Raw genomic sequence first — 144,179 nt, forward strand, 5'->3', positions numbered from 1 at the left:
TTTCACAATCACCAATGGGACAAGGCAGGGATGTCCTCTGTCCCCTCTCTTATACATCCTAGTGACGGAGCACCTGCTCTCATCAATTCGCCATAACCCCAATATTAGGTGGATTGAGGTGGGAGGCACCGAGTACAAGTGCTCTCTATTTGCTGATGATGTCCTAGTATATATCACTCAATCACATATATCCATCCATGCTGTTATGGCTGAAATAGATCACTTTGTTACATGGTCAAATTTTAAAATCAATGCAGCGAAGTCTGAGGCCCTCGATGTCTCCCTCCCCAAATCCATATAGGATTCCATCCAGTACAACTTTCCCTTTGCCTGGCCCTCACAGGGTATCAAATACTTAGGAATTCCTATTCATAGAGACCTCTCCTATCTATGTTATCTTAATTTTGGGCCCTTTATTGAACAACTCCATACAGACCACGGTTGGCAAGTTAGAACTGTAAGATTCACTACGTGAACCACTGGTGTTTTGTGGAAAAGCACATGTACACTGTGTTCCAAATTATTATGCAAAAAGTGTTTAGGAGTGATAAGGGAAGAATTTGTTTGTTTGTCAGTTAAACTCATTGATGGTGATGTGTGTCAGGGCTCTTTATATCACTGTAAGCAATTGCAGACACCTGTGCTAATTAGTTTGGCAGGTGTGTCCAATGAAAGGCAAGACTACTTAAGAAGGCTGTCTCACATTATTAAGCAGCCTACATTTTCTGCCAAAATGGGAAAGAAAAAGGATGTGTCGGCTGCTGAGAAGCAACAAATTGTGGAGTGTTTAGGTCAAGGCATGACTACAATCAACATTGTGCGATGATCAGGATGAAGTGTCTTGGCAATCAAGAAGTATGTAGCTGATTCACAGTACACACGTGTGCGTGCTGATAAGGGCAAATTGAGGACTCTTTCCTACAGGCAATTACGTCAGGTTAAAAGAGCAGCGGCAAAAAAGCCTTGCCATAACAGCAGACAAGTTTTTGAAGCTGCTGGTGCCTCCAACGTCCCCCGAACAACAAGATGCAGGGTCCTTCAGAGGTTTGCAGCTGTGCATACGCCATCCTGTCGACCTCCTCTATCCACTTCACACAAGCAGAAACGGCTCCAGTGGGCCAAACATTACATGAAGACTGATTTCAAAACTGTTTTGTTCACGGATGAGTGCCATGCAGCGCTCGATGGTCCAGATGGATGGAGTGGAGGATAGCTGGTTGATGGACACCCCACGCAATCACGGCTACAGCGCCAACAAGGAGGAGGTGGAGAAATGTTTTGGGCTGAAATCATGGGGAGAGAGATTGTCGGCCCCTTTAGGATCCCTGAAGGCGCTAAAGATGAACTCCATAATGTATGTGGATTTTCTCAAACAGCACTTCCTGCCATGGTTCAAGAAGAAGAACCGTGTATTTCACAGCAAGATCATTTTTTTGCATGATAATGCACCATCTCATGCTGCACATAAAACATCTGCATCTCTGGCTGATATGGGCATAAAAGGGGACAAACTTATGGTGTGACCCCCATGCTCCCCTGACCTCTACCCCATTCAGAACCTCTGGAGCATCATCAAAAGGAGTGTCTATGATGGCGGGAGGCAGTTCACATCTAAGCAACAGCTCTGGGAGGGTATTCTGTCCTCATGCAAAACAATTGAAGCAGAAACCATCCAAAACCTGACAAATTCAATGGACGAGAGAGTTCAGAAGCTCGTTTTGAACAAGGGGTCCTATGTGAAAATGTAACATCACCTAGAATAAAGTTTTGAGTTGAAAACTGTTTGATTTCAGTTTCTAATAACCTGCTAATGCTTATAATTTCAAAAATGACAATTTTTTTGGTCTTTATTAAAATGAAAAGGTTGATCGAAAAGTTTGGGGGATCTAAGAGTGTGGCAACCCAGTAGTCTTGATTACTTCGAATTCTGACAATATGAGGGTCATGTTGCAGGTAGTGCAGCAAGAAGGCACTTATGTGTCTTGCGCATCTCGGAGCCCCAAAATTATTTTCCGGGCTAGATGCAGCTAAAAATTATTTTTAATTTTAAATCTGGTGGAGCTTAGTATAGATGGCCTAATAGGATCAGTGCTGCACACTGCTACAAAGCCCAAATTATTTTCCAGTCAAGATACAGATAAACATGATTAGTAATTTTAAATCTGGTGGAGCTTATTATAGATGGCCTAATAGAATCAGTGCTGCACACTGCTACAAAGCCCAAATTATTTTCCAGCCAAGATACAGATAAACATGATTAGTAATTTGAAAGCTTAAAACGGTTGGTAGGGTGATTTTAACCAATCATCAAGCTTTTACTCTCTCCAGGATGACACAGGGGTAGAAAAGTCGTTTCGGATCCATGATTTGTTCATCTTTATGAACGTGAGTCTGTCTACATTATCAGTGGAGAGCCGCGTGCGCTTATCTGTCAGCACACCACCAGCAGCGCTGAACACACGTTCAGACAGAACGCTGGCTGCGGGGCATGACAAGATCTCCAAGGCGTAAGTGGCTAGCTCCGGCCATTTATCCAGATTGGAAGCCCAAAAAGAGCAAGGGTCCAGTGACACAGTCATGGCTTCAATGTTTACTTGGAGATACTCCTGTACCATCGTCTCTAGGCGTTGCCTATTTGTCAGACTTCTTGTCTCCTGTGGCCTTGCAAAGGATGGGCTAAAAAAGTGGTGAAATGATTCCGCAAAATTGATGTTACCAGCAGATACTGTGGTTCTGTTACGGTTTGAGTGCTGAACACTTGACAGTCCCACGGTTGGCAAGTTGGAACTGTGAGATTCACTACGTGCACCACTGGTGTTTTGTGGAAAAGCACATGTAAGATTCTGCAACAGTCTCTGCTGATACTCCTGCATGCGTGCATCCCTTTCTATGGCAGGAATAATTTCTGCAAATTTACTTTTGTACCGGGGATCTAACAGTGTGGCAACCCAGTAGTCAGGATTATTTCTAATTCTCACAATTCGAGGGTCATGTTGCAGGTAGTGCAGCAAGAAGGCACTAATGTGTGTTGCGCATCCAGGAGCACCAAGTCCCTGTTGTGTTGGTGGCGAGGTAACAATCATGCTTCCATCCTCTGTCCTCTCCCCCCAACCTCGCACAACAGAAAGAGCCATACAAGGCACGTGTGTGACATTGCCCCGGCGAAGGGCCGCACCCAGGTTTGCAGCATTGTCGCACACGGCCTTCCCTGGTTTCAGGTCCAGTGGAGACAACCATTCATGAAATTGGTTCTCCAGAGCTGACCACAACTCCTCAGCTGTGTGACTCACATTTCCCAGACATTTCAAAGTAAAAACCGCCTGATGATGTTGAGCCCTACTGCCAGCATAGTAAGGAGGTGTGCAGGATCCCTTCTGCGCAGTTAGAAAGCTTGTGGCATGTCCAGACAGGCTTTGGGTGCAGGTGAAAGACCGAGAGGAGGTTGAGGAGGCAGAAGCAGTGGAGGAACTTTGACATAAAGAGGATTGACGCACAACTCGTGGGGACGGCAAGACTTGGACAGCAGCCCCTTGTCCTGCTGTCACCATAGTTACCCAGTGCCCAGTCAGCGACATGTAACGCCCCTGTCCATGCCTACTCGTCCAAGTGTCTGTGGTGAAATGCACCCTGTCACACATAGAGTTTCTCAAAGAAGCGGTGATGTTGTGTGCGACATGCTGGTGGAGCGCAGGCACACCTTTCTTTGAGAAGTAGTGCCGACTGGGCATCTGGTACTGGGGCACTGCGACGGACATAAGGTCTCGAAAATCCTCTGTGTCCACCAGGCGGAAAGGCAGCATTTCTGTAGCCAAGAGCTTGCAGATGGTGAAATTCAACCTCTTAGCTTTCTCATGGCTAGGAGGAAATGGTCTTTTACTTGTCCACATCTGAGGGACCGAGGGCTGGCTATTGTGCTTAGACGGGGTTGATAAGGGTGTCCCCGGCAAACTGCCGGTCTGTGAGGAAGATGCAGGTGGACATGTTAGGTTGCCTTGATCCAAAGCTGGTGCTATCGATGTCGGACAGCACTCAACACCAGCTGGTGTTACCACCTCCAAAGAAAATGATGACCTGCCAATCACGCTGGCTGTTGCGGGTAAAGAGGTGGCAGGTCTGCGCCCCAAAACAGGTGTGACTGCTGTCCCCCCAGTCACAGAGGATGAAGAGGCCGCGGATGCACAAGATATGGCAGACGGTGGTTGGCCCGGCCGGCTAGGCCGCATTGTAGCACACTGAGCTTCCCACTGCAACTTATGCTTCATGTCCATGTGCCGGTTCATGTATGAAGTACTCAAATTATGTATTTTTTGGCCTCTACTTAGCTTTTGCTGACAAATATTACCGATAACACGAGTTGGGTCATCTTTATCGATCTGAAAAAATGCCCAGACTATGCAAGGCTTAGCACCCATGCGACCTGAAGAGCCACCACGACTTGTGGTGAGAGGCAGAGTTGTGTTTGAGGATGCAGTTGTTGACGTGCTTCCAGTACTACGTCTCTGTCCAGGAAGGCGCAACCTGACCTCGTCGTCACTAGCATCTTCCTCCACCTCCTCTGCTGACCTCATCGCTTGGCTGACTGTGGGTTGACAGTAACTGGGATCTCCAACCTCATCATCACCCTGTGCGTTATCACACCCGTCATCCTCAGAGCCAACCTGTTCCTGCCCTGACAAAAAACTAAAGTTGTCGCTCCAATCAGGTATTTGAGTCTCATCATCGTCTTAGTCATTGTCTCCACCAACAGGAGTTACAGTTTGGGAATGAGGGTCTACATTATGGTCAGAACCTTCTGCGTCTGGTCCTGGATCCGACTCCTAAAGATTCTGGGCATCAGTGCAGATCATTTCCACGTCTGGATTCACAGAAGCGCTGGAGTCGACCTCTGATTCCCAGGCTATAGTATGAGTAAACAGCTCTGCAGACTCAACCATCTGTTCTACCTCATACTCAGACGGGCAGCTGGAGATTTGGGAGCTGTGAGGAAGCAAGTGCGATTGGGGTGACACCTTTGAGGACTGGAGTATTTGTGATGTTGAAGTTGATGTGGAGGAGAGCCCACTTAAAGGAGCACTTGATATCCGTTGAAGCACCTGCTGTTTTTGTGCCTCATCTGGAATTTGTAGCGATTGGCGTGGCCATAAGAAAGGGATCTTATCACATTGTCCGCTAAAAGAAGTAGACATTTTAGTTTGGCTGGAAGATGGTCTTTCTTCTGCAGATGTTACTGTTGCTTTAACACCTGCCCCACGGACACAAACTTTTTACGCCTTCCCAACACGACTATTCCCCTTTCCACCAGCAGCAGGCCTTTTTCCACTCATTTTGGTGGTTAACTAATTCACAACTCTGGAGTTGTTTGTACAAAAAAACAATGTATAGGAACCGAGCAGAGCTGAGTGGCCAAACTGTGGTATTAGGCCAAAACTATTGGCTGGGTTAGATGCAGAAAAAAATTATATTCAATTTGCAACCTGATGGAGGTCAGTATAGATGGACTAGTAGAACAAGTCCCACACACAGCTAGAAGCACAAATATTTTTTCAGAGGTAGATGCAGAAAAAAATTATATTCAGTTTGCAAAATGATGGAGGTCAGTATAGATGGACTAATAGAACAAGTCCCACACACAGCTAGAAGCCCAAATATTTTTTCAGAGGTAGATGCAGAAAAAAAATATATAGAGTTTGCAACCTGATGGAGGTCAGTATAGATGGACTAATAGAACAAGTCCCACACACAGCTAGAAAGCCAAATATTTTTTCAGAGGTATATGCAGATAAAAATTATTTTTAATTTGCAGCATGATGGAGGTCAGTATAGATGGACTAATAGAGAAAGTCCCACACACTGCTAGAAGGCCAAATATTTTTTGAGAGCTAGATGCAGATATAAATTATTTATAATTTGCAACCTGATGGAGGTCAGTATAGATGGACTAATAGAGAAAGTCCCACACACTGCTAGAAGGCCAAATATTTTTTCAGAGCTAGATGCAGAAAAAAATTATATTCAGTTTGCAACCTGATGGAGGTCAGTATAGATGGACTAATAGAACAAGTCCCACACACAGCTAGAAGGCCAAATATTTTTTCAGAGGTAGATGCAGATAAAAATTATTTTTAATTTGCAGCCTGATGGAGGTCAGTATAGATGGACTAATAGAGAAAGTCCCATACACTGCTAGAAGGCCAAATATTTTTTCAGAGCTAGATGTAGACAAAAAATAATTTTGAATTTGCAACCTGATGGAGGTCAGTATAGATGGACTAATAGAGAAAGTCCCACACACTGCTAGAAGGCCAAATATTTTTTCAGAGCTAGATGCAGACAAAAAAATATTTTTAATTTGCAACCTGATGGAGGTCAGTATAGATGGACTAATAGAGAAAATCCCACACACTGCTAGAAGGCCAAATATTTTTTCAGAGCTAGATGCAGATATAAATTATTTTTAATTTGCAACCTGATGGAGGTCAGTATAGATGGACTAATAGAGAAAGTCCCACACACTGCTAGAAGGCCAAATATTTTTTCAGAGCTAGATGCAGAAAAAAATTATATTCAGTTTGCAACCTGATGGAGGTCAGTATAGATGGACTAATAGAACAAGTCCCACACACAGCTAGAAGGCCAAATATTTTTTCAGAGGTAGATGCAGATAAAAATTATTTTTAATTTGCAGCCTGATGGAGGTCAGTATAGATGGACTAATAGAGAAAGTCCCACACACTGCTAGAAGGCCAAATATTTTTTCAAAGCTAGATGCAGACAAAAAAATATTTTGAACTTGCAACCTGATGGAGGTCAGTATAGATGGACTAATAGAGAAAGTCCCAAACACTGCTAGAAGGCCAAATATTTTTTCAGAGCTAGATGCAGACAAAAAATTATTTTTAATTTTCAACCTGATGGAGGTCAGTATAGATGGACTAATAGAGAAAGTCCCACACACTGCTAGAAGGCCAAATATTTTTTCAGAGCTAGATGCAGATAAAAATTATTTTTAATTTGCAACCTGATGGAGGTCAGTATAGATGGACTAATAGAGAAAGTCCCACACACTTCTAGAAGGCCAAATATTTTTTCAGAGGTAGATGCAGAAAAAAATTATATTCAGTTTGCAACCTGATGGAGGTCAGTATAGATGGACTAATAGAACAAGTCCCACACACAGCTAGAAGGCCAAATATTTTTTCAGAGGTAGATGCAGATAAAAATTATTTTTAATTTGCAGCCTGATGGAGGTCAGTATAGATGGACTAATAGAGAAAGTCCCACACACTGCTAGAAGGCCAAATATTTTTTCAGAGCTAGATGCAGACAAAAAATTATTTTGAATTTGCAACCTGATGGAGGTCAGTATAGATGGACTAATAGAGAAAGTCCCACACACTGCTAGAAGGCAAAATATTTTTTCAGAGCTAGATGCAGACAAAAAATTATTTTTAATTTGCAACCTGATGGAGGTCAGTATAGATGGACTAATAGAGAAAGTCCCACACACTGCTAGAAGGCCAAATATTTTTTCAGAGTAAGATGCAGATAAAAATTATTTTTAATTTGCAACCTGATGGAGGTCAGTATAGATGGACTAATAGAGAAAGTCCCACACACTGCTAGAAGGCCAAATATTTTTTCAGAGCTAGATGCAGACAAAAAATTATTTTGAATTTGCAGCGTGATGGAGGTCAGTATAGATGGACTAATAGAACAAGTCCCACACACTGCTAGAAGGCCAAATATTTTTTCAGAGCTAGATGCAGAAAAAAATTATTTTCAGTTTGCAACCTGATGGAGGTCAGTATAGATGGACTAATAGAACAAGTCCCACACACAGCTAGAAGCCCAAATATTTTTTCAGAGCTAGATGCAGAAAAAAATTATATTCAATTTGCAACCTGATGGAGGACAGTATAGATGGACTAATAGAGAAAGTCCCACACACTGCTAGAAGGCCAAATATTTTTTCAGAGCTAGATGCAGACAAAAAATTATTTTGAATTTGCAGCGTGATGGAGGTCAGTATAGATGGACTAATAGAACAAGTCCCACACACTGCTAGAAGGCCAAATATTTTTTCAGAGCTAGATGCAGAAAAAAATTATTTTCAGTTTGCAACCTGATGGAGGTCAGTATAGATGGACTAATAGAACAAGTCCCACACACAGCTAGAAGCCCAAATATTTTTTCAGAGCTAGATGCAGAAAAAAATTATATTCAATTTGCAACCTGATGGAGGTCAGTATAGATGGACTAATAGAATGATGCTATGCCCAAAAGATTTTACTTCACTAGGTGCAGTAAAAAAATTGGTATTCTATACACAGGTGGTATATCTTGCAACACAGATAGGCTACTCCACTGACTAACACACGCTGCAATAGGCCAAAAAGGATTAGCTTTGCTAGATTCAGCCAAATGCTGTGAAAAAAACTTGCACAGCACTGGCACAGACCTGCCTGGCAACAACTGATAGGAACTCAAATTAATAAACCAACATCATCCTTACCTTTCCATGGTTCCCAGGACGGCTTCAGCTCTGCTACATTGACATGACAGGCTAGATCGCAACAGAATGCTGCCATCAAGCTTGTCATCGTTCAGAGACACTGCGGAGCGCAGGCATTGCGCTCCGCAGTGTCTCTGAAGGATGGCAAGCTGCATGGCAGCGTTCTGCTACCATCCAGCCTGCCATCTCAATGCCATCCCAGCGTGGGAGAACTCTCCTGCTTAAGCGGTGACGTCATGTACCGGCACCGCATGCGCAGGAGAATTCTCCCACGCTGTCCCTGGCGTGCATGAGGTGAGCTGAGTTCATTGGACATGAACTTGGCTCATCTGGATGCCATCACAGGGAGACACTGAGGAGCTTCACTGAGGAGCTTCTCAGTGTCTGCAGCATGGCAAGCTGGATGGCAGCTTTCTGTTGCGATCCAGCCTGTCATGTCAATGTAGCAGAGCTGAAGCCGTCCTGGGAACCATGGAAAGGTAAGGATGAGGTTGGTTTATTAATTTCCTTTTATTACAGAAGACATTGGCTTCAGCTGGAATGGGCGATACGGTAAGAAGAGTTTAATTTAGAACATTAAAGGAATGTGTGTTTATTTCAATTAAAGGACTTTATTCTGGGTGTTGGTGTTTTTTTTAACTTTCACTAAGGGGTTAGTAATGGGGGTGTCTTATAGACGCCTCTCCATTACTAAACTGGGCTTGATGTCAGCAGGCATTATAAGCTGACATCAACACTAGCCCTATTACCCCACTGCCACCGCTACAGGGCAGTGGGAAGAGCGAGGCTAAGTGCCAGAATGGGCACATCCTATGGATGCGCCCTTTCTGGGGCTGCTGAGGGCTGGTGTTTCTAGCCTGGAAGGGGGCCAATAATCATGGCATCCTTCCTGGGCTATTAATATCAGCCCCCAGCTCTCTCCCTAGCCTTTGCTAGCTATTAAAATAGGAGGACCCCACATCATTTTTTTGGGGGTCCCCCATTTTAATAGCTAGTAGAGACTAGAGATGAGCGTTGTTCTACTCGAACTGTTCGCCAATCTCAAATTCGAGCTGTTTTGGGCGGTGTTCGAGCCATTCGGCGAACACGAACAATTTGAGAAAAATTAGGCTGTTCGAGGTTATGTTCGATAACTGTTCGTGCACCAAAATCATAACTGGATTTTTTCTCAGTAATGATGAAAATGAATGTTAATACGCAGTTTGAGTGTACAGCGGGGTGGGGGGAGGGGCAGGGGATGGATCTCTGCAGGAACAATGAAGATCTCCATTTTTTTTTCTCTTTCCCGCATTTGCAGTGGGGAGGTGCAATCTGTCAGCCTATCAGCAGCGCAAACACGGAGCGAAGTGCTTTTTTTCACACAAGCAAGGGCATGTGTCATTGGCAGTGTATGTCACATGTCCTTGCCCTATAAGACCAAGCCATTTTCCCCGTCGCCACCATTTTCTCACTGCTGCAGCTGCGTGTTAGACGGCACCGCTGTTGCTGTGTGCGCTATACCTTGTTAATTTCAAGCCAATTTTCGCACAAATCTACAGATAGCTTGGGAGTAGGGAATAGTTGTGATTGCAGTCCTTTTAAGGACTAGGTTACAGCATTTCCTACGACTTTTATCAGGCAGGTCTGTGCTCTTAAATAGATAGATTGTGGGAGTAAAGACTAATTGTAATTGGAGTCCTTTTCAGGACTTGGTTACATCAGTTCCTATCAGTTTTTGCCAGGCAGGTCTGTGCCAGTGCTGTGCAAGTTTTTTTCACAGCATTTGGCTGAATCTAGCAAAGCTAATCCTTTTTGGCCTATTGCAGAGTGTGTTAGTCAGTGGAGTAGCCTATCTGTGTTGCAAGATATACCACCTGTGTATAGAATACCAATTTTTTTACTGCACCAAGTGAAGTAAAATCTTTTGGGCATAGCATCATTCTATTAGTCCATCTATACTGACCTCCATCAGGTTGCAAATTGAATATAATTTTTTCTGCATCTAGCTCTGAAAAAATATTGGGCTTCTAGCTGTGTGTGGGACTTGTTGTACTAGTCCATCTATACTGACCTCCATCAGGTTGCAAACTGCATATATTTTTTCTTCATCTACCTCTGAAAAAATATTGGGCTTCTAGCTGTGTGTGGGACTTGTTCTATTAATCAATCTATACAGACCTCCATCAGGTTGCAAACTGAATATATTTTTTTCTGCATCTACCTCTGAAAAAATATTTGGCCTTCTAGCTGTGTGTGGGACTTGTTCTATTAGTCCATCTATACTGACCTCCATAAGGTTGCAAACTGAATATAATTTTTTTCTGCATCTACCTCTGAAAAAATATTTGGCCTTCTAGCTGTGTTTGGGACTTGTTCTATTAGTCCATCTATACTAACCTCCATAAGGTTGCAAACTGAATATAATTTTTTTCTGCATCTACCTCTGAAAAAATATTTGGCCTTCTAGCTGTGTGTGGGACTTGTTCTATTAGTCCATCTATACTGACCTCCATAAGATTGCAAACTGAATATAATTTTTTTCTGCATCTACCTCTGAAAAAATATTTGGCCTTCTAGCTGTGTGTGGGACTTGTTCTATTAGTCCATCTATACTGACCTCCATCAGGTTGCAAATTGAATATAATTTTTTTCTGCATCTAGCTCTGAAAAAATATTGGGCTTCGAGCTGTGTGTGGGACTTGTTGTACTAGTCCATCTATACTGACCTCCATCAGGTTGCAAACTGCATATATTTTTTTCTTCATCTACCTCTGAAAAAATATTGGGCTTCTAGCTGTGTGTGGGACTTGTTCTATTAATCCATCTATACAGACCTCCATCAGGTTGCAAACTGAATATATTTTTTTCTGCATCTACCTCTGAAAAAATATTGGGCTTCTAGCTGTGTGTGGGACTTGTTCTATTAATCCATCTATACAGACCTCCATCAGGTTGCAAACTGAATATATTTTTTTCTGCATCTACCTCTGAAAAAATATTGGGCTTCTAGCTGTGTGTGGGACTTGTTGTATTAGTCCATCTATACTGACCTCCATAAGGTTGCAAACTGAATATAATTTTTTTCTGCATCTACCTCTGACAAAATATTTGGCCTTCTAGCTGTGTGTGGGACTTGTTCTATTAGTCCATCTATACAGACCTCCATCAGGTTGCAAACTGAATATATTTTTTTCTGCATCTACCTCTGAAAAAATATTTGGCCTTCTAGCTGTGTGTGGGACTTGTTCTATAAGTCCATCTACACTGACCTCCATAAGGTTACAAACTGAATATATTTTTTTTCTTCATCTACCTCTGACAAAATATTTGGCCTTCTAGCTGTGTGTGGGACTTGTTCTATTAGTCCATCTATACTGACCTCCATAAGGTTGCAAACTGAATATAATTTTTTTCTGCATCTACCTCTGAAAAAATATTTGGCCTTCTAGCTGTGTGTGGGACTTGTTCTATTAGTCCATCTATACTGACCTCCATAAGGTTGCAAACTGAATATAATTTTTTTCTGCATCTACCTCTGAAAAAATATTTGGCCTTCTAGCTGTGTGTGGGACTTGTTCTATTAGTCCATCTATACTGACCTCCAAAATGTTGCAAACTGAATATAATTTTTTTCTGCATCTACCTCTGAAAAAATATTTGGCCTTCTAGCTGTGTGTGGGACTTGTTCTATTAGTCCATCTATATAGACCTCCATCAGGTTGCAAATTGAATATAATTTTTTTCTGCATCTAACCCAGCCAATAGTTTTGGCCTTATACCACAGTTTGGCCACTCAGCTCTGCTCGGTTCCCATCCATTGTTTTTTTGTGCAAACAACTCCAGAGTTGTGAATTAGTTAACCACCAAAATGAGTGGAAAAAGGCCTGCTGCTGGTGGAAAGGGGAATAGGCGTGTTGGGAAGGGGAAAAAAGGTTGTGTCCGTGGGGTAGGTGTTAAAGCAACAGTAACAACTGCAGAAGAAAGACCATCTTCCAGCCAAACTAAAATGTCTACTTCTTTTAGCGGACAATGTGATAAGATCCCTTTCTTACGGCCACGCCAATCGCTACAAATTCCAGATGAGGCACAAAAACAGCAGGTGCTTCAACGGATATCAAGTGCTCCTTTAAGTGGGCTCTCCTCCACATCAACTTCAACATCACAAATACTCCAGTCCTCAAAGGTGTCACCCCAATCGCACTTGCTTCCTCACAGCTCCCAAATCTCCAGCTGCCCGTCTGAGTATGAGGTAGAACAGATGGTTGAGTCTGCAGAGCTGTTTACTCATACTATAGCCTGGGAATCAGAGGTCGACTCCAGCGCTTCTGTGAATCCAGACGAGGAAATGATCTGCACTGATGCCCAGAATCTTTATGAGTCGGATCCAGGACCAGACGCAGAAGGTTCTGACCATAATGTAGACCCTCATTCCCAAACTGTAACTCCTGTTGGTGGAGACAATGAGGAAGACGATGATAAGACTCAAATACCTGATTGGAGCGACAACTTTAGTTTTTTGTCAGGGCAGGAACAGGTTGGCTCTGAGGACGACGGGTGTGTTAACGCACAGGGTGATGATGATGAGGTTGGAGATCCCACTTACTGTCAACCCACAGTCAGCCAAGAGATGAGGTCAGCAGAGGAGGTGGAGGAAGATGCTAGTGACGACGAGGTCAGGTTGCGCCTTCCTGGACAGAGACGTAGTACTGGAAGCATGTCGACAACTGCATCCTCAAACACAACTCTGCCTCTCACCACAAGTCGTGGTGGCTCTTCAGGTCGCATCGGTGCTAAGCCTTGCATAGCCTGGGCATTTTTTCAGATCGATAAAGATGACCCAACTCGTGTTATCTGTAACATTTGTCAGCAAAAGCTAAGTAGAGGCCAAAAAATACATAGTTTGAGTACTTCATGCATGAACCGGCACATGGACATGAATCATAAGTTGCAGTGGGAAGCTCAGTGTGCTACAATGCGGCCTAGCCGGCCGGGCCAACCACCGTCTGCCATATCTTGTGCATCCGCGGCCTCTTCATCCTCTGTGACTGGGGGGACAGCAGTCACACCTGTTTTGGGGCGCAGACCTGCCACCTCTTTATCCGCAACAGCCAGCGTGATTGGCAGGTCATCATTTTCTTTGGAGGTGGTAACACCAGCTGGTGTTGAGCGCTGTCCGACATCGATAGCACCACCTTTGGATCAAGGCAACCTAACATGTCCGCCTGCATCTTCCTCACAGGCCGGCAGTTTGCCGGGGACACCCTTATCAACCCCGTCTAAGCACAATAGCCAGCCCTCGGTCCCTCAGATGTGGACAAGTAAAAGACCATTTCCTCCTAGCCATGAGAAAGCTAAGAGGTTGAATTTCACCATCTGCAAGCTCTTGGCTACAGAAATGCTGCCTTTCCGCCTGGTGGACACAGAGGATTTTCGAGACCTTATGTCCATCGCAGTGCCCCAGTACCAGATGCCCAGTCGGCACTACTTCTCAAAGAAAGGTGTGCCTGCGCTCCACCAGCATGTCGCACACAACATCACCGCTTCTTTGAGAAACTCTGTGTGTGACAGGGTGCATTTCACCACAGACACTTGGACGAGTAGGCATGAACAGGGGCGTTACATGTCGCTGACTGGGCACTGGGTAACTATGGTGACAGCAGGACAAGGGGCTGCTGTCCAAGTCTTGCCGTCCCCACGAGTTGTGCGTCAATCCTCTTTATGTCAAAGTTCCTCCACTGCTTCTGCCTCCTCAACCTCCTCTCGGTCTTCCACCTGCACCCAAAGCCTGTCTGGTCATGCCACAAGCTTTCTAACTGCGCAGAAGGGATCCTGCACACCTCCTTACTATGGTGGCAGTAGGGCTCAACGTCATCAGGCGGTTTTTACATTGAAATGTCTGGGAAATGTGAGTCACACAGCTGAGGAGTTGTGGTCAGCTCTGGAGAACCAATTTCATGAATGGTTGTCTCCACTGGACCTGAAACCAGGGAAGGCCGTGTGCGACAATTCTGCAAACCTGGGTGCGGCCCTTCGCCGGGGCAATGTCACACACGTGCCTTGTATGGCTCACGTGTTGAACCTGGTTGTCCAGCAATTTTTAGCCAACTATCCCAGACTAGATGGCCTTCTGCAGAGGGCACGGTCGCTGTGTGCTCACTTTCGCCGTTTGCATCCCGCAGCTCAGCGACTTACATCTCTACAGAAGTCGTTGGGCCTGCCACTTCACCGGCTAAAATGCGATGTGTCTACCCGGTGGAATTCAACTCTGCACATGTTGCAGCGACTGTGGCAGAACCGACAAGCCCTGGTGCAATACGTTCTGACGTATAGCCTGGGCCAACGAGATCCAGAGGTGGGGCAAATCACGCTGGAGGAGTGGTCTCAGATCAGGGACCTATGCACCCTTCTGCACAGTTTTGAAATGGCGACGAAGATGTTTAGTGCTGACGATGCCATTATCAGCATGACTATTCCGGTGATTTACATGCTGGAGCACATGTTAAACAGAATTCGGAGTCAGGTGGTGGCACAAGAGGAGGTGGAGGAAGTAGAGGAGGAGGAGTTGTATGCGGAAGGGCTAACATCTGCAAGGTCCAGACGGTCGGCAGCACCAAGGCAGCAGGCATGTGAGGGTGGGGGAGATGGTTTTACCAGGGCGCATGGTTGCAGCCAAACTAGTGAGGAAGGTGCAGGAGCCCAGGAAGAAGTGGAGGACGAACTGATGGAAGACTCATCAGATGAGGGAGACCTTGATCACATTTCTGTTGTGCGAGGTTGGGGGGAGAGGACAGAGGAAGGAAGCATGATTGTTAGCTCGCCACCAACACAACAGGGACTTGGTGCTCCTGGATGCGCAACACACATGAGTGCCTTCTTGCTGCACTACCTGCAACATGACCCTCGAATTGTGAGAATTAGAAATAATCCTGACTACTGGGTTGCCACACTGTTAGATCCCCGGTACAAAAGTAAATTTGCAGAAATTATTCCTGCCATAGAAAGGGATGCACGCATGCAGGAGTATCAGCAGAGACTGTTGCAGAATCTTACATGTGCTTTTCCACAAAATACCAGTGGTGCACGTAGTGAATCTCACAGTTCCAACTTGCCAACCGTGGGACCGTCAAGTGTTCAGCACTCAAACCGTAACAGAACCACAGTATCTGCTGGTAACATCAATTTTGCGGAATCATTTCACCACTTTTTTAGCCCATCCTTTGCAAGGCCACAGGAGACAAGAAGTCTGACACGTAGTCAATGCATAGAGACGATGGTACAGGAGTATCTCCAAGTAAACATTGAAGCCACGACTGTGTCACTGGACCCTTGCTCTTTTTGGGCTTCCAATCTGGATAAATGGCCGGAGCTAGCCACTTACGCCTTGGAGATCTTGTCATGCCCCGCAGCCAGCGTTCAGTCTGAACGTGTGTTCAGCGCTGCTGGTGGTGTGCTGACAGATAAGCGCACGCGGCTCTCCACTGATAATGTAGACAGACTTACGTTCATAAAGATGAACAAATCATGGATCCGAAACGACTTTTCTACCCCTGTGTCATCCTGGGGAGAGTAAAAGCTTGATGATTGGTTAAAATCACCCTACCAACCGTTTTAAGCTTTCAAATTACTAATCATGTTTATCTGTATCTTGGCTGGAAAATAATTTGGGCTTTGTAGCAGTGTGCAGCACTGATTCTATTAGGCCATCTATAATAAGCTCCACCAGATTTAAAATTACTAATCATGTTTATCTGTATCTTGACTGGAAAATAATTTGGGCTTTGTAGCAGTGTGCAGCACTGATCCTATTAGGCCATCTATACTAAAGCTTCACCAGATTTAAAATTAATAATAATTTTTAGCTGCATCTAGCCCGGAAAATAATTTTGGGGCTCCGAGATGCGTAAGACACATAAGTGCCTTCTTGCTGCACTACCTGCAGCATGACCCTCATATTGTCAGAATTCGAAGTAATCATGACTACTGGGTTGCCACACTCTTAGATCCCCCAAACTTTTCGATCAACCTTTTCATTTTAATAAAGACCAAAAAAATGGTCATTTTTGAAATTATAAGCATTAGCAGGTTGTTAGAAACTGAAATCAAACAGTTTTCAACTCAAAACTTTATTCTAGGTGATGTTAAATTTTCACATAGGACCCCTTGTTCGAAAGGAGCTTCTGAACTCTCTCGTCCATTGAATTTGTCAGGTTTTGGATGGTTCTGCTTCAATTGTTTTGCATGAGGACAGAATACCCTCCCAGAGCTGTTGCTTAGATGTGAACTGCCTCCCGCCATCATAGACACTCCTTTTAATGATGCTCCAAAGGTTCTGAATGGGGTAGAGGTCAGGGGAGCATGGGGGTCACACCATAAGTTTGTCCCCTTTTATGCCCATATCAGCCAGAGATGCAGTTGTTTTATGTGCAGCATGAGATGGTGCATTATCATGCAGAAAAATGATCTTGCTGTGAAATACACGGTTCTTCTTCTTGAACCATGGCAGGAAGTGCTGTTTGAGAAAATCCACATACATTATGGAGTTCATCTTTAGCGCCTTCAGGGATCCTAAAGGGGCCGACAATCTCTCTCCCCATGATTCCAGCCCAAAACATTACTCCACCTCCTCCATGTTGGCGCTGTAGCCGTGTTTGCGTGGGGTGTCCATCAACCAGCCATCCTCCACTCCATCCATCTGGACCATCGAGCGCTGCACGGCACTCATCCGTGAACAAACCAGTTTTGAAATCAGTCTTCATGTAATGTTTGGCCCACTGGAACCGTTTCTGCTTGTGTGAAGTGGATAGAGGAGGTCGACAGGATGGCATATGCACAGCTGCAAACCTCTGAAGGACCCTGCATCTTGTTGTTCGGGGGACGTTGGAGGCACAAGCAGCTTCAAAAACTTGTCTGCTGCTATGACAAGGCTTTTTTGCCGCTGCTCTTTCAACCTGACGTAATTGCCTGTAGGAAAGAGTCCTCAATTTGCCCTTATCAGCACGCACACGTGTGTACTGTGAATCAGCTACATACTTCTTGATTGCCAAGACACTTCATCCTGATCATCGCACAATGTTGATTGTAGTCATGCCTTGACCTAAACACTCCACAATTTGTTGCTTCTCAGCAGCCGACACATCCTTTTTCTTTCCCATTTTGGCAGAAAATGTAGGCTGCTTAATAATGTGAGAGAGCCTTCTTAAGTAGTCTTGCCTTTCATTGGACACACCTGCCAAACTAATTAGCACAGGTGTCTGCAATTGCTTACAGTGATATAAAGAGCCCTGACACACATCACCATCAATGAGTTTAACTGACAAACAAACAAATTCTTCCCTTATCACTCCTAAACACTTTTTGCATAATAATTTGGAACGCAGTGTACATGTGCTTTTCCACAAAACACCAGTGGTTCACGTAGTGAATCTTACAGTTCTAACTTGCCAACCGTGGTCTGTATGGAGTTGTTCAATAAAGGGCCCAAAATTAAGATAACATAGATGGGAGAGGTCTCTATGAATAGGAATTCATAAGTATTTGATACCCTGTGAGGGCCAGGCAAAGGGAAAGTTGGACTGGATGGAATCCTATATGGATTTGGGGAGGGAGACATCGAGGGCCTCAGACTTCGCTGCATTGATTTTAAAATTTGACCATGTAACAAAGTGATCTATTTCAGCCATAACAGCATGGATGGATATATGTGATTGAGTGATATATACTAGGACATCATCAGCAAATAGAGAGCACTTGTACTCGGTGCCTCCCACCTCAATCCACCTAATATTGGGGTTATGGCGAATTGATGAGAGCAGGTGCTCCGTCACTAGGATGTATAAGAGAGGGGACAGAGGACATCCGTGCCTTGTCCCATTGGTGATTGTGAAAGGTGATGAAAATGTTCTGACGCACCCCCTGGGCCTTGGGACACCCAGAGCCGGACCCTTTTTGGTGGATGCTGGTGGTTGTAGTCTTCCGGTTCCGTGGCTCAGGGTGGTCAAACCAGTGGCGGAACTATTTATGTGGTTTTGATGTTTAAATGTCCGACTACGCCACCCGTGGATTGCGGTCAGAATGAACCGCCGCTACAGGGCAGACTGCTGAGGCTGGTGTTGTGGGTGCAGCAGAGCGTAGCATAACTCCCCACAGGAGGAGTATAGCCTCAGGGCAGTGTATGCAGAGGATGGGGGTGATGGTGCAGGGCAGCAGCAGTAACGACACGGAGTCAGTGATGCAGTTCAGGGCCTTTACTCACAGTTCTTATTATCCAGACCATGTCTGCAGGTAACGGCTGCCCACGTCGTACTGTGCTCACCAGGTGAGGGGCTCAGACAACTCCCAGATAACTTTGGAGCGCTTCACAGGACCCCCTTTGTGTGTCCTTTGTCTGGCCTTTCTTACCAACACTTCTGTCCGGCTGCCTCGGGCCTCTTCTTGGTAAACTTGGCGCCAGTTTCCCTGACCCTATGTGGTGCCTTCCTAGCGGGTGTAGCGAGGGGCTGCGCCACATAAAATGTCAGAGCCTCCGGTTTCTAGCTGAGGGTCGTTTCCTGCCTCCACTAGTTCGGGGACCGGTCTCCCCCTTTGGCCTGACCCCTCCACGCAGGTGGATTCGGGCGTGCGGTGGCGACTCGCCCGTTCGCACCCCTGGGAACCCTTCATTCCTCGTTCCTGGAGCCTTCTCCGCTCCTCTTCCTTCCTTCTCCCTCTTGCAGGCCTGGGCCTCTGTTACTAGGCCCGCCACCGGAGCAGAGCTCATGCAGAGACCCTGCTCCCTGCCACTTCTGCTCAGACTTCTCTGCACTGAACTAAGATGGTGCCCACCTTTTATACTCCCTTCTCAATGCACCCAGGAACTGCTTCCTCCCTGCTCCTGCACTACAGGGTTCCCCTTCCTCAGTGTTCCCTCCCCCCACTCCAGCCAGGGACAGGGACTGTCGTGCCCATCTCAGGGGCATATTGGTCGCCCTGCCCCACAGCAATGTGGTGTAATGCATGCAGGTGTCGGGTCCTGATCCACACTCCATCCTTACCTGAGAGTGAGATATCACACCTCTGGGTGAGGTGCAATACGTCTGTAGCAACCGAGCCCTCAGGGTGCTACAGTTCCATTTATCTTCAGCCTAGGTGTCGTATTGTGATACAGGGCCGTGATTTTGGCTATAAAAGGGTCCCCTAGACCCCTACCCCAAGCTTTTTAAGAGAATCATATATGGCGTGCCAGGAGACTCTATGGAATGCTTTCTCAGCATCCAACGAGAGTATCTACTTACAAATTTTTAACTGCATCTATCCCAGGAAATACTTTGTGCCTAGTAGCAGTGTCTGCTAGTCAGCGGATTATCCCGGCTGTTAAGCAAGCTACACCACCAGTAGTTTGGACACTTAATTTTTTCAAAGGAAATGCTTCGGGACCACGGGATACTCCGTGAAGAGCATCAGGAGGCACCCCAAGGCATAGGGGCTGGGACTGGCAGTAGGATGCCTTGCGGTGGACAGCCGAGCTCGATCCTTATAAAAGCTTTTTAACTGCAGCAGCTTTAGTGGACGCTACTGGAGCTGGAATTACGCGGCTGCTGGCATGAGACTTGCCCTCCAATAGATCCTTGTAAATGGATTTAAAGTGTATTCATTCAAATTAGAGAGACAATTTAAATTAAAAAACTTAGAGCTGCCTCCACCACAGGGGGGCTCGCTCGACCCACCAGCGGACAGGCACCAGTATTGGGAGAGGGGGGCTGGCCATCAGGGTTCACCGCGGCTCTGGCACAAACCCGGCGACACGGAGGTGGCACGGGCAGGAGCGGACTGAACGTGTCGGCTTCTCACTTTTTGGATTTTAGAAGGGCATGACATGCCTATATCTGTGTCTCCCCCTTCTTTTACTCCTCCACCTCTTTTCTTTTCTCATGACTATATGTACTTGTCACTTTTCCATGTGTTAGTTGTGTCTTCTGAGCAGTTTGTCAGCTTTTGGACACCTTTGAAGGTGTTTTCTATGTGTTTCTATGTGTTTTTGTTTGCCTGCCATTGGTTTTAACGGTGTTCGAAGGTGTTCGACGAACAGTTCGACGAACAGTTCGACGAACAGTTCGGCGAACACACGGGTGTTCGACGAACCGAACCGAACTCGAACACTACGGGGGTGGCTCAACACTAGTAAAGACTAGGTATTCAGCTGGGGGCTGATATTAGTAGCCTGGGAAGCTCCATGGGTATTACCCCCTTCCCAGGCTTCAAACATCGGCCCCAGCTGTCTGCTTAACATCCTCTAGAGACTAAAATTATGGGGGATCCCACGCCTATTTTTTTTTAAATAAATCCTTTATTTTAACACTAAATGACAAGTACAGTAACCAACACTGTCACTGCACTTATTATATATGTGACTGACATGTTTCTATCTATCAAATCTATGTGTGATGCTCTATTCTTTCTATTCTAAATTGTCGGGTACCAGTGTATGCCGCTGATGAATTGCCGGCCGGCTTTTTTAAAGAGACGGGTGCATGAAAATCGGAGGGCACTAGTGTGTTCCAAGTGCCCTGCTATGTTTTTCATGCACCCTCCTATATACCCTGCCTGCCTGTCTGCCTATATATTCTGCCTACCTGACGTTTAATTGAGCACTGTTCCCATCGATTTGAGCAATTTTGTACGCTCCCCGCTCCCCCGTCACCTCCCATGCCGATCCTAAGTTAGAACCGGGTGGGGAGTGAAGCACCAGGGAGCGTGGAGCGTACATCAGGGAGTGGGGAGCGCAGCACCGAATGGGAAAGCCGGAGGTGAAGTCTTTTCACTGCCGGCTTCCCCGCTCGGGTCCTTCGCTCCCCGCTCCCTCGTGCTGAGCTCCCCGCCCGGTCCTAACTTAGGATCGGGATGGGAGGCTGCGGGGAAGCGAGTATGGGGCTGAGTGATTGTTTAAAAGCAGGAGGCTTTTTACCGCCGGCTTTTAAACAATCATGCACCCATTTCAGCCTTTTCCTCAGCCCCCAGACCGCTTTATAGGCTTCAGCAGACACTTACTCGGCTTACTCGCTTTTCCCATTGGCTTACATTGGACTCGCTACTCGTACCCGAGTATTGGGACCTACTCGTTACGAGTATAGCGAGTCCGATTATTTCACTACTCGCTCATCCCTAGTTGTGACCACTCACCTGGCAATGTTGTACCAAGGAGCCCCGCACAACAAGGGAAAACGCTTCCAGGTGGGAGTCTGTATGATGACCGCAGCTTTACAGGGTCTGCTGTAAGGAGTTTCTTCCTGCTTAAGCGGTCACATGACCGGGACCGTGTGACCGAAGTGGGCTTTCCACAATGACATCACGGCAGGTCCTGTAGTAAGCTAGTTGTAAACAGAGCAGCTACCACCACTCTCCACAGGGGAGATTAGCAATCAAGAAAGAAAGAATTGTGGGGTGTTAGGGAAGCGCTAGAACAACTGGACAGGGAGGGGATTAAGGAAGATAGCTTCTGCTATTGAAACGCGTTGTGGCATTAGAGAGCATATTAAACAATAAAAGGTTTGTGTGTTATAACCTAAATCGCCTCCCTGTCTAGTTGTTCTAGTGCTTCCCTAACACCGCACAATTCTTTCTTTCTTGATGTTGCCAAAAATGTCTGTATTATTACCACAGTAATATAGGATCACGTCTGATGAGATGACCACAGTTTTAGGCAGTACCCTGGGAGTCAGAGATTCTTCCAGCCCCAGGGGTCTTCTCAATGCTGTTCCTATGTCACACACCACATGGCCAAATAAGGTTGTAAAATGTTAAAATGACATTTCCCGGTGAATGCATTTGTCTTGGTTGAAAGAAATGCAGAAGTGCAAAAACACATCAAAAACGCTACGTGTGAACATAGCCCAAGGTGTGGTGGAGCACTTTTGTTTTTGTATATTTATTTTGCCTTATATACAAGTCATTACCCTAGAAAGGATGTTACTTAACATATTTCCCAGGAAAATCCATTTTGATTTTGCTTTTGTATGTTTTATTGTGAGTCAGTAAAAATGGCGTAATACCTTTGACAACATTTTTGACAGCAGTGACCTGGGAGTCAGAAATGTTTCCAGGGGTCTTCCCCATGCTGTTCCCATGCCAGCACTGTTCCCATCGAAAAATGCTTGCTTTTCCCATAGACTTACAATGGGCTCGTTACTCGAACCGAGCACTAGAGCATTCCAATTTGCTTGACTCGAACAACAAGTACCCGAGCATTTTAGTGCTTTCTCATCACTAGTTATGATCAGTAAACTTTAACTGTTACATAATCATACAGTACCTTATCTTAAGATTCAATATCTCCATGATAATAGACAAATTATAATGTGTATTATTTGTCCTTCCAAGTGATACATTTGTTTTATTGTATTAATCGTGGCAGCGCTTGTAATTGATAACTACTTGCGATTTACATTACACTGTCTCAGCAACTACATTTCAGCACTTGTGTAATTGCAATATAGCTGATGCATTTTAGAATTACAAAGTGCCTAACTCTGCAGGATAAGAATTTTAACTGTTATGCCGAGAAGGATAATAAATGTCTGCAGTATGGCCTTCCTATACGTATACTTCCCTGTTTTAAAGACAAGAGAGAGATTGGGCAGTCCAGATGAGTTGGCCAATATAATTATCTACAGTACATCTAACCTTCTATATTTTACCTCTAGCCTTTGTATTCTGAATGTCATATCCTGAATCCTTTACTATTGTATGGCTTTTGCCTTGTTTCTGGTATCAAGCATTGACTTGTTGCTCATGGCTTGGTTCTGACCATTATCAATTCAAAAACACATGGCTTTGACCACTTTCTGGCTTTGACTTCTATCTCCTTGTTCTGCACTTTGGCATCATACCAGGTTTATTTTTTTAATCTTGACCTTTGGCTATTGTTTTAGCTCCAGAAGCTTAATCTGGTCTTTCTGTAGCACTACAAATTGCATTCTATAAAACGCCAAAAGAACAGATATGTCCCTTCTTTTATCCATTTGGCATTTTTAGAAACCCGAAGCAGTTAAGAGACATTCAAAAGCCTGAACATATTCACGGAAAGTCATTTCTAAACAGAAATTAATATTTTTTTCAGGCGGTTTCCACTGCTGGATGTACCTGAAAACAAACTCCTGTGCACATACTCAAAATCTGGTGATTTAAAGGCGATGTAGCCTCTGATTACAAACATGCACATTGTGCTTCGTTTCCATCCGGCCCAGACTGCATGAACAACTTCTCCTGATGTGTGAAGAGCTCAATGACAAGACTATTTTGGCACTTTACTTACTTCTGCACCTTACTCCAATATTTATAGCTACACACACAAAAAATAATCTGATCCCAAATTTAATGCAGATCCTAGAGCACAGCCCTGTATATATAGTCAAATCCCAAACCATATTGCGAAATTTCTAATTGTTTTGTACAACCTTATCTGATACAGACAGCAATTAAAGTCTTCTATATAAGTGGTTAAAGGGGTTATTCAAAGATAGAAATACAAAGTTGCTTTCTTACAGTATCAGGCTTTTACATTATTTTGATCAAAATTATGTTAACTAAATACCCTTTATTATTTCTCATTATTTTTATGCACTTGCGATTTATCCATTTACTTCCAGTTATTTGGGTATTTTGCTTGTCTTTGGTTTTTCTCTGTCCAGTGGCCTTATGTGAACATGCATTTACATTTTGCATGCACATCAATTTACATTTCAGTTCAAACTCACAGGTTTTTTGTTTGTAGTTTAGTGTGCTTCAGTGCATATAAGGGTGTGGTCGCCCTTTGTCTGAGCTGAAAGGTTCATTCTGCCTCTCAGGTCCATGCTTCTACTAGGGTTCAGTCTCTCTGCCCTTATCCATATGTATGAAAGACAAAAAAGGGGGTGGGGTGGAAAAGCGCAGTGCTTGTGTGAAACTGTATGGAAGTAGAATATACATGCAGATACAGTGGTCTGCTCACCTGAGTGGGTTGTGCAGACCGCACAACCCAGGTTAAACAGCTACTGGCGCTGATAGCGCTGCCATGATGCCTTCAGTGTCTCCTCTGGATTAGTAGATGGAGCTTCCAATCATGTGATTCCGGGTGGGGTCACATGGGTGATGACATCATCGCAGGTCCTACAGGTCCTGCAGCTGAAATTGTTTCCAGTTCTCTGCAGCCTCCAGCCACAACTCCCAAGGGAAAAGTGAACAGTGTGCAAATTGAAGTGGTCAGTGGGGCGCTAGAAATTGGATAAGGCGCTGGAAAAGGATAAAACAAACCTCTTTATAGAAGTTCTAATGCCCACAACGCGTTTCTGCAGCGGTCTGCTGCCTTCATCAGGTGGAGTTATAGGAAAATGGCAGAAACAGGCACTTTTATACATAAAGCAAAGGAACTCAATGGGAGGTGCCAAGGGAGAATTTGGTACTTAACCCCTTAATCACCATTAAAAAAGACAATTACAATTTAATACCAAAGGGGACTTTAAAAAGCATTAAGGGTCAATGTCTACACATTATAAACTTACTATAAAGATGCAAGATGCAGACATTAATGGCAATGCTTTACAAATACATACATATAAAAATGCATATATAAATGAGGGTAAATAAGCATATTACATAAAAATTGGTGAGGCATATCCTGAGTATACCCCTCAACCAGTTTTTATCCCCCCAAAAATATATAAATATTAATAATTCATCTGCACACATTATCAATCGCTAAATTCAAACCTTCTGGATATAATGTACCCCATTTTTATATGTATGTATTTGTAAAGCATTGCCGTTAATGTCTGCATCTTGCATCTTCATAGTAAGTTTATAATGTGTAGTTATTGACCCGTAATGCTTTTTTAAGTCCCCTTTGTTATTAAATTGTAATTGTCTTTTTTAATGGTGATTAAGGGGTTAAGTACCAAATTCTCCCTTGGCACCTCCCATTGAGTTCCTTTGCTTTATGTATAAAAGTGCCTGTTTCTGCCATTTTCCTATAACTCCACCTGATGAAGGCAGCAGACCGCTGCAGAAACGCGTTGTGGGTATTAGAACTTCAATAAAGAGGTTTGTTTTATCCTTTTCCAGCGCCTTATCCAGTTTCTAGCGCCAGACTGACCACTTCAATTTGCACACTTATCCATATGTAAGTCACTTGACAAATGGTAAGGTTTTAATATTAGAGTTAGGACTGTCCCATAAGGGTTGCCGTGACGTGGCTGGGTGGCCTTTACATTATTTTGTTCAAAATTATGTTAACTAAATACCCTTTATTATTTATCATTACTTTTATGCACTTGCGATTAATCCATTTCATTTCAGTTATTTGGGCATTTTGCTTGTCTTTAGTCTATTGGTTGTGTCAGGCATTGCAGCCTATCTACATTAAAGTGAATGGTGCTGACCTGCAGTATTACCGGATTACCCATAATCAATGGACAAAATAGCTGTTAATTAAAGAAAATAGCAATGTTTCTCTAATGTTTCTCTTTTTTAGCACCTTTAAATAAAAAAAGAACATAAGTCTATGAATTATTACATATAAAATATTATTACTGGAGTAATATGTCTTAAAAGAATGACACTTTGATTCTAAATTTCATCCACAGGAGATTCACTCTTCATAATGTTGGAACACACTGATTGATTTATTGCTTTATATATTCTTGTGTTTTCCTGTACTTCTTTTTACAAGTTATGTTATATGTATTGTCCCCAGGTATGACTCAGATCTCCTCTGTCCTTTGTGCCAGATACTACACTACACACAGTGCACATACATGACATTTAAAAGTGCGACTAGGGAATAATAGGCGATACTCTTATTATAAAACAAGTCCTCTAATAAAGCAGCGTGGCACTACTATCGAAATAAAAACATATCTGTAATTGTAGTTTAGACAGACAACAAAAACGTTCAGTCAAAACTGTCATCTTTCAGAGGGACCTATTGTTAGGCCCTTTCAGGGGAAATTTGTCAAGGTTGATTGATCACTGCTCTTCCCTGTATAAGTCGAGATAGTAACTCTGCTATAATAAAAAATTGCTTTATTTGCCTTTAATCTTGTCTAGATGTTTATTATGGCACAGTACTGTTAAGTTCGATGTTCATTTACAGCTCAGGGGATGTTCTTGTATTAAAACCACAATGACTTAGTAGATCTGCTTATGACACTTGATAAGTAAACTATTACGAGAAAGAGACAAACAGAACAAAGGCAACAGACAATGGACCTGCAGCAAATGATGGCTGACAGACGGAAATCAGCAAGGGAAATATCATGACAGAGGCTTTGTGCACAGATTACATAGAATATGTATAATCAATACAAGTACAAGTAATCCTAAGGGGGTTTTCTCACTTGTTAAAAAAAACAACAGCAATCAAGTTCATGTATATAAAGCAGCATGTTCATACACAATTCACTTAAGCACTATTCCCATCAAAGTTTTTATCCTCTTAATATATTACAGTCAATATATTTTATGGCACTGTGGACTTACAATTGCTCAATTTGCCTTTTTTACCAAGCTAATTCTTCTCTTTTACCTGCTCTATGTAGAAACAGGAAGTCTTTTGTCCCTGCAGAAATCATTCCCCTCTTCAGTTTCTGACTGAGCAGCTCCCTCCTTCACCCTGCCAGGGACTTTTGCAGTGACTGATGACTCATGCAGGGAAAATTGACCTCCTGTTTCGGTATAGAGCTTAGAAGGATTCAGTTAGTCAGCTTTTAATCATGTGATGTCATAGACCTAATGGAAAAGAGAAGAATTAACTGGATAGAAAGGCAAAATGAGCAATTGTAAGTGCACAGTGCTATATAATATGATGATTGCAATATAGTAAGAGGATAACAACTTTGATGGGAGTGCTTCTTTAAAAAGGACATAAATAAAAAAAAAATCACAGAACAAAAGCATGGGTGTCTGCTGCATCCTACTAGTGCATTGGTATTATAACCTGGTGTTGGTGAGTAAGGCTCGTTTTTTTCTGTGATGCTGTTTTAAGGTACAGTATGTCCTTTTTTAGTGAATTGTCTTTGATTTTAGTGTAGGGACTTACAAGACAATGAGGATCCTTAACATGAGTTGCGAGCTGCCGCGTTTTGTGCCAAAATATCGGCCAATACCTTATGTATTTTGTATATAATTTCTAATATTTTTATTGCACATTATTCCATTTTTATACAGGATGCAACCAGACCCTTTAGTGTTGCTTAGGTGAATTCTGGTGTCTGTCCTTGTGGGGTGCGGTTATATAGTGCTAGGCAGCCCGCCTGATCTAATAATATGGGCGTAATAAATAGACTGTAGGCCAGACACTGTGAAGCACATGTATCTGTGTGACTGGCACCCTACACAAATTTAATATGTGTGCACTTATAATCCTAGGCGACTACCCCCTCCATGGATTGTATGTTGACGAGTGGTTGTTTTAACATTATTTTGCCCCTGCCTTTGTCATGGGGGTCTACTACATCCTTTTAGTGCATTAGTATTGTAACCTGGTGTTGGTAAGGCTGCTTTCTTACTGTGACATTTTTTCAGCATGGACATAACTTTAAAGAAATGTCCGCATCAGAATGAAATGCCCTTTCTCTTATTTTTTTCTCGAGACTGCTGCCCTATGCCATGTCAGTAGTTTCCGCACCATGCTAGCACTACATTACCCAGTAGGCGCTGCTGTGCACAGTCAAAGCTTCTTCATGGATGCCCTGATCTACTTGTATTTTAGATTAGGACAAGAAGGTTGCGCAAGTCACTGCCCTCAAAATGTCTAATCATTGATTACCATCAGTGGTGCCATGAAGTAGTGTTCAAAAGAGTGAGCACAATGTAACCTGTCAAAGTGTTGTCACTCCAGCATGAGCACAGCTTTTGCAGTGGGGATCATGTGAATGTCACTGAAAGCTTGGAATTGTGGCATTTGTTAAATGTATGTGAATGGAACTTCTGTTATTTAGTGACGGTGAGATAAAAATGTATACAAATTTAATTCAGGAAAACTCGTTTTAGGGATATAATCCCAAAAACCTAAGGGTTTTTCTTGGATTAAATATGTAATTTTAGGTTTTCTGTTCAAAACCTACATTCAACAAAAGAAAAAGCTGTTTACATATGGTACCCTAACCTAAAATGTAGATGATTGATGTGGTTATACAAACCATGGTCCAACATTGTGTCTCAGGGTAGAAATGCGTTTTCTATCAAATAGAAAGTCTTGAAATGCAAAAGTGATGAATGTCTTGTTATAACAACCAGGATTATCTGTTCCTTCATATGTAGTCACTTTCAAGATTAAGACGTAAGTAAAAAAAGGCCAGGGAAGAAGGTCCATGTAGAGTTGTAATGTTCCTTCTTGTTGAACTGGCATAGGGAGTGTCCTGTGTATAATGTGTACATGTTAGCTTTCCTTCCGAATACTCCTCCTAGAACACTTTTTTCTTTTTGAACAGTAAAAATATTTACATAATATTTTTCTGGCTAACTTGTTATTTCAATATAACACCAAAAAGGGGAGAGATTTGCATCCAAAATATCAACTATATTTGCAGTTAGCACAAATTTCCAAAAGAGTAGCCAGAGAAGAAGCTCTTAATGAAAATATATGTTTATTATTCTCTAAATAGAAGTACCATAAAAAGTTACATTACATTAGTGATGGCTAGTATGAGAAGCACAACCAAGTTAGGCAGATGAAAAAACCCAGTGAAGGAGACCATAACCCCCATGGAAAGAAGACTGCAACACTCGCAAATAAATGTATATGACAACACCAGTGTATATCTAAATATAGATTGCAAAAAGAGTGGTAGTCTGATAATCAGATATTATCTCATTCAGATCAATTTAACCATATACTATAGTATGGTCAGGCTATAGTACCGTTTAAACAGGGTGCACCTGAGTTTATAGGGGAGCCTGCAAGTAAGCAGGCACATATCCTCTGCTGATCAAATGTCTGCAACCAGGTCCCTTTATATAGCCAAGGTGGAAACCATTCAAAGTGAGCAATCAGTAAAAAGTTATTATGTGCTGCATGTTCAGTGCATATGCTAAAACCACATAACTTTAGTGCTGTTCATAAATATGACAATAACATTTTACTTTGTGACATGTTGCATGTGACGCCCCCTCTGGGCCGTGTGTGCACGAGTGTGGGTTACCCGGAGCCGGGTCTCTGGGAGTTGTAGTCTCCGTGGCGGTGACCCGGTCCCGTGGCTCCGGGTGGTCAAACCAGTGGCAGTCTTTATAGGGTTTTTGTGGTTTAATGTCCGACTACGCCACCCGTGGATTGCGGTCTGGGTGTACCGCCACTGTGGGGCAGACCTCTGAGGCTGGAGTGGTGTGCGCAGCAAAGGATGGGATAACTCCCCACGGGAAGAGTATAGCCTCAGGGCAGGGAATGTGGATGATGGGAGTGATGGTGCACGGGCGCAGCAGGAACGACTCAGAGTCTTTGCAGTGCAGTTCAGGGTCTTTACTGGTGATAATAAGGCAGACCCTCCCGGGAGTACTGGCTAGCATAAGGGGCCTGGTCAGTCTGTGAGCAAACAGGAGTTCCCCTGGCCAGGTGGAGCTGTAGGCCTCCCCGTCTGTCTGCACTCTTCCTGGCTACCTTGCTGTAAGTGAGTGGAAGTAGCCCACGTCCCTGAGTGTACCGTGTAGTGCTCACCCGTATGGCTGGTGACTTGGGGCCTTCTGATAGCCTCCGCTCCTCGATGGCGGTGCTGGTCCCTTGCTCGTGACTGAGCCTCCGGGCTTCTATGGCCAGAGGACCTGGAATCCCCTGCCGGCTGGTTTCTGCTGCTGGACTTAAAGATCCTTGCAGCCTCGGACTCCGGTGTCCGGTTCTTATATTCTTCTGCCAGGGCGAGCTCTGCTTAGCTCCAGCCCCTGGTCTTCAGCTCCTGCTCCTACAGAGCTCCTTGCTGTTACTTTCCCTGTGTCTGGAACTAACTCCAGTCTCTTACTGAACTAACCCCGCCCCAGACCCAGTTTATAAGGGCAGATTCCTCCCCTCCCAGGACTGGGCAGGAGGTGTTGCATGTTTGAGGGCTCCTGACCAGGAAACCTCCCACTTGCTCTCAGACGTAATATTTCTATTACTGTGGTAACCAGACCCCTGGGGTGCCACATTCCCGGCTAGTGAAATTTAGTAGTCCGGGACTAAACACATTTTTAAGAAAACACAAATACAGGGTATAACAATAGCATAACATATGTACAAGGACATTTTGTCTTTAAGGTCACGGCATTTCTGTAACCGGGTGTCCATATCACCCAAGGTGAAGTTTTTAAGCAGAGTAGGGGACCTGTCCAAAGCAAACCCCAAACGTTGGCCCTGGGCGTGGCTGCAAGGCGAAGCTAACTACTTTGGACCACACGGGGCCACGCCAGCCAGGTTTTTCTTCCGTGGCCGAAACCTGAAGGGTAACTAGAGAAACATAATTAATAAACAGGCAGCAAACATAAACCATTTTCAACATTTGTAGTTTACAGGTAAATTCACATTATAGTTTAAATTCTCCAGTGAACGGGCATCTGTCCTCTAGTGCTCCTGGTGGACCTACGTAACCCACTATCTGATTCTGCACTGCAGGGTGTAGGAGGTGTTGCAGGTAGGTCTGACAGCTTTCTGCGTACTCTTTGGCTTACTAGGGGCACGGCAGGCTCACTACTAGCAGAGGGTTGATTCTCCTGGGCTGCTGGTATGGATTCTGTTCTTCTGTAGGCCCTTGAGGGGTTGGCTGGAGAAAGGTGAGGACGGGTACCATGACTGCGTTGTTGATTTGAGTCCAGGACTGGGGAAAGTCTCCGAGTACGGTACTGATCATTTCTTCCCTTTCCTCTGGGGGTTGAGGGTTCTCTTGATCTTCGTCAGGGCTTTGCAGCTGCTCGGGACACTTTTTCAGGTGGTCTCTGGAGACAATGGCTGTGGTCTCTCCTCCATCGTTACTGATTACACAGACTTTTGGATTATCATGACTTGAAGGCAGTACTGTGTACGGGTCCTTCTCCCACTGGTCATCTAACTTGTGGAGCCGCCTCTTTCTCTTCAAGACCTGCTCTCCAGGTACCAGGGAAACAGCGGGAGCATGCTGGTTATAAGTCATCTCTTGCCTTTCTCTTGCTTGAGACAGACTTCGCTCGACGCTCTCCTGTACTTTCCGATACTGCTGCTGCCGTTCTGTATCCCAGTCTGCCTCTGGCGAGGTGTCCTCAGGTGTCAGGACTCCCATATCCAGGTCAATAGGCAGCTTACCAGGTCTTGCTCTCATTAGGTAAGCCGGGGTACAGTTGGTGGAACCTACGGGGGATGTGATTATACAAGTCCACCAGATCAGGCAGTTTTTCAGGCCATAGACTGCGTTCTTCCAGGGGCAACGTTTTTAGCAAGTCTATCACCACCTGGTTCATTTTCTCACATAGTCCGTTCGTCTGAGGGTGATAGGACGTTGTTCTTATCTTCCTGCAGCCATACAGATTGCAGAACTCTTGGAAGACCTCCGCTTCGAAGGCTGGCCCTTGGTCACTCAACACTTGCTCCGGATACCCGTGTGGACGGCAGAAGTTCTGCTGGAAGGCTCTAGCTGCTGTTTGAGCCGTTAAGTCCTTGACAGGGACCACCACCAGGAACCGGGAGTAGTGATCTACGATGGTGAGGGCGTAGACATACCCAGATTTGCTTGGAGCCAGTTTCCCATGGTCCAGGGCTACCAGTTCCAGTGGCTGCCTGGTGATGATGGGCTGCAGGGGAGTCTTCTGGCTGGCACGGTCTCTTCTTCTTAGGCTGCACGGGCCACAGTCTCTGCACCACCTCTCGATGGCTCCTCTCATGCCTACCCAGTAGAACCGTCCACGCAACAAGAACTCCAGCTTCTTCCATCCGAAGTGTGCTGCTCCGTCGTGGTATGCCTCCAGAACCATAGCCACGTCTCGTCTTGGGACCACTGCCTGCCAGGTCAGCTCATGTGTTCTAGAGTTGACCATTCTCCGGCACAGCTTCTCCTTGTAAAGAAACAGTTTACTTTTCTCCTTCCTGCTTGGTCTCCTCCGGAGCATCTGGGTCAAGACGGGCATCAGCCTGTGTCAGCATTTCCTTCACCAGACGGACTGCGGGATCACTGTCTTGTGTCTCCGTCCAGCTGTAGTGGGGTAAGGGATTGAACGTAGCAGAGCGCCTGTCCCTTACACGGTGGGAATACAGGGTAATCCCATGACGGTGGAACGCAGGGAGTTCGACTTCTTCTAGTTCTTCTCGATCTTCCCCTACATCCGGTAAGTTTGGCATTCTGGACAGGGCATCCGCGTTGGCATTTGAGCGTCCCGCTCGGTATTTGATGGTGAATTCATAGTTGGACAAGCGGGCCATCCTTCTCTGCTACAGGGCACCAAGTCTTACAGTGTCCAGGTGTGTCAACGGGTTGTTATCCGTGTACACGGTGACTTTGGAAGAGGCAAGGTAATGCTTGAAACGTTCGGTCACTGCCCACACCACTGCCAGGAACTCTAGCTTGAACAAGGTATAATTCTCAGGGTTTCTCTCCGTGGGCCGTAGTTTTCGGCTGGCGTAAGCGATTACCCATTCTTTCCCCTGCTGGATCTGGGACAGTACGGCTCCTAGCCCGATGTTGCTCGCGTCCATATGGAGGATAAAGGGCTGGCCGTAGTCAGGGTACACCAGGATTTCATCCCCCGTGAGGGCCATCTTCAGCTGGCGGAAGGACTCCTCTTACAGCTTTTCCCACCTGAAGGGCGGCTTCTGGTTTTTGGCCTTCCTGGATTGACCTATCAGGAGGTCCTGCATAGGAGCTGCCATTTTGGTGAAAGCGGGAATGAATCTTCGGTAGTAGCCTACCAACCCGAGGAACTGCCGCACTTCCTTTATGCTGGAGGGTCATGGCCAGTCTTTAATCACGGTGATCTTATCTGGGTTGGGAGCCACTCCGTCAGCACTCACCACGTGTCACAGGTACTGCACCTTTGGTTTCAGCAGGTGACACTTGGAGGGTTTCACCTTTAGGCCGTAGCTTGCCAGGGCGTCAAACACTTCTGCCAGGTGTTTCAGATGGTCCTCGTAGGTTTTGGAATAAACGATGACATCGTCCAGGTATAACAGGACGGTCTCGAAATTCTGGTGTCCCAGACAGCATTCCATCAACCGCTGGAAGGTTCCTGGTGCGTTGCAGAGCCCAAACGGCATACAGTTGAATTCGCTGAGACCCATCGGGGTGGTGAATGCAGTCTTCTCCTTGTCTGCCTCTGCTACAGGAACCTGCCAGTACCCGCTAGTAAGATCCAAAGTGGAGAAGAAGTTAGCAGATTTTAATGCAGCTAAAGATTCTTCTATTCTAGGTAACGGGTACGCATCTTTGTGTGTGATACGGTTGACCTTTCTGTAGTCTACACACATTCTCATTGTGTTGTCATTCTTTTTCACTAGAAATAGTGGAGCTGCCCAGGGGCTACAGCCAGGGCCGGCCTTTGGGGCGTGCCAGCTGTGCAACTGCACAGGGCGCCTCAAACTTGAGAGTGAAGGGGGGCGCTGCGCTGGCTCCCTCCCCGTCGGTATTTTTCTTATGGAAGAGCAGAGAGGGAGCGCCCAGCGTTTCTTCTGTGCTCAGGCGCCGGCGCCCCCTCTCTGCTCTGAAATGTCCGGCCGGGACCCGGGCGCGCTGCACTCTCTCCTCCTCACACACAGGGGCGGAACTACCGCCCGTGCAGCCGGTTCATTGAACGGGGGCCCCGAGGGAGAGGGGGCCCCTTCAGCCTCCAGCAGGGCCGCCATCAGGGCATGACTGCCCTGACTCCAGTATGGGGCCCGGCCGGTAGGGGCCCCCTTGGGGGCCCCCCTCTTGTGTGTCTCTCTCCTCATGGGGCCCCCGGCCCCATGCTAAGCGCCGGGGCCGGAACATCTCTGTCATGATTTCTCTGACTTCCGGTCATGTGACGGCACCGTCACATGACCGGAAGTCAGGAGAACCTGGTGTCATCGATTTGGACGAGGATTCTGCAGGGATCGCATGGGGGTAAGTATAACAAGTTTTTTTTTTTTTTTAAATACAATTTACTAGGAGTGGGGGGAATGGGAGGTGCACATGTGGGGGAGGGGAATGAGAGAGGTGCACATGTGGGGGAGGGGGATGAGAGAGGTGCACATGTGGGGGAGGGGGATGAGAGGTGTGCACATGTGGGGGAGGGGGATGAGAGAGGTGCACATGTGGGGGAGGGGGATGAGAGAGGTGCACATGTGGGGGAGGGGGATGAGAGATGTGCACATGGGGGGGATGAGAGAGGTGCACATGTGGGGGAGGGGGATGAGAGAGGTGCACATGTGGGGGAGGGGGATGAGAGAGGTGCACATGTGGGGGAGTGGGATGAGAGAGGTGCACATGTGGGGGAGGGGGATGAGAGAGGGGCACATGTGGGGGAGGGGGATGAGAGAGGGGCACATGTGGGGGAGGGGGATGAGAGATGTGCACATGGGGGGGTGAGAGCTGCACATGGGGGAATTGGGAGAAAATGAGCTGCACATGGGGGAATTGGGAGTAGGGGGATAATGAGCTGCACATAATGAATGTGGGGTGGGGGACAGTAAATGATGATGGGGTGGGGAGAGCAGGACATGATATAATGAATTGGGGCAGGGGGTGCATGTAAATAATGAATGCGGGGAGCAGGAAGTATAGAGTAGGGGGCGTTGCGGATGCAGGAGTGTAACTGGTAACAAATTGGCGGAAAGAGTAGAGGTTCTAATTAAATTATATATTAAGTGCCTATTTACAGTTAATGGGGGCACCGTGGTGGATTACAATTTATATTTGGAATGGTAGGTTGTATAATAACTAACCATATATTGATGGTGGATACACGTCTGTATTCAGCTGCGTAATGTAGAAGTTGGGGAATGTGCTCTAGATAACTGTGTTATTTTATGCAGAGACGAGTCCTGGCTGGAAGACGTAATGGCGGTCTGTGCTGGATGAAGGAGAAAAGCGTAGCTGAAGGACTTCACCTAGAGACGTCACCAGTGAGTCAGTGTATTACATGTACACTTACACTATATACTATGTACCGGGCTCCTGTGTATAATGTCACTGGTGATCACTGTATTACCTGTACACTGACACTATATACAGAGCTCCTGTGTATAATGTCACTGATGATCACTGTATTACCTGTACACTGACACTATATACAGAGCTCCTGTGTATAATGTCACTGGTGATCACTAGATTACCTGGACACTTACATTATACATACCATGTATAGAGCTCCCGTGCATAATGACACTTATGGTAATATTAGTAATGTGGTGGTAATATTAGTAATGTGGTGGTAATATGTGGTCTGGTCATGGTGTGGCAGTTTTTCCCCCTTCTGTGTGGTATTATTCGGTCACTATGTTGTGGTAATATGTGGTCTGGTCATGGTGTGGCAGTATTCCCTGTATGTGGTATTATTGGTCATTTTTAAAAAAAAATGTATATGACACATTCCCTTAAAGAAAACTAAATAAAAATATATCTAAAAAGAGTATTGGATATTTTAAGAAAATTTTAATAGGTTAGAGTAGGGCCCTGCCAGAAGAGTCTACCTTATCGTGGTGGCGGCTTTAAAACTTTTCAACTTTTGTTGCTTGTTATTACTTGATCATTTGATTAATAAAAAATGCACTTGTTGTTTTCACCTACATGAGTTTAATTTTTTTTCTTTGGGGGGGGGCGCCAAGAGGGATTTCGCACAGGGCGCCATATACCCTAAGGCCGGCCCTGGCTACAGCTGTCCCTGATTGTCCCCTTTGCATGCTGATAGTGTGCATGGGGTACAGGTCGGTATCTTTCCTTTATGGGTGGATGGTCTCCTGTGGGAATGTGATGTTCTACCCCCTTTACTCGCCCGAAGTCTAGCGGGTGTTTACTAAAGACTCTTTCGTACTCCTGAACCACCCGGTAGACTCCCTGCTTTTGGTGTGAGGGAGTGGAGTCAGTACCCAAATGCAGTTGCTGACACCAGTCCTCCATTTGTTTCTTAGAGCCGTTACCTTCCTCTGGTTGAGATGGAGGCAAGGGTTCCACGGCCCTTACAGAATTTTGGTTTATGGTGAACAATTTGGCTAGCGTGGCATACCGGGGCATGCATACTTCTCTCTCCCCGATATTTATGATGCGGACAGGTACCCTCCCATGGCGTACATCGACCACCCCCCTTGCTGTCAAAATGGTGATCCTACTGTCTGAGTAGACGGGTTCTACCATTGCTTGGTAGTCTCTACCTCTTAGACCAATAGCTGCCCGGCACCATATCATCATCTCACTTTTCGGGGGCATGGCAATAGGGAACGGGTCACACATTCTCACGCTACCAATCTCACCACCAGATAGTTCCACTTGTTGCTGTTTCATCAGTGCCCGGATCTCTTTTTGGAGAACACGCTGCTGGCTGGAACTGGCGTTCTTGGCAACCTGCTGCAAAATGAGAATTACCTCTGCAAGACAATTTTCAATCACGTTAGTTCACTAGGTTATTTTAGGGTGACTCTCAAGACGGTCAATGTCCACAATAATCAGTCCTTGTGCCGCCAGTTCAACTTTACCGATCTTAATGGTCACCTCTTTGAATCCCACTTGCGGCATGGGCTGACCATTGCTGGCGATGATACTCAGGTCGTCATCTGGGTAGCGGGTTAGGTCCGAGTCATTCCAGTACTGCTTGAAAAGCACATAAGGGATGGTAGTTACCTGTGACCCGGTGTCTAGTAGGTCACACATTGGAATGCCATCCAGTACCTCAGGCAAGACTGGACGTCCCCCTACGTATTTATCACGCCAGTTTGAGGGGCCTGATGATGTTATGCCTGGGGGTTGGCCCTCTGCCCCAGGTTGTGCCCGTTTAAATGACAGTACCTTGCCATATGTCCGGGTTGATTGCAGCGGCGGCAGATGGGTTGTCCGTCCTCGTTGTATCTGTCGCTGGGTCTTCCTCTGGACGATGGGATCCTCCTCTGTCAGCGTCACGGGATGTCCTCCGGTCCGGATGCCAGCTGGATCTTTCCTGGAGGAGAGACCTGTAAAGACTGCACAGTTCTGGTTAGCGCGGCTACGCTTTTAGTCAGCTCTTGGACCTGATAGTGCAGGTCTGTAGCCGGGTTGTTGTCCAAAGCCTGGGCACCAGCTCCTACAGACTCTGTAGACAAGGGCGCCGTCTCCTGATGATAGGTAATAGCAGGGCGCCGGTGGGTTACAGCGTTACCTGGTGCCGGTTCTCGGAGCACCTGGAGAACTTTGCAAAGTCTAAACCAGGGTTCTGCAAGGCCATTGCACGTAACTGGGTTCGGTGGGCGTTGGACAGCAGACCCTCAATGAATTGCTCCATTAACAGTTCATCTGCATTCCGCTCACTGTCAGGGTCTGCCTGTTTAATGGCTCCCAGGGCCTCTTGCAAATTCAAAGCATAGTCTCTTATACTGTCTTGGGCCCGCTGCTTGCACCCATAAAATTTCATTTTGATCTCTGCTGAGGTTCGGGTATCAAAAGTGTCCCTCAGACTGGCTAAGATCTCCTTCACGGTCTCCTTGTCCCTGACAGACCAGGACTTTACTTCGCGTTGGGCTGCGCCGGTTAGCTTGCCTATCAATATGCTCACTTTCTGGCCCTCCGTCAGGGGTATACCTTAAATAGGCTGTACAGTCTCTCTTTAAAGTCGCTTAGGGTATGCGACTCCCCTGAGTATTGGGGCAGCCAGGCCGCTCCGGGGATGTATGGCATTGTGAAAGGCATTACTGCGGCAGAGGCCGCGCTGGTGGTAGAAGGTCCCTACATGTCTGTCATCTTCCTCCCCCATAGTTAAGTGTGGCCTACCTTCCGTCGATCCTCTTCCGTAGGCCGCGGCTCCGCTGGTGCTGCTCCAGACGAGGACCTTGCGTCACGTCCTGGTGACGTCAGCGTCGCTCTCTCTCCCTTCCAGGACCTTGCGCAGCGTCGGTGCGTGGGGCAGAGCTTCGGGTCTTGCGCGCTTTCGGCGTCCACGCCCCTCTTCTTCCCGCGCGGCGTCCTGAAGACGGCGGGAAACGACTGAAGATGGCGGGAGACGACTGAAGATGGCGGGAAACGCTCCGGATGGCGGGAACCTTCACTCAGGTAAGTACAAAGTCTTTTTCAGGCACGCAATACCCGTTTGTGGCGGGTTGGTCACAATCCTGCCGACTACGCCAAAAGTTGACGCACCCCCTGGGCCGTGTGTGCAGAGTGTGGGTTACCCAGAGCCGGGTCTCTGGGGGTTGTAGTCTCCGTGGCGGTGACCCGGTCCCGTGGCTCAGGGTGGTCAAACCAGTGGCAGTCTTTATAGGGTTTTTGTGGTTTAATGTCCGACTACGCCACCCGTGGATTGCGGTCAGGGTGTACTGCCGCTCTGGGGCAGACCGCTGAGGCTGGTGTGGTGTACGCAGCAAAGCATGGGATAACTCCCCACGGGAAGAGTATAGCCTCAGGGCAGGGAATGTGGATGATGGGAGTGATGGTGCACGGGCGCAGCAGGAACGACTCAGAGTCTTTGCAGTGCAGTTCAGGGTCTTTACTGGTGATAATAAGGCAGACCCTCCCGGGAGTACTGGCTAGCATAAGGGGCCTGGTCAGTCTGTGAGCAAACAGGAGTTCCCCTGGTCAGGTGGAGTTGTAGGCCTCCCCATCTGTCTGCACTCTTCCTGGCTACCTTGCTGTAAGCGAGTGGAAGTAGCCCACGTCCCTGAGTGTACCGTGTAGTGCTCACCGGTATGGCTGGTGACTTGGGGCCTTCTGATAGCCTCTTCTCCTTGATGGCGGTGCTGGTCCCTTGCTCGTGACTGAGCCTCCGGGCTTCTATGGCCAGAGGACCTGGAATCCCCTGCTGGCTGGTTTCTGCTGCTGGACTTAAAGATCCTTGCAGCCTCGGACTCCGGTGTCCGGTTCTTAGATTCTTCTGCCAGGGCAAGCTCTGCTTAGCTCCAGCCCCTGGTCTTCAGCTCCTGCTCCTACAGAGCTCCTTGCTGTTACTTTCCCTGTGTCTGGAACTAACTCCAGGCTCTGACTGAACTAACCCCGCCCCAGACCCAGTTTATAAGGGCAGATTCCTCCCCTGCCAGGACTGGGCAGGAGGTGTTGCATGTTTGAGGGCTCCTGACCAGGAAACCTTCCACTTGCTCTCAGACATAATATTTCTATTACTTTGGTAACCAGACCCCTGGGGTGCCACACATGTGGTGTGCAGCCTCTGCCAGGAGGGAGCTGATAGCGCGCCTCAACGCTTGTTTCGCCTGCGTGGCTTCGTCAGGAGGCGTTTTGTTATTACAATATAATTCTCCTTCAGAAGAAAGAAAGTGGTCTCTAATGCAGCCTTATGACATTGACTTACAGGCAGCTATGTCCAATAGGTGGCACTTGGGTCTATACACACATTTAGCTTTTGCATAAAGTAGATGCAGGTTAGTTGTAAAAAGGGTAAAGAAATTGACAAATGATCATATGATCATTAAAGAGTAACTTTTAGTTTTAATTTTTCTCCAGAGATCTGTAGTATATGTGAAAGTAAGAATCTTTGCAATATATTTAATCAGAGAAATCTGCTTCTTTCTCCTTCTGTATTAATCAACAAAAAAGTGTCTGTTTAAGTAAAGATAAAGTGCAGAATAGCACTTCAATATCATTAATTCAAAACCAATGCCAAGAAAAACCAAGGAAAATTAAAAAAAATGTAACCTAGGTCATAAAGAAGTGAACTCAATAAATCCCTCGAAAAAATATAATTTTATTAAATAAACAAACCAGTACATGGAAGAATATTAAAAGCATAAAGTGCCTCAAAGACAGGGATGCAGAATGAGCCTATTCAAATAAAAATATATGAAATAAAAAATGCAATGTATCAAATAAGGTTGGGGCATGTACATGAAAAACATTTTCAAGAAAAAAAACCCTACTTCATTTATATGCATAATGCCATTAACTCAATATTGGTGCAGCATGCAATACAATACAATCACACACATGAATCATATGAATAGCAGTCAGAAGTAATACCTTATTATATGGAGCTGATACTACATTCATAGATCACATTGACTTATAAGTAGTCACAGTAGTGTTCAAAATAATAGCAGTATGTTAAAAAACATGAGTTAAGCAAAAAATCTTTAAACTAGTTTTTATTTGTAGCATTGGGAACATTGCACACTGTTTTCTAATTCAAAACATGAAGAGAAATGTATATAATTTTAGCTACTTTACAGAAAATAACAAAAAATGAACATTGGGCTGTTCTAAACAATAGCAGTGCCTGAATTTGTCTTTACAATCTCACAATATGTACTCTTTTTTAAGGATTTAGCATTATTGTGAATCAATACCCTAATATTTAGCTGTATACCCACAGTTTTATAGAACTGCTTCATATCTATGTTGCATAGAGTCAACCAACCTCTGGCACCTGTCAACTGTCAACACACCCCCTTACAATTAATTATTGAAATACACAGACTCAAAAATATTCAGATCATGAATGCTGAGACTTTTGGTTTTCTAAGAATCTACTGCACCAACTGGTAAATTATTTGACATGTGGTAATATAATTTATACCAAAAACAGTGATTAATATGGTTAAGTCATATTGGACTGCTATTATTTTGAACAATACTGTATGTCCCATAGGTGACACTAGGGTCTATACACATTTAGCTTTTGTTCAAGTAGATGCAGGCTGGTCTTAAAAGAAGTCTGAGAGAAACTGATAAATTATGTAATCATTAGGCTGTGTGTCCATGATGCTTTTTTTAAGTGTTTCCGCAGCGGTAATTCATAAAAAACGCTTGGTAGAAGGTCTGACATGTTCCCCAATGATAATCCGCATGTGCTGTGCACATTCTGCGGAAATTTCCACTGAGGATTATCATTGCGGAAAAATACGCAGCACTACCAATTATTTTGAGGAAGCGCTGTGTTTTCGCCTCCATTGACTTGTATTGATCCACATCACTGCATCTGTACATGCGGAATCCATGCGTTTCATTGTGCGGATGGTACCCGGGTCTGGAGTAGAGGAGACTCTACTCCGGACCCGGGTACTTTAGAACCTGTAAAAAAAAGAATCAAATAAAAAATAAACATTATACTTACCTTCTGATGGCCCCCGGTGTGCTTGTCACCACTTGCAGGCAGATCGCGGTGGACTCAAGGACCTTCCCTGACGTCATTTAGTCATGTGATGGGTCACACGACCGCTGACGTCGACAGATCCTTAAATCTACCGTGAGCTGCCTACAAGCGGAGACAAGCACACCGGGGGCCATCAGAAGGTAAGTATATGTTTATTTTTTTATTTTTTACCATTCTTTAAGGTCACACTATATAAATCCATGCCGGTTGCATGGATTTATATAGTGTGACCAAGTTGTCAAGCACTTTCCAAGTGTTGCTAAAATCGCTTGCAAAGCGCTTGACAACCGGCATGCGGAAAAGCATGTGAAGAACACTTTACTTCCGCTTGTCCCTGGCAGGAAAAATGCATGTACAATCCACATGTACAATCCGCATGTACAATCCGCATGTACAATCCACATGTACAATCCTCATGCGTTTTTTCTGCCACGGAGATGCAGAAACGCTCAGGAAATTTCCGCAATGTGGGCACATAGCCTTAAACAATATCTGTTCATAAATCAACAGTACATGTGAAAATGGGAATCTCTGTAACATATCCTATCAGAGAAATCTATCTACTTCTTTCTCCTTCTGGACTGATCATTAATTCGCAATGTTCTCAATTCACGGGAAAAATCTGTCTTCAGTGAATTCAGATTTTTACATTACTGAAATAGGAGATGACAGTTGGTACTAACAAGATTCTATGTAGAAAAGAGAGAGGAGGAGCTTTGCCTTTAGCTCCTCCCTAATCATCTCTCCGCTCTATATTGAATCCATAAAATGTGAATTTTGAGAGTGAATGATCAGTTCAGGAGAAGAAAGGAGCAGATTTCTCTGATAAGATATAATACAGAGTTGCTTACTTTCATGTGTACTACTGATCTGGTAAATAAAAATGTAAGCAACGGCTACTCTTTACCCGTACGTCATATGCAGGCTCATTAACTTTGATGCTGGCTCGCATGGCAAGCCCACATCCTTCTCCACACAAGATGGTTAACTTAATCAGCATTTAACACACATCGATAGAAGCCGTACATTGTTGCACTCTCCAATTGGCGTGCCCGTGACGCGATTGCGGGGTGCTGATGGGTTGTCATAACAACTGAAGGTCTGCTGAAGACCCCAGTGCCTGTGATTATAAACCTCCTGTGAAAGCCAGCCCATGGCTGGTGTTCATAGTACACTGTGTGCAGAATTATTAGGCAAGTTGTATTTTAGAGGATTATTTTTATTGTTGATCAGCAACTATGTTCTCAATCAACCCAAAAGACTCATAAATTTCCAAGCTTAATATTTTTGGAAGTTGGAGTGGGTTTTTTTAGATTTCGCTATCTTAGGAGGATATCTGTTTGTGCAGGTAACCATAACTGTGCAGAATTATTAGGCAATTTAATAAAAACCAAATATAATTCCATCTCACTTGTTTATTTTCACCAGGTAAACCAATATCAGTGCACAAAATTTAGAAATAAACATTTCTGACATGCAAAAACAAAAACCCCCAAAATTAGTGATCAATATAGCCACCTTTCTTTGTGATGACACTCAACAGCCTTCCATCCATAGATTCTGTCAATTGCTTGATCTGTTTTCGATCAACATTGCGTGCAGCAGCCACCACAGCCTCCCAGACACTGTTCCGAGAGGTGTACTGTTTTCCCTCCCTGTAGATCTCACATTTTATGATGGACACAGGTTCTCTATGGGGTTCAGATCTGTGAACAAGGGGGCCATGTCATTATTTTTTCTTCTTTAAGACCTTTACTGGCCAGCCTTGCTGTGGAATAGTTGGATGCATGTGCTGGAGCATTGTCCTCCATGAAAATCATGTTTTTCTTGAACAATACCGAATTCTTCCTGTACCACTGCTTGAAGAAGTTGTCTTCCAGAAACTGGCAGTAGGTCTGGGAGTTGAGCTTCACTCCATCCTCAACCTGAAAAGGTCTCACAAGTTCATCTTTGATGATACCAGCCCATACCAGTACCCCACCTCCACCTTGCTGGCGTCTGAGTTGGAGAGGAGCTCTCTGCCCTTTACTGATCCAGCCTCTGGCCCATCCATCTGGCCCATCAAGAGTCACTCTCATTTCATCAGTCCATAAAACCTTTGAAAAATCAGTCTTAAGATATTTCTTGGTCCATTCTTGACGTTTTATCTTATGTTTCTTTTTCAAAGGTGGTCATTTTTCAGCCTTCCTTACCTTGGCCATGTCCTGAGTATCGCACATGCCTTGTGCTTTTTGATACTCCAGTAATGTTGCAGCTCTGAAATATGTCAAAACTGGTGGCGAATGGCATCTTGGCAGCTTCACACTTGATTTTCCTCAATTCATGGGCAGTTATTTTGCGCCTGTTTTGGCCAACACGTATCTTGCGACCCTGTTGGCTATTTGCCATGAAACGCTTAATTGTTCGGTGATCACTAGTGTTGAGCGATACCTTCCGATTTCAGGAAATATCGGATCGGACCGATACCCAAAAAGTATCGGAAATCGCCGATTCCGATACCGGAAACCAATGCAAGTCAATGGGACACAAATATCGGAATGAAAATAAACCCTTTCTTTCCTTGTAGGTTAATTCTACATGAAGGAAAACAACTAACAATAATGTAGAATGTATTGGGGGAGGTGGTTGCCCAAATCGATGGGAACAGTGCTCACAGTGAAACATGAAAAGCCGGCAATTCAGCAGCGGCATATACCGGTACCCGACAATTTATAACAGAAAGAATAGAGCTTCACACATAGATTAGATAGATAGAAACATGTCAGTCACATATATATGAAGTACAGTGACAGTGTTGCTTACTGTACTTGTCATTTAGTGTAAAGGATTTATTTAAAAAAATATTAGTGTTTTCATGCACCGTCTCTTTAAAAAAGCCGGCCGGCAATTCAGCAGCGGTACCCGACAATTTATAACAGAAAGAATAGAGCATCACACATAGATTATATAGATAGAAATATGTCAGTCGCATATATAAGAAGTACAGTGATAGTGTTGATTACTGAACTTGTCATTTAGTGTTAAAATAAAGGATTTATTAAAAAAAAAATTGGCGTAGGGTTCCCCGTAATTTTAGTCTCTAGCGGAGGTTAAGCAGATGGCTGGGGCAGATGTTTGAAGCCTGGGAAGGGGGTAATACCCACGGAGCTCCCCAGGCTACTAATATCAGCCCCCAGTTGAATACCTAGCCTTTACTAGCTATTAAAATGGGGGACCCCACAAAAAAAATGACGTGGGGCCCCCCCTATTTTAATAGCTAGCAAAGGCTAGGCAGACAGCAGGGGGCTGATATTAATAGCCCAGGAAGGGTGCCATGAATATTGGCCCCCTCCCAGGCTAGAAACACCAGCCGTCAGCTGCCCCAGAAATGGCGCATCCATAGGATGCGCCAATTCTGGCACTTAGCCTCGCTCTTCCACGCTGCCCTGGTGCGGTGGCAGGGGGTAGTAGTGGTGGGGTTCATGTCAGCGCCAGCTGCCATGAAGCCCAGGTTAGTAATGATGGGCGTCTATAAGACACCCCCATTACTAACCTACAAAGTGTTAAAAAGTAAAAACACACTCTACACCCAGAAAAAAATAAATTATTTGAAATAAAACACACCATTTTATTTAATTCTTAGTTTACTAAAAAAAAATAGTTACCTGTCCACGTTCCTGCGCTGATCTCCCATGCACAGCTGTCACATCTGGAGATGGTGACAGCTGTGCATTGCTGCTGTAAGCTCACACTGCCGGGAAAACGTCCGCTCCCGGCAGCGTGAGCCGCTGACTGAGGTCACCGGAGTGTATTCAGGCAGCGCAGCTCCGGAGACCTCCTTTACGGCACTGCTCTACCATGGGAATTTCTCACGGTACAGCAGGGCCGTAAAGGAGCTGACCGGAGCAGCGCTGCCTGAACTCCGGCGAACCCGCTTATGCAATGACGGGGCTGCTTTACGGCCCCGTCAGTCTAGCGGCGGCAGCAGTTTAGAGCGGTCACATTCTATGTGGCTGCTCTAAACTGGAGATCTTCGTGGGACACTCTTGGACTACTACGGAGGGGTAAGGATAAGGTTGTGGTTTATTATTTTATATTTTATTACAGGAGATCGATGGCTTCGGGGAATTAGGTGTCTAGGTGAGTATAGGTGTAGTTTTTTATTTTTTACTTTATTTTAGGTGGCGATCGGCGGGGACAGGTAATGTATAAACTAATTTATTTTAGGTAACCACTGGCCACCAATGACATGTATTTAAAATTTATTGGGGACCAAAAACAAAAAAAAAATATGGGGCCTGAAAAGACATGTATAGGGGCAAAAATAACCCATGGGGCAGTTTAAATAGCAGCATCAAGCTGATCCTGCTGGCACGAGTGGACGGGGGACAGACATAGGCCGATGGGAGTAGTAGTGTCACATCGGCCTATGTCTGCCTGCACGCACACACCCGCAGACATCGCACAGACACCGTGCACACCCGCACACACCCGCAGATATCGCACAGGCACCACACATACCCGCAGACATCGCACAGACACCGCACACACCCGCAGACATCGCACAGACACCGCACACACCCGCAGACATCGCACAGGCACCGCGCACACCCGCAGACATCGCACAGACACCCCACACACACTTGCAGACATCGCAAAGACACCGCACACACACTAATCATGATGGGTCTGATGGTCTGGGAGGTGAGGCTGACCTGTGTGGCCATGGGAAAGTTCATGTGAGTTCACGCAATGCAGTCAAGCATGAACTCACATGAACCCTCTGAAGGCACCGCGGCTACTTCAAATGAACAGCTGATCGGCATCAGCGGATACCTCAACTGTTCATTTGAAATAACCGGCGGGAAAGCGCAGCACAGAACTGGAAAGCCGGCGGTGAAGTCTTTTCACTGACGGCTTCCCCGCCAGGGTCCTTCGCTCTCCGCTCCTTGGTGCTGCGCTCCCCACCCGGTCCTAACTTACGATCAGGATGGGGGGAGCGGAGGATCGGGGTGGGAGGCTGCGGGGAAGCAGCATGGGGCTGTGTGATTGTTTAAAAGCCGGCGGCCGGCTTTTAAACAATCAGGAGAATTCTCTCACGCTGGGATGGCATTCTGATGACAGGCTGGATCGCAGCTGAGCACTGCCATCCAGCTTGTCATCCTTCAGAGACACTACAGAGCGCAGGCATTATGGGAACTTCCGATTCCGGTATTCGATATTCTAAAAGTATCGGAATTAAGTATCGGAATTCCGATACCGCGAATATCGGACGATACCCGATATTTCAGTATCGGAATGCTCAACACTAGTGATCATGCTTCAAAAGTTTGGAAATTTCAAGACTGCTGCATCCCTCTGCAAGACATCTCACAATTTTGGACTTTTCAGAGCCCGTCAAATCTCTCTTCTGACCCATTTTGCCAAAGGAATGGAAGCTGCCTAAAAATTAAGCACACCTTATATAGGGTGTTGATGTCATTAGTCAACACCCCTCCTCATTACAGAGATGCACATCACCAGATTTACTTAATTGGTAGTTGGCTCTCAAGCCTATGCAGCTTGGAGTAGGACAACATGTATAAAAAATATCATGTGCTCAAAATATTCATTTGCCTAATAATTCTGCACACAATCATCATCTCCTATGAACGCCGGCCATGGGCCAGTGTTCATAGGAGATCTGCAATGACGGGTACAGGTGTCTTCTATAGACCCTCAGTTGTCATGCCAACCCATCAGCGCCCCGCAATCATGTGACAGGGGTGCCAATGGGTCAGTGTTTGTGATACGTTTCCTGTAAGTGCGAGTTAAATGCCTCTGTCAGAGATTGACAGCGCCATTTAACATGTTAACACCCATTGATGTATCGCGATTCCAACAGCAGCTGTTAGGGGCACACAACAGCTGATCAAATCAGCTGTCATGTGCAGGAAAAGATGCAGGCTTAGTGGTGGAGCCCGCATCAAATTCCGGAACATAACCTATGAAGTACCTATACGCTCCTATATGCACATATTTGGTGTTGATATCATATAGAGAAATAGGTGTATCTAAGAACCATTTCTAATTTCAATAGTCACCAAAAAACGGTAATTAATATGCAAAAATTCATCTTTATTGAAAAGGTTAAAAAGCACATAACATTTAAAAAATTGGAAAACCACCAGGAAGCACCATACCCCACATCACCATAAATAACACATTGTTGACCTATAAACGATTCACACAGTTGTAAATATACATGTTAATCTCTATTAACGTAAAAAATTTAGTACATTTGGAAATCACCATACCCCCCAATACAAAAAACACAACAGGGGAAAGTACTAAAAACTATGTTACCTGATGTGGGCTGGAAGGTGTCACATACCCATACCCTACGCACATGGAGGGGAGGCATCATTATGGCTTTACTGTGTTACCTTCCCCCCCACACACACACATCTCCAGTACCATATGTGGCGCATTGCAACGTATGGCAGAGGGAGGGGAATGGAAGCGCCGCAGTGTTTCTCCCATCTCTCCGTCGGTGCTGAGAGCGGCACGCGTCCACCCGTCAGCAGGTCGCGTCAGCGGAGGTTGTCCGATGACGCGGCCTGAAACCACCGCCCAACTGGGCGTGGATCGGACCTCGCCTCCTCTCCTCTCCAAATCACACTTCACCACTAGTGCACTCGACCCCATTCCATCCCACCTCCTCCTCAACCTCACCCCCACACTCATCCCATCCTTAACCCATCTCTTCAAACTATCACTAACTTCTGGTACCTTCCTCGCTGCCTTCAAACATGCAACAATCACACCCATCCTCAAAAAGCCACCCCTCGACCCAACCGCCTTGTCCAGCTACCGCCCCATATCGCTGCTCCCTTTTGCCTCCGAACTCTTTGAGCAACACTTTCACGCTGAACTTTCCTCTCACTTCCCATCTAACTCTCTCTTCGACAACCGACAATCCGACTCCCGCCCACACCTTTCCACCGAAACTGCCCTTACAAAAATCACCAATGACTTACTTACAGCCAAAGCTAACAGACAATTCTCTGTACTCCTTCTTCTTGACTTGTCCTCTGCTTTCGACACAGTTGACCACTGCCTCCTACTACAGATTCTCTCTTCCTTTAGCGTCAAAAACCTTGCCCTATGTTGGATCCCCTCAAACCTTTCTAACTGCACATTTAGCGTCTCCCACTCCCACACTAACTCCTCACCCCTCCCCCTCTATGTTGGAGTCCCTCAAGGCTCTATCCTAGGACCTCTACTCTTCTCAATCTATACCCTTGGCCTGGGACAGCTCACAAAATCCCATGGCTTCCAGTACCATCTGTACGCTGATGACACCCAGATCTACCTCTGGCCCAGATGTCAAATCTCTGCTGTCCAGAATCCCAGCATATCTAGCAGCCATATCTTCCTTCTTCTCCTCCTGCTTCCTCAAACTCAATGTGGAAAAACTGAACTCATCATCTTTCCCCCATCTTGCATATCTTCCCCACCTGATCTTTCTATCACAATAAATGACATCACACTTTCCCCTGTACCGGCAATCCGCTGCCTCGGAGAAACTCTTGACTCTGCACTGTCCTTCCAACCCCACATCCAAGCTCTTCCCACCTCCTGTCACCTCCAGCTCAAAATATTTCCAGAATCCGTCCTTTCCTCAACCCTCAATCTACTAAACTGCTTGTGCATGCCCTCATCATCTCCTGCCTCTACAACTGCAACATCCTCCTCTGAGGCCTACCTGCTAACACTATCGCACCCCTCCAGTCCATCCTTAACTCTACTGCGTGACTGGTTCATCTCTCGCCTCTCTACTCTTCTGCTACCCCCCTTTGCAAATCCCTTAACTGGCTCCCAATTGCCCTGCGTATCCAGTTCAAACTACTAACACTGACCTACAAATCCATCCATAACCTCTCTCCTCTGTACATCTCTGATCTAATCTCCCGATACATTCCCTTACATGATCTCCTGTCCTCCCAAGACCTTCTTCTCTCCTGCACACATATTCGTTCCTCACCCAATCTCCTCCAAGATTTCTCTCGAATATCCCCCATCCTATGGAATTCTGTGACTCAACACATCCGATTATCTGCCACACTTGGATCCTTCAGACGGAACCTGAAAACCTATCTCTTCAAACAAGCTTACAGTCTGCCATGACCTTGCTTGCTGCCACCTCAAAAACACCGGAGCTTCTGCAACCCCTAACCTACTGTCTCCTTCCTCGTTCCCGTAGAATGTCAGCCCGCAAGGGCAGGGTCCTCTTCCCTCTGTAAGTGATATCTTTATTTGGTATGAAACCCTTCTTAAGTACAGCACCATGGAATTAATGGCGCTATATAAATAAATAATAATAATAATAATTGGCCAATTTATACACTAAGATTTATCAGTTATTTCTATTTTCTAGAGCAGTAATGCTATTCAAATTTCATATATTTCATATTCACATACTGAGCGTTACAGACTGTTACTTTATTTGTTAGTAAAATCTTACACTCATTGGCTGTCTGTTCTCACACAACTAGATATGCTAGACATTATACATAACACATCTTCCTTGGCACAGAACTAGTTTCATTCTCTGAAACTAAATGTAGTTTACAGTCAAAATCTTTATTAGCCATGAAGAAGAAACTACAACTATACTTTTGTACGTTTTTCACTGTTAGTTACTTGTGCATATTAAAACTTGACTGATCTGTGTGACCCTGAAATTGAGAGTTTCCACAGTAAACAATTCTCTGGTAAGTTACTTGCTTTAAGCAATTGATTTGCTGAATCAATTCTAAATTCCAGTAACATGATAAATCAATGTCAACAGAGACTGATGAAGCATCACTAGAGAAAACTCACTGCCGTGGTAACATGAAATGGATATCTATGGAAACATATACTTTGTTTTCTTCTTCCAATATGAATTTCCCCAGCATGGGTTCAAGAACAGATCACCAGTGAGACTATCCTAGCTCTAAGTAACCATAGAAATGACCTACACAATGATAAAACTGTCATCCTTTGTGATGCCTGTATTATTATTCCCATTTTTTCTCAAAAGTTTAGACTATTAAATAAAAGCGAAATCTCTCAGAAAGAAAATAAATTAAATCCTGTTGCAGTTGCATATAATGACATGAGATAAAAATCTCTTCTCTTTGAGATCGAGATATTTGGTTCAGAAAGATAAATCATTCTTGATCTCATCAGGAGAGTCCTGGACTCCATAGGGAGAAAACTGTAACAGGCTAAAAAGGGACCTGTTCATACAGTACTATATTAATGTCATTCTTTTGATGCATACACCAGGTTAAACTCCCAACATATAACTGTTAAGTCTGTGTGATGTGATCAGCTCAAGGAAAGCTACAGTGCTGGCCAAAAGTATTGGCACCCTGGCAATTCTGTCCGATAATACTCAGTTTCTTCCTGAAAATGATTGCAATCACAAATTCTTTGGTATTATTCTCTTCATTTAATTTGTCTTCAATGAAAAAAACACAAAAAGAATTGTACTAAAGCCAAATTGGATATAATTCCACACCAAACCTAAAAAAGGGGGTGGACAAAAGTATTGGCACCCTTTGAAAAATCATGTGATGCTTCTCTAATTCGTGTAATTAACAGCACCTGTAACTTACCTGTGGCACCTAACAGGTGTTGGCAATAACTAAATCACACTTGCAGCCAGTTAACATAGATTAAAGTTGACTCAACCTCTGTCCTGTGTCCTTGTGTGTACCACATTGAGCATGGAGAAAAGAAAGAAGACCAAAGAACTGTCTGAGGACTTGAGAAACCAAATTGTGAGGAAGCATGAGCAATCTCAAGGCTACAAGTCCATCTCCAAAGACCTGAATGTTCCTGTGTCTTCCGTGCGCAGTGTCATCAAGAAGATTAAAGCCCATGGCACTGTGGCTAACCTCCCTAGATGTGGATGGAAAATAAAAATTGACGAGAGATTTCAACGCAAGATTGTGCGGATGGTGGATAAAGAACCTCGACTAACATCCAAACAAGTTCAAGCTGCCCTGCAGTCCGAGGGTACAACAGTTTCAACCCGTACTATCTGTCGACGTCTGAATGAAAAGGGACTGTATGGTAGGATACCCAGGAAGACCGCACTTCTTACCCCGAGACCTAAAAAAGCCAGGCTGGAGTTTGCCAAAACTTACCTGAGAAAGCCTAAAACGTTTTGGAAGAATTTTCTCTGGTCAGATGAGACAAAAGTAGAGCTTTTTGGGAAAAAGCATCAACATAGAGTGTACAGGAAAAAAAAGAGGCATTCAAAGAAAAGAACACGGTCCCTACAGTCAAACATGGCGGAGGTTCCCTGATGTTTTGGGGTTGCTTTGCTGCCTCTGGCACTGGACTTCTTGACCGTGTGCATGGCATTATGAAGTCTGAAGACTACCAACAAATTTTGCAGCATAATGTAGGGCCCAGTGTGAGAAAGCTGGGTCTCCCTCAGAGGTCCTGGGTCTTCCAGCAGGACAATGACCCAAAACACACTTCCAAAAGCACTATAAAATGGTTTTAGAGAAAGCACTGGAGACTTCTAAGGTGGCCAGCAATGAGTTCAGACCTAAATCCCATAGAACACCTGTGGAGAGATCTCAAAATGGCAGTTTGGAGAAGGCACCCTTCAAATATCAGGGACCTGGAGCAGTTTGCCAAAGAAGAATGGTCTACAATTCCAGCAGAGCATTGTAAGAAACTCATTGATGGTTACCGGAAGCGGTTGTTTGCAGTTATTTTGGATAAAGGTTGTGCAACCAAGCATTAGGCTGAGGGAGCCAATACTTTTGTCCGGCCATTTTTTGGAGTTTTGTGCGAAATGATCAATGATTTGATTTTTGTTTCATTCTCTTTTGTATTTTTTCCTTGCAAGCAAATTAAATGAAGAGAATAATACCAAAGAATTTGTGATTGCAATCATTTTCAGGAAGAAACTGAGTATTATCTGACTGAATTGCAGGGGTGCCAATACTTTTGACCAGCACTGTACATCAGAATAACAGCCCTAGCCACTCCATCTAGCAGATCTCAGAGAAACCCCAGATTTTGCTCTTTAACCCCTTTACCCTGAGGGTGGTTTGCATGTTAATGACCAGGCCAATTTTTACAATTCTGACCACTGTCACTTTATGAGGTAATTACTCTGGAATGCTTCAACGGATGCCCCTGATTCTGAGACTGTTTTTTCGTGACATATTGTACTTCATGATTTTGGTAAAATTTCTTCGATATCACTTGCGTTTATTTGTGAAAAAAATGGAAATTTGGCGAAAATTTTGAAAATTTTGCAATTTTCAAAATTTGAATTTTTATGCCCTTAAATCAGAGAGATATGTCACACAAAATACTTAATAAAAAACATTTCCCACATGTGTACTTTACATCAGCACAATTTTGGAACCACATTTTTTTTTTGTTAGGGAGCTAAAAGGGTTAAAAGTTGACCAGCGATTTCTCATTTTTCCAACAAAATTTACAAAACCATTTTTTTAGGGACCACATCAAATTTGAAGTCACTTTGAGAGGTCTTTATGACAGAAAATACCCAAAACTGACACCATTCTAAAAACTGCACCCCTCAAGGTGCTCAAAAGCACATTCAATAACTTTATTAACCCTTCAGGTGCTTCACAGGAATTTTTGGAATGTGGAAGAAAAAAGTGAACATTTAACTTTTTTCACAAAAATTTAACTTTACACCCAATTTTTTTTATTTTCACAGGGCTAACAAGAAAAAATGGACCCCAAAATTTGCTGTGCAATTTCCCCTGGGCACGGCAGGGCTCGGAAGGGAAGGAGCACCATTTGACTTTTTGATTGTAAAATTTGCTTGAATAATTAGCGGACGCCATGTTGCGTTTGGAGAGCCCCTGATGTGCCTAAACATTGGAGCTCCCCAACAAGTGACCCCATTTTGGAAACTAGACCCCCAAAGGCACCTATCTAGATGCATAGTGAGCACTTGGAACCCCCAGGTGCTTCACAAATTGATTCATAAAAATGAAAAAGTGGAAAAAAAAACTTTTTCATTTTTACGAATCAATTTGTGAAGCACCTGGGGGTTCCAAGTGCTCACTATGCATCTAGATAGGTGCCTTGGGGGGTCTAGTTTCCAAAATGGGGTCACTTGTGGGGGAGCTCCAATGTTTGGGCACACAGGGACTCTCCAAATGCAACATGGTGTCTGCTAACAATTTGAGCCGATTTTCCATTCAATTTGTTAGCGGACACCATGTTGCATTTGTAGAGTCCCTGTGTGCCCGAACATTGGAGCTCCACCACAAGTTACCCCATTTTGGAAACTAGACCCCCAAAGGCACCTATCTAGATGCATAGTGAGCACTTGGAACCCCCAGATGCTTCACAAATTGATTCGTAAAAATGAAAAAGTGGAAAAAAAAACACTTTTTCATTTTTCTGAATCAATTTGTGAAGCACCTGGGGGTTCGAAGTGCTCACTATGCATCTAGATAGGTGCCTTGGGGGGTCAAGTTTCCAAAATGGGGTCACTTGCGGGGGAGCTCCAATGTTTGGGCACACAGGGACTCTCCAAATGCAACATGGTGTCCGCTAACAATTTGAGCCGATTTTCCATTCAATTTGTTAGCGGACACCATGTTGCGTTTGGAGAGCCCCTGTGTTCCTAAACATTGGAGCTCCCCCACAAGTGACCCCATTTTGGAAACTAGACCCCCCCAAGGCACCTATCTAGATGCATAGTGAGCACTTGGAACCCCCAGGTGCTTCACAAATTGATTCGGAAAAAAGAAAAAGTGGAAAAAAAACACTTTTTTATTTTAACAGATTAATTTGTGAAGCACCTGGGGGTTCCAAGTGCTCACTATGCATCTAGATAGGTGCTTTGGGGGGTCTAGTTTCCAAAATGGGGTCAATTGTGGGGGAGCCCCAATGTTTAGGCACACAAAGGGCTCTCCAAACGTGACATGGTGTCCACTAACAAATTGGAACCATGTCGCGTTTGGAGAGCCCCTGTGTGCCTAAACATTGGAGCTCCCCCACAAGTGCCCCCTTTTTGGAACGGATTCCTGATTTGTCAATTTTATAATGTAATGTTATATGCCAGTTGTGTATTACAACCTGACAAACACTACACAACTGAAGTATGACAACCTGACGAATACTACGTCAGCTGTGTAGTGTTCGTCGGGTTCTCATACGTCAGAAATTAATTCAATAGTCCATGGAGGTATGGTATCTTCTGAAGCAGTCTTTCATGCAGAGGCCAGGTTTGTCGGGGCAGGAGTCACATTGGTAAACGGTGTCCTTGCGCATTCCTCTTCGGTAGCACACTCGGCACTTCTTTTGTGACTTACCCTTTTTTCCGCTGTGAGGGATCTACCCCGGGAAATGCTGGCCCGGTACAATTCGAGGTCCTTCAGTTCCAGAAGTAGTGGGACCCGCTCCGCCACCACTGCCAAATATCAGGGCCTTGATAACTGTCTCCTGAAAGTGAAGATAGGACGCAGAAGTCTGGCCTGCACATTGAGACAGAAGGAAAGCGTTGTGCATTGCCATCTGAACAATGTGCATGGCCAGCTTCTTATACCACACCTTGGCCTTTCTCAAAGCACTGTACGGCTGGAGGACTTGATCGGAGAGATCAACTCCCCCCATGTACTTGTTGTACCCCACTACACAGTCTGGTTTGGCGACCTGTGTAGTGGAACCTCTTACAGTGCTGAGGGTGCAGTCATCACCATGTATGGTGGTCAAGAGAAGGACATCCCTATGGTCCTTATACTTGACCACCAACAGGTGGTCGCTACATTGGGCTCTGCTCTCACCCCTTCTGAGCAGCTGCCCAATTAGCGTCTTTGGGAGGCCTTTCTGATTTTTGCAGACAGTACCGCAAGCTGCGGTATGTCGCACAGAGAGGGACTTGAAGAGTGGGATACTTGTATAAAAGTTATCCACGTACAGGTGATAACCTTTATCCAGCTGTGGGTGCACCAAGTCCAACACAATTTTCCCACTCACTCCCAGAACAGGGGGGCATTCAGGGGGTTCAATCCGGGAGTCTTTCCCTTCATAAACTCTAAACTTGTGAGTGTACCCTGAGGTACTCTCACAAAGTTTATACAGCTTGATCCCGTACCTGGACCTTTTACTGGGCAGGTACTGCCGGAATTCAAGCCGCCCCTTGAAAGAAATTAAGGACTCATCCACGCAGATGTCCCTTTGGGGCACGTACACTTCACCAAACTTGTTGTTGAAGTCCTCGATGACCGGCCGAACTTTGAAAAGACGATCAAAGTTCGGGTCATCGCGTGCAGGACACCTTGCATTTTCTTGGTAATGCAAAAACTTGTGGATGGCCTCAAAACGTTTCTGGATCATCACCATTCGGAACACTGGAGTGTTATACAAAACGTCAACACTCCAGTATTGCCGAATCTCTGTTTTTTTCAGGATCCCCATATGAAGGACCAGGCCCCAAAACTTCATCATTTCTTCTGCGTCTACAGGAGACCAGTTAGAAAATGATGAAGAGGGGTTTTGTTCCAAAAATTGATGAGCATACAAATTAGTTTGGCCCACCATGAAGTTTATAAAATCCTCAGAGAAAAAGACTTTGAAAAAGTCTATTTCTGTGAGGCCGGTGGTGTCAAACTTGATTCCTGATTCCGCCACGAAATCAGGAATCAATGGCTCAAAATTTTCGGGGGGCGAGGTCCATATGGGGTCAGTATTGGGGGGCGCTGGAACATCTTCTCTCCTGCGACGACTGCGGGGCGGTCCAGGAGAACCTGAGGAAGAAGAGTAGGAAGAAGAGAACGATGAGGCGTCAGAAAAGCAAAGAAATGTGGGATCCTCGCCCTCGCTGTCGGTCTCAGTGTTGGAGGCAACAAAAGAGTATGCCTCCTCTGCTGAATAGCGAGTTTGGGATGAGCCGGCCATTTTTTTTTTCCCGTGTATGTGGTGCGTGTGTGTCAGTTCTGTATTTAGTGTGTGTGTGTCAGTATGCTTGGTGTGAACTTTTTTTTTCCTGAAAAAAAAAAGAGAAAAAAAAGAACTACCGTAGGTGGTTCAAACAGCGAGCACAAGTGCGGATTGGTGAACTATGTCACCAATCAATTCTCGGCAGCTGCTGGGTGTGTGCGCGGATGTGGTGCAAAGGTGGGGGGGGAGAATTGACACGGACAAGAAAAAGAAGAGAAAGAAAAGAAAGAAAGAAAAAAAAGAAAAAAAGAAAAGTGAAAACAGCGAACACAGAAAAGAAAAAAAGAAAAGTCATGAAAAAAGCGAACACTGAAAAGAAAAAAGAAAAGTCGTGAAAACAGCGAACACAGAAAAGAAAAAAAGAAAAGTCGTGAAAACAGCGAACACAGAAAAGAAAAAAAGAAAAGTCGTGAAAACAGCTAACACAGAAAAGAAAAAAAAAAGTCATGAAAACAGCCAACACAGAAAAGAAAAAAAGAAAAGTCGTGAAAACCAGCGAGCACGGACTTTGATCAGTGACGTAGACACTGCTCAGCGCTCGGCCGCTGCAGGACGCACGAAAAAAAAATTGGTAAAAGGAGGGAGGGGGGAGAGGTGTGGATGAGGGGAGAACAGAGATGCACTTACCAAAGTCTTCTCTGTTTTTCTTTCAGCAGGATCATCAGCAGGTTCTGGAAGAGGCTCAGGAGCAGGATCCACAGGATAAGAAGCTGGAGACCGACGACCCAGGAGACAGGAGCAGGAGATCCAGGACCCTGGACAGCTGCCGGACACCGAAGCTGAAGATCCAGCAGCCTGAACAGCTCAGCAGGTGCCGGAGCAAGAGATCCAGGACCCTGGAGAGCGGCAGCAGTGACTGAAGCAGGTAGGAGGAGGTCTTGTAGTGTCACAGAAGATTGTGGAACTAAAAGGCCCAGCACAGAGTGATCAGACGTGACCGCTCTGTAGAAATCCTCACCATGTGTGAGGATCTGCAGGGCGGTCACAGGGGGGTGACAGGGTGGTGACAGGCAGGTCACAGGCCGGTCACCACCCGGTCAGGTACTCTGATTGGTGTGATTGATGATGATATCAATCGCACCAATCAGAGATGGCTGGGGCCTGGGCACGCACCACAGGGGGTTACAGGAAGGTGACAGGAAGGTCACAAGCAGGTCACCGCCCTGTGACAGCCGTGTCACCTGTGTTCATGTACTCTGATTGGAGCGATCAATGTCATCATCGATCGCTCCAATCAGAGCTGGCTGGGGGCTGGCAGGGGGCTTGTATGACTTCACAGGGGGTCATGGGGAGGTGACAGGCAGGTCACAAGCCGGTCACCGCCCCGTGACCGCCCTGTTACCACGCGGTCCCGCTGTGATCGGTGCGATCGATTTGATCGGCGATCGCACCGATCCGAGCAGTTTGGGGAGAGGGCTGGGGTTACTAGGCAACAGCCTAGGATCGGTGCTCTTAGGAGCACCGATCCTAGGCTGCACAGCACTGTTTCCGGCAATCTGATTGCCGGAAACAGTGAGAAATGCTGTGATTGGCTGTTCAGAATTGAACAGCCAATCACAGTGATCGTGGGTGCGAGGGGGCGGCGCCACCCTCCGAGAATTTTAATTTTATCACCGCGACTTCGGTCGCGGTGCCGCTTTAAAGATAGGGCGTACTAATACGTATCAGGTCCATAAGTCCCAGGGCACAGATACGTATTAGTACGCCTTGGGTCGGAAAGGGGTTAAACCAGAAATTGGGAGTGTTATGTCATGCATTTCCTGCTGCCAATCAGTGCTGGTTTCACTCTCCCCTCTTTCAAACAAACTAAGACATCTGGAGTAAGTGAGAGGCATTGCTCTCTCACTTTTTTCGGATTTCAATTACGTTCGTAGGAGAACTGAGTGAAGCCAGTGGTGATTGGCAGCAGGGATCTCATGACATAGCAATGTCACGCGATCCCCAGGGGAGCTAGAACGCTGCCCGCACCTGGAGATTAGTATAGGGGGTTATAATTTAACTTGGGGAAGGACATAGAGATTGATAAGCGGTTGTCTGAGTAGTAGATAACCTCTATAATAAGCTGTGGTACTAACTCTCTGTGTTGAGATTTTATAGAGCATGGGGGTCATATATTGTTCTTACATGGTTCTGCTCTGTGCAGCTGGATCTGATCATTCAAAACTCAACTACGCCAGGAGTGCATTATCATATGTAATGGATGAAAAGGCCTCCTTCAAATCTTTCCTGACAGGGCCAACGTTCAAATTTGCACTTTGTTTTTTTTTTCTCCTGTTCTTCTAACATCCATCATTTCTTAATTATTTTTTTAACATAACAATATGAGGGCTTACTTGATGTGTTTTCTACTACACAGTTCACTATAATGCTGAAAAAAATAGAAAAAAATTCCAAGTGGGGTGAAATGGTGGGAAAAAAACGCTAAATTCTGCAATTTTTTTTCTTTTTTGGGGAGAAGGGGTGGAATTATTTTTACCGCTTTAAGTATGCAATAAAAATGTCCAGGTAAAATGATTCTTAACATGAGTATAATTATGACAATTTCAAACGTATACAACCCCAATTCCAAAAAAGCTGGGCTGCTGTGTAAAATGTAAAGAAAACAAGAATGTGAAGATTTAAAAATCTCTTGTAGCCATATGTTAGTCACAGCAGAAAATAGAACAAAGATCAGAAGGTAAAAGTAATACATTTTACCAATTAATTTGAAAATAATTTATTAGAAATTGATGACACCAGCACATTGCAAAAAAGTTATGAAAGGGTCTTGTCTACCATTGTGTAGCATCGCCTATTATTTTTACAACATTGTGTAAATGTTTGGGAAGTGAGAAGACAAATGCTGGAGTTTTGGGAGAGGAACATTGTCCCGTTCTTGTCTGATGTAGAATTCTAGCTGCTCCACAGTCCTGGGTCTTCTTTTCTGGATATTCTGTTCCCTTTTTAGTCTACAGGATACACTGTTCATGAAGAATTATACTCAGGCAACACAGGGTGATGGTAAACAGCGTGGCAATAATTTATTGAACCAGCAGCAATCACTAACATATCCCAGGAAATACCCAAGATGGTGCAAAATTACACAGTTTCACCCTTCCGCTGGCCCACCGAGAATAGAGCAGCTGAAAGTTTGGGACTTCCAGGGACAACTACCTCAACCAGTTGCCCCCCGCTTTTGGCTGGCCCCCACAGAGAGGAGATAGCGGCAAGCTTAATAAGCTGACAATCCATCGAGGTACAAGGCCAGGAGACCCGAGGGTCCCACCCTGGCCTCTCTGAGAGTTTCAATGGGGCTAGATGACTGGCTGGTCCCAATCTGGCTTCTCTGAATGTCTCCATAGGTTCCAGGTGACCGGAGGGTCCCACCTGGCAAACCCAAACAACATATCCATGGGACCAGGTGACCTCATTGTCCCAACCTGGTTTCCCAAAATATATCCATGGGTTCTCTGATGGTCAATGGAGCAGAACTGTATCCTTCCAGTCAGGGCCATGTACCCTCAGGCTGGAATCCTGTAGAATCCAAATCTGTGTCTCTCTGGATGGAGGCATGCTACCAAACTACTGTCCTGAAGAGTCGCTCTGATTCTCTCATTTTCCTTGCAGCATATTAGAAAACACTTTTTATATTTACATGTGGGTAAGGTCATCATTCACAGGTCAGTGGGAAAGGTGCAGGGCTCAGGTCTCATTGTTTGAGCATTTAATCAATTTGCATAGCTGGTATCCCCCTGCTCTTGTAAATCAACAACTAGCTGGCTTAGTACAATATGCAATTAGCATAATAACAAACATCACTGTTCCCCAACACTGAGTCTCTGCCCTTCTTTACCAGCCAAAGAAACACATACATTCAAAAGTCCTCACAAACACAATAGTGTATTTCTCCTGGCTTAACAAATATAGATGTCTGGCTGATTACGATTAGAAGCTGTGTCGTCACACCAAGTATCTCACAATAATCCAATATTGACCATTGGCCTTGTACCTTGTGCACATGGATTTCTCTAGAATATCTGAATATTTTGATACCATTATGTACTGTAGATGGTGGGATATTCAAAGTCTTTGCAATTTTACATTGTGGAACATTTATCTGAAATTGCGCCACAATTTTTGGATACTGTTTTTCAGAGATTGGTAAACTTCTGACTATCTTTGCTTCTGACAGCCTCTGAAGCAAAGAGGCATCACTTACATACTCTTTTTAGGCTATGTGTCCACGATGCAGAAATGCTTCAGATTTTTCCTGAGCGTTTCTGCATCTTCCTGGCAGAAAAAACGCATGTGGATTTTACATGCTTTTTTCCTGCCAGAGACAAGCGGAAGTGAAGCGTTTTTCACATGCATTTCCACATGCGGGTTGTCAAGCACTTTCCAAGCGATTTTAGCATCACTTGGAAAGTGCTTGACAACTTGGTCACACTATAGAAATCCATGCAACCGGCATGGATTTATATAGTGTGACCGAAAGAATGGTAAAAAATAAAAAATAAATATTATACTTACCTTCCGATGGCCCCCGGTGTCCTTGTCTTGGCTTACCGGCAGCTCGCGGTAGACTAAAGGACCTTCCAACATCAGCGGTCGCGTGACCCGTCACATAACTAAATGACGTCACCCCAGGTCCTTTAGTCTACCGAGAGCTGCCTGTAAGACAGGACAAAGACACAGGTGCCATCAGAAGGTAAGTATAATATTTATTTTTTATTTTATTGTTTTTTCTACAGGGACTATGGTACCCGAGTCTGGAGGAGAGTCTCCTCTTCACCAAACCAGAGTACCATCCGCACATTGAAGCACATGTAATCCACATGTAAATGTAATGCAGGTACCGGAATGCAACGCACAGAGACACAAGGCGAGAACAGTCAGAGATGTTTGTAAACAGTTTTATACAACAGGTATTCTGAAACAAGGGATGAGCAACAAGGGTAATGAACAGTGGTTTGAAATATCAGAAAAATACGAAATTTCTCAAAGTAAGGCGCAGTCTCTTAAAATAAGGCGCAGTCTCTTAAAGTAAGGTGATGCCCTCAAGCATGAGAAGCACCACACAAGTTCTTTAACCGTGAATTTGGCCCTAGCGGGGGTCACCGGTTATTCCCGCTAGGCCGTGAGTCTCTTTCCAGATGAATTCAATTAAATCACGTTGTGCTACTTTAGCCCCAAGCGTCCCCCTCCCAACCTGAGTACTTAAACCCAATTGTCCCCGGTACCGTGGGTGAGCAGTGGAAGTGACGGCCCTGCTCACGTATGCAGCTCCTCTCTGCTTGGCTGTTGGGGGCAGTCTCTCGAGCCTTGGATAGGGGGGTCCAGGCCTCGTCTGTCGGCGGCCGACGTCGGGTTCCGCGAACTCACTCAGCACCGCGATCAGGTTCCTAGTATCCTCAGCAGGCACAACACTCAAGTCACATCTGTGAGGGATCCGGAGCTCTTTTACCGGTGCCCGGCTGGAGCACCTCTCAGGCCTCTGGATTTGGCCTGTCACGCGGGGTTTCTCAGGACGCAGGGAGCACGTCTGCTCCTCTCTGCTGCTTGGCGCCAAAGACCCCTCAGGTTTGGCGCACTGGCCTCTTATCTCTCTGAACTCCTTCCTGGAAGTCACCTGATCGGACCCAGCCTCTGAATCTCCCCTCCCTGCAACTTCCTTTGTATATTTTGGTTCCGCTTGACTGTCTCTGGCCAGTAGATGGCAGTCTCGCTCCATCCTTGAAACGTCATGTTGAAGTTCTTTTACAAGCTTTTTAGCTCGTTCTACATACAGATGCAGTGATGCGGATTACATGGGGTCCAATGCAAGTCAATGGTGGCGAAAACGCAGCAATTCCACAAAATAATTGGTATTGCTGCAGATTTTTCCGCAGTGATAATCTGCAGCGGAAATTTCCGCAGCATGTGCACAGCACATGCGGATTATCATTGGGGAACATGGCAGACCTTCTACCAAGCATTTTTTAAACATGTCTGCAGCGGAATTGCCGCTGTGGAAACGCTTACAAAACGCATAGTGGACACACAGCCTTATACATAGACATCTGACTTAAAAGTTGAGACTCCTACTGTTTTTCACTAGTAGAACTTACTTTTGCAGCCTTTTTTAACCCTGTCCCAACTTATTTGATATGTGTTGCTGCCATCAATTTCTAAGAGTTATTTTTTACATAAAATGGAAAAACTTGTTTAATTTACTGTATTACTGATGTATTCTATGTTCTGTTGTGAATAATTATGGATATACGAGATTTCCAAATCATTGTCTTCTTCGTTTTCTTTACATTTTACACAGCGCCCCAACTTGTTTGCCATGAAGGTTCTCTATTTTTGAAATATTTTAGTAGTATAAAAAAATTCTGAATTTTGTAGAAAAAGGTTGGTTTACAATTTTCAGAGACTCATAACTTTTTAATTTTTCTGTTGATGAAGCTATTTGAGATAATTTTTACATGCTTAGCTATAGTATTATTTGGTACTATTTTGGGACAAATATAACATTTTGATTGTTTTTTGTTGTATTTTTGGAGTTAGGTTTAGACAATAAGTTTTGTGGAGTGCTTTCTTACATTGTAAGCTTGAAATCTACTATGATAAAGTGTTCTGCTTTCTGCAATCAAAATGTTGGCAAACAAGGAGTGTTCTTGAAAGTCATAGTAGCTTGTTTCCTGCTAAAGATGGAAAATTCTGAAAGTTAACAAGTGCTGAGCATTCCTGTCATCATATGGGAGAATTTTGAGTGTATTTTAGCATTAGAGAAGTTACAATTCTAACTAACTCTGGCATTGGATGTACTATAATTTTCAAACAATGTATTTTTTACATTAAATATTTTTGCACAAAGCATGAAAAAGCATTTCAGACAAATTTATCATTGTAATTTATTTACATATTCCATCAAGTTTAACGATCCTTGACCAGTTAAACGTTACCTATTGCTAGAATGTTTATTATCTACAATGCCATTTGTTATGAGAAAAGAATTTAGACTTTTTTTTACATGGTAACATAGACCTTGATTTGCTAAGACTCTCAGTTGGTATGCCTGACTTAATGACGGGCATACAGAAATAATATGCACTGAATTTGTTAAGCACATTCCACTTATTGAATAGAGTGCATCTCACCAGTGGCGTGTGACTCGCCACAAATTTTACCCCAAAGAGACTGGAGCAACATTTCTGGAGTAAGAAATGCCACTAATTTTGAAGAATTTGATGGGGGGCATAACCATGCCCTATCCAACCCTGTCCACTCTCACTGTTGTAAATTTTCCCCAAAAGTCACAAAAGTTTTGTTCAACTTCACATTGTGCAAAAATGTTGCAACTTTTCAAAATGTTTACAATAGTTTTATGGCCTTAACACTTTGATGACTCAGGACTAGTGTTGAGCGAGCATGCTCGACACTGCTCGGTACTTGCCCGAGCATCTCACTACTCGGGATGTTCAGCGAGCACCGAGCATTTCCAGGTTACTCTGGCGGGAGCTCAGGTCTCTGCCCTGCATGTTTGGCGCTCTTTACAGAGCATGCAGGGATTGCCAGCCAGTCACTGTAATGCCGCAACCATGTTGTTTGTGGGCATTACAGTGATTGGCTGGCCGCACAGTGTCACCTCGAGTATTTAAAAAAAGGAACCGCCATCTTGGACACAGTCGCCCAGGATCAGACAGTGTAGGGTCACTGCTGCTGAGTTAGGGAGAGATATATAGTGCGAAATAGGTAGTGTAGGGTCTCTAAAGCCTGCCAAATAAAACCAACAGTCCTTCTCAGGACTAATATCCATCCCAAATATCAGGCAGGCAGGCTGTATAGGAGATGCAGTGGTTATACCAACAAACAGTGCATTACAGTCCTGTGTGTTCCTGCTGGTCAAATTGCTAGACCTGTCCTCTGGTCTCAGGGGCCAGGAAAAATCCTTTTTTTTCATCTAAATCCTGTATTATTTTTCCCTCAGACTGTACAAATACGCGTCTTATTAACCTTTTGGTATTCCCCCCACCAAAAAAAAATAGAGTGTGTCTGTGACTGTTCAGACACCAATATATCTGTTTAAAAGAGTCTGGTGTAGGCCAGATAACTAGAAATTTGGTTTTGAAGTTCCAAGGTTTAAATCTCTGTATTATCCAGCTTTTGCCCGTTTTTCCGTAAAAAAAAGAGTAATAGTGTCTCGCTGACTGTTCAGACACAAATATATCTGTTTAAAAGATTCTGGTGTAGGCCAGATAACTAGAAGTGTGGTTTTGCAGTTCCACGGTTCAAATCTCTGTATTATCCTGCTTTTGACATTTTTTCCGTAAAAAAAAAACAGTAATAGTGTCTCCGTGATGGTTCAGACACAAATATATCTGTTTAAAAGATCTGGTTTAGGCCACATAACTATAACTGTGGCTGTGCAGTTCCACGGTTCAAATCTCTGTATTATCCAGCTTTTGGCCATTTTTCCGTAATAAAAAAACAGTAATAGTGTCTCCCTGACTGTTCAGACACAAATATATCTGTTTAAAAGATTCTGGTGTAGGCCACATAACTATAACTGTGGTTTTGCAGTTCCACGGTTCAAATCTCTGTATTATCAAGCTTTTGGCCGTTTTTCCGTAAAAAAAAAACAGTAATAGTGTCTACCTGACTGTTCAGACACAAATATATCTGTTAAAAAAATTCTGGGGTAGGCCACATAACTATAACTGTGGTTTTGCAGTTCCACAGTTCAAATCTCTGTATTATCAAGCTTTTAGCCGTTTTTCAGTTAAAAAAAACAGTAATAGTGTCTTCCTGACTGTTCAGGCACAAATATATCTGCTTAAAAGATTCTGGTGCAGGCCACATAACTATAACTGTGGTTTTGCAGCTCCACGGTTCAAATCTCTGTATTATCCTGCTTTTGGCCTTTGCTCTGTAAAAAAAACAGTAATAGTATCTCCCTGACAGTTCAGACACAAATATATCTGCTTAAAAGATTCTGGTGCAGGCCACATAACTATAACTATGGTTTTGCAGTTCCACGGTTGAAATCTCTGTATTATCCAGCTTTTGGCAGTTTTTCAGTAAAAAAAAACAGTAATAGTGTCTCCCTGACTGTTTAGACACAAATATATCTGTTTAAAAGATTCTGGTGTAGGCCACATAACTATTACTGTGGTTTTGCAGGTCCACTGTTCAAATCTCTGTATTATCCTGCTTTTGGCCTTTGTTCTGTAAAAAAAACAGCAATAGTATCCCTGACAGTTCAGACACAAATGTATCTGTTTAAAAGATTCTGGTGTAGGCCACATAACTATAACTGTGGTTTTGCAGTTCCACGGTTCAAATCTCTGTATTATCCAGCTTTTGGTCATTTTTCCGTAAAAAAAAAAAACAGTAATAGTGTCTCCCTGACGGTTCAGACACAAATATATCTGTTCAAAAGATTCTGGTGTAGGCCACATAACTATAACTGTGGTTTTGCAGCTCCACGGTTCAAATCTCTGTATTATCCAGCTTTTGGCCTTTGCTCTGTAAAAAAAAACAGTAATAGTGTCTCCCTGACAGTTCAGACACAAATATATCTGCTTAAAAGATTCTGGTGCAGGCCACAAAACTATAACTATGGTTTTGCAGTTCCACGGTTGAAATCTCTGTATTATCCAGCTTTTGGCAGTTTTTCAGTAAAAAAAAAACAGTAATAGTGTCTCCCTGACTGTTTAGACACAAATATATCTGTTTAAAAGATCTGGTTTAGGCCACATAACTATAACTGTGGCTGTGCAGTTCCACGGTTCAAATCTCTGTATTATCCAGCTTTTGGCCATTTTTCCGTAAAAAAAAAAACAGTAATAGTGTCTCCCTGACTGTTCAGACACAAATATATCTGTTTAAAAGATTCTGGTGTAGGCCACATAACTATAACTGTGGTTTTGCAGTTCCACGGTTCAAATCTCTGTATTATCCTGCTTTTGGCCGTTTTTCCGTAAAAAAAAAAACAGTAATAGTGTCTCCCTGACTGTTCAGACACAAATATATCTGTTTAAAAAATTCTGGGGTAGGCCACATAACTATAACTGTGGTTTTGCAGTTCCACGGTTCAAATCTCTGTATTATCAAGCTTTTAGCCGTTTTTCAGTTAAAAAAAACAGTAATAGTGTCTTCCTGACTGTTCAGGCACAAATATATCTGCTTAAAAGATTCTGGTGCAGGCCACATAACTATAACTGTGGTTTTGCAGTTCCACAGTTCAAATCTCTGTATTATCCAGCTTTTGGCAATTTTTCAGTAAAAAAAAACAGTAATAGTGTCTCCCTGACTGTTCAGACACAAATATATCTGTTCAAAAGATTCTGGTGTAGGCCACATAACTATAACTGTGGTTTTGCAGCTCCACGGTTCAAATCTCTGTATTATCCTGCTTTTGGCCTTTGCTCTGTAAAAAAAACAGTAATAGTGTCTCCCTGACAGTTCAGACACAAATATATCTGCTTAAAAGATTCTGGTGCAGGCCACATAACTATAACTATGGTTTTGCAGTTCCACGGTTGAAATCTCTGTATTATCCAGCTTTTGGCAGTTTTTCAGTAAAAAAAAACAGTAATAGTGTCTCCCTGACTGTTTAGACACAAATATATCTGTTTAAAAGATTCTGGTGTAGGCCACATAACTATTATTGTGGTTTTGCAGGTCCACTGTTCAAATCTCTGTATTATCCTGCTTTTGGCCTTTGTTCTGTAAAAAAAACAGCAATAGTGTCCCTGACAGTTCAGACACAAATGTATCTGTAGCACCCTGAGGATTCGGCTGCTACAGGGGTATTGCACCTCAACCCAGAGGTGTGATATTCCACTCCCGGTTAAGGATGGAGTGTGGAACTGAGCTCAGTAGGCTGCATGCACTACACACATCCCATTTCCGGGGGACAGACCAATGGTACTCCCACTAGAGAAATGTGCAGGTACGACAGTGTCTGTCCTTGGCTGGAGTGGGAGGGGGGGTGGAACATCCCAGTAGTGTAGGGGCAGATAGGGGGAGCAGTCTGGGTAGTGCTAGGAGCTCATTGGGTGCTGGTCACCTGAGCTCACACATAGAGGGAGTATATAAGGTGGGAACCATCTTAGATCAGGGTCAGTCAGTGAGACGTCAGTCTTTTGCAGAGTGAGGTCAGTCTGTCAGAGCAGAGGAGAAGAGCAGCTCCAAGGCCAAGAGAGAAAGAGAGGAGAGAGAGAGACCCAGAGGGGGAGAAAGAAGGAACACCAAGAGCCCAAATTAGACCAGAGGGTGAAGAGTTGGCAACAGGGTACCGGATCCCAAGCTGGCAGAGGCTACAGCACACCTTAGCCAGGAACCGGAGGTCGTGGGCAGGATCTGCCACGATCACCCACTAAATCCACCCGGAAGGCAGACCAGGAATAGGGTCAGGGAACCCAGAGACAAGGGTTTACCACCAAGAGGCCCGAGGGAGCCGGACATAGGTGGATCCCTGGTGGGGAAGGCCAGAGAAGAGGACAGGACAGAAAGGGAGCTCAGGACCACGCTCCAGAATCACCTGGGGGTTGGCCGAGTCCAGGACCTGGTGGACGCAGCACGGCTCGGGTGGTCACTTAAGGCCGGAGTGACCAGAACAACTGCAGTAAGTAAACAAGCCCTGAACTGCACAGCCCGACTCTGAGTCTCATTTCCATCCTCGCTGCACCACCACAACCCCCATCCTCTGCAACTGACCCCCTGAGGCTATACCCCTCCCGTTGGGGGTTATACTACCTAAGCTGCACACATCACCAGCCTCAGTGGACCCTGCTGCAGCGGCGGCCGTACTGACCGCAATTCAACGGGTGGCGTAGTCGACACAAAAGAACATATAGTAACATCATAAGGACTGCCACACACTGAGCTTGACACCCTGGGCACGGACCGGGTCACAGCCACTCGGAGACTACAACCCCCATCTGATCCGGCTCCGGGTATTCCCTAACAGCACTGGCCCAGGGGGCGCGTCAACTTTGGCGTAGTCGGCAGGATCACGTGCCCGCAACAACCGGGTACTGCGTGCCTGAAGAAAAGTACACCGTTACCTCAAAAAGAAGTCTCCTGCCGGTTCCGGAGGGTCCCCGCCATCGGGCCCCATCACAGGTCGTTTCCCGCCGGTTGTCCGCCATTTGCAGCTTTTTCCCGCCATCCATGGAGTTTCCCGCCACTGGGAGACGATTCCCGCCATTTCCAAAGATTTCTCGCCTTGGAAGAGCGGACGCCATTATGGGCGTGCCAGAGGGTGGCAAGAGGCCACCTCCCATCGTGGGCCAGGTCGAAGAATGGCGCCAAAAGCGGAAACCGCGCCCACCAACAGAGACTGTGATGCTGGAAGTGTCCATCAGCGTAAGAGAACTGCCCCTGGAACTGAAGTTGCCCCGGGACCACCCTCGATGTGGGCGGAGACAGAAGAAGAGAGCAAAGATGGGTGTCGCCTGGAGCAGTCTGGAGAGAGCGCACCCGGAGACAAGACGTCTGGAAGAGAGTCCAGAGAGAGCCTACCCGGAGATGGAGGGAGAGCCAGGCAGCACCGACCCAGCGGTCAGGAGCCTGATGCGGGCCGCCACTCCAGGCAGCACCGACCCAGTGGTCAGGAGCCTGTTGCAGGTCGCCACTCCAGAAGGCCTGCTGGAGATCCTAGCACAGCTCCCCCGAGACCGGGAGTGTGCACAGACCGCGCTGGAGGGCCTCGCACGGAGGTTGGCCCGGGTGCAACGAGAGACGTTGGCGGAGTGGAGCCGAGAGATGGCCCAGCAGACTGAAACCCGTTAGCGGAGCACGCCGCCCGAGACGAGGAGACAGACCGCCTCTGAGGATGGCGCAGGAGGACTGAAGGCCGGAGACGGCGCCGAGAAGGGAGCCAAACGAATGGAGGCAGGTAAAGGGGACGTCACTACCCCGAGCCGGGAAACCGCGTGCCTGCCCCAGCTCCCCGTCGCAGAGCCCGAAGTACCCCCTGCCGTGCCCGTCGCTGCAACGTCACCGCCGCAGACTAGGCCTCAAACGGAAGCCGCGACCCCTGTGACGTCACACGCCTCGACCCCGAGCGTAGCCAAGCAGGAAGTACCATCGGCCTGGTCGCAAGGCCTAGTACCCCCGGGCGCCGCAATACCAACAGCGCCCCCTACCTCCGCGGAGCCCCCGGCCTGGTCGCAGGGCCGAGTAACCCAGGGCGCCGCCGTTCTTACGGTGCCCTTTACTTTCAAGGTGCCCCAGGCCTGGTCGCAAGGCCTGGTTAGCCCGGGCGCCGCTACCACCACGGCGCCCATAACACCTAAAGTATCGCACCTGGGTGAGGACCTGTTCGCCCAGCATACGTGCCCGGATGGGCAGCCCTTCGTATGGCCCCAGGAATACATCCAGCTGGAGCTGCAAAAAACAAGGGCCATGTGCGAACCCCTGATCCCGGCTCCAAAGCCCATGAAGAGGATCTCGCCCCCGCTAGAAGAGACCCAGTTTGAGTGGGATCCCACCGGAGAAGACCTCATGGGGTTCACTCAGGAGACTCGGGCAGCCGCAGCGGAGCGTGCAGAGTGCTGCCGCCAGCAGCTCGAGGTCTTTGAGAGGGAGCGGAGAGAGAGGCGGGTCCGGGAACAACAAGCCCAAATAAGGAGCGCGGAGCAGAAGAGCCGGACCAGGAGAAACCCCCGTGCAGCGCATGGTCCCCGTACCATCGGGACTGTGATAAAGTTCAATCTGCAGCATGGGTGGGGTTTCATCAGGGATCACCGCACCCCAGGCGACGTCTTCGTGACCAGGAGAGACGTTGAGTCCCACCTACCGGAGGGACACAGAGGTCGTGACCTGTATTTAGGGGACGAGGTCACCTTCACCCGGCACAAGTGTGCCAAAGGACCCTACGCCCTCCATGTGCATCGCCTGACGGAGGAGGAGCTGCGGTGTGAGGAGGAGCAAGAGGACCCGGACGGGTCTGAAACTGAAACCAACCAACAAGAAAGAGCAGGAGGACGCCGTCGTTGAGTACGGTAGAGAAGAGACTGTACATAGTTACCCGTCAGGGTATAAGAACTGTTCTAGTTAAAATATAGTCCCCGTTGGGACCAGCCAAGAGTGAACTGTTAACCCCGTGTGTCCCTATTCCCATTACCTGGCCGATGACTGAGAGCGGCCATATTCCCTTGTATATAGTTGCGCTTCCTAAGGCGCCCCCTACCGGTTTTATAGGAAACCGTGTTTATTCCAAGAGAGACTGTCGCACTTTACCCGGTCACAAGTTGCACCGTGACCGGAGGAACCAGAAACAAGAATGTTTATATGAAAAGTTTATTGCTGCTGATGATGTTTTATATGTTTTATATGTTTATGTTTTATGAAAAAAAAAAAAATTGTATGTTTGTGGATGTTTATATCTTACAGCCCGAGGACGTGCTGTGATTTACCAGGGGGGAATGTAGCACCCTGAGGATTCGGCTGCTACAGGGGTATTGCACCTCAACCCAGAGGTGTGATATTCCACTCCCGGGTAAGGATGGAGTGTGGAACTGAGCTCAGTAGGCTGCATGCACTACACACATCCCATTTCCGGGGGACAGACCAATGGTACTCCCACTAGAGAAATGTGCATCTACGACAGTGTCTGTCCTTGGCTGGAGTGGGAGGGGGGGTGGAACATCCCAGTAGTGTAGGGGCAGATAGGGGGAGCAGTCTGGGTAGTGCTAGGAGCTCATTGGGTGCTGGTCACCTGAGCTCACAAATAGAGGGAGTATATAAGGTGGGAACCATCTTAGATCAGGGTCAGTCAGTGAGACGTCAGTCTTTTGCAGAGTGAGGTCAGTCTGTCAGAGCAGAGGAGAAGAGCAGCTCCAAGGCCAAGAGAGAGAGAGAGGAGAGAGAGAGACCCAGAGGGGGAGAAAGAAGGAACTCCAAGAGCCCAAATTAGACCAGAGGGTGAAGAGTTGGCAACAGGGTACCGGATCCCAAGCTGGCAGAGGCTACAGCACACCTTAGCCAGGAACCGGAGGTCGTGGGCAGGATCTGCCACGATCACCCACTAAATCCACCCGGAAGGCAGACCAGGAATAGGGTCAGGGAACCCAGAGACAAGGGTTTACCACCAAGAGGCCCGAGGGAGCCGGACATAGGTGGATCCCTGGTGGGGAAGGCCAGAGAAGAGGACAGGACAGAAAGGGAGCTCAGGACCACGCTCCAGAATCACCTGGGGGTTGGCCGAGTCCAGGACCTGGTGGACGCAGCACGGCTCGGGTGGTCACTTAAGGCCGGAGTGACCAGAACAACTGCAGTAAGTAAACAAGCCCTGAACTGCACAGCCCGACTCTGAGTCTCATTTCCATCCTCGCTGCACCACCACAACCCCCATCCTCTGCAACTGACCCCCTGAGGCTATACCCCTCCCGTTGGGGGTTATACTACCTAAGCTGCACACATCACCAGCCTCAGTGGACCCTGCTGCAGCGGCGGCCGTACTGACCGCAATTCAACGGGTGGCGTAGTCGACACAAAAGAACATCTAGTAACATCATAAGGACTGCCACACACTGAGCTTGACACCCTGGGCACGGACCGGGTCACAGCCACTCGGAGACTACAACCCCCATCTGATCCGGCTCCGGGTATTCCCTAACAGCACTGGCCCAGGGGGCGCGTCATATCTGTTTAAAAGATTCTGGTATAGGCCACATAACTATAACTGTGGTTTTGCAGTTCCACGGTTCAAATCTCTGTATTATCCAGCTTTTGGTCATTTTTCCGTAAAAAAAAAAAACAGTAATAGTGTCTCCCTGACGGTTTAGACACAAATATATCTGTTCAAAAGATTCTGGTGTAGGCCACATAACTATAACTGTGGTTTTGCAGCTCCACGGTTCAAATCTCTGTATTATCCAGCTTTTGGCCTTTGCTCTGTAAAAAAAAACAGTAATAGTGTCTCCCTGACAGTTCAGACACAAATATATCTGCTTAAAAGATTCTGGTGCAGGCCACAAAACTATAACTATGGTTTTGCAGTTCCACGGTTGAAATCTCTGTATTATCCAGATTTTGGCAGTTTTTCAGTAAAAAAAAACAGTAATAGTGTCTCCCTGACTGTTTAGACACAAATATATCTGTTTAAAAGATCTGGTTTAGGCCACATAGCTATAACTGTGGCTGTGCAGTTCCACGGTTCAAATCTCTGTATTATCCAGCTTTTGGCCATTTTTCCGTAAAAAAAAAACAGTAATAGTGTCTCCCTGACTGTTCAGACACAAATATATCTGTTTAAAAGATTCTGGTGTAGGCCACATAACTATAACTGTGGTTTTGCAGTTCCACGGTTCAAATCTCTGTATTATCCTGCTTTTGACCGTTTTTCCATAAAAAAAAAAACAGTAATAGTGTCTCCCTGACTGTTCAGACACAAATATATCTGTTTAAAAAATTCTGGGGTAGGCCACATAACTATAACTGTGGTTTTGCAGTTCCACGGTTCAAATCTCTGTATTATCAAGCTTTTAGCCGTTTTTCAGTTAAAAAAAACAGTAATAGTGTCTTCCTGACTGTTCAGGCACAAATATATCTGCTTAAAAGATTCTGGTGCAGGCCACATAACTATAACTGTGGTTTTGCAGTTCCACAGTTCAAATCTCTGTATTATCCAGCTTTTGGCCATTTTTCAGTAAAAAAAAAACAGTAATAGTGTCTCCCTGACGGTTCAGACACAAATATATCTGTTCAAATGATTCTGGTGTAGGCCACATTACTATAACTGTCGTTTTGCAGCTCCACGGTTCAAATCTCTGTATTATCCTGCTTTTGGCCTTTGCTCTGTAAAAAAAAACAGTAATAGTGTCTCCCTGACAGTTCAGACACAAATATATCTGCTTAAAAGATTCTGGTGCAGGCCACATAACTATAACTATGGTTTTGCAGTTCCACGGTTGAAATCTCTGTATTATCCAGCTTTTGGCAGTTTTTCAGTAAAAAAAAACAGTAATAGTGTCTCCCTGACTGTTTAGACACAAATATATCTGTTTAAAAGATTCTGGTGTAGGCCACATAACTATTACTGTGGTTTTGCAGGTCCACTGTTCAAATCTCTGTATTATCCTGCTTTTGGCCTTTGTTCTGTAAAAAAAACAGCAATAGTGTCCCTGACAGTTCAGACACAAATGTATCTGTTTAAAAGATTCTGGTGTAGGCCACATAACTATAACTGTGGTTTTGCAGTTCCACGGTTCAAATCTCTGTATTATCCAGCTTTTGGTCATTTTTCCGTAAAAAAAAAAAACAGTAATAGTGTCTCCCTGACGGTTCAGACACAAATATATCTGTTCAAAAGATTCTGGTGTAGGCCACATAACTATAACTGTGGTTTTGCAGCTCCACGGTTCAAATCTCTGTATTATCCAGCTTTTGGCCTTTGCTCTGTAAAAAAAAACAGTAATAGTGTCTCCCTGACAGTTCAGACACAAATATATCTGCTTAAAAGATTCTGGTGCAGGCCATAAAACTATAACTATGGTTTTGCAGTTCCACGGTTGAATTCTCTGTATTATCCAGCTATTGGCAGTTTTTCAGTAAAAAAAAAACAGTAATAGTGTCTCCCTGACTGTTTAGACACAAATATATCTGTTTAAAAGATTCTGGTGTAGGCCACATAACTATAACTGTGGTTTTGCAGTTCCACGGTTCAAATCTCTGTATTATCCTGCTTTTGGCCGTTTTTCCGTAAAAAAAAAAACAGTAATAGTGTCTCCCTGACTGTTCAGACACAAATATATCTGCTTAAAAAATTCTGGGGTAGGCCACATAACTATAACTGTGGTTTTGCAGTTCCACGGTTCAAATCTCTGTATTATCAAGCTTTTAGCCGTTTTTCAGTTAAAAAAAACAGTAATAGTGTCTTCCTGACTGTTCAGGCACAAATATATCTGCTTAAAAGATTCTGGTGCAGGCCACATAACTATAACTGTGGTTTTGCAGTTCCACAGTTCAAATCTCTGTATTATCCAGCTTTTGGCCATTTTTCAGTAAAAAAAAACAGTAATAGTGTCTCCCTGACTGTTCAGACACAAATATATCTGTTAAAAAGATTCTGGTGTAGGCCACATAACTATTACTGTGGTTTTGCAGGTCCACTGTTCAAATGTCTGTATTATCCTGCTTTTGGCCTTTGTTCTGTAAAAAAAACAGCAATACTGTCTCCCTGACAGTTCAGACACAAATGTATCTGTTAAAAGATTCTGGTGTAGGCCACATAACTATAACTGTGGTTTTGCAGTTCCACGGTTCAAATCTCTGTATTATCCAGCTTTTGGTCATTTTTCCATAAAAAAAAAAAACAGTAATAGTGTCTCCCTGACGGTTCAGACACAAATATATCTGTTCAAAAGATTCTGGTGTAGGCCACATAACTATAACTGTGGTTTTGCAGCTCCACGGTTCAAATCTCTGTATTATCCAGCTTTTGGCCTTTGCTCTGTAAAAAAAAACAGTAATAGTGTCTCCCTGACAGTTCAGACACAAATATATCTGCTTAAAAGATTCTTGTGCAGGCCACAAAACTATAACTATGGTTTTGCAGTTCCACGGTTGAAATCTCTGTATTATCCAGCTTTTGGCAGTTTTTCAGTAAAAAAAAAACAGTAATAGTGTCTCCCTGACTGTTTAGACACAAATATATCTGTTTAAAAGATTCTGGTGTAGGCCACATAACTATTACTGTGGTTTTGCAGGTCCACTGTTCAAATCTCTGTATTATCCAGCTTTTGGTCATTTTCCGTAAAAAAAAAAAACAGTAATAGTGTTTCCCTGACGGTTCAGACACAAATATATCTGTTTAAAAGATTCTGGTGTAGGCCACATAACTATAACTGTGGTTTTGCAGCTCCACGGTTCAAATCTCTGTATTATCCAGCTTTTGGCCTTTGCTCTGTAAAAAAAAACAGTAATAGTGTCTCCCTGACAGTTCAGACACAAATATATCTGCTTAAAAGATTCTTGTGCAGGCCACAAAACTATAACTATGGTTTTGCAGTTCCACGGTTGAAATCTCTGTATTATCCAGCTTTTGGCAGTTTTTCAGTAAAAAAAAAACAGTAATAGTGTCTCCCTGACTGTTTAGACACAAATATATCTGTTTAAAAGATTCTGGTGTAGGCCACATAACTATTACTGTGGTTTTGCAGGTCCACTGTTCAAATCTCTGTATTATCCTGCTTTTGGCCTTTGTTCTGTAAAAAAAACAGCAATAGTGTCTCCCTGACAGTTTAGACACAAATGTATCTGTTTAAAAGATTCTGGTGTAGGCCACATAACTATAACTGTGGTTTTGCAGTTCCACGGTTCAAATCTCTGTATTATCCAGCTTTTGGTCATTTTCCGTTAAAAAAAAAAAACAGTAATAGTGTTTCCCTGACGGTTCAGACACAAATATATCTGTTTAAAAGATTCTGGTGTAGGCCACATAACTATGACTGTGGTTTTGCAGTTCCACGGTTCAAATCTCTGTATTATCCTGCTTTTGGCCGTTTTTCCTTAAAAAAAAAAAAACAGTAATAGTGTCTCCCTGACTGTTCAGACACAAATATATCTGTTTAAAAGATTCTGGGGTAGGCCACATAACTATAACTGTGGTTTTGCAGTTCCACGGTTCAAATCTCTGTATTATCAAGCTTTTAGCCTTTTTTCAGTTAAAAAAAACAGTAATAGTGTCTTCCTGACTGTTCAGGCACAAATATATCTGCTTAAAAGATTCTGGTGCAGGCCACATAACTATAACTGTGGTTTTGCAGTTCCACAGTTCAAATCTCTGTCTTATCCCGCTTTTGGCCATTTTTCAGTAAAAAAAAAAGCAGTAATAGTGTCTCCCTGACTGTTCAGACACAAATATATCTGTTTAAAAGATTCTGGAGTAGGCCACATAACTATAACTGTGGTTTTGCAGCTCCACGGTTCAAATCTCTGTATTATCCTTCTTTTGGCCTTTGTTCTGTAAAAAAAAACAGTAATAGTGTCTCCCTGACAGTTCAGACACAAATATATCTGCTTAAAAGATTCTTTTGCAGGCCACATAACTATAACTATGGTTTTGCAGTTCCACAGTTGAAATCTCTGTATTATCCAGCTTTTGGCAGTTTTTCAGTAAAAAAAAAACAGTAATAGTGTCTCCCTGACTGTTTAGAGGCAAATATATCTGTTTAAAAGTTTCTGGTGTAGGCCACATAACTATAACTGTGGTTTTGCAATTCCACGGTTCAAATCTCTGTATTATCCACCTTTTGCCTTTTTTACATATAAAATAAAAAAATTGAGTGTCTCACTCAATGCTCTGACACAAATATATCAGTTTAAAAGATTCTGGTGTAGGCCAGAGAAATAGAACTGTGGTTTTCATCTTCCACGGTTCTAATCTCCTTTTTATTCCCTTTTTCCATTGATAGTGCGAGTGTAAGCTATTTTACTTCATTTACAATTGGCACGGTGCGTGGCAAGGGACGTGGAACTGGACGTTCTGGTGATGGTGCGTGTAGAGGACGGGGCCGTGGCACAGGTGTAATTGTGCCACAACCAACAGCCACATCTTCTCGCTCCCACTTCTTGACCGAATTACTAGGGAAGCTCACTACAGCACGAGTATTGCGAACTGATCAGAACAGGTTATTAATTGGATAGCAGATAATACTTCTAGTTACCTGGGCAACACCACCTCCGGTCTGTCTTCCACATGGTCAAGTTTTAGTAGCCGTGGGTCTCAACCACATACTCCTCCTCACCCTGATGCTCCTTTGTCCCACCATGCCGAGTGTCATAAGACATCAGCTGATCCCACACTTGGACACTCTGAAGAGCTCACTGGCTCATTTCCATATTTGTGCCCCTCGCCTGCTCCGCTTGAAGTGGTGGAAAAGGAGATCCCATGTAGCGATGCCCAAATATTTGAACAGCCACGGCCAGAGGAAGTCGACGCTGGCAATTTATCTCAAGAGGTGGACGATGACGAGACACAATTGTCAGGAAGTGAGGAGGAGGATCGTGGTGCGCAAGTGGAAGAGGAGGAGGTGGTGGATGATCTAGTAACTGACCCAACTTGGCAGGAGGACATGCAGAGTGAGGCCAGCAGCACACAGGGGGAGGGAGGTAGAGTACCCCAACAGGCAGGAAGAAGCATTGCGGTGGCAGCACACAGAAGGCGGGCAACAGTTCCCCGTAACTCCAACACAAGGGACGTTGCCAGAACAACCGGTAGGTCTTCCAGAGTCTGGAATTTTTTTAAAGACTCTGCTGATAACCCCAAAAAGGCCATTTGTACCACCTGCCATGCCAGCATCAGCAGGGGTGACAAAACTACCAGCCTGACCACCATCAGCATGATCAGGCACATGTCAGCAAAGCACCCGACTTTGTTGGGCAAACCCCAGGGTCCACGACCAGTGTCAGCGGGTGTCACCACTGCTTCTTCCGCTGTTGTGCATGTAGGAGAACCCCCTGTTGTGCGTGCAAGGCAATCCCCTGTCCATACTGCATGCAAAGATTCCCCCTCCTCTCAGTCTTCACTTGTTATTGCAGTTTATCAAGAAACAGCATCAACGTCCACGTCCACGTCCCACCGCAGCGTTCAATTTTCCATTATCCAGACCTTTGAATGAAAGCGCAAATTCGCAGCCAATGCCCCACAGGCCACAGTCCTAAATTCGCACATTTCACGACTGCTTGCGTTGGAAATGCTGCCTTTTAGGCTGGTGGAGACAGAATCCTTCCACAACCTTATGTCGGTGGCCGTCCCTTGGTACTTGGTCCCCAGCTGACACTATTTTGCCCGGTGTGTCATCCCCGCGCTACACAAGCGCGTGTCCCAAAACATCTGCCGTGCCCTCAATAATGCAGTTACTGGGAGAGTCCACCTGACAACGGACACGTGGACAAGTGCTTGTGGCCAGGGATGGTACATCTCCCTGATGGAACACTGGGTAAACATAGTGGAAGCCAGGACCCAGTCGGACCTTGGGACGGAACACATCCTCCCCACACCGAGGATTGCGGGCCCTATGTCAGTCAGAGTTGCCCCCACACTGAACAGCTCCTGCGCATCATCCTCCTCCTCATGTTCAGCCCCCATCTCAGATATTACCACATCAGTTACAAGCTGGAAGCACTGCAGTACTGCCTCCGCCAAGCGGCAACAGGCTATGATGAAACTCATACGCTTAGGTGATAAACCTCACACTGCTTGTGAGTTGTGGACAGCTGTGAAAGAGTAGGCAAATCTGTGGCTGAGACCGCTGAACCTACATCCAGGCATGATCGTGTGTGACAATGGCCGTAACCTGGTGGCGGCTTTGAGGCGAGGCGAGATCACACACGTGCCATGCCTGGCTGATGTGCTTAACCTCGTGTTTCAGCGGTTTCTTAAATTGTACCCCGAGTTGCCAGATCTGCTCATCAAAGTACGCCCCGTCAGCTCATTTTCAGAAGTCGGCTACAGCTTCCGCCGCCCTTGCTGTGTTGCAGCAGCGTATGCAACTTCTGGCACACCGACTGGTGTGTGATGTCCCCACACATTGGAACTCTACCCTCCACATGTTGCAAAGGATTTGTGAGCAGAAGAAAGCAGTTGTGGAGTTCCAGCTGCAACAAGGCCGTCGATATTCAGGTTCGACTCCACACATAAGACCTCAGGAGTGGACCTGGATGTCTGACATATGTACCATCCTGACAAACTTTGAGGAGTCCACCAAGATGGTGAGTGGCGATGACGCCATCATTAGCGTCAGCATCCCACTTGTCTGTATTTTGCAACGCTCTCTGCAGAGAATTAAATAGGAGGCATTGCAGCCAGAGTATGATGAGATGGATCAAGAAGCAGTAACGGACGATTACACACAGCCCAGCCTCATCTCATCCCAACGTGCATTGGGGGACAATGAGGGAGAGGAGGAGGAGGAGGAGGAAGAAGAGCTGGTATCATGCGCTGTAGATGGTAGTACCTGTACAACTGTCATACAGTCGGTTCAGAGTGGGTGACCTGAGGACAGGAGGGAGGAGGAGGAGAGCATGGTCAGTCTTCATCTTGGTGAGGACACGGAAGTCTTGCCCCTTACCAGTCTGGCACGCATGGCTGACTTTATGTTACGCTGCCTGAACTGTGACCCTCGCATTGTCAAAATGTTGGGTGACAGTCATTACTGGTTGGTGACACTTTTAGACCCCCACTACAAGGAGAACTGTTACTCTCTTATTCCTGAGATAGAGAGGTCTACAAAAATGTTTCAGTACCAGAAGGCCCTTGCTGCAGAACTGTTAAAAAAATTCCCATCTGAACACGCTAGCGGCAGATGTCACAATTCGTTGACCAACCAAGGCGTACAGGCAATAGAGACGCAACTCCAATTCAGCAAGCAGGGGAACACTGTCAACATTCTGGGACAGTTTTCTGAGACTCGCCCAGCTTACAGGCCCTGAGGCGTGGGATACTCTCACAAGGAGTGGAAAATTTCAAAAGATGGTGACGGAGTATCTTGGCGACCGTACCAGCATCCTCTGTGATTCCTCTGTGCTTTTTAATTATTGGGTATCCAAGCTGGACACCTGGAATGAACTCACTCTGTATGCCTTGGAGGTCCTGGCCTGCCCTGCCGCTAGCGTGTTATCGGAGCTTGTTTTTAGTGCCGCTGGGGGAATTTTACCTGATAAGCGCACTCGCCTGTCAACTGACAAAGCTGAAAAGCTGACCCTTATCAAAATGAACTAAGACTGGATTGGGCCAGACTTCTCATCACCACCAAATGACAGCAGAGTAACAAAAAGTCAAATCCACTCTGTTATTTCGGGAGGTGTATTCCCATGCACCACTTCATACCCACACATGGGTATGCGCTTCCTCATTTCGGCTGTATTTTGCTCTTCTCCTTATCCTCAGCCTCCACCACGACTATACCACCAGGGTGACCGTGGTCCAGCCAGCATTGCCATTTCCTCTGTCCTAATTTTTGGCAGCTTTTGCTTGGAAGGCATAGGCAAAGACTATGGGAGACCCTCTCCCCAATAATGGGAATAATGTTATGAATATGCTGTACTGCATGGCTCTTGTTTGCCTGCATTGCAAGTTCCTCCATCCTAAATTTTGGCAGCTTTTGCTTGGAATTCATAGGCAAAGACTATGGGAGACCCACTCCCCAATAATGGGAATAATGTTTTGAATATGCTGTACTGCATGGCTCTTGTTTGCCAGCATTGCAAGTTCCTCCGTCCTAATTTTTGGCAGCTTTGGCTTGGAAGGTATATGCAAAGACTATGGGAGATCCACTCCCCAATAATGAGAATAATGTTTTGAATATGCTGTACTGCATGGCTCTTGTTTGTCAGCATTGCAAGTTCCTCCATCCTAATTTTTGGCAGCTTTTCTTTGGAAGGCATAGGCAAAGACTATGGGAGACCCACTCCCCAATAATGGGAATAATGTTTTGAATATGCTGTAGTGCATGGCTATTGTAAGGGGCATTAAAATAGTCTTGTAAAGCTACTGCGACCTCCACCACTCTTCCAAGGGGCATTGATATTGTCTTTTTATTCCACTGTGACCTCCATGTCTCTTCCAAGGGGCATTAAAACCATCTTGATAAGCTACTGTGACCTCCACCACTCTTCCAAGGGGCATTAATATTGTCTTTTTATTCCACTGTGACCTCCACGTTTCTTCCAAGGGGCATTAAAACCGTCTTGTTAAGCTACTGCGACCTCCACCTCTCTTCCAATGGGCATTAAAACCGTCTTGTTAAGCTACTGTGACCTCCACGTCTCTTCCAAGGGGCATTAAAACCGTCTTGTTAAACCACTCTGAACTCCATGTCTCTTCCAAGGGGCATTAAAACCATCTTGTTAAGTCACTCTGACCTCCTCGTCTCTGCCAAGGGGCATTAAAACCATCTTGTTAAGCCACTCTGAACTCAACATCTCATCCAAGGGGCATTAAAACCGTCTTGTTAAACCACTCTGAACTCCAAGTCTCTTCCAAGGGGCATTAAAACCGTCTTGTTAACCTACTGTGACCTCCACGTCTGTTCCAAGGAGCATTAAAACCGTCTTGATAAACCACTCTGACCTCCCCGTCTCTTCGAATGGGCATTAAAACCACATTGTTAAGCTACTGTGACCTCCACGTCTCTTCCCAGGGGCATTAAAACCGTCTTGTTAAACCACTCTGAACTCCACGTTTCATCCAAGGGGCATTAAAACCGTCTTGTTAAGCCACTCTGACCTCCACGTCTCTTCCAAGGGGCATAAAAACAATCTTAATACACCACTCTGAACTCCATGTCTCTTCCAAGAGGCATTAAAACCGTCTTGTTAAACCACTCTGACCTCCACGTCTCTTCCAAGGGGCATTAAAACCGTCATGTTAAACCACTCTGAACTCCACGTCTCTTCCAAGGGGCATTAAAACAGTCTTGTTAAATCACTCTGAACTCCAAGTTTCTTCCAAGGGGCATTCAAACCGTCTTGTTAAGCTACTGGGACCTCCAAGTCTCTTCCAATTGGCATTAAAACCATCTTATTAAACCACTCTAACCTCCACGTCTCTTCCAAGGGGCATTAAAACTGTCTTGTTAAACCACTCTGAACTCCACGTCTCTTCCAATGGGCATTAAAACCGTCTTGTTAAACCACTCTGAACTACACCTCTCTTCCAAAGGGCATTACAACCATCTTGTTAAGATACTGTGACCTCCTTATCTCTTACAAGGGGCATTAAAACCGTTTTGTTAAACCACTATGAACTCCACGTCTCTTCCAAAGGGCATTAAAACCATCTTGTTAAACCACTCTGAGCTCCACGTCTCTTCCAAGGGGCATTAAAACCGTCTTGTTAAACCACTCAGACCTCCACGTCTCTTCCAATTGGCATTAAAACCGTCTTATTAAACCACTCTGACCTCCACATCTCTTCAAAGGGGCATTAAAACCGTCTTGTTAAACCACTCTGAACTCCACATCTCTTCCAAGGGGCATTAAAACCGTCTTGTTAAAACACTCTGAACTCCACGTCTCTTCCAAGGGGCATTAAAACCATTGTATTAAGCTCCTGTGACCTCCATGTCTCTTCCAAGGGACATTAACTTGTCTTTTTAAACCACTCTGAAGTCCATGTCTCTTCCAAGGGGCATTAAAACCGTCTTGTTAAACCACTCAGACCTCCACGTCTCTTCCAATGGGCATTAAAACCATCTTGTTAAACCACTCTGAACTCCAAGTCTCTACCAAGGGGCATTATAACCATCTTGTTAAGCTACTGTGACCTCCACGTCTCTTCCAAGGGGCATTAAACCATCTTGCTAAGCTACTGTGACCTCCACCACTCTTCCAAGGGGCATTGATATTGTCTTTTTATTCCACTGCGACGTCCACCACTTTTCCAAGGGGCATTAAAACAGTCTTGTTAAACCACTCTGAACTCCACGTTTCTTCCAAGGGGCATTAAATCCATCTTGTTAAACCACTCTGAACTCCACAGCTCTTCCAAGGGGCATTAAAACGAGGTTGTTAAGCAGCTGTTACCTCCACGTCCCTTCCAAGGGGCATTAAAACCGTCTTGTTAAACCACTCTGAACTCCACATCTCTTCGAAGGAGCATTAAAACCGTCTTGTTAAGCAACTGTGACCCACACGTCTCTTCCAAAGGTCATTAAAACCGTCTTGTTAAACCGCTCTGAACTCCACGTCTCTTCCAAGGGGTATTAAAACCGCCTTGTTAAACCACTCTGACCTCCACGTCTCTTCCAAGGGGCATTAAAACCATCTTGTTAAACCACTCTGAACTCCACGTCTCTTCCAAGGGGCATTAAAACCATTGTGTTAAGCTACTGTGACCTCCACGTCTCTTCCAAGGGGCATTAACTTGTCTTTTTAAACCACTCTGAAGTCCATGTCTCTTCCAAGGGGCATTAAAACCGTCTTGTTAAACCACTCAGACCTCCACGTCTCTTCCAATGGGCATTAAAACCATCTTGTTAAACCACTCTGAACTCCAAGTCTCTACCAAGGGGCATTATAACCATCTTGTTAAGCTACTGTGACCTCCACGTCTCTTCCAAAGGGCATTAAACCATCTTGTTAAGCTACTGTGACCTCCACCACTCTTCCAAGGGGCATTGATATTGTCTTTTTATTCCACTGCGACGTCCACCACTTTTCCAATGGGCATTAAAGCCGTCTTGTTAAACCACTCTGAACTCCACATCTCTTCGGAGGAGCATTAAAACCGTCTTGTTAATCAACTGTGACCCACACGTCTCTTCCAAATGTCATTAAAACCGTCTTGTTAAACTGCTCCACGTCTCTTCCAAGGGGTATTAAAACCGCCTTGTTAAACCACTCTAACCTCCACGTCTCTTCCAAGGGGCATTAAAACCATCTTGTTAAACCACTCTGAACTCCACGTCTCTTACAAGGGGCATTTAAACCGTCTTGTTAAACCACTCTGAACTCCAAGTCTCTTCCAAGGGGCTTTAAAATCGTCTTGTTAAGCTACTATGACCTCCACGTCTCTTCCAAGGGGCATTAAAACCATCTTGTTAAACCACTCTGAACTCCACAGCTCTTCCAAGGGGCATTGAAAAGTTGTTTTTAATTAACTCTAACCTCCACGACTCTTCCAACGGGCATTGCATTTCCTCCTAGTTTTAGTCAGCTTTTGCTTTTCAATGCATAGGCGAACACTAAGGGAGACCCACTCCCCAATAATGGGTACAAGGTTTTTTGTACGCTATAATCCACGTCTGTTTCAAGGGGCATTGAAGTTTCTCATAATTTTTGGAAAGCCTTCCATTCACTGCTTAGGCCAACAGTGTACAGGAGACCCAGTTGCTATAAATGGAAAAAACAGTTCAGTTAAGGCCCTCTGACCTCCATGTCACTTCCATGGAGCATTGGAGTGCCTCTAAATTTTTGGTAGGCATTGCACTCACTGCATACCCTATAACTGTGTAGCCGAACCACTCCTTTTGGTACAGAAACATATCCTACAAGACATGTGTGGTTGACTGACTTGATATTGATGTGAATGGTCCCTGTTCCTCCTGCTCTTTCTCCTTTGCCACCACCTCATCCATAATTCATCACCTGAAGCTTTGTTTTAACGGGAGTCATAGAACTGGGATAGTAGCAGGAAAACATCCAGCAATACTCGGAGGAGGTAGGATTTTTGCCAAAATGCTGACCACCTCAGGCCTAGCCGCTACAACATACATGCGTTTGCATTCCAAGGAACAGAAAGCTAAGGAGATGGGTGGCCTCATGATCATGAATAATTTACTCGTTGTGTAGGAGGCTGACCACTACTGCAGTCTACCTTCTGAACTTTGTGTTGAAGCCTGATTGACCCAGGACCCGCAATCCTCTATGTCTGGAGGACGTGATGCATCCCAGTGTCCAACTGTGTCCCTGCTTCCACAATATTAACCCAGTGTGACGGCATCAGTCAGATGGATCATCCCTGGCCACATTCACTTGTCCACGTATTTGTGGTTAGGCTGTCCTTCAAATAGGGGCGGCTGGGGACCATTTATCGACACCTGGCCGACCCCAGGCGGCTGGGTACCCTATGTGGGCACCCAGCCGCGGGGCGGCTGGGGACCGAGTGTGGATACCTGGCCTCCTGGCGGCTGGGGACCAAGCATGAACACCCGGCCGCCGGGCGGCTGGGGACTGAGTATGGATACCAGGCCGCCGACGCAGCCATGACGTGGTGGCCAGATTCCGCCTCCACATGTCTAAAAGGCCCAATTTCAAGTGCAAGCAAGCAAGCTGTATGGTATTGCAGCCTGGGGGTGGGTGGGTGGCAGGCTGCATACTTGCGCTTGCATTGCAAGGAATGGGGGAGGTACAATTGAACACTGCCCTGGGACAAGGACTTGCACGGGGATAGTTGCAAGTCTGCATTTTCTGATGCGGCAAGGACCAATTCTGATGGGAACACTTTTAGGCAGTGACCTGCGTGTCTGAGATGCTTCCAGGGGTCTTCCCCATGCTGTTCTCATGTCTTTTCAGCACTGTATGCATGTGTCACACAGCACATGGCCAGATAAGGTCATAAAATGTTAAAATGACATTTCTTGGTGAATGCGTTTGTCACGGTTGAAAGCAATACAAAAGTGCAAAAACGCATAAAAAATGCTACTTGTGAATATAGCTCAAGGTGTGGAGGAGTATTTTTGTTTTTGGTTATTTATTTTACCTTATACAGAAGTCTTTACCATGGAAAGGATGTTCCTTAACATATTTCACAGGAAAGCAGTTTCAGTTTCGTTTTTGAACGTTTTATTGTGAGCCCTAAAAGTGGCTTAATACCTCTGACCACGTTGTTGACAGCAGTGACCTGGGGGTCAGAAATGCTTCCTGGGGCGATCCGCATGCTGTCCCCATGTCATTTGAGCACTGTCACTATCGTTTTGGGCACTTTTTAGGCTTTATACAGACAGCCGGGGGTGCTGCCGCAAAAATGCTCGGGTCTCCCATAGACTAACTTTGAGCTCGTTGCTCGGGTCGAGCACCCGAGTATCTCAGTGAGCTCGGCCCGAGTTTCGAGCACCCGAGCATTTTAGTGCTCGCTCAACACCACACAGGACCATACTGTCTGCTATTAATACAGCTTGCAGTCGGGCATTCAACAGTCTCACTGCTCTTACTGTAAAGAACCCTTTCCTGTTTAGATACCAGAATCAACTTGCCTCCACATGTAATGAATGTCATCCCATCCTCTGCAAGGTCTTGGGAAGGAATATATCCTGTGCCAGTTCTTTGCATTAACCACACATAGATATATACAGTGTATACAGAAAGTATTCAGACCCCTTTAAATTTTCACTCTTTGTTTCATTGCAGCCATTTGGAAAATTCTAAAAAGTTCATTTTTTTCTCATTAAAGTACACTCTGCACCCCATCTTGACTGAAAAAAACAGAAATGTAGAAATTTTTGCAAATTTATTAAAAACGAAAAACTGAAATATCACATGGTCATAAGTATTCACACCTTTTGCTCAGTATTGAGTAGAAGCACCCTTTGAGATAGTACAGCCATGAGTCTTCTTGGGAATGATGCAACAAGTTTTTCACACCTGGATTTGGGATCCTCTGCCATTCTTCCTTGCAGATCCTCTCCAGTTCTGTCAGGTTGGATGGTGAATGTTGGTGGACAGCCATTTTCAGGTCTCACCAGAGATGCTCAATTGGATTTAGGACAGTGCTCTGGCTGGGCCAGTCAAGTATGGTCACAGAGTTGTTCTGAAGCCACTGCTTTGTTATTTTAGCTGTGTGTTTAGGGTCATTGTCTTGTTGGAAGGTGAACCTTCGGCCAAGTCTGAGGTCCAGAGCACTCTGGAAGAGGATTTCATCCAGGATATCTCTGTACTTGGCCGCATTCATATTTCCTTCAATTGCAAGCAGTCATTCTGTCCCTGCAGCTGAAAAACACCCCAATAGCATGATGCTGCCACCACCATGTTTCACGGTTGGGATTGTATTGGGCAGGTGATGAGCAGTGCCTGGTTTTCTCCACACATACCGCTTAGAATTATCGCCAAAAAGTTCTACCTTTGTCTCATCAGACCAGAGAATCTTATTTCTCATAGTCTGGGAGTCCTTCATGTGTTTTTGAGCAAACTCTATGTGGGCTTTCATATGTCTTGCACTGAGGAGAGGCTTACATCTGGATACTCTGCCATAAAGGCCCGACTGGTGCAGGGCTGCAGTGATAGTTGACTTTGTGGAACTTTCTCCCATCTCCCTACTGCATCTCTGGAGCTCAGCCACAGTGATCTTGGGGTTCTTCTTTACCTCTCTCACCAAGTCTCTTATCCCACGATTGCTCAGTTTGACTGGACGACCAGGTCTAGGAAGACTTCTGGTGGTCCGAAACGTCTTCCATTTAAGGATTATGGAGGCCACTGTGCTCTTAGGAACCTTGAGTAATGCAGAAATTCTTTTATAACCTTGGCCAGATGTGTGCCTTGCACAATTCTGTCTCTGAGCTGCTTGGGCAGTTCATTTGAGCTCATGATTATCATTTGGTCTAACATGCACTGTGAATGCTTTTGACCATGTGATATTTCAGTTTTTCTTTTTTAATAAATTTGAAAAATTTCTACATTTCTGTTTTTTTTCAGTCAAGATGGGGTGCAGAATGTACTTTAAAGAGAAAAAAAATTAACTTTTTAGAATTTACCAAATGGCTGCAATGTAACAAAGAGTGAAAAATGTAATGTCTGAATACTTTCTGTACCCACTGTATGTGTAAATGAGATCTCCGTTCAGGAGTCTTTTTTCTAAGCTAACGAAAACAATTTTTCTAACCTCTCATTATTATTGTGGGAGAGGCCTTCTATTGCTTTTAATAATATAGTGGCCATCTTTGAATTGTCTTTAGCTTTCCAATATTCTGTAAAGATTTAAAATGGATTCCATATTCAAGATGCAATCAGCCAAAATGGCCCAGATGGAAACGTAGTGCTCAACACTTTTATAAAATATCTAGTATGGATGTGGTTTTGTAACATTGCCAAATTCACCAGATTTATTACTGGCAGGTGGCGCTTTTTAGGCAAAATTTGACCAAATATATTTTATCCAAATTGTGGTTTAAGAAAGGAAATAGAAGCTAAGCAATTCCAAAGATGCGATAAATTTATTAAATGGTGGTGCATCTTCTATCTGCGCCAGCAAGTTCATAGAAAGTAGATTCATTTATGGTGGAGCACCTCTCAGTGTCTGGCTCTCTCCTAACCGCAATCCAACTTCAAACATATATTTATATATATATATATATATATATATATATTGTGTGTGTATATACAGTACAGACCAAAAGTTTGGACACACCATCTCATTTAAAGATTTTTCTGTATTTTCTTGACTATGAAAATTGTACATTCACACTGAAGGAATCAAAACAACTGAAAATTAGAGATGAGCGGTGTTCGACTAGAACTGTTCGCCAATCTCAAATTCGAGCTGTTTTGGGCGGTGTTCGAGTTGTTCGACGAACCCGAACGATTTGCAAAAAATTTGGCTGTTCGAGGTTATGTTCGATAACTGTTCGTGCACCAAAAGCGTGTCCTGCATGTCTGGTGCTATTTAGAGCACAATCATGCAGGGATTGTCTGCCACTCACTGTAATGCCACAGCCATGGTGGTTGTGGCATTACAGTGATTGCCCAAATCGATGGGAACAGTGCTCACAGTGAAACATGAAAAGCCCGCAATTCAGCAGCGGCATACACCGGTACCCGACAATTTAGAACCGAAAGAATAGAGCTTCACACATAGATTAGATAGATAGAAACATGTCAGCCACATATATACGAAGTACAGTGAAAGTGCTGCTTACTGTACTTGTCATTTAGCGTAAAGGATTTATCAAAAAATATAATAGTGTTTTCATGCACTGTCTCTTTAAAAAAGCCGGCCGGCAATTCAGCATCTGTACCCAACAATTTAGAATAGAAGGAATAGAGAATCACACATAGATTAGATAGATAGAAACATGTCAGTCACATATATATGAAGTACAGTGACAGTGTTGCTTACTGTACTTGTCATTTAGTGTAAAGGATTTATTAAAAAAAATAATAGTGTTTTCATGCACCGTCTCTTTAAGAAAGCCGGCCGGCAATTCAGCATCTGTACCCGACAATTTAGAATGGAAGCAATAGAGCATCACACATAGATTAGATAGATAGAAACATGTCAGTCACATATATATGAAGTACAGTGATAGTGTTGGTTACTGTACTTGTCATTTAGTATTAAAATAAAGGATTTATTATTAAAAAAATTGGCGTGGGGTTCCCCTTAATTTTAGGCTCTAGCGGAGGTTAAGCAGACAGCTGGAGCAGATTTTTGAAGCCTGGGAAGGGGGTAATACCCACGGAGCTTCCCAGGCTACTAATATCAGCCCCCAGCTGAATACATAGCCTTTACTAGCTATTAAAATGGGGGACCCCCCAAAAAAAATGACGTGGGGTCCCCCCTAATTTAATAGCTAGCAAAGGCTAGGCAGACAGCTGGGGGCTGATATTAATAGCCCAGGAAGGGAGCCATGAATATTGGCCCCCTCCCAGGCTAGAAACACCAGCCGTCAGCCGCCCCAGAAATGGCGCATTCATAGGTTGCGCCAATTCTGGCACTTAGCCTCGCTCTTCCACGCTGCCCTGGTGCGGTGGCAGGGGGTAATAGGGCTGGGGTTGATGTCAGCTTATAATGCCAGCTGACATCAAGCCCAGGTTAGTAATGGAGAGGCGTCTATAAGACACCCCCATTACTAACCCCATAGTCAAAGTTAAAAAAAACACAAACACCCAGAATAAAGTCCTTTAATTGAAATAAAGACACAATTCTTTATTGTTCTAAATTAAACCATACTTACCATCACGCCCATTCCAGCTGAAGCCAACGATCTCCCGCAATAAAAGAAAAATAATAAAGCAACCTCATCCTTACCTTTCCATGGTTCCCACGACAGCTTCAGCTCTGCTACATCGAGATGACAGGCTGGACCACAGCAGAACGCTGCCATCCAGCCTGTCATCCCGCAGACAATGAGAAGCGCAGGCATGCTTGCGCTCCACATTGTCTCTCTGTGACGGCATAAAGATGAGCCGAGGTCATGTCCAATGAACTCGGCTCACCTCATGCACGTCACTGACAGCGTGGGAGAATTCTCACGCTGAAGCGCTGAGTGCAGGAGAATTTTCCCACGCTGTCAGTGACGTGCATGAGGTGAGCCGAGTTCATTGGACATGACCTCGGCTCATCTGGATGCCGTCACAGCGAGACACTGAGGAGCGCAAGCATGCCTGCTCTTCTTAGTGTCTGCGGCATGACAGGCTGGATGGCAGCGTTCTGCTGCGGTCCAGCCTGTCATCTCGATGTAGCAGAGCTGAAGCTGTCGTGGGAACCATGGAAAGGTAAGGATGATGTTGCTTTATTATTTTTCTTTTATTGCAGGAGATCGTTGGCTTCAGCTGGAATGGGCGTGATGGTAAGTATGGTTTAATTTAGAACAATAAAGAATTGTGTGTTTATTTCAATTAAAGGACTTTATTCTGGGTGTTGTGTTTTTTTTAAATACTTTACTAGAAATTCATGGCGGTCATGTCTAATACTGGCGTGACCCCATGAATTTTGGGCTTGGGGCCAGCTGATAATACCAAGCTGGCCCTAACCCCTTTATTACCCAGTGAGCCACCACACCAGGGCCCTGGATGAGTTGGGTACAGCGCCAGAAGATGGCGCTTCTATGAACGCGCCATTTTCCGGGGTGGCTGCGGACTGCAATTTGCAGCGGGGTGGCCCAGAAAGCTTGGGCCTCCCTGCGCTGCAGATTCCAGCCCCCAGCTGCCTAGTTGTACCTGGCTGAACACAAAAATAGGGCGAAGCCCCACGTATTTTTTTTTTAATTATTTCATGAAATTCATGAAATAATTAAGAAAAAAAGGCCTTCCCTATATTGTTGTGTCCGGCCAGGTACAAATAGGCAGCTGGTGGTTGGGGGCAGCCCATTCCTGCCTGCTGTACCTGGCTGGACACAAATATAGTGCGAAGCCCCACTTCAATTTTTTTAAATTATTTCAGGAAATTCATGAAATAATTAAAAAAAAATTGACGTGGGGCTTCGCACTATATTTGTGTCCAGTCAGGTGCAGCAGGCAGGAACGGGCTGCTCCCAACCACCAGCTGCCTATTTGTACCTGGCCGGACACAACAATATAGGGAAGCCCTTTTTTTCTTATTTCATGAAATAATTTAAAGAAAATTGACGTGGGGCTTCGCCCTGTTTTTGTGTCCAGCCAGGTACAACTAGGCAGCTGGGGGCTGGAATCCGCAGCGCAGGGAGGCCCAAGCTTTCTGGGCCACCCCCGCTGCAAATTGCAGTCCGCAGCCACCCCGGAAAATGGCGCGTTCATAGAAGCGCCATCTTCTGGCGCTGTACCCAACTCATCCAGGGCCCTGATGCGGTGGCTCACTGGGTAATAAAGGGGTTAGGGCCAGCTTGGCATTATCAGCTGGCCCTAAGCCCAAAATTCATGGGGTCACGCCAATATTAGACATGACCACCATGAATTTCTAGTAAAGTATTTAAAAAAAACACAACACCCAGAAAAAGGTCCTTTAATTGAAATAAACACACAATTCTTTATTGTTCTAAATTAAACCATACTTACCGTCACGCCCATGCCAGCTGAAGCCAGCGATCTCCTGAAATAAAAGAAAAATAATAAAGCAACATCATCCTTACCTTTCCATGGTTCCCATGACAGCTTCAGCTCTGCTACATCGAGATGACAGGCTGGACCGCAGCAGAACGCTGCCATCCAGCCTGTCATCCCGCAGACACTGAGAAGCGCAGGCTTGCTTGCGCTCCACAGTGTCTCTCTGTGAGGGCATCCAGATGAGCCGAGTTAATGTCCAATGAACTCGGCTCACCTCATGCACGTCACTGACAGCGTGGGAAAATTCTCCTGCACTCAGCGCTTCAGCGTGGGAGAATTCTCACACTGAAGCGCTGAGTGCAGGAGAATTCTCCCACGTTGTCAGTGACGTGCAGGAGGTGAGCTGAGTTCATTGGACATGAGCTCACCTTATGCACGTCACTGACAGCGTGGGAAAATTCTCCTGCACTCAGCGCTTCAGCGTGGGAGAATTCTCACGCTGAAGCGCTGAGTGCAGGAGAATTCTCCCACGCTGTCAGTGACGTGCAGGAGGTGAGCTGAGTTCATTGGACATGAGCTCACCTTATGCACGTCACTGACAGCGTGGGAGAATTCTCCTGCACTCAGCGCTTCAGCGTGAGAATTTTCCCACGCTGAAGCGCTGAGTGCAGGAGAATTTTCCCACGCTGTCAGTGACGTGCATGAGGTGCGCCGAGTTCATTGGACATGAACTCGTCTCATCTTTATGCCGTCACATCAAGACACTGCAGAGCGCAAGCATGCCTGCGCTTCTCAGTGTCTGCGGGATGACAGGCTGGATGGCAGCGTTCTGCTGCGGTCCAGCCTGTCATCTCGATGTAGCAGAGCTGAAGCTGTTGTGGGAACCATGGAAAGGTAAGGATGATGTTGCTTTATTATTTTTCTTTTATTGCAGGAGATCGTTGGCTTCAGCTGGAATGGGCGTGATGGTAGGTATGGTTTAATTTAGAACAATAAAGGATTGTGTCTTTATTTCAATTAAAGGACTTTATTCTGGGTGTTTGTGTTTTCTTTTAACTTTGACTATGGGGTTAGTAATGGGGGTGTCTTATAGACGCCTCTCCATTACTAACCTGGGCTTGATGTCAGCTGGCATTATAAGCTGACATCAACCCCAGCCCTATTACCCCCTGCCACCGCTACAGGGCAGCGTGGAAGAGCGAGGCTAAGTGCCAGAATTGGCGCATCCTATGAATGCGCCATTTCTGGGGCGGCTGACGGCTGGTGTTTCTAGCCTGGGAGGGGGCCAATATTCATGGCTCCCTTCCTGGGCTATTAATATCAGCTCCCAGCTGTCTGCCTAGCCTTTGCTAGCTATTAAATTAGGGGGGACCCCACGTCATTTTTTTGGGGGGGTCCCCCATTTTAATAGCTAGTAAAGGCTATGTATTCAGCTGGGGGCTCATATTAGTAGCCTGGGAAGCTCCGTGGGTATTACCCCCTTCCCAGGCTTCAAACATCTGCCCCAGCTGTCTGCTTAACCTCCGCTAGAGACTAAAATTAAGGGGAACCCCACGCCAATTTTTTTTAATAATAAATCCTTTATTTTAACACTAAATGACAAGTACAGTAATCAACACTGTCACTGTACTTCATATATATGTGACTGACATGTTTCTATCTATCTAATCTATGTGTGAAGCTCTATTCTGTCTGTTATAAATTGTCGGGTACAGATGCTGAATTGCCGGCCTGCTTTTTTAAAGAGACAGTGCATGAAAACACTATTATATTTTTTAATAAATCCTTTACACTAAATGACAAGTACAGTAAGCAACACTGTCACTGTGCTTCTTATATGTGTGACTGACATGTTTCTATCTATCTAATCTATGTGTGATGCTCTATTCCTTCTTGTCTAAATTGTCGGGTACCGGTGTATGCCGCTGCTGAATTGCCGGCCGGCTTTTTTAAAGAAAGCGTCTTCTGAGCAGTTTGTGAGCTTTTGGACACCTTTGAAGGTGTTTTCTATGTGTTTCTATGTGCTTTTGTTTGCCTGCCATTGGTTTTAACGGTGTTCGACGGTGTTCTAAGGTGTTCGACGAACAGTTCGACGAACAGTTACTCGAACATCCCGGTGTTCGACGAACCGAACCGAACCCGAACACTACGGGGGTGGCTCAACACTACTGAAAATATGTTTTATATTCTAGGTTCTTCAAAGTAGCCACATTTTTCTTTGATGACTGCTTTGCTCACTCTTGGCATTCTCTTGATGAGCTTCAAGAGGTAGTCACCGGAAATGGTCTTCCAACAATCTTGAAGGAGTTCCCAGAGAAACTTAGCACTTGCTGGCTCTTTTGCCTTCACTCTGCGGTCCAGCTCACCCCAAACCATCTCGATTGGGTTCAGGTCTGGTGACTGTGGAGGCCAGGTCATCTGGCGTAGCACCCCATCACTCTCCTTCTTGGTCAAATAGCCCTTACACAGCCTGGAGGTGTGTTTGGGGTCATTGTCCTGTTGAAAAATAAATGATGGTGCAACTAAACGCAAACAGGATGGAATAGCATGCCACTGCAAGATGCTGTGGTAGCCATGCTGGTTTATTATGCCTTCAATTTTGAATAAATCCCCAACACTGTCATCAGCAAAGCACCCCCACAACATCACACCTCCTCCTCCATGCTTCACGGTGGGAACCAGGCATGTAGAGTCCATCCGTTCACCTTTTCTGCGTCGCACAAAGACTCGGTAGTTGGAACCAAAGATCTCAAATCTGGACTCATCAGACCAAAGCACAGATTTCCACTGGTCTATTGTCCATTCCTTGTGCTCTTTAGCCCAAACAAGTCTCTTCTGCTTGTTGCCTGTCCTTAGCAGTGGTTTCCTAGCAGCTATTTTACCATGAAGGCCTGCTGAACAAAATCTCCTATTAACAGTTGTTGAAGAGATGTGTCTGCTGCTAGAACTCTATGTGGCATTGACCTGGTCTCTAATCTGAGCTGCTGTTAACCTGCGATTTCTGAGGCTGTTGACTCGGATAAACTTATCCTCAGAAGCAGAGGTGACTCTTGGTCTTCCTTTCCTGGGGCGGTCCTCATGTGAGCCAGTTTCATTGTAGCGCTTGATGTTTTTGCAACTGCACTTGGGGACACTTTCAAAGTTTTCCCAATTTTTCGGACTGACTGACCTTCATTTCTTAAACTAATGATGGCCACTGGTTTTTCTTTACTTAGCTGCTTTTTTTGCCATAATACAAATTCTAACAGTCTATTCAGTAGGACTATCAGCTGTGTATGCACCTGACTTCTGCACAACACAACTGATGGTCCCAACCCCATTTATAAGGCAAGAAATCCCACTTATTAAACCTGACAGGGCACACCTGTGAAGTGAAGACCATTTCCGGTGACTACCTCTTGAAGCTCATCAAGAGAATGCCAAGAGTGTGCAAAGCAGTCATCAAAGCAAAAGGTGGCTACTTTGAAGAACCTACAATATATGACATATTTTCAGTTGTTTCACATTTTTTTGTTAAGTATATAATTCCACGTGTGTTAATTCATAGTTTTGATGCCTTCAGTGTGAATGTATAATTTTCATAGTCATGAAAATACAGAAAAATCTTTAAAAGAGAAGGTGTGTCCAAACTTTTGGTCTGTACTGTATGTGTACTGTACTGTATGGGACCATCAGTTGTGTTGTGCAAAAGTCAGGTGGATACACAGCTGATAGTCCTACTGAATAGACTGTTAGCTGTTTTTTTCTTCCCATAATACAAATTCTAAGTAAAGAAAAATGAGTGGCCATCATTACTTTAAGAAATGAAGGTCAGTCAGTCCGAAAAATTGGGCAAATTTTGAAAGTGTCCCCAAGTGCAGTTGCAAAAACCATCCAGCGCTACAAAGATACTGGCTCACATGAGGATCACCCCAGGAAAGGAAGACCAAGAGTCACCTCTGCTTCTGAGGATAAGTTTAGCCTAGTCACCAGACTCAGAAATCGCAGGTTAAAAGCAGCTCAGATTAGAGACCAGGTCAATGCCACACAGAGTTCTAGCAGCAGACACATCTCTACAACAACTGTTAAGAGGAGACTTTGTGCAGCAGGCCTTCATGGTAAAATAGCTGATAGGAAACCACTGCTATTGACAGGCAACAAGCATAAGAGACTTGTTTGGGCTAAAGAACGCAAGGAATGGACATTAGACCAGTGGAAATCTGTGCTTTGGTCTGATGAGTCCAAATTTGAGATCTTTAGTTCCAACCACTGTGTCTTTGTGTGACGCAGAATAGGTGAACAGATGGATCCACCGAGAAGCATGGAGGAGGAGGTGTGATGGTGCTTTGCTGGTGACACTGTTGGGGATTTATTCAAAATTGAAGGCATACTGAACCAGCATGGCTACCACAGCATCTTGCAGTGGCATGCTATTCCATCCTGCTTGCGTTTAGTTGCACCATCATTTATTTTTCAACAGGACAATGACCCCAAACACACCTCCAGGCTGTGTAAGGGCTATTTGACCAAGAAGGAGAGTGATGGGGTGCTACGCCAGATGACCTGGCCTCCACAGTCACCAGACCTGAACCCAATCGAGATGGTTTGGAGTGAGCTGGACCACAGAGTGAAGGCAAAAGGGGCAACAAGTGCTAAGCATCTCTGGGAACTCCTTCAAGATTGTTGGAAGACCATTTCTGGTGACTACCTCTTGAAGCTCATCAAGAGAATGTCAAGAGTGTGCAAAGCAGTCATCACAGCAAAAGGTGGCTACTTTGAAGAACCTAGAATATAAGACATATTTTCAGTTGTTTCACACTTTTTTGTTAAGTATATAATTCCACATGTGTTAATTCATAGTTTTGATGCTTTCAGTGTGAATGTACAATTTTCATAGTCATGAAAATACAGAAAAATCTTTAAATGAGAAGGTGTGTCCAAACTTTTGGTCTGTACTGTATATATACATATATATATATATATATACTAGCTATTGAACCTGTTCTACGCCCGGGTGGCGAGCATTTTTATTGGTATATGGTCTCCCATGCTGGTATGTGTGGTTTGTGCTGCCCTCCTCCAGGTATTTGTGCTGCCCACATCCTGTCCCCACCATCCTATCCTGGTATGCATGGCACCCCTCATCTCTATTCTGGTATGCATGGCACCCCTCATCCCCAATCCTGGTATGTATGGCACCCCTCATCCCCAATCCCAGTATGCATGGCACCCCTCATCCCCTATTCCCGTATGCATGGCACCCCTCATCCCCTATCCAGGTATGTGTGGCACCCCTCACCCCCAATCCTGGTATGTGTGGCACCCCTCATCCCCAATCCTGGTATGACTGGCACCCCTCATCCCTATCCTGGTATGCACGGTACCCCATCCCTCATCCCTATCCTGGTATATATTGTACCCCATCCCTCATTCCCATACTGGTATGCATGGCCCCTCATCCGAATCCTGGAAGCATGGCACTCCTCATCCCTATCCTGGTATGCATGGCCCCTTATCCGAATCCCGGTATGCATGACACCTCTCATCCCCAATCCCGGTATGCATGGCACCCCTCATCCCCAATCCCGGTATGCATGGCACCCCTCATCCCCAATCCTGGCACGCATGGCACCCCACATCCCCAATCCCGGTATGCGTGGCACCCCTCTTCCCCAATCCCGGTATGCATGGCACCCCTCATCCCCAATCCCGGTATGCATGGCTCCCTCACCCACCAATCCTGGTATGCATGGTACCCCTCACCCCCCAACCCTGGTATGCGTGGTACACCTCACTCCCCAACCCTGGTATGTTTGGTACCCCTCATTCCCCATTCCTGGTATGTGTGGCTCCCCTCATCCCCAATCCCGGTATGCTTGGCTCACCTCATACCCATTCCCGGTATGCGTGGCACCCCTCATCCCCAATCCCAGTGTGTGTGGCTCCCCTCATCCCCTTTCCCGGTATGCGTGGCTCCCCTCATCCCCAATCCCGGTATGCGTGGCTCCCCTCATCCCCAATCCCAGTGTGCGTGGCTCCCCTCATCCCCATTCCCGGTATGCGTGGCACCCCTCATCCCCAATCCCGGTATGCGTGGCTCCCCTTATCCCCAATCCCGATATGCGTGGCTCCCCTCATCCCCATCCCGGTATGCGTGGCTCCCCTCATCCCCAATCCTGGTATGCGTGGCTCCCCTCATCCCCAATCCCGGTATGCGTGGCTCCCCTCAACCCCATTCCCGGTATGCGTGGCTCCCCTCATCCCCATTCCCGGTATGCGTGGCTCCCCTCATCCCCATTCCCGGTATGCGTGGCTCCCCTCATCCCCAATCCAGGTATGTGTGGCTCCCCTCATCCCCATTCCCGGTATGCGTGGCTCCCCTCATCCCCATTCCCGGTATGCGTAGCTCCCCTCATCCCCAATCCTGGTATGCGTGGCTCCACTCATCCCCAATCCCGGTATGCGTGGCTCCCCTCATCCCCAATCCTGGTATGTGTGGTTTCCCTCACCCACCCAATCCAGGTATGCTTGGTACCCCTCACCCCCCAATCCTGGTATGCATGGTACCCCTCACCCCACAATCCTGGTATATGCATGGTCCCCTCACCCCACAATCCTGATATATGCATAGTCCCCTCACCCCACAATCCTGATATGTGTGGCCCCCTCTTCCCTTTCACACTGTACACACATACATAAAAAAATAAACAGTTATACTCACCTTTCTTCTCTGTGCTCCAGTGCTGCAGCGTCCTGTTCTGCCGGAGGCCGGGGGAGGAGAGCGGCGCCGGAGCACCGCGCTGTCCGGCGCCATTTTGCTGAAGACACACTGTAAATGTGTCTTCAGTAAAATGGCGAAGGATAGCGCTATGCGCACGCGCCGATCCGATGCCTCACTCCTGCCCCCGGTCTCCGGCCAGAAGAGAGGCGCCGCGGCATCGCTCCTCCCAGTCAGATAAGTATGCAAGTATGGTGCATACCGCAATCTCCGGCGCCATACACCTCCTCTTACGTGTAACGGCTGGATGCCTGCTTCTGTCTGGAGCCAGACTGCGCATCATGCATGCGCAGTCTATTGAGGCTTCAGACAGAGGTACACATCACCGGTTATATTATAGATATATATATGTATATGTGTGTGTATATATATATATGTATATGTGTGTGTATATATATACAGTGCATTGTGAAAGTATTTGGCCCCCGTGAACTTTTCTATCTTTTGACACATTTCTGGCTTCAAACATAAAGATATAAAATTCAAATTTTTTGGGGAAGAATCAACAACAAGTGGGACACAATTGTGAAGTTGAACGAAATTTATTGGATATTTTAAACTTTTTTAACAAATTAAAAACTGAAAAGTGGGGCGTGCAATATTATTCGGCCCCTTTACTTTCAGTGAAGCAAACTCACTCCAGAAGTTCAGTGAGGATCTCTGAATGATCCAATGTTGTCCTAAATGACTGGTAATGGTAAATAGAATCCACCTGTCTGTAATCAAGTCTCCGTATAAATGCACCTGCTCTGTGATAGTCTCAGGGTTCTGTTTCAAGTGCAGAAGGCATCATGAAAACCGAGGAACACACCAGGCAGGTCCGAGATACTGTTGTGGCAAAGTTTAAAGCCGGATTTGGATACAAAAAGATTTCCCAAGTTTTAAACATCTCAAGGAGCACTGTGCAAGCGATCATATTGAAATGGAAGGATTATTCGACCACTGCAAATCTACCAATACCCGGCCGTCCCTCTAAACTTTCATCTCGAACAAGGAGAAGACTGATCAGAGATGCTGCCAAAAGGCCTATGATCACTCTCGATGATCTGCAGAGATCTACAGCTGAGGTGGGAGAGTCTGTCCATAGGACAACATTCAGTCATACACTGCATAAATCTGGCCTTTATGGAAGAGTGGCAAGAAGAAAGCCATTTCGCAAAGATATCCATAAAAAGTCTTTTTTGAAGCTTGCCACAAGCCACATGGGAGACACACCAAAGATGTGGAATAAGGTGCTCTGGTCAGATGAAACCAAAATCAAACTTTTTGGCCACAATGCAAAACTATATGTTTGGCGTAAAAGCAGCACAGCTCATCACCCTCAAAACACCACCCCCATTGTCAAACATGGTGGTGGCAGTATCATGGTTTGGGCCTGCTTTTCTTCAGCAGGGACAGGGAAGATGGTTAAAATTGATGGGAAGATGGACGGAGCCAAATACAGGACCATGCTGGAAGAAAACCTGTTGGTGTCTGCAAAAGACCTGAGACTGGGACGGAAATTTATCATCCAACAAGACAATGATCCCAAACATAAAGCAAAATCTACAATGGAATGGTTCAAAAATAAACGTATCCAGGTGTTAGAATGGCCAAGTCAAAGTCCAGACCTGAATCCAATCGAGAACTTGTGGAAAGGGCTGAAAACTACTGTTCACAAATGCCCTCCATGCAACCTCAATGAGCTTGAGCTGTTTTGCAAGAAAGAATGGGCAAGAATTTCAGTCTCTCGATGTGCAAAACTGATAGAGACATACCCCAAGCGACTTATAGCTGTAATCACAGCAAAAGGTAGCGCTACAAAGTATTAACTCAAGGGGGCCGAATAATATTTCACGCCCCACTTTTCAGTTTTTAATTTGTTAAAAAAGTTTAAAATATCCAATAAATTTCATTCTACTTCACGATTGTGTCCCACTTGTTGATTCTTCCCAAAAAATTTTGAATTTTATATCTTTATGTTTGAAGCCAGAAATGTGGCAAAAGGTAGAAAAGTTTAAGTGGGCCAAATACTCTCTCAATGCACTGTATGTATATATATATATATATATATATATATATACATATGTTTAATGCTTTTTCATACTTCACAGTACATTACATACACATATTTAATTAAAAAAATAGACGTGGTACTTCTTTAAGAAGATTGCACTATGGGCATGCTTGAAAAAGGGAAGAACACCAAAACGTCGCAGGTGTGGACGTGGTTCCATCAATAACATCCATGCTGTTTTATAACTAAGGTGTCTCTGCTGTTTAGGACACCCGAACCAGGACTTACTTTGCAATGGTTAATATGATGATGGACTTACTATTGCATTTAACATTGAAGATGTGATAATGTATTGAATGAATTTATGCTTTAAAAAATCATTGAAGATATTTTTGGGTGCTGCCATTTAGAAAGAACCTCTCATGTGACATAACATTATTAACCTGCAGTTATGGGGTTAATTTGCGTGCTAATAGTGTCTGGCACTATGTGGGGCCTGCACTGAGAGCCCCATTGCTGGAAGGAAATTAACTTTATTCCTCCTGACAGCTTTCGGCTTCCACTCACTAGGGCAGTGGCGGCACTGTATTAGCTATAGAGTGGTGGCTATAACTGCGCCCCCGGCACCGACTGACAGTCGGCCCTAATGCTGAGCCGCTGTCAGACAGTGCCGAGAGGTGGTTACAGCCGCTGTTCTCTATACACAGAGAGGTGACTGAAAACCGTGCCAGTTCAACCCCTATGACTGAAAGAGCAAGCCTGCCAGAAGGAATAAAGTTCATTTCATCCCGGCAGTGGAGCTCTCAGTTCAGGCACCGCATGGTGTCAGAACGCTATTAACCTGCAGATTAACTCCATATCTGCAGGATAATTGCATTATTTCAGATGACAGGTTCCCTTTAAAGTTCTTCTAACTGCTTCTTCTACATTTAAGCTGTCTAAATGCTAGACAGAATTTGTAAATCTGCCCTAATTCATTTTGTATTGTAATTAGATTTGCTAAATATTCCTTACAAAGTCTTTTAATAAAATTAGCATGAAATTCCATTTTCGATCATGCTCAGCAATCATCTTCAGTTTTTTGCACTTGTTTGAAGTATATTTCTACTTTTAGTATTTTTTACCAATTGATCACATTAGATAACTTTGAGGGCAGACAAAGCTATGTTGAGGATCACTTAGATATTCTCTTTTTGGTGCGGTACAATCAATAAAATCGGACGACTGTAAAACTCTTTGTAGTGCCATTCCCTTAGGAAACAGAGGAGTGATGTAATAATAATTAACACTTTGCTCTGAACATGGTAATTCTGTATAATGATAGTGAATAATTGTTTGCTGTAAGTAGGATCTGTGTTTAATACTTAACTACTGTACTTTGATACCAAATTACTGCAATGAAGAGGAAATATCCTGGATACCAACTAGTATTTAAGGAATGAAATAAAACAATCTAAACAGAGTGATTGATTTTACTGCACTGAACAATGTTTAAGCTTGAAACATGAAATGGTAAGAAATGAACAAAAGCATGAATTATATTCCCTGTGTAGACGAATGGCTGTGCATTGTGGGTTGTTTGATCTGTAGCCGTGAACTTTCAAAATGAACATCCAAGTGAAATAATTTCAAATTAAAAACATTTTTACACAGTTAAAGGAAGTTTGTCGGGGTAAAATTATGTTATTTCTTCTTTATTTTACTCGCTTACATAGCTTGATTCAGTCTTTAATCATACAGGATAAAAAGATGGGAGAAAGTGAACATATTAAAAAAGAAAACTCACAATGCTTAAAGCTTATGCTTTTCAAGTAGAAAAACCCTTAATCATAGCTACCCAAAACGTGTAAGCATTATGGCTTTTCTTTTTTAATATGAATATGTTCTCTAAATTTTTTTACCCTATATGATTAAAGGCTACGTTTTAACTACCTTCCTTTGGTGCTGTAGAGCATCCACTTTTGGACCATACTCCGTGCACCTCACCCAGACCTCAAACTATCGACTCTGGAAATTTCCTGTGATATTTAGCTCTAACACAGGAGTGGTGAGCTGAATTGACACTTTTTCTATTTTTTGCTCACAATCTAAAGTCCATATCAGTATACTGTATCTTTGGAGTGTAGGAAGAAACCGGAGAACCCAGAAACACAGATCAAACAAGAGGAGAACATAGACACTTCTTGCAGATGTTATCTTTCATGCAATTTGAACCCAGGACCTCAGAGTTGCAAGTTTTCACTCAGAAGAAGCATGCCTGTAGTTGCAAAATCAATGGGCCAGAAAAAAATCTTTGAAGTAATATGCAAGTTTGATCAAATAATTGCAATGAATCAATGAAGCAGTAGTAGAAGCAGGGAGGTCAAATTGACTGAAAGATTGGTGCTCAGGACCACCCACATCGCACCAAGCCCCTTATTTGCAAACAAATTAATTTTTTTGAAGTTAAATTTTAGAAATGCAAACATGGACATGTGCTTTAGTCCTTTTTGTTTTATAGATAATTTTGCCCTGACAAGCTTTTTTTAAGGCTGGGATTATATTACATTAAGGCGTAATTGTTTGTGACTCTGTTGGGCGTCATATCTGAATAACTGAACTAAGGAATGTGCTTCTCAGACCTGTGGGGTCATCACAACCATGGACCAGACTTAAATCAAAGGACAATAAAACTTTCATAGTCCTTGTCTATGAACTGCTCCAATATTTACAGCCAGAACTCTTTCTCCTCCCTCCCATACTCATAGTTCAGCTTCACGTCGCTTGTCTCATCTATTGCATTATTCTTGTGCCCTATTGTGTTTTAGAATGCGATTCTTCAGTTTTTGTGTTATACTATGCCTGATGAAGAGGCCTGAGTAGTCTTGAAAGCTTGTAATTTGTTATCTTTTCAGTTAGCCATAAAAAGGTATCAACCACTGAGAACTCTTCAGTCTTAATATTTTTCTTACTGAATAATGGGATTCAAACAAAAATGCCAATTAAGCTTTTGAGTTCCATGAGGCCCATGGAGTCCAAAAATCTGCAATTTTGGACCCATTTGGCCTCCTTTCTAGCTATTTTAATATTCATAACCAATATCCCTTATCTTCTGTGATTTAGTAAATTCTGTTTATGTTATATGCTTCAATAGCTCAATAGCTTCAATTGCATTTGCTTCACTGCCCAATATTTTTTCCTTGATTTACAACCCCACTTTGACTCTTCACAACCCCTTTGCTACACATCACAATTTGAGAAAATACTTCTATTCGGTACTGCTCCACTTCTTCTCACGAATTTCATCTTCAATGTTCCATCCTACACCACTTTTTATGGAGCTATTTCATGCACAAAATCTCTCCTCAAAATAGAAATCAAATTTACCCCTTTCTCTCATGAATTTCACCATAATTTTTTTCCTATTTTCATCTAATTTCTTTGCTGATTTTATTTGTTTCTTTCCTATCATTCTCTTGCCCTTCTTTTCCCTATATTACTGTTCATACTCGAGTATAAGCTGAGTGTTTCAGAGGAATGGGGCACACGCAGTAGCCGGTTGCTGCAGCTACCACGTGTGCCCGCTGCTAAAGGGGAATGAATATTCTCTCTTCTCCATGTCTTTCGCTTGGAGAAGAAAGAATATTCATTCTCTTTAGTATAGGGCATGGAGTAGAGCTGAGCAGCAGCAACTGCTGACAGTGCCCGCTACTAAAGAGAATGCAAATTCATTCTTCTTGACGCACATAGTCCCAGTATGGAGAGGAGTGAATATGCAGGCAGCAGCTCACATCAGTGTCTGAGAGTGCATGGCTGTGACTTCTTACGCTCTCAGATGCTGAGATGAGCTGCAGCAGGAGAACAGGACCATGCACTGGAGCAAAGGTGAGGAAGGAAGGTGAGTATAAGTGTTAATTTTTTATGTGTGCGTTGATGGGGCCATACATACTAGGATTAGGGGATGAGGAGGCCATACATACAAAGATTGGGCGATGCGGAGGCCATGCATACCAGGATTGGGGGATGAGGGGTCATATACATACCAGAATTGGGGGATGAGGGGTGCCATACATACCAGGATTGGGGAGTGAGGGGGCCATGCATACTAGGATTGGGGGATGGGGGGTGCCATACATACCAGGATTGGGGGGTGAGGGAGCCATACATATCAAGATTGGGGGATGAGGGGGCCATGCATACAAGGATTGGGTGATGAGGAGGCCATACATACCAGGATTGGGGGATGAAGAGGCCATACATACCAGGATTGGGGGATGAAGAGGTCATGCATACCAGGATTGGGGGTGAGGGGGCCATGCATAACAGGATTGGGAATGAGGGGACCATGCACACCAGGATTGAGGAAGAGAGGACCATGCATACCAGGATTTGGGATGAGGGGACCATGCATACCAGGATTTGGGATGAGGGGACCATGCATACCAGGATTTGGGATGAGGGGGCCATGCATAACAGGATTGGGGATGAAGAGGCGATGCATACCAGGATTTGGGGTGAGGGAGCCATACATATCAGGATTGGAGATGAGTGAGCAATGCATACCAGGGTTGGGCATGAAGGGGCCATGCATACCAGGATTGGGGATGAGGGGGCCATGCATACCAGGATTGGGGATGAAGGGGCCATGCTTACCAGGATTGGGGATAAAGGGACCATGCATACCAGGATTGGGGATGAGGGGACCATGCATACTAGGATTTGGGATGAGGGGACCATGCATACCAGGATTTGGGATGAAGGGACCATGCATACCAGGATTGGGGATAAGGGGACCATGCATGCAAGGATTGGGGATGAGGGGGCCATGCATACCAATATTGGAGATGGGGGAGCAATGCATACCAGGATTGGGGATGAAGGGGTCATGCATACCAGGATTTGGGATGAGAGGACCATGCATTTTAAAGGTGGCCATTTTGTGGTAAAATTAGGTACCTCTGCTTATACTCAGGTATATACGGTATATTATTTTTTTTTGCTTTAATTTTTTTTTACATTTTTTTTCTTTTTACCTTTGTAACCCTATTAGTAATCAACTTCTCAGTGTCCTCTCCTTCCCCTCATCCTCCCCCTGGGCATTTTCTTCAGTTTTAGTCACACCTCCAGACTTTTTTAACCTTATGCCCTTGAACATTTACTATGCAATTGTTTTTTTCACTTGAAATAGACGCTAGTCCAGTGTTGAAATGCGCCGTGGAAATAAAAAATGTACAATTCACCTTGGTCCTAAAGATTCTTCATTACAGCAGTGCAGCTTTATTTTGTGTTATGATCCAAATTGGTCAACAATTCTGGAGGAGATCATCCCCCGCCACAAGGCAGCAGAAGCTGATATCATAAGGTGTCATTAGGACTTGTGACTGCAGACAACCTGCTCAGGTGAGCACCTTCCTATTACTTTGGTTTTTAGCTAAAAGGGTATCACTTGATGGTCCTGTTCGCTTTTGTTTCTCTAAAATTTTTCTAGTATCAATAGATGGGAGGGCATACCTAATGTAACCAATAAATTATTGTATCAAAAAGAAATAAAGGGCTTTCCTTTATCTATAAACAACTAGCTTAAGTTTTACCACTCCAATGCATGAAATTTGGATGAGATAGACTTTCAGAAGTAGTAAAGTATGCATGTCACCTCCATCATTTACATTATCACAAGAGGTTAGAATCATGATGTGGAACTGTGCATGCACAGAAAACATTTCCACCACACTAAACATTTTAGTTGATAATATAATCCCCCTTAGTCCATTAAATAACACTAAAGTAAAAAGAATGAAATCTACTAAAATATATAATTAAATATAAGATAGTACTAAATGTGCCCACAGTGATAAGTGCTAATAATAACCATACAAAGTCAATCATTGCCTGTGCGGAAAATATAATAAAAACAAAGTAAGATTAAATTATAAATCAAATAATGTGAACATGTGAACAAGAAATGTGCATGATTATATTCATAATAAAAAGAACAAGAGATGTGTATGATGTGTGCAATGGAAAATAATCAGCATCCAAATCAACAGGTGGTTAGTGAGAGTAATGTGGAAACATTTGACCGGGTACGGCCAGTACAGCTTTCGTACCGTATTTACCTGGTTCCACCTTCTCCAACGCTAAATCTTACTCCCCCATGAATAAAAACACTTCAATACAGGATTCTTTGGATAAATTTGGCCACAGCGGCCATTTTATTAACAAACAAACATTAACATATTAACAATAATAATAATACCAGATAAATTAAGAGGGGAGGGTTCTTGGAGCTAATAGGTCTGGCTTTTATAACATGAAAGAAGTCCAACCGCCATCTTACCCTCAGCCGTGCACCACCAGCTCGAGGGCACCATAGTTCCACAATACGTGAAAGATTAATCACCTAAGAGCTCCCAGGGTAAAACCCCATCCAGAGCCCTGACCAAAAATTGCCAGACCACCCCCCATGTAACTTCAAATTACCCGGAATTCTCGCACATTCCTTGTATCAACAAATCCGTACCAACTCCAAGAACCGCACCCCCCGCCAACCACACACAGCCCTGACACCTCAGGCTCGTGAGTGCCCCAACCCTAACAATGCCCTTTCGATCCCATCCTGTATTGCCAAAGCCCAGAGATCAATTCCGATGGCATTCAAATGAACACCATCCGCCATTCAAAAATTCCCTGCTCCGGACTCTAAATCTAAATCTCTAACACTTACACCTCCATTCCTGGATACAAATACCCCTACGGCCCTATTCAACTTCACCCTCGCTCTATTGATCCCTTTTAAAGATCTCACCGCCCTCCACTTCTGTCTAGGCACGATGTCTGACCACACCGTCAGCAACCCTGGAAAAGTCCATAACCTCAAAAAATCGAACCGAATGTCGCAAATTAATTCCCTAAAGGGCCTTGTTCCCAAATCGTTCCCACATATGTGAACCACCAAGATATCAGGTGCTCTATCCAACTGGGCTACCTTGTGGAATTCTGACAAAAACCTACTCCACACCATCCCCCTAAAACCCAGCCAGCGAACAACAATCTGCTCCCTACCAAAACCCAGTTGCCTACCGTCCGGCCTTACGTTGGCCCGCAGTGCCCCCCAATGCACGAACGAATGTCCAAAAATCCAGGTTAACAATGGACCAGCACGTAAAATGATTAACAAAAAACAAATTAACCAACTTGACGGACTACTTTTTGCATTGCCTTATCTTAATTAATACCTCACATAAGTAAGATAGCGGTCAGAATTCCACCTGCCGATGCCCTTTATCACCTCAGCACCCAAACCGCACCTATCTAGCTCTGACGCTGCGCCAATCCTAAATTAATGTGAGCTATATAATTCGGGGCTAAGCCCCAGCTTGAGAATTACTGCAGTAAACTGAAAACGGGACAAAAACGTTCCGTCCTCATGGCATAGCAGCGGGCCAACTCTACCCGACCATACTTGCAAATATTCTTCCAAACATCTCCTTAGACACATCATTGCCTCGTCCACCTTGCCCGACATCACACGCCTGCCTTTTCCAGCTTGATCCGTCTTAGAGTGTCTTAACCAAAAATCAATGCCCCCAACCCAATATCCCACACCCTCGGCCCGCAGTCCCATGCTTTTACTTGGAGCCACCAATTCACCAACTCGCAATGCGCCAAAGAAAGCTAACGAAAAAGCCAGCCTAAACAATGCCAACTCAAAACTAGAACTACAAATCATCCTTAGTACTGCACCCAGACCCTCTAACGTAGTAAGCGACACTGGTCTCTGTTTGTCCGGAATGTGTCCGCCCCTCCTGAAACCCTTTAACGCCTGCCTGACTAAAAAAGATTTTGTAGCGTCCCCTACTCCCTGCAATTAAAAACTGAACGCCAGCCCAGCCATGAACTTACTAACCCTTGACCCGAACCACCCAATCTCTAACACCTTACCAATCAGAAACAAAACTGCCAAGCTTCTATCCTCGACACTTACAATTGGCCCCCATTCAGCCAGCCAAGTTTGTCATACTCGCCATGATGCCTCGTAAGCAGACTAGGTATTACTCGCAATAGATTCCCGAATTAGCCTTCCTGCTCCTCTGTAATCAGTTGCCACAAGTGCGAAGGGCATTCGTCTCCCACATCCTCCGCCTCTGGCGCCAGAACCCGGAAAATGTCCCACTGAAAACGAGACAATACATCCGCTATAGAATTTTGAACACCCGGAAAATGCACTGCTGAAATCCAAGCATTCAATTCAAGACACCTGAGCACAAATTCCCTGAGCAACTTAATGACCGGAGGGGACGAGCCCGCAAACTGTTAATCACCGCCACCACTGCCATATTGTTGCAATGAAAACGTACTCTCTTATTCAAGAAAAATTCCCCCCAAATAGAAACCGCCACCACTATTGGGAACAACTCCAACAAGACCAAGTTTTTTGTGTAACCCAACTGTTTCCACGATGTTGGCCACGCTCCAACACACCACTGCCCCTTACAGTACGCTCCGAAACCTGCCCCGCCGGCTGCATCTGTATAGATTTCTCAATCAAAACTGTCCATGAAATCCTGCTGAATTAACGACCTCCCATTGTAATTCTCCAAAAAACGTTTCCTCACTTCCAAGTCATCTCTGTGGCCCCTATTCAAACGAATGAAATGGTGCGGTGCCCTCACACCTGCAGTCACCCCGGACAACCTGCAACAAAAAATCCTGCCCATAGGCATAATTCTGCAAGCGAAATTCAACCTCCCCAACATGGATTGCAATTCCATCAACGTTACCTTACGCAAGCTTCCCACCCTGTCCACCTCTTGCCTCAACATGAGCAATTTATCCTCCGGTAAACAACATTCCATCTTTTCTGAATCAATCAGAATACCTAAGAAACTCAACACAGTACAAGGCCCTTCTGTTTTCTGTTCTAACAGCGGAACGCCAAAATGCTTAGCCAACCAAAACATAGATGCTAACAAGTTCCCACAAACTAACGATTCTGGAGGACCTATAAACAAAAAATCATCCAAATATTGAATGACCGACTGTACACCTGCAACATCCCGTACCTCCCATTCCAAGAAAGTGCTAAAAGTTTCAAATAATGAACAAAAAATTGCACAACCCATGGGCAAACATCTATCTAGATAGTACTCCTTGCTCCAAAAACACCCTAACAACGGAATGCTATCCAGGTGCACCGGAAGCAATCTGAATGCCGACTCAATGTCGGTCTTAGCCAACAATGACCCAGGCCCATACCTGCGCACCCATTTTATTGCAGCATCAAATGATGTATACACCACCGAACATAGTTCCTGATCGATACCATCATTCACCGAAAGCCCTTTTGGATATGACAAGTGCTGAATCAAATGAAATTTATTCGGTTCCTTCTTTGGCACAACTCCCAGGGAAAAATAATCGCACCCTCACCCGGCAAACGCTGAAAAGGACCAGTCATACGACCCAACTCCGCCTCTTTAGACAGCTTTGCACTGACCACGTCCGGGTGCAACTGGGCCGACCTCAAATTCTTAAGTGAAAAAGGAACTTTATGTGCGGGTGGAGGAATCCTAAAACCTTCTAAAAAAACGTAACTAATAACATCCGCTTTTTCCCGATCTGGATATCTACTTAGAAAGGGAGCCATCCCTGGAAGTTTCACTGGAGTCTCCCCCTTGACTGGACTTACTGAAGGCTTCCCTTTTCCTTTCTTGAAACATCTAGAGGCGCCGTGGGAACTCCCGTTACAATGGGAACTGTTCCCGTACTTGCATTGGCCGTCATTAAACTGCCAACATGTTCCAGATTTTTCTTTTCCACCCTGCACCACCGCGTTACTTCCCCCATGTCCAGACGACTGACTACCACTGCCTCCGCTCCCGTGAAAGGACTACCCGTACCTGGCCGGAGCCATTACCTTAAGCCACAACCCTATGTCCTTCTGATCCCACTTAATTTCTGGCCTCACCGCCTTCCTCTGCCTGAACTGCTCGTCGTAATGTAACCATGTCTGCCCCCCTTTATGTACGATGGGCCTCCCCTATGAATCCAAATAACAAAATAAACCCGAGCAATTTTCCGGAAACTTCACCCCGATAATGTTAGCCAGTATTGCAAACGCGCAACCAATTTACAAACATCTGGGGAATCAAACGCCACCTCCGCTTTTCTTCCTCCTCCTTCTTGCTATCGTCCTTCTTTCCCTTATCTAAATTGAACTTTTCCAAGGGGAGGAGGGAGAAAATTTCGACATACTCATCCCGCCAAATTTTTTCCCTTACCTCTTTTTTTAAAAGTGCCCCCAAAGGCCCCTCAAAACACACGTACACCTCACCCCTTGCCCTATCATCCAGCTTTACCATATCTCCTTTTTCTTTCTCTGTTTGAACCGATACCGAAACCCCAGATGACACCTCCTCGCTATGAACCATTGTTGCGCCGCTGCCTGCCCAGGCAACCAAGCTCTCACGGGCGAGACACCCATCTCGCCTGCTGTCCCACCTTCTAACCTCAACAAGACTTGCGACATAGTGTGAAAAGTATCACTAAGCCCCGGTACCTGTGCCCCACTCGGCCCATTCAAATTCCTCGCATCGTACCCCACTAATTGACTACTCGCTACCCCCTCTGATACAGCCCCTGCTTGCAACAAACCAGACATATAATCATACTCACGTAGCTGCGCAGGTGCTGTGTCCCCGCCAGCTGACAATCCTGAGTCCTGCCGATCCCGTGAGTTGTCGATTCCTTCTTCCAAATCCGATCCTTCCGATTGGCGGCCATGCTCCAGGCCCTCGTCACCGGGGGGGACCCGAGCGCCTGCCGCAGCTGCTGGTGCTCCCACGCCTGGAGTTCACCTCCCGCTTGTCCTCACTCTGCTCAGCTTAGTATGCCTGTGACCCCGATCGCCCCTAGACCCGGACCGACCGGCCTGGCCCGTGCTGGATGGGATGTGACTGCCAGGCAGCTCCACTCTGCCGCCCACCGCTGAGTGAATTGCTGGGCCTGCCAGTGCTGCTTCTCCCTGCTGCTGCCCGCCCTTCGATCGCCGCTGTATGGTAAGTCTCCAGCTCCGTCTGGCAGGTACCCCGACAGGAGCATCGCCAGGGATACCTGTCGTTCCAGATGTCCATCCCGCCGACTCCACTGCTGCGCGCCTCCGATCCCCGATTTTTTTGCCGTGTGCAGACCAGTCTGCCTGTTGCAGGGATGTCCCTGCAAGGCACTGCCCTGACTTCCTGTGCGGCCCGCACTTCCTGTGCAGCCTGTACCTCGGCGCCGGGCCCCAATCCACGCTGTCCAGGGCCCGCAGGCCGGCTGTGCGGATTCCTGCCGGTGCAAGCACGGCGGCGAGGCACAGCACTGTGCTGCTCGCTACCCGCAGGGTCCCGTGAGGGGCTCCGCAGCCGCCACCTGCTGCCCGCAGATGCTCCAGATCTTCCTAGTCTCCCGCTGGGTCCCAGTGCGTCATCCTCCGCACGTGCTGCCCCCAGCAAGGCTGACAGCTGGGATGTCAGCCAGCCTCCATCCCTATAACGGGCCGTGTCCCGCAGCTGGGCCACCAATGAATCGACGGACTCCATAGAGGTAGGGTTTTTTGCTATGGGGTCTTCTCTGTCCGAGTCCTACAGAAGAATGACTCTTCCCACACTATTCCCCATAGACCACCCCTCAATCCTTATAGTGCTCGCCCCCATACTTCCATACCCAATCCTAAACCCCCGCATCTTCCAAACTCATATCCTCCCAGCCAATCCCAGTCATGGGGTCTTCCCTCTAGCTACGCCCGACTCCAGCCCCCTCCTTTACATCTCATTTAGACATGCAAACACCTCATTGATGTGCATTGCTTAATATGCCCATGATATTTAGGGGCTTAATTAGATTAATTGTTGGATTTGTATTCTGATGCACAATTTTCTTCCTGTTTAAAGAAACCATCTACCAACAGATTCAGTGTACAGCTATGGGAGCAACTTCTGCACATTTATATGCAATTGTGTTCCTGGGGCTGTTGGAAACATACATTTTTGTTATTAGCTTGATATTATATTAAGAATATCATTTTTATTTAACCCCTTTGGGATCATGTCTATTTTTTTTTTCTTTAATGCTAATTTTTTTTTTTTTTTATTTTGTTGCATTCCAGGAGCCATTTTTTTTTATTATCCCTTCAATGTAGCTGTAAGGTTGCTTGTTTATTTTATTCAAAAGCATCTTTTTGCTATACATATAACTTTTTGCATCAAGTTTTAACTTTATTAACATCTTTATTCTGAAGGTCATTATGATTACAATTATTTTTAGCTCAGTATTCTAATGATTTATTACTAAAACAGTACAAAATTGAATAATACACTGCTCAAAAAAAATAAAGGGAACACTCAAATAACACATCCTAGATCTGAATGAATGAAATATTCTCACTGAATACTTTATTCTGTACAAAGTTGAATGTGCTGACAACAAAATCACACAAAAATCATCAATGGAAATCAAATTTATTAACCAATGGAGGCCTGGATTTGCAGTCACCCCCAAAATTAAAGTGGAAAAACACACTACAGGCTGATCCAACTTTGATGTAATGTGCTTAAAACAAGTGAAAATGAGGCTCAGTATTGTGTGTGGCCTCCACGTGCCTGTATGACCTCCCTACAATGCCAGGGCATGCTCCTGATGAGGTTGCGTATGGTCTCCTGTGGGATCTCCTCCCAGACCTGGACTAAAGCATCCGCCAACTCCTGGACAGTCTGTTGGTGGATGGAGCGAGACATGATGTCTCAGATGTGCTCAATCGGATTCAGGTCTGGGGAACGGGCGAGCCAGTCCGTAGCTTCAATGCCTTCATCTTGCAGGAACTGCTGACACTCCAGCCACATGAGGTCTGGCATTGTCCTGCATTAGGAGGAACCCAGGGCCAACCGCACCAGCATATGGTCTCACAAGGGGTCTGAGGATCTCATCTGGGTACCTAATGGCAGTCAGGCTACCTCTGGCGAGAGCATGGAGGGTTGTGCGGCTCCCCAAAGAAATGCCACCCCACACCATTACTGACCCACTGCCAAACCGGTCATGCTGATGGATGTTGCAGGCAGCAGATCGCTCTCCACGGAGTCTCCAGACTCTATCACATTTGTCACATGTGCTCAGTGTGAACCTGCTTTCATCTGTGAAGAGCACAGGGCGCCAGTGGCGATTTTGCCAATTCTAGTGTTCTGTGGCAAATGCCAAGCGTTCTGCACGGTGTTGGGCTGTGAGCAAAACCCTCATCTGTGGATATCGGGCCCTCATACCACTGTCATGGAGTCAGTTTCTAACCGTTTGTGCAGACACATGCACATTTGTGGCCTGCTGGAGGTCATTTTGCAGGGCTCTGGCAGTGCTCCTCCTGTTCCTCCTTGCACAAAGGCGGAGGTAGCGATCCTGCTGCTGGGTTGTTGCCCTCCTACGGCCCCCTCCACGTCTCCTGATGTACTGGCCTGTCTCCTGGTAGCGCCTCCAGCCTCTGGACACTACGCTGACAGACACACCAAACCTTCTTGCCACAGCTCGCATTGATGTGCCATCCTGGATGAGCTGCAGTACCTGAGCAACTACTGTGGGTTGTAGAGTCCGTCTCATGCTACCACGAGTGTGAAAGCACAACCAACATTCAAAAGTGACATAAACATCAGCCAGAAAGCATTGATACTGAGATGTGGTCTGTGGTCCCCACCTGCATAACCACTACTTTATTGAGGGTGTTTTGATAATTGCCAATAATTTCCATCTATTGTCTATTCCATTTGCACAACAGCATGTGAAATTGATTGTCAATCAGTGTTGCTTCCTAAGTGGACAGTTTGATTTCACAGAAGTTTGATTTACTTGGAGTTATATTCTGTTGCTTAAGTGCTCCCTTTATTTTTTTGAGCAGTGTACAAAAACAAAGGGCATTCAAAATCTTGAAGGTCGAGAAAACAGAAATAGCATTTCAGGAGTATAAAGACCTAAATAAGAAATGTCAAAAAGAAATCAAGCTAGCAAAATTATCTACAGAGCAACAAATCACCAGGACATTAAAATAAATCCCCAAAAATGTTATACATACATCAATGCCAAAAAGAAAAAATCAGATGTTATCGGCCCCTTAAAAATAATAACAACAAGATAATTATAGAGGACAAAGAAAAGGCTGAAATATTAAACAGGCACTTTTCATCCACGTTCACCAACAAACCTTCCATTCCAGGGATCTTTCAACAGGGGAAAAAACCAAAGTTCACGACCTAATATAATTAGTTTTACACAAAAAGAAGTACGCCTGCGTCTGAGCAAATTAAACATTGACAAATCCCCCGGCCCAGATGGTATTCATCCACGGATACTGAGGGAATTAAGCTCAGTAAGTGACAAACCGCTTTGTCTCATATTCTTAGACTCTCTTGTAACAGGGGTAGTGCCACAGGATTGGAGGATAGCCGATGTGGTACCGATATTTAAGAAAGGTAAAAAGGTGGATCCAGGTAACTACTGTCCGGTAAGTCTAACAGCAGTAGTGTGCAAAGTTTTTGAGGGCATCATAAGAGATGACCTGCAGAGTTATATCGCAGAGAATGATATAATAAATGATAATAAGCATGGATTCATGATTAGTGTTGATCGAGCACTAAAATGCTCGGGTGCTCAAAGCTCGGGCCGAGCTCGCCGTGATACTCGGGTGCTCGACCCGAGCAACGAGCCCAATGTTAGTCTATGGGAGACCCGAGCATTTTTGCGGTGGCACCCCCGGCAGTCTTTTAAAAGCCTAACAAGTGCCCAAAACGATAGTGACAGTGCTCAAATGACATGGGGACAGCATGGGGATCGCCCCAGGAAGCATTTCTGACCCCCAGGTCACTGCTGTCAACAACGTGGTCAGAGGTATTAAGCCACTTTTACGGGCTCACAATAAAACGTTCTAAAACTAAACTGAAACTTTTTTCCTGTGAAATATGTTAAGGAATTTCTTTTCCAGGGTAAAGACTTGTGTATAAGGTAAAATAAATAACCAAAAACAAAAATACTCCTCCACACCTTGGGCTATGTTCTCAAGTAGCATTTTTTATGCGTTTTTGCACTTTTGTATTGCTTTCAACTGTGACAAATGGATTCACCGGGAAATGTCATTTTAACATTTTACAACCTTATCTGGCCATGTGCTGTGTGACACATGCATAAAGTGCTGAAAAGACATGGGAACAGCATGTGGAAGACCCCTGGAAGCATCTCTGACACCCAGGTCACTGTCTAAAAGTGTGCCCATCATAAGTGATCCTTGCCACATCAGAAGATGCAGACTTGCAACTATCCCCGTGCAAGTTCTAGTCCCAGGGCAGTGTTCACTTGTACCTCCCCCATTCCTTGCAATACAAGAGCAAGTATGCAGCCTGCCACCCACCCACCCCCAGGCTGCAATACTATACTGCTTGCTTGCTTGCACTTGAAATTGGGCCTTTTAGGCATGTGGAGGCGGAATCTGGCCACCACGTCTTGGCTGCGTTGGAGGCAGGGAATCCTTACTCAGTCCCCAGCCGCCCGGCGGCCGGGTGTCCATGCTCGGTTCCCAGCCGCCCCGCGGCCGGGTGTCCACACACGGCTCCCAGCCGCCTGGGGGCAGCCGGGTGTCCAAAATGGTCCCCAGCCACCCCTATTTCTCCTGTCAACTTCCCCCCACACACTTTTCTTAGCCCGGCCTGCTTTAGGGCAGCATTGGACGAGCCCACCAGAGAACCAGACTCCTCCAGTGGGCCTTGGCTTCTCCATCAGGGGAGTTGAGAGTGCCAAGGTGAGGAGCATGATGATGATGACAGAAGTTAGCATCTGCTTTGTTTTCTTTTAATGCAAGTATAAGTGTGCAGCCTGCCACCCACCCACCCCCAGACTGCAATGCCATACTGCTAGCTTGTACTTGAAATGGGGCCTTTTAGTTTGGAGGAGGCCGAAGCTGGCCACTACCTCATGGCTGCTTCGGCAGCGAGGCATCCAAACTCATTCCCCAGCCGCCCCTATTTGTCCTGGTGTGCCTTATACATAAGATTAAGCGCGTATACCAAAACATTACCTGTGCCCTCCCCAGTGCATTTAGTGGGAAGGTGAGCCTATTCCGCAGTAGTGTGTGCATGCCAAACCCCTGTTCATGGTACATGCGAAGATGCCTCCCACCCTGCACCTGTCGTTGCAGACTTGCAACTATCCCCGTTCAAGTCCTTGTCCCAGGGCAGTGTTCAATTGTACCTCTGCCATTCCATGCAATGCAAGCGCAAGTATGCAGCCTGCCACCCACCCACTCCCAGGCTGCAATACCATACTGCTCGCTTGCTTGCACTTTAAATTGGGCCTTTTAGGTATGTGGAGGCGGAATCTGGCCACCACGCCATGGCTGCGTCAGCGGACTGGTATCCATACTCAGTCCCCAGCCGCCCGGTGGCCGGATGTCCCCGCTTGCTCCCCAGCCTCCAGGGGGTGGCCGGGTGTCCATACTCGGTCCCCAGCCACCCCTATTTGTCCCAGTAACCTTTCCCACACTTTTCTTAGCCTAGCCTGCTTTAGGGCAGCATTGGCCGAGCCCACCAGACAACCAGACTCCACCGGTGGGCCCTGGCTTCTCCATCAGGGGAGTTGAGAGTGCCAAGGTGAGGAGCATGATGAGGATGATAGAAGTTAGCATCTGCTTTGTTTTGTTGGAATGCAAGCGCATGTATGTAGTAGCGGCTAGGCCTGAGGTGGTCAGAGTCTTGGCGCATATCCTACCTCCTCCGAGGATTGCTGGATGTTTTCCTGCTACTATCCAAGTTCTATGACTCCCGTTAATACAAAGCTTCAGGTGATAAATGATGAATGAGGTAGTGGCAAAGGAGAAAGAGCAGGAGGAACAGGGACCATTAACATTAATATCAGGCCAGTCAACCAGATAGGTCTTGTAGGATATGTTTCTGTAACAAAAGGAGCGGTTCGGCTACACAGTTATAGGGCATACAGTGAGTGCAATGCCTACCAAAAATTTCGAGGCACTCCAATGCCCCTTGGAAATGACATGGAGGTCAGAGGTCCTTAACTAAACCTTTTTTTCCATTTAAAGCAACTGGGTCTCCTGTGCACTGTTGGCCTAGGCAGTGAATGGAAGGCTTTCCAAAAATTATGAGGAATGCCCATTACAAGAGCCATGTAGTACAGCATATTACAAACATAAGTCCCATTATTGGGGAGTGGGTCTCCCATAGTATTTGCTTATGCCTTCCAAGCAAAAGCTTCCAAAAATTAGGACGGAGAAACTTGCAATGCCCCTTACAAGAACCATGCAGTACAGCATATTACAAACATAAGTCCCATTAATGGGGAGTGGGTCTCCCATTGGATTTGCTTATGCCTTCCAAGCAAATGCTTCCAAAAATTAGGACGGAGCAACTTGCAATGCCCCTTACAAGAGCCATGCAGTACAGCATATTACAAACATAAGTCCCATTATTGGAGAGTGGGTCTCCCATAGGTTTTGCTTAGGCCTGTCAAGCAAAAGCTTCCAAAAATTAGGACGGAGTAACTTGCAATGCCCCTTACAAGAGCCATGCAGTACAGCATATTACAAACATAAGTCCCATTATTGGGGAGTGGGTCTCCCATAGTATTTGCTTATGCCTTCAAAGCAAAAGCTTCCCAATATTAGGATGGAGCAACTTGCAATGCCCCTTGCAAGAGCCATGCAGTACAGCATATTACAAACATAAGTCCCATTATTGGGGAGTGGGTCTCTAATAGGATTTGCTCATGCCTTCTAAGCTAAAGCTTCCAAAAATTAGGACGGAGCAACTTGCAATGCCCCTGACAAGAGCCATGCAGTACAGCATATTACAAACATAAGTCCCATTATTGGGGAGTGGGTCTCCCATAGGATTTGCTTATGCCTTCCAAGCAAAAGCTTCCAAAAATTAGGACGGAGCAACTTGCAATGCCCCTTACAAGAGCCATGCAGTACAGCATATTACAAACATAAGTCCAATTATTGGGGAGTGGGTCTCCCATAGGATTTGCTTATGCCTTCCAAGCAAAAGCTTCCAAAAATTAGGACGGAGCAGCTTGCAATGCCCCTTACAAGAGCCATGCAGTACAGCATATTACAAACATAAGTCCCATTGATGGGGAGTGGGTCTCCCATAGTATTTGCTTATGCCTTCCAACAAAAGCTTCCCAATATTAGGATGGAGCAACTTGCAATGCCCCTTGCAAGAGCCATGCAGTACCGCATATTACAAACATAAGTCCCATTATTGGGGAGTGGGCCTCTAATAGGATTTGCTCATGCCTTCTAAGCAAAAGCTTCTAAAAATTAGGACGGAGCAACTTGCAATGCCCCTGACAAGAGCCATGCAGTACAGCATATTACAAACATAAGTCCCATTATTGGGGAGTGGGTCTCCCATAGTATTTGCTTATGCCTTCCAAGCAAAAGCTTCCAAAAATTAGGACGGAGCAACTTGCAATGCCCCTTACAAGAGCCATGCAGTACAGCATATTACAAACATAAGTCCAATTATTGGGGAGTGGGTCTCCCATAGGATTTTCTTATTCCTTCCAAGCAAAAGCTTCCAAAAATTAGGAAGGAGCAACTTGCAATGCCCCTTACAAGAGCCATGCAGTACAGCATATTACAAACATAAGTCCCATTATTGGGGAGTGGGTCTCTCATAATATTTTCTTATGACTTCCAAGCAAAAGCTTCCGAAAATTATGACGGAGCAACTTGCAATGCCCCTTAAAAGAGCCTTGCAGTACAGCATATTACAAACATAAGTCCCATTATTTGGGAGTGGGTCTCCCATAGGATTTGTTTATGCCTTCCAAGCAAAAGCTACCAAAAATTAGGATGGAGCAACTTGCAATGCCCCTTTTAAGAGCCATGCAGTACAGCATATTACAAACATAAGTCCCATTATTGGGGAGTGGGTCTCCCATAGGATTTGCTTATGCCTTCCAAGCAAAAGCTTCCAAAAATTAGGACGGAGCAATTTGCAATGCCCCTTACAAGAGCCATGCAGTACAGCATATTACAAACATAAGTCCCATTATTGGGGAGTGGGTCTCCAGTAGGATTTGCTCATGCCTTCTAAGCAAAAGCTTCCAAAAATTAGGACGGAGCAACTTGCAATGCCTCTGACAAGAGCCATGCAGTACAGCATATTACAAACATAATTCCCATTATTGGGGAGTGGGTCTCCCATAGGATTTGCTTATGCCTTCCAAGCAAAAGCTTCCAAAAATTAGGACGGAGCAACTTGCAATGCCCCTTACAAAAGCCATGCAGTACAGCATATTACAAACATAAGTCCAATTATTGGGGAGTGGGTCTCCCATAGGATTTTCTTATTCCTTCCAAGCAGAAGCTTCCAAAAATTAGGAAGGAGCAACTTGCAATGCCCCTTACAAGAGCCATGCAGTACAGCATATTACAAACATAAGTCCCATTATTGGGGAGTTGGTCTCCCATAGGATTTGCTTATGACTTCCAAGCAAAAGCTTCCAAAAATTAGGACGGAGCAACTTGCAATGCCCCTTACAAGAGCCATGTAGTACAGCATATTACAAACATAAGTCCCATTATTGGGGAGTGGGTCTCCCATAGTATTTGCTTATGCCTTCCAAGCAAAAGCTTCCCAATATTAGGATGGAGCAACTTGCAATGCCCCTTGCAAGAGCCATGCAGTACAGCATATTACAAACATAAGTCCCATTATTGGGGAGTGGGTCTCCCATAGGATTTGCTTTTGCCTTCCAAACAAAAGCTTCCAAAAATTAGGACGGAGCAACTTGCAATGCCCCTTAAAAGAGCCATGCAGTACAGCATATTACAAACATAAGTCCCATTTTTGGGGAGTGGGTCTCCCATAGGATTTCCTTATGCCTTCCAAGCAAAAGCTTCCAAAAATTAGGACGGAGCAACTTGCAATGTCCCTTACAAGAGCCAAGCAGTACAGCATATTACAAACATAAGTCTCATTATTGGGGAGTGGGTCTCCCATAGGATTTGCTTATGCCTTCCAAGCAAAAGCTTCCAAACATTAGGACGGAGCAACTTGCAATGCCCCTTACAAGAACCATGCAGTACAGCATATTACAAACATAAGTCTCATTATTTTGGAGTGAATCTCCCATAGGATTTGCTTATGCCTTCCAAGCAAAAGCTTCCAAACATTAGGACGGAGCAACTTGCAATGCCCCTTACAAGAGCCATGCAGTACAGCTTATTACAAACATAAGTCCCATTATTGGGGAGTGGGTCTCCCATAGGATTTGCTCAAGCCTTCCAAGAAAAAGCTTCCGAAAATTAGGACGGAGCAACTTGCAATGCCCGATACAAGGGTCATGCAGTACAGCATATTACAAACATAAGTCCCATTAATGGGGAATGGGTCTCCCATAATATTTGCTTATGCCTTCCAAGCAAAAACTTCCAAAAATTATGACGGATGCAGCTTGCAATGCCCCTTACAGGAGCCATGCAGTACAGCATATTACAAACATTAGTCCCATTATTGGGGAGTGGGTCTCCCATAGTATTTGCTTATGCCTTCCAAGCAAAAACTTCTGAAAATTATGACGGAGCAACTTGCAATGCCCCTTACAAGAGCCATGCAGTACAGCATATTACAAACATAAGTCCCATTATTGGGGAGTGGGTCTCCCATTGGATTTGCTTATGCCTTCCAAGCAAAAGCTACCAAAAATTAGGACGGAGCAACTTGCAATGCCCCTTACAAGAGCCATGCAGTACAGCATATTACAAGCATAAGTCCCATTATTGGGGAGTGGGTCTCCCATAGGTTTTGCTTATGCCTTCCAAGCCAAAGCTTCCAAAAATTAGGACGGAGCAACTTGCAATGCCCCTTACAAGAACCATGCAGTACAGCATATTACAAACATAAGTCCCATTATTGGGGAGTGGGTCTCCCATAGGATTTGCTTATGCCTTCCAAGCAAAAGCTTCCAAAAATTAGGACGGAGCAACTTGTAATGCCCCTTACAAGAGCCATGCAGTACAGCATATTACAAACATAAGTCCAATTATTGGGGAGTGGGTCTCCCATAGGATTTTCTTTTTCCTTCCAAGCAAAAGCTTCCAAAAATTAGGAAGGAGCAACTGGCAATGCCCCTTACAAGAGCCATGCAGTACAGCATATTACAAACATAAGTCCCATTATTGGGGAGTGGGTCTCCCATAGGATTTGCTTATGACTTCCAAGCAAAAGCTTCCGAAAATTATGACGGAGCAACTTGCAATACCCCTTAGAAGAGCCTTGCAGTACAGCATATTACAAACATAAGTTCCATTATTTGGGAGTGGGTCTCCCATAGGATTTGCTTATGCCTTCCAAGCAAAAGCTTCCCAATATTAGGATGGAGCAACTTGCAATGCCCCTTGCAAGAGCCATGCAGTACAGCATATTACAAACATAAGTCCCATTATTGGGGAGTTGGACTCTAATAGGATTTGCTCATGCCTTCTAAGCAAAAGCTTCAAAAAATTAGGACGGAGCAACTTGCAATGCCCCTGACAAGAGCCCTGCAGTACAGCATATTACAAACATAATTCCCATTATTGGGGAGTGGGTCTCCCATAGGATTTGCTTATGTCTTCCAAGCAAAAGCTTCCAAAAATTAGGACGGAGCAACTTGCAATGCCCCTTACAAGAGCCATGCAGTACAGCATATTACAAACATAAGTCCAATTATTGGGGAGTGGGTCTCCCATAGGATTTTCTTATTCCTTCCAAGCAAAAGCTTCCAAAAATTAGGAAGGAGCAACTTGCAATGCCCCTTACAAGAGCCATGCAGTACAGCATATTACAAACATAAGTCCCATTATTGGGGAGTGGGTCTCCCATAGGATTTGCTTATGACTTCCAAGCAAAAGCTTCCGAAAATTATGACGGAGCAACTTGCAATGCCCCTTAGAAGAGCCTTGCAGTACAGCATATTACAAACATAAGTCCCATTATTTGGGAGTGGGTCTCCCATAGGATTTGCTTATGCCTTCCAAGCAAAAACTACCAAAAATTAGTATGGAGCAACTTGCAATGCCCCTTTCAAGAGCCATGCAGTACAGGATATTACAAACATAAGTCCCATTATTGGGGAGTTGGTCTCCCATAGGATTTTCTTTTGCCTTCCAAGCAAAAGCTTCCAAAAATTAGGACGGAGCAACTTGCAATGCCCCTTAAAAGAGCCATGCAGTACAGCATATTACAAACATAAGTCCCATTTTTGGGGAGTGGGTCTCCCATAGGATTTCCTTATGCCTTCCAAGCAAAAGCTTCCAAAAATTAGGACGGAGCAACTTGCAATGTCCCTTACAAGAGCCAAGTAGTACAGCATATTACAAACATAAGTCTCATTATTGGGGAGTGGGTCTCCCATAGGATTTGCTTATGCCTTCCAAGCAAAAGCTTCCAAAAATTAGGACGGAGCAACTTGCAATGCCCCTTACAAGAACCATGCAGTACAGCATATTACAAACATAAGTCTCATTATTTTGGAGTGAATCTCCCATAGGATTTGCTTATGCCTTCCAAGCAAAAGCTTCAAAAAATTAGGACGGAGCAACTTGCAATGCCCCTTACAAGAGCCATGCAGTACAGCTTATTACAAACATAAGTCCCATTATTGGGGAGTGGGTCTCCCATAGGATTTGCTCAAGCCTTCCAAGAAAAAGCTTCCGAAAATTAGGACTTAGCAACTTGGAATGCCCCTTACAAGAGTCATGCAGTACAGCAAATTACAAACATAAATCCCATTAATGGGGAATGGGTCTCCCATAATATTTGCTTATGCCTTCCAAGCAAAAACTTCCAAAAATTATGACGGATGCAGCTTGCAATGCCCCTTACAAGAGCCATGCAGTACAGCATATTACAAACATAAGTCCCATTATTGGGGAGTGGGTCTCCCATAGTATTTGCTTATGCCTTCCAAGCAAAAGCTTCTGAAAATTATGACGGAGCAACTTGCAATGCCTCTTACAAGAGCCATGCAGTACAGCATATTACAAACATAAGTCCCATTATTGGGGAGTGGGTCTCCCATCGGATTTGCTTATGCCTTCCAAGCAAAAGCTACCACAAATTAGGATGGAGCAACTTGCAATGCCCCTTACAAGAGCCATGCAGTACAGCATATTACAAGCATAAGTCCCATTATTGGGGAGTGGGTCTCCCATAGGTTTTGCTTATGCCTTCCAACCCAAAGCTTCCAAAAATTAGGACGGAGCAAATTGCAATGACCCTTACAAGAACCATGCAGTACTGCATATTTCAAACATAAGTCCCATTATTGGGGAATGGGTCTCCCATAGGATTTGCTTAAGCCTTCCAAGCAAAAGCTTTCAAAAATTAGGACGGAGCAACTTGCAATGCCCCTTACAAGAGCCATGCAGTACAGCATATTACAAACATAAGTCCCATTATTGGGGAGTGGGTCTCCCATAGGATTTACTTATGCCTTCCAAGCAAAAGCTTCCAAAAATTAGGACGGAGCAACTTGCAATGCCCCTTACAAGAGCCATGTAGTACAGCATATTACAAACATAAGTCCCATTATTGGGGAGTGGGTCTCCCATAGTATTTGCTTATGCCTTCCAAGCAAAAGCTTCCCAATATTAGGATGGAGCAACTTGCAATGCCCCTTGCAAGAGCCATGCAGTACAGCATATTACAAACATAAGTCACATTATTGGGGAGTGGGTCTCTAATAGGATTTGCTCATGCCTTCTAAGCAAAAGCTTCTAAAAATTAGGATGGAGCAACTTGCAATCCCCCTGACAAGAGCCATGCAGTACAGCATATTACAAACATAAGTCCCATTATTGGGGAGTGGGTCTCCCATAGGATTTGCTTATGCCTTCCAAGCAAAAGCTTCCAAAAATTAGGACGGAGCAACTTGCAATGCCCCTTACAAGAGCCATGCAGTACAGCATATTACAAACATAAGTCCAATTATTGGGGAGTGGGTCTCCCATAGGATTTTCTTATTCCTTCCAAGCAAAAGCTTCCAAAAATTAGGGAGGAGCAACTTGCAATGCCCCTTACAAGAGCCATGCAGTACAGCATATTACAAACATAAGTCCCATTATTGGGGAGTGGGTCTCTCATAGGATTTTCTTATGACTTCCAAGCAAAAGCTTCCGAAAATTATGACGGAGCAACTTGCAATGCCCCTTAAAAGAGCCTTGCAGTACAGCATATTACAAACATAAGTCACATTATTTGGGAGTGGGTCTCCCATAGGATTTGTTTATGCCTTCCAAGCAAAAGCTACCAAAAATTAGGATGGAGCAACTTGCAATGCCCCTTTTAAGAGCCATGCAGTACAGCATATTACAAACATAAGTCCCATTATTGGGGAATGGGTCTCCCATAGGATTTGCTTATGCCTTCCAAGCAAAAGCTTCCAAAAATTAGGACGGAGCAATTTGCAATGCCCATTACAAGAGCCATGCAGTACAGCATATTACAAACATAAGTCCCATTATTGGGGAGTGGGTCTCCCATAGGATTTGCTTATGCCTTCCAAGCAAAAACTTCCAAAAATTATGACGGATGCAGCTTGCAATGCCCCTTACAGGAGCCATGCAGTACAGCATATTACAAACATTAGTCCCATTATTGGGGAGTGGGTCTCCCATAGTATTTGCTTATGCCTTCCAAGCAAAAACTTCTGAAAATTATGACGGAGCAACTTGCAATGCCCCTTACAAGAGCCATGCAGTACAGCATATTACAAACATAAGTCCCATTATTGGGGAGTGGGTCTCCCATTGGATTTGCTTATGCCTTCCAAGCAAAAGCTACCAAAAATTAGGACGGAGCAACTTGCAATGCCCCTTACAAGAGCCATGCAGTACAGCATATTACAAGCATAAGTCCCATTATTGGGGAGTGGGTCTCCCATAGGTTTTGCTTATGCCTTCCAAGCCAAAGCTTCCAAAAATTAGGACGGAGCAACTTGCAATGCCCCTTACAAGAACCATGCAGTACAGCATATTACAAACATAAGTCCCATTATTGGGGAGTGGGTCTCCCATAGGATTTGCTTATGCCTTCCAAGCAAAAGCTTCCAAAAATTAGGACGGAGCAACTTGTAATGCCCCTTACAAGAGCCATGCAGTACAGCATATTACAAACATAAGTCCAATTATTGGGGAGTGGGTCTCCCATAGGATTTTCTTTTTCCTTCCAAGCAAAAGCTTCCAAAAATTAGGAAGGAGCAACTGGCAATGCCCCTTACAAGAGCCATGCAGTACAGCATATTACAAACATAAGTCCCATTATTGGGGAGTGGGTCTCCCATAGGATTTGCTTATGACTTCCAAGCAAAAGCTTCCGAAAATTATGACGGAGCAACTTGCAATACCCCTTAGAAGAGCCTTGCAGTACAGCATATTACAAACATAAGTTCCATTATTTGGGAGTGGGTCTCCCATAGGATTTGCTTATGCCTTCCAAGCAAAAGCTTCCCAATATTAGGATGGAGCAACTTGCAATGCCCCTTGCAAGAGCCATGCAGTACAGCATATTACAAACATAAGTCCCATTATTGGGGAGTGGGACTCTAATAGGATTTGCTCATGCCTTCTAAGCAAAAGCTTCAAAAAATTAGGACGGAGCAACTTGCAATGCCCCTGACAAGAGCCCTGCAGTACAGCATATTACAAACATAATTCCCATTATTGGGGAGTGGGTCTCCCATAGGATTTGCTTATGTCTTCCAAGCAAAAGCTTCCAAAAATTAGGACGGAGCAACTTGCAATGCCCCTTACAAGAGCCATGCAGTACAGCATATTACAAACATAAGTCCAATTATTGGGGAGTGGGTCTCCCATAGGATTTTCTTATTCCTTCCAAGCAAAAGCTTCCAAAAATTAGGAAGGAGCAACTTGCAATGCCCCTTACAAGAGCCATGCAGTACAGCATATTACAAACATAAGTCCCATTATTGGGGAGTGGGTCTCCCATCGGATTTGCTTATGACTTCCAAGCAAAAGCTTCCGAAAATTATGACGGAGCAACTTGCAATGCCCCTTAGAAGAGCCTTGCAGTACAGCATATTACAAACATAAGTCCCATTATTTGGGAGTGGGTCTCCCATAGGATTTGCTTATGCCTTCCAAGCAAAAACTACCAAAAATTAGTATGGAGCAACTTGCAATGCCCCTTTCAAGAGCCATGCAGTACAGGATATTACAAACATAAGTCCCATTATTGGGGAGTTGGTCTCCCATAGGATTTTCTTTTGCCTTCCAAGCAAAAGCTTCCAAAAATTAGGACGGAGCAACTTGCAATGCCCCTTAAAAGAGCCATGCAGTACAGCATATTACAAACATAAGTCCCATTTTTGGGGAGTGGGTCTCCCATAGGATTTCCTTATGCCTTCCAAGCAAAAGCTTCCAAAAATTAGGACGGAGCAACTTGCAATGTCCCTTACAAGAGCCAAGTAGTACAGCATATTACAAACATAAGTCTCATTATTGGGGAGTGGGTCTCCCATAGGATTTGCTTATGCCTTCCAAGCAAAAGCTTCCAAAAATTAGGACGGAGCAACTTGCAATGCCCCTTACAAGAACCATGCAGTACAGCATATTACAAACATAAGTCTCATTATTTTGGAGTGAATCTCCCATAGGATTTGGTTATGCCTTCCAAGCAAAAGCTTCAAAAAATTAGGACGGAGCAACTTGCAATGCCCCTTACAAGAGCCATGCAGTACAGCTTATTACAAACATAAGTCCCATTATTGGGGAGTGGGTCTCCCATAGGATTTGCTCAAGCCTTCCAAGAAAAAGCTTCCGAAAATTAGGACGGAGCAACTTGGAATGCCCCTTACAAGAGTCATGCAGTACAGCAAATTACAAACATAAATCCCATTAATGGGGAATGGGTCTCCCATAATATTTGCTTATGCCTTCCAAGCAAAAACTTCCAAAAATTATGACGGATGCAGCTTGCAATGCCCCTTACAAGAGCCATGCAGTACAGCATATTACAAACATAAGTCCCATTATTGGGGAGTGGGTCTCCCATAGTATTTGCTTATGCCTTCCAAGCAAAAGCTTCTGAAAATTATGACGGAGCAACTTGCAATGCCTCTTACAAGAGCCATGCAGTACAGCATATTACAAACATAAGTCCCATTATTGGGGAGTGGGTCTCCCATCGGATTTGCTTATGCCTTCCAAGCAAAAGCTACCACAAATTAGGATGGAGCAACTTGCAATGCCCCTTACAAGAGCCATGCAGTACAGCATATTACAAGCATAAGTCCCATTATTGGGGAGTGGGTCTCCCATAGGTTTTGCTTATGCCTTCCAACCCAAAGCTTCCAAAAATTAGGACGGAGCAAATTGCAATGCCCCTTACAAGAACCATGCAGTACTGCATATTTCAAACATAAGTCCCATTATTGGGGAATGGGTCTCCCATAGGATTTGCTTAAGCCTTCCAAGCAAAAGCTTTCAAAAATTAGGACGGAGCAACTTGCAATGCCCCTTACAAGAGCCATGCAGTACAGCATATTACAAACATAAGTCCCATTATTGGGGAGTGGGTCTCCCATAGGATTTGCTTATGCCTTCCAAGCAAAAGCTTCCAAAAATTAGGACGGAGCAACTTGCAATGCCCCTTACAAGAGCCATGTAGTACAGCATATTACAAACATAAGTCCCATTATTGGGGAGTGGGTCTCCCATAGTATTTGCTTATGCCTTCCAAGCAAAAGCTTCCCAATATTAGGATGGAGCAACTTGCAATGCCCCTTGCAAGAGCCATGCAGTACAGCATATTACAAACATAAGTCACATTATTGGGGAGTGGGTCTCTAATAGGATTTGCTCATGCCTTCTAAGCAAAAGCTTCTAAAAATTAGGATGGAGCAACTTGCAATCCCCCTGACAAGAGCCATGCAGTACAGCATATTACAAACATAAGTCCCATTATTGGAGAGTGGGTCTCCCATAGGATTTGCTTATGCCTTCCAAGCAAAAGCTTCCAAAAATTAGGACGGAGCAACTTGCAATGCCCCTTACAAGAGCCATGCAGTACAGCATATTACAAACATAAGTCCAATTATTGGGGAGTGGGTCTCCCATAGGATTTTCTTATTCCTTCCAAGCAAAAGCTTCCAAAAATTAGGGAGGAGCAACTTGCAATGCCCCTTACAAGAGCCATGCAGTACAGCATATTACAAACATAAGTCCCATTATTGGGGAGTGGGTCTCTCATAGGATTTTCTTATGACTTCCAAGCAAAAGCTTCCGAAAATTATGACGGAGCAACTTGCAATGCCCCTTAAAAGAGCCTTGCAGTACAGCATATTACAAACATAAGTCACATTATTTGGGAGTGGGTCTCCCATAGGATTTGTTTATGCCTTCCAAGCAAAAGCTACCAAAAATTAGGATGGAGCAACTTGCAATGCCCCTTTTAAGAGCCATGCAGTACAGCATATTACAAACATAAGTCCCATTATTGGGGAATGGGTCTCCCATAGGATTTGCTTATGCCTTCCAAGCAAAAGCTTCCAAAAATTAGGACGGAGCAATTTGCAATGCCCATTACAAGAGCCATGCAGTACAGCATATTACAAACATAAGTCCCATTATTGGGGAGTGGGTCTCCCATAGGATTTGCTTATGCCTTCCAAGCAAAAGCTTCCAAAAATTAGGACGGAGCAGCTTGCAATGCCCCTTACAAGAGCCATGCAGTACAGCATATTACAAACATAAGTCCCATTGATGGGGAGTGGGTCTCCCATAGTATTTGCTTATGCCTTCCAAGCAAAAGCTTCCCAATATTAGGATGGAGCAACTTGCAATGCCCCTTGCAAGAGCCATGCAGTACAGCATATTACAAACATAAGTCCCATTATTGGGGAGTGGGTCTCTAATAGGATTTGCTCATGCCTTCTAAGCAAAAGCTTCTAAAAATTAGGACGGAGCAACTTGCAATGCCCCTGACAAGAGCCATGCAGTACAGCATATTACAAACATAAGTCCCATTATTGGGGAGTGGGTCTCCCATAGGATTTGCTTATGCCTTCCAAGCAAAAGCTTCCCAATATTAGGACGGAGCAACTTGCAATGCCCCTGACAAGAGCCATGCAGTGCAGCATATTACAAACATAATTCCCATTATTGGGGAGTGGGTCTCCCATAGGATTTACTTATGCCTTCCAAGCAAAAGCTTCCAAAAATTAGGACGGAGCAACTTGCAATGCCCCTTACAAAAGCCATGCAGTACAGCATATTACAAACATAAGTCCAATTATAGGGGAGTGGGTCTCCCAAAGGATTTTCTTATTCCTTCCAAGCAAAAGCTTCCAAAAATTAGGAAGGAGCAACTTGCAATGCCCCTTACAAGAGCCATGCAGTACAGCATATTACAAACATTAGTCCCATTATTGGGGAGTGGGTCTCCCATAGTGTTTGCTTATGCCTTCCAAGCAAAAACTTCTGAAAATTATGACGGAGCAACTTGCAATGCCCCTTACAAGAGCCATGCAGTACAGCATATTACAAACATAAGTCCCATTATTGTGGAGTGGGTCTCCCATTGGATTTGCTTATGCCTTCCAAGCAAAAGCTACCAAAAATTAGGACGGAGCAACTTGCAATGCCCCTTACAAGAGCCATGCAGTACAGCATATTACAAGCATAAGTCCCATTATTGGGGAGTGGGTCTCCCATAGGTTTTGCTTATGCCTTCCAAGCCAAAGCTTCCAAAAATTAGGACGGAGCAACTTGCAATGCCCCTTACAAGAACCATGCAGTACAGCATATTACAAACATAAGTCCCATTATTGGGGAGTGGGTCTCCCATAGGATTTGCTTAAGCCTTCCAAGCAAAAGCTTCCAAAAATTAGGACGGAGCAACTTGCAATGCCCCTTACAAGAGCCATGCAGTACAGCATATTACAAACATAAGTCCCATTATTGGGGAGTGGGTCTCCCATAGGATTTGCTTATGCCTTCCAAGCAAAAGCTTCCAAAAATTAGGACGGAGCAACTTGCAATGCCCCTTACAAGAGCCATGCAGTACAGCATATTACAAACATAAGTCCAATTATTGGGGAGTGGGTCTCCCATAGGATTTTCTTTTTCCTTCCAAGCAAAAGCTTCCAAAAATTAGGAAGGAGCAACTGGCAATGCCCCTTACAAGAGCCATGCAGTACAGCATATTACAAACATAAGTCCCATTATTGGGGAGTGGGTGTCCCATAGGATTTGCTTATGACTTCCAAGCAAAAGCTTCCGAAAATTATGACGGAGCAACTTGCAATACCCCTTAGAAGAGCCTTGCAGTACAGCATATTACAAACATAAGTCCCATTATTTGGGAGTGGGTCTCCCATAGGATTTGCTTATGCCTTCCAAGCAAAAGCTTCCCAATATTAGGATGGAGCAACTTGCAATGCCCCTTGCAAGAGCCATGCAGTACAGCATATTACAAACATAAGTCCAATTATTGGGGAGTGGGTCTCCCATAGGATTTTCTTATTCCTTCCAAGCAAAAGCTTCCTAAAATTAGGAAGGAGCAACTTGCAATGCCCCTTACAAGAGCCATGCAGTACAGCATATTACAAACATAAGTCCCATTATTGGGGAGTGGGTCTCCCATAGGATTTGCTTATGACTTCCAAGCAAAAGCTTCCGAAAATTAGGACGGAGCAACTTGCAATGCCCCTTACAAGAGCCATGCAGTACAGCATATTACAAACATAAGTCCCATTATTGGGGAGTGGGTCTCCCATAGGATTTGCTTATGACTTCCAAGCAAAAGCTTCCGAAAATTATGACGGAGCAACTTGCAATGCCCCTTAGAAGAGCCTTGCAGTACAGCATATTACAAACATAAGTCCCATTCTTTGGGAGTGGGTCTCCCATAGGATTTGCTTATGACTTCCAAGCAAAAGCTTCCGAAAATTATGACGGAGCAACTTGCAATGCCCCTTAGAAGAGCCTTGCAGTACAGCATATTACAAACATAAGTCCCATTCTTTGGGAGTGGGTCTCCCATAGGATTTGCTTATGCCTTCCAAGCAAAAGCTACCAAAAATTAGTATGGAGCAACTTGCAATGCCCCTTTCAAGAGCCATGCAGTACAGCATATTACAAACATAAGTCCCATTATTGGGGAGTGGGTCTCCCATAGGATTTGCTTTTGCCTTCCAAGCAAAAGCTTCCAAAAATTAGGACGGAGCAACTTGCAATGCCCCTTAAAAGAGCCATGCAGTACAGCATATTACAAACATAAGTCCCATTTTTGGGGAGTGGGTCTCCCATAGGATTTCCTTATGCCTTCCAAGCAAAAGCTTCCAAAAATTAGGACGGAGCAACTTGCAATGTCCCTTACAAGAGCCAAGTAGTACAGCATATTACAAACATAAGTCTCATTATTGGGGAGTGGGTCTCCCATAGGATTTGCTTATGCCTTCCAAGCAAAAGCTTCCAAAAATTAGGACGGAGCAACTTGCAATGCCCCTTACAAGAACCATGCAGTTCCGCATATTACAAACATAAGTCTCATTATTTTGGAGTGAATCTCCCATAGGATTTGCTTATGCCTTCCAAGCAAAAGCTTCAAAAAATTAGGACGGAGCAACTTGCAATACCCCTTACAAGATCCATGCAGTACAGCTTATTACAAACATAAGTCCCATTATTGGGGAGTGGGTCTCCCATAGGATTTGCTCAAGCCTTCCAAGAAAAAGCTTCCGAAAATTAGGATGGAGCAACTTGCAATGCCCCTTACAAGAGTCATGCAGTACAGCATATTACAAACATAAGTCCCATTAATGGGGAATGGGTCTCCCATAATATTTGCTTGTGCCTTCCAAGCAAAAACTTCCAAAAATTATGACGGATGCAGCTTGCAATGCCCCTTACAAGAGCCATGCAGTACAGCATATTACAAACAAAAGTCCCATTACTGGGGAGTGGGTCTCCCATAGTATTTGTTTATGCCTTCCAAGCAAAAGCTTCTGAAAATTAGGACGGAGCAACTTGCAATGCCCCTTACAAGAGCCATGCAGTACAGCATATTACAAACATAAGTCCCATTATTGGGGAGTGGGTCTCCCATCGGATTTGCTTATGCCTTCCAAGCAAAAGCTACCACAAATTAGGACGGAGCAACTTGCAATGCCCCTTACAAGAGCCATGCAGTACAGCATATTACAAGCATAAGTCCCATTATTGGGGAGTTGGTCTCCCATACGTTTTGCTTATGCCTTCCAACCCAAAGCTTCCAAAAATTAGGACGGAGCAAATTGCAATGCCCCTTACAAGAACCATGCAGTACAGCATATTTCAAACATAAGTCCCATTATTGGGGAGTGGGTCTCCCATAGGATTTGCTTAAGCCTTCCAAGCAAAAGCTTTCAAAAATTAGGACGGAGCAACTTGCAATGCCCCTTACAAGAACCATGCAGTACAGCATATTACAAACATAAGTCCCATTATTGGGGAGTGGGTCTCCCATAGGATTTTCTTATGACTTCCAAGCAAAAGCTTCCAAAAATTAGGACGGAGCAACTTGCAATGCCCCTTACAAGAGCCATGTAGTACAGCATATTACAAACATAAGTCCCATTACTTGCGAGTGGGTCTCCCATAGGATTTGCTTATGCCTTCCAAGCAAAAGCTTCCAAAAATTAGGACGGAGCAACTTGCAATGCCCCTTACAAGTACCATGCAGTACAGCAAATTACAAACATAAGTCCCATTATTGGGGAGTGGGTCTCCAATAGGATTTGCTTATGCCTTCCAAGCAAAAGCTTCCAAAAATTAGGACGGAGCAACTTGCAATGCCCCTTACAAGAGCCATGCAGTACAGCATACTCCAAACATAAGTCCCATTATTGGGGAGTGGGTCTCCCATAGGATTTGCTTATGCCTTCCAAGCAAAAGCTTCCAAAAATAAGGACGGAGCAACTTGCAATGCCCCTTACAAGAGCCATGCAGTACAGCATATTACAAACATAAGTCCCATTATTTGGGAGTGGGTCTCCCATAGGATTTGCTTATGCCTTCCAAGCAAAAGCTTCCAAAAATTAGGACGGAGCATCTTGCAATGCCCCTTTCAAGAACCATGCAGTACAGCATATTACAAACATAAGTCCCATTATTGGGGAGTGGGTCTCCCATGGGCTTTGCTTATGCCTTCCAAGCAAAAGCTTCCAAAAATGAGGACGGAGCAACTTGCAATGACCCTTACAAGAGCCATGCGGTACAGCATATTACAAACATAAGTCCCATTATTGGGGTGTGGGTCTCCCATAGGATTTGCTTATGCCTTCCAAGCAAAAGCTGACAAAAATAAGGACGGAGGAACTTGCAATGCTGGCACCCTGGTGGTATAGTGGTGGTGGAGGATAAGGAGAAGAACATAAAACAGCCGAAATGAGGAAGCGTATACCCATGTGTGGGTGTGAAGCTGTGCATGTGAATACACCTCCCGAAATAACACAGTGGATTTGACTTTATGTTACTCTGCTGTCATTTGGTGGTGATGAGAAGTCTGGCCCAATCCAGCCCTTGTTCATTTTGATAAGGGTCAGCTCGTCAGCATTGTCAGTTGACAGGCGAGTGCACTTATCAGTTATAATTAGTGTTGAGCCACCCCCGTAGTGTGCGGGTTCGATTCGGTTCGTCGAACACCGAGATGTTCGAGGAACTGTTCGTCGAACACCTTAGAACACCGTGGAACACCGTTAAAACCAATGGCAGGCAAACAAAAACGCATAGAAATACATAGAAAACACCTTCAAAGGTGTCCAAAAGCTGACAAACTGCTCAGAAGACGCTCTCTTTAAAAAAGCCGGCTGGCAATTCAGCAGCGTCATACATCGGTACCCGACAATTTAGACAAGAAGGAATAGAGCATCACACATAGATTAGATAGATAGAAACATGTCAGTCTCATATATAAGAAGTACAGTGACAGTGTTCGTTACTGTACTTGTCATTTAGTGTAAAGGATTAATTAAAAAAAATATTAGTGTTTTCATGCACCGTCTCTTAAAAAAAGCCGGCCGGCAATTCAGCAGCGGTACCCGACAATTTAGAATAGAAATATAGAGCATCACGCATAGATTAGATAGATAGAAACATGTCAGTCACATATATAAGAAGTACAGTGACAGTGTTGGTTACTGTACTTGTCATTTAGTGTTAAAATAAAGGATTTATTAAAAAAAAAATTGGCGTGGGGTTCCCCTTAATTTTAGTCTATAGCGCAGGTTAAGCAGACGGCTGGGGCAGATGTTTGAAGCCTGGGAAGGGGGTAATACCCATGGAGCTTCCCAGGCTACTAATATCAGCCCCCAGCTTAATACCTAGCCTTTACTAGCTATTAAAATGGGGGACTCCCCAAAAATTACGTGGGGTCCCACCTATTTTAATAGCTAGCAAAGGCTAGGCAGACAGCTGGGGGCTGATATTAATAGCCCAGGAAAGGTGCCATGAATATTGGCCCCCTCCCAGGCTAGAAACACCAGCCGTCAGCCGTCCCAGAAATGGCGCCTCCATAGGAGGCGCCAATTCTGGCACTTAGCCTCGCTCTTCCCACTGCCCTGTAGCGGTGGCAGTGGGGTAATAGGGTTGGGGTTGATGTCAGCTTATAATGCCAGCTGACATCAAGCCCAGGTTAGTAATGGAGAGGCGTCTATAAGACACCCCCATTACTAACCCCATAGTCAAAGTTAAAAAAAAACACAAACACCCAGAATAAAGTCCTTTAATTGAAATAAACACACAATTCTTTATTGTTCTAAATTAAACCATATTTACCATCACGCCCATTCCAGCTGAAGCCAACGATCTCCCGCAATAAAAGAAAAATAATAAAGCAACATCATCCTTACCTTTCGATGGTTCCCAGGACAGCTCCAGCTCTGCTACATAAAGATGACAGGCTGGACCGCAGCAGAAAGCGGCCATACAGCCTGTCATCCCGCAGACACTGAGAAGCGCAGGCATGCTTGAGCTCCTCAGTGTCTGGCTGTGATGACATCCAGATGACCCGACAATTAACTCAGCTCACCTCATGCAGGTCACTGACAGCGTGGGAGAATTCTTCTGCTCATGCTGTGAGCGTGAGAGAATTCTCCTGCTGAAGCGCTGAGCGCAGGAGAATTTTCCCACGCTGTCAGTGACGTGCATGAGGTGAGCTGAGTTCATTGGACATGACCTCGGCTCATCTGGATGCCGTCACAGCCTGACACTGAGGAGCGCAAGCATGCCTGCGCTTCTCAGTGTCTGCGGGATGACAGGCTGGATGGCAGCTTTCTGCTGCGGTCCAGCCTGTCATCTCGATGTAGCAGAGCTGAAGCTGTCCTGGGAACCATGGAAAGGTAAGAATGATGTTGCTTTATTATTATTCTTTTATTGCAGGAGATCGTTGGCTTCAGCTGGAATGGGCGTGATGGTAAGTATGGTTTAATTTAGAACAATAAAGAATTGTGTGTTTATTTCAATTAAAGGACTTTATTCTGGGTTTTGTGTTTTTTTTAAATACTTTACTAGATATTCATGGCGGTCATGTCTAATATTGGCGTGACGCCATGAATTTCGGGCTTAGGGCCAGCTGATAATGCCAAGCTGGCCCTAACCCCTTTATTACCCAGTGAGCCACCGCACCAGGGCCCTGGATGAGTTGGGTACAGCGCCAGAAGATGGCGCTTCTATGAACGCGCCATTTTCCGGGGTGGCTGCGGACTGCAATTTGCAGCGGGCGGGGCCCAGAAAGCTTGGGCCTCCCTGCGCAGCAGATTCCTGCCCCCAGCTGCCTAGTTGTACCTGGCTGGACACAAAAATAGGGCGAAGCCCCACGTATTTTTTTTTTTAATTATTTCATGAAATTCATGAAATAATTAAGAAAAATGGCTTCCCTATATTGTTGTGTCCGGCCAGGTACAAATAGGCAGCTAGTGGTTGGGGGCAACCCGTTCCTGCCTGCTGTACCTGACTGTACACAAATATAGTGCGAAGCTCCACGTCAATTTTTTTTTAATTATTTCATGAATTTCCTGAAATAATTTGAAAAAAATTGACGTCGGGCTTCGCACTATATTTGTGTCCAGCCAGGTACAGCAGGCAGGAACGGGCTGCCCCTAACCACCAGCTGCCTATTTGTACCTGGTTGGACACAACAATATAGGGAAGGCCTTTTTTTCTTAATTATTTCATGAATTTCATGAAATAATTTAAAAAAAAAAATGTGGGGCTTCGCCCTATTTTTGTGTCCAGCCAGGTACAACTAGGCAGCTGGGGCTGGTATCCGCAGAGCGCAGGGAGGCCCAAGCTTTCTGCCCCCCTCCCCCGCTGCAAATTTCAGTCCGCAGCCACCCCGGAAAATGGCGCGCTCATAGAAGCGCCATCTTCTGGCGCTGTACCCAACTCATCCAGGGCCCTGGTGCGGTGGCTCACTGGGTAATAAAGGGGTTAGGGCCAGCTTGGCATTATCAGCTGGCCCTAAGCCCGAAATTCATGGGGTCACGCCAATATTAGACATGACCGCCATGAATATCTAGTAAAGTATTTAAAAAAAACACAAAACCCAGAATAAAGTCCTTTAATTGAAATAAACACACAATTCTTTATTGTCCTAAATTAAACCATACTTACCATCACGCCCATTCCAGCTGAAGCCAACGTTCTCCTGCAATAAAAGAAAAATAATAAAGCAACATCATCCTTACCTTTCCATGGTTACCACGATAGCTTCAGCTCTGCTACATCGAGATGACAGTCTGGACCGCAGCAGAACGCTGCCATCCAGCTTGCCATGCCGCAGACACTGAGAAGCACAGGCATGCTTGCGCTCCTCAGTGTCTCGCTGTGACGGCATCCAGATGAGCCGAGTACATGTCCAATGAACTTGGCTCACCTCATGCACGTCACTGACAGCGTGGGAAAATTCTCCTGCACTCAGCGCTTCAGCGTGAGAATTCTCCCACGCTGTCAGTGACGTGCATGAGGTGAGCTCATGTCCAATGAACTCAGCTCACTTCATGCACGTCACTGACAGCGTGGGAAAATTCTACTGCACTCAGCGCTTCAGCTTGAGAATTCTCTCACGCTCACTGCAAGCGCAGGAGAATTTTCCCACGCTGTCAGTGACGTGCATGAGGTGAGCCGAGTTCATTGGACATGACCTCGGCTCATCTGGATGCCGTCACAGCCAGACACTGAGGAGCGCAAGCATGCCTGCGCTTCTCAGTGTGTGCGGCATGGCAAGCTGTATGGCAGCGTTCTGCTGTCCAGCCTGTCATGTGAATGTAGCAGAGCTGAAGCTGTCGTGGGAACCATGGAAAGGTAAGGATGATGTTGCTTTATTATTTTATTTTTATTGCAGAAGACATTGGCTTCAGCTGGAATGGGCGTGATGGTAAGTATGGTTTAATTTAGAACAATAAAGAATTGTGTCTTTATTTCAATTAAAGGACTTTATTCTGGGTGTTTGTGTTTTTTTTTAACTTTGACTATGGGGTTAGTAATGGGAGTGTCTTATAGACGCCTCTCCATTACTAACCTGGACTTGATGTCAGCTGGTATAATAAGCTGACATCAACCCCAGCCCTATTACCCCACTGCCACCGCTACAGGGCAGTGGGAAGAGTAGAGATGAGCGTTGTTCTACTCGAACTGTTCGCCAATCTCAATTTCGAGCTGTTTTGGGCGGTGTTCGAGCCGTTCGGCGAACACGAACAATTTGAGAAAAATTCGGCTGTTCGAGGTTATGTTCGATAACTGTTCGTGCCCCAAAATCATAACTGGATTTTTTCTCAGTAATGATGAAAATTAATGTTAATATGCAGTTTGAGTGTACAGCGGGGTGGGGGGAGGGGCAGGGGATGGATCTCTGCAGGAACAATGAAGATCTCCATTTTTTTTTCTCTTTCCCGCATTTACAGTGGGGAGGTGCAATCTGTCAGCCTATCAGCAGCGCACACACGGAGCGAAGTGCTTTTTTTCACACAAGCAAGGGCATGTGTCATTGGCAGTGTATGTCACATGTCCTTGCCCTATAAGACCAAGCCATTTTCCCCGTCGCCACCATTTTCTCACTGCTGCAGCTGCGTGTTAGACGGCACCGCTGTTGCTGTGTGCGCTATACCTTGTTAATTTCAAGCCAATTTTCGCACAAATATACAGATAGCTTGGGAGTAGGGAATAGTTGTGATTGCAGTCCTTTTAAGGACTAGGTTACAGCATTTCCTACGACTTTTATCAGGGAGGTCTGTGCTCTTAAATAGATAGGTTGTGGGAGTAAAGACTAATTGTAATTGGAGTCCTTTTCAGGACTAGGTTACATGAGTTCCTATCAGTTTTTGCCAGGCAGGTCTGTGCCAGTGCTGTGCAAGTTTTTTTCACAGCATTTGGCTGAATCTAGCAAAGCTAATCCTTTTTGGCCTATTGCAGAGTGTGTTAGTCAGTGGAGTAGCCTATCTGTGTTGCAAGATATACCACCTGTGTATAGAATACCAATTTTTTTACTGCACCTAGTGAAGTAAAATCTTTTGGGCATAGCATCATACTATTAGTCCACCTATACTGACCTCCATCAGGTTGCAAATTAAAACTAATTTTTATCTGCATCTACAGTACCTCTGAAACAATATTTGGGCTTCTAGCAGTGTGTGGGACTTGTTCTATTAGTCCATCTATACTGACCTCCATCAGGTTGCAAACTGAATATATTTTTTTCTGCATCTACCTCTGAAAAAATATTGGGCTTCTAGCTGTGTGTGGGTCCTGTTCTATTAATCCATCTATACTGACCTCCATCAGGTTGCAAACTGAATATAATTTTTTTCTGCATCTAGCTCTGAAAAAATATTTGGCGTTCTAGTAGTGTGTCGGACTTTCTCTATTAGTCCATCTATACTGACCTCTATCAGGTTGCAAATTAAAACTAATTTTTATCTGCATCTACAGTACCTCTGAAAAAATATTTGGGCTTCTAGCTGTGTGTGGGACTTGTTGTATTAGTCCATCTATACTGACCTCCATCAGGTTGCAAACTGAATATATTTTTTTCTGCATCTACCTCTGAAAAAATATTTGGCCTTCTAGTAGTGTGTCGGACTTTCTCTATTAGTCCATCTATACTGACCTCCATCAGGTTGCAAATTAAAAATAATTTTTATCTGCATCTACAGTACCTCTGAAAAAATATTTGGGCTTCTAGCTGTGTTCGGGACTTGTTGTATTAGTCCATCTATACTGACCTCCATCAGGTTGCAAACTGAATATATTTTTTTCTGCATCTACCTCTGAAAAAATATTGGGCTTCTAGCTGTGTGTGGGTCTTGTTCTATTAATCCATCTATACTGACCTCCATCAGGTTGCAAACTGAATATATTTTTTTCTGCATCTACCTCTGAAAAAATATTTGGCCTTCTAGTAGTGTGTCGGACTTTCTCTATTAGTCCATCTATACTGACCTCCATCAGGTTGCAAATTAAAACTAATTTTTATCTGCATCTACAGTACCTCTGAAAAAATATTTAGGCTTCTAGCAGTGTGTGGGACTTGTTCTATTAGTCCATCTATACTGACCTCCATCAGGTTGCAAACTGAATATATTTTTTTCTGCATCTACCTCTGAAAAAATATTTGGCCTTCTAGTAGTGTGTCGGACTTTCTCTATTAGTCCATCTATACTGACCTCCATCAGGTTGCAAATTAAAAATAATTTTTATCCGAATCTACAGTACCTCTGAAAAAATATTTGGGCTTCTAGCTGTGTGCGGGACTTGTTGTATTAGTCCATCTATACTGACCTCCATCAGGTTGCAAACTGAATATATTTTTTTCTGCATCTACCTCTGAAAAAATATTTGGCCTTCTAGTAGTGTGTCGGACTTTCTCTATTAGTCCATCTATACTGACCTCCATCAGGTTGCAAATTAAAACTAATTTTTATCTGCATCTACAGTACCTCTGAAAAAATATTTGGGCTTCTAGCTGTGTGTGGGACTTGTTGTATTAGTCCATCTATACTGACCTCCATCAGGTTGCAAACTGAATATATTTTTTTCTGCATCTACCTCTGAAAAAATATTTGGCCTTCTAGTAGTGTGTCGGACTTTCTCTATTAGTCCATCTATACTGACCTCCATCAGGTTGCAAATTAAAAATAATTTTTATCTGCATCTACAGTACCTCTGAAAAAATATTTGGGCTTCTAGCTGTGTGCGGGACTTGTTGTATTAGTCCATCTATACTGACCTCCATCAGGTTGCAAACTGAATATATTTTTTTCTGCATCTACCTCTGAAAAAATATTGGGCTTCTAGCTGTGTGTGGGTCTTGTTCTATTAATCCATCTATACTGACCTCCATCAGGTTGCAAACTGAATATATTTTTTTCTGCATCTACCTCTGAAAAAATATTTGGCCTTCTAGTAGTGTGTCGGACTTTCTCTATTAGTCCATCTATACTGACCTCCATCAGGTTGCAAATTAAAACTAATTTTTATCTGCATCTACAGTACCTCTGAAAAAATATTTGGGCTTCTAGCTGTGTGCGGGACTTGTTGTATTAGTCCATCTATACTGACCTCCATCAGGTTGCAAACTGAATATATTTTTTTCTGCATCTACCTCTGAAAAAATATTTGGCCTTCTAGTAGTGTGTCGGACTTTCTCTATTAGTCCATCTATACTGACCTCCATCAGGTTGCAAATTAAAACTAATTTTTATCTGCATCTACAGTACCTCTGAAAAAATATTTGGGCTTCTAGCAGTGTGTGGGACTTGTTCTATTAGTCCATCTATACTGACCTCCATCAGGTTGCAAACTGAATATATTTTTTTCTGCATCTACCTCTGAAAAAATATTTGGCCTTCTAGTAGTGTGTCGGACTTTCTCTATTAGTCCATCTATACTGACCTCCATCAGGTTGCAAATTAAAACTAATTTTTATCTGCATCTACAGTACCTCTGAAAAATATTTGGGCTTCTAGCAGTGTGTGGGACTTGTTCTATTAGTCCATCTATACTGACCTCCATCAGGTTGCAAACTGAATATATTTTTTTCTGCATCTACCTCTGAAAAAATATTGGGCTTCTAGCTGTGTGTGGGTCTTGTTCTATTAATCCATCTATACTGACCTCCATCAGGTTGCAAACTGAATATATTTTTTTCTGCATCTACCTCTGAAAAAATATTTGGCCTTCTAGTAGTGTGTCGGACTTTCTCTATTAGTCCATCTATACTGACCTCCATCAGGTTGCAAATTCAAAATAATTTTTTTCTGCATCTAACCCAGCCAATAGTTTTGGCCTAATACCACAGTTTGGCCACTCAGCTCTGCTCGGTTACCATCCATTGTTTTTTTGTGCAAACAACTCCAGAGTTGTGAATTAGTTAACCACCAAAATGAGTGGAAAAAGGCCTGCTGCTGGTGGAAAGGGGAATAGGCGTGTTGGGAAGGGGAAAAAAGGTTGTGTCCGTGGGGTAGGTGTTAAAGCAACAGTAACATCTGCAGAAGAAAGACCATCTTCCAGCCAAACTAAAATGTCTACTTCTTTTAGCGGACAATGTGATAAGATCCCTTTCTTACGGCCACGCCAATCGCTACAAATTCCAGATGAGGCACAAAAACAGCAGGTGCTTCAACGGATATCAAGTGCTCCTTTAAGTGGGCTCTCCTCCACATCAACTTCAACATCACAAATACTCCAGTCCTCAAAGGTGTCACCCAAATCGCACTTGCTTCCTCACAGCTCCCAAATCTCCAGCTGCCCGTCTGAGTATGAGGTAGAACAGATGGTTGAGTCTGCAGAGCTGTTTACTCATACTATAGCCTGGGAATCAGAGGTCGACTCCAGCGCTTCTGTGAATCCAGACGAGGAAATGATCTGCACTGATGCCCAGAATCTTTATGAGTCGGATCCAGGACCAGACGCAGAAGGTTCTGACCATAATGTAGACCCTCATTCCCAAACTGTAACTCCTGTTGGTGGAGACAATGAGGAAGACGATGATAAGACTCAAATACCTGATTGGAGCGACAACTTTAGTTTTTTGTCAGGGCAGGAACAGGTTGGCTCTGAGGACGACGGGTGTGATAACGCACAGGGTGATGATGATGAGGTCGGAGATCCCACTTACTGTCAACCCACAGTCAGCCAAGAGATGAGGTCAGCAGAGGAGGTGGAGGAAGATGCTAGTGACGACGAGGTCAGGTTGCGCCTTCCTGGACAGAGACGTAGTACTGGAAGCACGTCAACAACTGCATCCTCAAACACAACTCTGCCTCTCACCACAAGTCGTGGTGGCTCTTCAGGTCGCATGGGTGCTAAGCCTTGAATAGCCTGGGCATTTTTTCAGATCGATAAAGATGACCCAACTCGTGTTATCTGTAACATTTGTCAGCAAAAGCTAAGTAGAGGCCAAAAAATACATAGTTTGAGTACTTCATGCATGAATCGGCACATGGACATGAAGCATAAGTTGCAGTGGGAAGCTCAGTGTGCTACAATGCGGCCTAGCCAGCCGGGCCAACCACCGTCTGCCATATCTTGTGCATCCGCGGCCTCTTCATCCTCTGTGACTGGGGGGACAGCAGTCACACCTGTTTTGGGGCGCAGACCTGCCACCTCTTTACCCGCAACAGCCAGCGTGATTGGCAGGTCATCATTTTCTTTGGAGGTGGTAACACCAGCTGGTGTTGAGCGCTGTCCGACATCGATAGCACCACCTTTGGATGAAGGCAACCTAACATGTCCGCCTGCATCTTCCTCACAGACCGGCAGTTTGCCGGGGACACCCTTATCAACCCCGTCTAAGCACAATAGCCAGCCCTCGGTCCCTCAGATGTGGACAAGTAAAAGACCATTTCCTCCTAGCCATGAGAAAGCTAAGAGGTTGAATTTCACCATCTGCAAGCTCTTGGCTACAGAAATGCTGCCTTTCCGCCTGGTGGACACAGAGGATTTTCGAGACCTTATGTCCGTCGCAGTGCCCCAGTACCAGATGCCCAGTCGGCACTACTTCTCAAAGAAAGGTGTGCCTGCGCTCCACCAGCATGTCGCACACAACATCACCGCTTCTTTGAGAAACTCTGTGTGTGACAGGGTGCATTTCACCACAGACACTTGGACGAGTAGGCATGGACAGGGGCGTTACATGTCGCTGACTGGGCACTGGGTAACTATGGTGACAGCAGGACAAGGGGCTGCTGTCCAAGTCTTGCCGTCCCCACGAGTTGTGCGTCAATCCTCTTTATGTCAAAGTTCCTCCACTGCTTCTGCCTCCTCAACCTCCTCTCGGTCTTCCACCTGCACCCAAAGCCTGTCTGGTCATGCCACAAGCTTTCTAACTGCGCAGAAGGGATCCTGCACACCTCCTTACTATGCTGGCAGTAGGGCTCAACGTCATCAGGCGGTTTTTACATTGAAATGTCTGGGAAATGTGAGTCACACAGCTGAGGAGTTGTGGTCAGCTCTGGAGAACCAATTTCATGAATGGTTGTCTCCACTGGACCTGAAACCAGGGAAGGCCGTGTGCAACAATGCTGCAAACCTGGGTGCGGCCCTTCGCCGGGGCAATGTCACACACGTGCCTTGTATGGCTCACGTGTTGAACCTGGTTGTC

This window comes from Phyllobates terribilis, unplaced genomic scaffold (assembly GCF_046119375.1).
Source record: "Phyllobates terribilis strain yellow unplaced genomic scaffold, ASM4611937v1 Scaffold_12__6_contigs__length_324123572, whole genome shotgun sequence".
NCBI classification, from domain to species: Eukaryota; Metazoa; Chordata; class Amphibia; order Anura; family Dendrobatidae; genus Phyllobates; species Phyllobates terribilis.